The sequence below is a fragment of the Lepisosteus platostomus genome, chromosome 5 (assembly GCF_059453375.1).
Source record: "Lepisosteus platostomus isolate fLepPlt1 chromosome 5, fLepPlt1.hap1, whole genome shotgun sequence".
NCBI lineage: Eukaryota > Metazoa > Chordata > Actinopteri > Semionotiformes > Lepisosteidae > Lepisosteus > Lepisosteus platostomus.
In genome coordinates, this window is record NC_142615.1 from 58,822,532 (window position 1) to 58,942,982 (window position 120,451).

The 120,451-nt window shown below is 41.3% G+C and overlaps 2 protein-coding genes, 3 long non-coding RNA genes, 1 other non-coding gene and 1 pseudogene across 6 annotated transcripts; 5 read left to right on the plus strand and 2 right to left on the minus strand.

Moving 5' to 3' along the window:
* Nucleotides 1–24,170: 24,170 nt before the first annotated feature.
* trnav-uac (transfer RNA valine (anticodon UAC)) lies at nucleotides 24,171–24,242 on the plus strand. Its single transcript has one exon. It is a non-coding gene; the product is annotated as a tRNA-Val (tRNA).
* Nucleotides 24,243–27,037: 2,795 nt separating this feature from the next.
* Nucleotides 27,038–37,659, minus strand: LOC148670325 (antigen WC1.1-like). The gene is made up of 12 exons (XM_088632963.1): nucleotides 37,632–37,659; nucleotides 37,464–37,502; nucleotides 36,645–36,959; nucleotides 35,654–35,956; nucleotides 35,451–35,519; nucleotides 34,939–35,250; nucleotides 34,083–34,226; nucleotides 32,446–32,544; nucleotides 31,978–32,049; nucleotides 30,076–30,162; nucleotides 29,113–29,199; nucleotides 27,038–27,213 (listed from the first exon to the last, which is right to left on the minus strand). Exons 1-12 carry the CDS (start codon nucleotides 37,654–37,656, stop codon nucleotides 27,038–27,040), a joined length of 1,728 nt encoding a protein of 575 aa, XP_088489089.1. The 5' UTR covers nucleotides 37,657–37,659.
* A 16,742-nt stretch (nucleotides 37,660–54,401) lies between these two features.
* Nucleotides 54,402–55,892, plus strand: LOC148670326 (uncharacterized). Its single transcript, XR_015937055.1, has 3 exons — nucleotides 54,402–54,695; nucleotides 55,449–55,529; nucleotides 55,695–55,892. It is a non-coding gene; the product is annotated as an uncharacterized LOC148670326 (long non-coding RNA).
* A 563-nt stretch (nucleotides 55,893–56,455) lies between these two features.
* LOC148670327 (uncharacterized) lies at nucleotides 56,456–58,050 on the plus strand. The gene is made up of 3 exons (XM_088632624.1): nucleotides 56,456–56,887; nucleotides 56,992–57,195; nucleotides 57,578–58,050. Exons 1-3 carry the CDS (start codon nucleotides 56,630–56,632, stop codon nucleotides 57,647–57,649), a joined length of 534 nt encoding a protein of 177 aa, XP_088488750.1. The 5' UTR covers nucleotides 56,456–56,629; the 3' UTR covers nucleotides 57,650–58,050.
* Nucleotides 58,051–65,227: 7,177 nt separating this feature from the next.
* LOC148670328 (uncharacterized) lies at nucleotides 65,228–74,092 on the plus strand. The gene is made up of 2 exons (XR_015937084.1): nucleotides 65,228–65,519; nucleotides 73,891–74,092. It is a non-coding gene; the product is annotated as an uncharacterized LOC148670328 (long non-coding RNA).
* A 2,291-nt stretch (nucleotides 74,093–76,383) lies between these two features.
* LOC148670329 (uncharacterized) lies at nucleotides 76,384–81,246 on the minus strand. The gene is made up of 4 exons (XR_015937009.1): nucleotides 80,726–81,246; nucleotides 80,275–80,339; nucleotides 79,919–80,028; nucleotides 76,384–76,501 (listed from the first exon to the last, which is right to left on the minus strand). It is a non-coding gene; the product is annotated as an uncharacterized LOC148670329 (long non-coding RNA).
* A 9,668-nt stretch (nucleotides 81,247–90,914) lies between these two features.
* LOC148670330 (5S ribosomal RNA) lies at nucleotides 90,915–91,033 on the plus strand (annotated as a pseudogene).
* Nucleotides 91,034–120,451: the final 29,418 nt, after the last annotated feature.

The window sequence follows — 120,451 nt, forward strand, 5'->3', positions numbered from 1 at the left end:
CTATTTCATATTTCACAAATTGTTTGAATTTGTCCATTGTCCCTAATTGTTGTTTATGTTTGATTAACAGACAAAATATGACAACCCCTCTACTGAGCATATACTTACTTTTCCTTATGTACTGTAGCAGCCCCGACACTGAGAAACGAAGTGAAAATGGCTTTTATCTAGCATTTTATATTGTAACGCAACGGGGGCTCAGGCGGGCGCCCTTGCCGCATCTGTTCGGCCCCATCCCGACTGGAGGCTCGAACCCGGGACTTCCGCGTCTCTCTACAGAGACCTAGCCCCGTGAGCTAAAGAGAGATCTCTCTACAGCCCAGTAGCTGTGGTCCTGCTATCACAGGGAAGGGCGGTGACGTCACCCGCTCTGGTACGCCGGCTCTTACACACAGTGCTTGTCGGCCGTAAGCGTTACACTCTCCCCCGCTTAAATCGCCGTCCCCGGCGAAGGGCTATCCCACCCCGCCGGAGCCCCCGTTGCGTTACGTTGGTGTCAGAAGCGGGGCGGGATAGCCCTTCGCCGGGGACGGCGATTTAAGCGGGGGAGAGTGTAACGCTTACGGCCGACAAGCACTGTGTGTAAGAGCCGGCGTACCAGAGCGGGTGACGTCACCGCCCTTCCCTGTGATAGCAGGACCACAGCTACTGGGCTGAATAGAGATCCCTCTTTAGCTCACGGGGCTAGGTCGCTGCAGAGAGACGCAGAAGTCCCGGGTTCGAGCCACCTATACTTTGGGCCGACCAGATGCGGCAAGGGCGCCCACCTGAGCCCCCGTTGCGTTACAATATGTTCAATGCGTCTGACATATCCCAACAGCGACAGAGTTCTTTTGTGACACTGTTTCTACTTTTATCTTCTTTCTGTACGCTTTGATAAAAAAAAAACGAGAAATCGTGCAAGGGGAAAAATGTATTTTTTCATAGAGAAAACGTGCACCAGGAACTGTTGTGTTGAGAAGAAATGATTTAACACGATAGGTGACCTTATTTACCGGAGCAAATGCTCACCCAGCAAGGTCTGGAGAACTTGGAGAGTCTGGTGGATGTGATAATTTCACGGTATTGTGGAAGAAAACAGAAAACACGTTTCTCACTTTGAAATTTTAGACGGAGCGGTGTATTACTAGTAGCGGCGCTGAGCACACTACGGGGGAATTCAGGTTATGTGATATACTAGAGTTTTAATAAATAACGCATCTGATTTCGAATCATAAGATTGTAGGTTCGACTTCTAGCTGGTTCGTGTAAATTTTAATCAGGCTCTTCAGTAATAGATTATTTAATGAACCGGACCTGAAAGCGAACGTTGGGTCTGTTTTCTTTGTTTTCCAGCATGAAATAGCAAATCGTTACAAAAAGCACCAGCTAATGTCCAATAGCTGTTTTTTTTTCAAATTACATTTTCAGGTTTAAGACACTTTTTAACAAAACACAAGTGTCCTTAAAATCTCCAACTTTCAGGTTTGTTTTACTCTGTAATAAAACAGTGGAGATCTGAAACCTCCAGGATTCCAATCTCTGATGTAGCTGTCCCTAAAGACGGAGGTGATGTTTAGCAGATGTGAGTTGTGTTCACATCTTGTATTCAAGGGTATTCGCTGCGTGAGCTCCTAAATGTGTGATCTTTATTACTCTATTTTGTGTAGATTATCTATGTGGTGTACAGATAGAACTCAACTACATGGTGTGAATTCTGTGTTCAGCACAAACAGAACCTGAAAAACCTCGATGTGATTTGAACACGCAGCCTTTTGATATGAAGTCAGACGCGCTTCCGTTGCGCCACGAGATCACGGGGGCTACTTTTAAGCCCCCATCAGCGTCGCGAATTTTTTTTTCCTCTTGTGAGGTGCGCCGCTCTTCCAAAATGACTTTCTTCTTCCCAGACCACATTTTATTCTTGCTGCGCAGCTCTTGAGCAGGTATTGTTTTCGACAACAGATCCAGGAACACTGATTGTTTTTTTTCATTAAGTACCCCATGGTGCAACGGTAGCACGTCTGAGTGTTTTAAGTAAATGGGAGTCAACTGATACTGAACAGGTTCTGCTGCTGAACCTGCAGCCTTCACCATAAGGTCCAATTCCCCAGCCTTCTGACCTTATATGTCCATCCCTTCTCGTCAAATTCGTATTTTCACAGGGTACCCTTCAGAAATCGCAGTATAGAATGAAAAAACTCCAATAAATTTCGGCCGCTGTTGGTGATTTTCCTTTAAAAACAAATGGATCTCCAAAACTTTTACGGAGTGTATCACTTGCACTGAGACCAAGACGTGTTAAGCTGTACATGAGTCTTTGTGGCTCGGGTGTTAACCAAAAAGGTGGTGTTTTGAGCCCTCCCAGGGACGCTGAGCCTTTTAATGAACACACCCTCCTCACTTCATTTCTCCACAGGCGGTCTTGTACCACAATCAAATACAGAGCCTGTAGGGGGCAGTAAGCTCGTAAATATAGCTCGCTGTGTATATAATGAAGAAGCAGAGGTTAGTTTCTCATCTGCATGTTGCAGAGCCTTACGAAACTCGTACCAACAGCTGGGGTTTGATCCCTGCACGGGCTATTAGTTGAAAGGCCATTGTAAATGACGTGTAACAGATTTTCCAGCTGGCTTTTATGTTTCACACTAAATTGCGATCTTGAAACCAAAATAATTAGAAATATGGAACACAACCGTTGTTCCCCAAGAAGGAATGCTGTTTTACACTGACATTACTCCTTTTAATATTATCCAGATTGTGAAGACAAAGGAAAATATTACACAAAAGTTGGAAAGCACACTCTCAATCCATCTGTATATTTGATTTCCGTCATCCATTCAAGGGTGCTTGGTGCTTCGCAAACAAATCATTTCAGGGAAGAAACTTAGTTTAGTGAACTACTGTTGTATTTTCACTGATTGAATTTGATCTTTGTACTCTCTTTGCATTCTCAGATATAATATTTCAGAATTACAGTTCAAATGTGTTGGAAAACTTCACAGGCATTATTAGGTTAGCACTGTACAATTGTATTTTAATATCTTGGTATATTTACCTTCATTTTAATATAGAAGTAACCATAAATGTTGTTATTTTGTACTTTTGTCACAAAGGATGCTGAGGATGCACGGCGACTATTATACCTTGTGATACATGCAAGACATCTGTAAATGAAGATGTAATTACAATAAAATTGGCAATTAACAGAAAACCACAATTTGTATGATATTATTCCTTGATATCGATTATCAGTTGAAGGATTTGATGAAACTATCAAAGAAACAGCAGCAATAGCAGATGATTTTGGTTTTTGAACCCATCTTTACACCTCAATAATCCATTTGTCCTTGAAAAAAAAGAAAAGACAGGCATGTTTTGAGTTTTGAGAGGAACAATCCTCTTCTGGATCGAAAAGAAACATATAAATTTGATTGCTTCAGTAGAATTTTGGATTTTCTTTTGAAGATCTCACAAAGTATTGCCAGGATCTATATTTAGCATTAGGTAGTGATAACACTGCTGATATTGATGGAGTAGAAATCTATGATGTATTGACAGCTTTATCTGAAGTTTTGGGATTCATACCAAGAAATACTCTTTGTTTTCCACCCAAATGCTACTATTACATTACACATTATGAAAACATTACCAGTTTTAGTAGCTTCTGGGCGCAATTTTCCAAAACTGAAAATTGTATTACAAATTATTTAAGATGAACCATGTCCAAAAATTGTAAATCAGGATTAATATAATATCAACTGAAATTACTACAGAAGAAAAGATTTAACTGAAATATCAATAAGACTATGCAAGCCTAAAAAGTAGAACAGTTCAATTCATATAACTTTTATTTGTTATTTTTTTACACATTTTTTGACTCTCACACTGGAAAACACTAACGTTTCTCTTTATTAGAGAATGTGAATAACAGTTTAACCCCAAATGTTTGTAATTGTGATTTTGTTAAAATTCAATAAATCATCTATCTATAGTAAGAAATTATTAAGAAAGTAAGAAATTGCTTTATTTGATAAACTATAAGACAATGAAGAGAGTTTACTTCGCTTTTGTTCTTTTAACTTAAGCGTTCAGGATCCAAATCCATCTGCGGACGGTTGTGTTTCTTGAATCTCTTGTAATCATCAAAAGTCATTGTTTTGGGCTTCAGTTTTTTCTTGAGTTGTACCATGGATATTTTATATGATCAATACTTTTCATGCTCTTTTGCATTTTCCTTCACATACAGAAAAAGTTCAAGGTGTTCATGTCACTGTGCTGCACATTTACGCTGGACCACCTGTAACAGTACAGGACACGCAGTGAGGAATTCGTGCAGCTTTCAGCTCAGTGCGGAGTCCAGAGGGAGGACTCGCTCGCTGAATGATCTCTCAGGAAATCCCGGGTGAGATTCAAAAGGTAAACCTGGCTCTCTATGAACACGAGCAAAGAGTTCTCACTCAACAGAAGATTGAGATGTGATTACAGTAATATAAAACACCTGAAGATGCCGGGGATTGAACCCCGGACTTGTGGAGCAGTAAGTGACTTGTAGCGCTGACATAAGAGATACTTACATAAAGTGCTTTTACTGACCATATTACAAATCACAGGAAGTAATAATAATAATAATAATTAATAATTGCTTACACTTATATAGCTCTTTTCTGGACACTCCACTCAAAGCGCTTTACCGGTAATGGGGACTCCCCTCCACCACCTGGATGATGCGACGGCAGCCATAGTGCGCCAGAACGCTCACCACACATCAGCTATCAGTGGGGAGGAGAGAATGTTATTCACATTCTCAGTAATGTAGCCAATTCATAGAGGGGGAGTATTAGGAGGCTATGATTGGTAAGGGCCAATTGGAAATTTGGCCAGGACACCAGGGTTACACCCCTACTCTTGACCACAGAGAGTCAGGACCTCGGTTTTACGTCTCATCCAAAGGACGGCGCCTGTTTACAGTATAGTGTCCCCATCACTATACTGGGGCATTAGGACCCACATGGACCACAGGGTGAGCGCCCCCTGCTGGCCCAACTAACACCTCTTCCAGCAGCAACCTTAGTTTTTCCCAGGAGGTCTCCCATCCAGGTACTGACCAGGCTCACACCTGCTTAGCTTAAGTGGGTTGCCAGTTGTGAGTTGCAGGGTGATATGGCTGCTGGCTTTGGTTTTAAGACCTAAGTAAGGTCTTAAAACATTGGGTAGTAGTGGAATTTAAACACACGCTCCTGAGAGAGTGGAGCCTAAAATCCAGCATATTAGACCATTCAGCCACGCTACCTCTGGTCTCCTCTCCTTTCCTCACATTGCTGAGTATAGGTGCTTTCATGCAATTGAGCCAGGTTTGAATCCCAGCCAATGCATCTCCAAATTTTTTCAAATTAATCTGTGATCTTGCAGCACATCCTCTGAAACCAGCAATCGAAATTAGAAACATCTTCTTCAACACTAAAAAGCTCAATTAGGACGAAGCAGTTGTACACAGGACAGCAGTACTGTATGTGTTCTTGATTGATTCAGACTCGTTCTCAGTGGTTCTTGCTCACCAAATAACTTAAAAGCTGAGGAAGAACGCTACGAAAAATACTAACCAAAATACAAAATAATAATCATTATTAATAATCATTAATAACCAGAAACAGCAAAAAAACTGGTCACATTTGTGATTATGTCGCTTCTCTGCTTCAGCAAGGTCAATAAAAGACTCCCTGAAAGTAGTAAAACACTAAAGAACTGCAAAACTGAATTCAAAATCATATTAGGAATTCTGAGTGATGCCTGCTGACATGCAATCTAATACGGATGTTGTCTTTAAATAAGAACTCTCTATGTTTCCCTGCCTTTTCCCTGGAGTGAAACTATTAGATTGAAGGAATTATTACCACAGGTTTACAAAGTGCCGTTGATATTTGGATAAATCTATGAACTCATGATTTTTATATACTTTAAATAACGGCCATACGCACAGAATAAAATGAAAGTACTGATGATTTTTCCTGAGACAAAGCACAGCTTATCTTTCCAAGACAGCTGATAAAGGCAAGCCAGTGGATACTCTAGCAGAACATGGAAAAACATTCAGCTTTGTAACCAACGCAACCACAGGAACAACATCAAGAAACAGATTCAATTCCCCATTTAGATCTTTTATCACAATCACAAATGCGACCAGTTGTGCTGCTGTTTCGGATTAATAATGATTATTGCGAGGAAAAAAAAAACAGCTCCTTGGATTAAGAGCTAGAGCAACCAACACGCTCACTGGTTGTGTTGGGTATTTTCCGTGGTGCTCTTCCTCAGCTGCAAAGTTATTTGGCGAGCAATGACCACTAAGAAAGAGTCTGAATCTGTCAAGAAGACAGGAATTCTAAGATCGCACTGCCGTTTTGTGTACAGAGATCTGCTTCTTCCTTATTGAGTGTTTTGGTGTTTAAGAACACGTATCCTACCTTGAATGCTAGTTTCAAAAGATGTTACCGGATCACAGATTTTCTTGAAAAGATTTGGGGATGCACTTACCGGGATTCAAACCCGGCTCAATTATTTAGAAGGCACCTATACCACCAACGCACTTCTGAGAAACACCTGCGAAATTCCACAATCCTCCCTCTCACCTACAAATTTATAAAGAGACAGACGTCCAATGCAAACTAATTTGATTCACTCAAGACTCCGCTCTTTTGTTGTGATGTCATTTTAAAGGTGTCTTTTCTGTCTCTTAAAGTTTAAGTCTGTTCCTTTCTTCCTGGTTTAGAAGTAACATGTTCCATGATTGTTTACAAACACCACTGTAAATTATTTGTCCAGCTCTAACGCCTGTGTGCGTTGACAAGGCATCTCCAAAGGACATATTAAATAACATGATCCTTCCTGTTACCATTCCTGTAGTTGGAGCATTGTTTCGCCCTTTTTCGTTCTTCTACAATATTTGCAGACAGGACTTTATCACTCGAGTTGTACAAAACAAGTCGGTCCATGAAAATCATCTGTACTGCTGTTGTTCTATGCGTAGTTTAATCAAGGTAGTCGAGTGAGGAGGCAAAAAAGCAATCCCTCATCGATAAATCAATCATCGTCGCCGGTGTGACTGGATATAAAAATAACAGATTCATTTTTACCCAGACTCTGGAAGTTTCGATGCGATTATTTTTCCTTCCTTATTTCTTCATTCCTATGAATTTACTCTGTAGTAAAGGAAACGCGGAAGCAGGAAACTGCAGGCATTCTTCGTGAGTGGTGGATTGTGATCAGAGAGCATCAGCACATCTCTAAGTCAGTTCCATTGATAGGTCTGTTGGGGATATAGCTCAGTGATAGAAGGCCTGCTTTGCATGTATACGATCCCGGCATCTCCAGGTGCTTTATATTACTGTGCTCACATCACAGTCTTCTGTTGAGTGAGAACTCTTTGCTCATGTTCATAGAGAGCCAGATTTACACAATTAAATTCAGGCACACTCGAAGTGCTATGGTGTTGCTCTGCTGTTTTAAATGTACCTCTAAAGCATTTAGCTCTGTTAACTACCAAATGATTTGAACTAATTTTATGTCATATTCAGGAAATCCAGAGGTCATCAGACTTTTAGTGGCTGTTGAAGAAAACACTTGTTGAATCTCGCTAGGGATTTCTTGAGAGATCATTCAGCGAGCGAGTCCTCCCTCTGGACTCCGCACTGAGCTGAAAGCTGAAAGCTTTGCGAATTCCTCACTGCGTGTCCTGTACTGTTACAGGTGCTCTCGTGTAGATGTGGAGCACAGCCATAAGGACACTTTGAACTTTTTCCGTATGTGAAGGAAAAGGCAAAAGAGCATGAAAAGTATTGAGTGTATAAAATATCCATGGCACGTAAGTGTTTTGCACACTTAGCAGGTCCTCTGACTTTTCCGAGCTTTGTTTTGGGTTGTGGAACCTTTCTTTATTTGTTTATGATCTTATTTGTTTAAGATACTACAGGTAATACACTGGGATAGGTGGGTCGTCTTCATGGCTCAATAGCATTTCAAATACAACAGCCACAGTCCTGCAACCAGGTGTTTTACACACCAGACAGCTCCCCTAACCTCATACAACCTTGCTTTGAGTTGTGGAACATTTCTTTATTTTTTAATGATTTTTTGACTGTAATCAAGTGTTGTGCTCACTAGGCAGGCCTCCTGACCTTTCACAGTCATGCTTTGTTGTGTGCAACTTTAATTATCTTTTTATTATTTTTTTAACATGGCAACTTCCAGCGAGATGGGTGGGGGGTGTGGGGGTGCTCTTTAATAGCTTTTTCATCTATACACACAAACGGATGTAACCAAGACACTCAGAACCTGTCACACAGAATCGACAGGCGAAGGCGTAGTCGAGGGACTGGCAGGGGTCGGAGTCCGGGAAGGCGTAGAAGTTGCGTCGGTGTGGATTCAGAAGGCAGAGGCGTAAACAAAGAGACAGGCTGGGGTCAGGATCCGAGAAAGCGTAAAACAGGCGAAGGTACAAAATCGAATGGCTAAAGCGGTAGTCGGAAAAGTGGGGTCGAGGTCCAGGGGAGAAGTCGTAGTAAGGCAAAGGTGTAGTTAGTAGGTAAGCTCCGGGAGAGAATCTCAATCGTGAGCAATGACCGGGGGACAGATGAGGGTTTAAGTAGAGGACTGATTGACGCGTGCACGTTTGGTATGGGGAGAGCTCGAGGGAATGGGGGAGCGCTTGCCTGCGTGAAGGAGATTCATGACAGAACCAACAGAATCAACCTGAACAACATTATTCATACTGGTATCGTGAAGCTCATTGTCCTTTAGCTTACCAAAACCAGAATCACTTGGGACTCCGGGGGGATCGGTGTATGCAAAATATGAATTCCTTTTGCAAGAAATTGTATATGGTCAATATAGTGATCATATCTTATCAGCAGATGGTAATCTCTAAGGAACAATCTCTGGCCATCACAGAGGACAGTCACCACACCGGGCATGAGCTCTTCACCCCACTGCCCTCAGGCAAGAGATATAAGAGCATACGGACACTTACCACTAGATTCTTCAATAGCTTCTATCCACAATCAGTGAGACTGGCGAACACATTTAGCCATCCCATTCGGACCACACCTACACCATCTACCTCTTTATGATTTCTTATCTATTGCACATCTCCAGTCATTGTTTACACGTCTGTATTGTTTACATTCAAACTGTCTACATGTTTACTTGCACATTGTCTATTGTTTGTTTGTACATTGTCTTGATGCACTGTTTGCACTTTGTTTTGTTTTTTACACTTGTTTTACAATCGAGAGACTTTCTGTAAGTAAGAATTCCATTGTACCAGTACCGGTTACATATGGCAATAAAGTTCAAGTTCAAGTTCAAGTTCATAAGTAATAGGTTTATTCCATGCTGAAAAATGATCAAATGATTGATGAACCCAAGTGATTTGAAAGAAATGTTCCACAACTCAAAGCGAGGTTGTATAAGGTTAGGGGAGCTGTCTGGTGTGTAAAACACCTGATTGCAGCACTGTGGCTGTTGTGCTTGAAGAGCTATTGACTCGTGAATAGCGCCCCCCTATCCCCATGTACTGCCTGTCTAATGGTGCCATATTGGTGCCAGGTTGTATAAGGTTAGGGGGCCTGTCTGGTGTGTAAAACACTTGATTTCAGCAGAGTGGCTGTTTTATTTGAAATGCTATTGAGCCATGAAGACGACCCACCTGTCCCAGTGTATTACCTGTAGTGTTATCTTCAAAAAATCATAAACAAATAAAGAAAGGTTCCACAACCCAAAACAAAGCTGGGAAAAGTCAGAGGACCTGCTTAGTGTGCAAAACACTTACGTGCAGCATTGTGGCTGCTGTGGTTTAAATGCTAATGGTTTCTGAACAGAATACCCCTAACCCCTGTTTTTAATAAGCTGCTGAGTAAAGAATATTTTCATCTTCCTGCTGTCAGTAGTATTGTCAATATAGTTGACCCTTACCTGAATGAAAACAGGGCGTAAAGGAAGGGTTTCAGAAATCAAACAAAGCTTTATTCCTGTGTTTACAGTCTGGGTAATTGGAGACAGGGCTGTTCTGCTTTCTAAGGTCATATACGGGTTTTTCGCACAAAGCTGTGTTGAACAGTATTTCTCGCGTTGTGAACGTCTGTACACAGTGGTCCCCCGGAGTTACAGTTAGTGCGTAATTAAGCATCAGTGAAAAACCAGAGGTTTTAAAAAAGATAATTAGCTCACTGATAGTTTGATGTAAAGGCTGTGAAAATATCCACAAGTCGTGGTCTTTAAAATGCATTTGGTTTGAAGGCGTTCTGTGCTTCCACTGCGAAGATATCGACAAAAGAATATTCGTGCTTGGTCAAAAAAATGTCATAAAAACTAAAAATAAATGCTGAGAAAGCATTCACAATATATTTTATACACAAAGGAAGTATTCTCGCAACTCTAAGAGGTTTTGTGTAAACGCTACAAGCGTTCCAAAATTGTTTTCGAACTTCAAGCTAACTTTACCCCGGTGTCCGGCTCTGGGCTGAATTTAAGATTTTTACCAAGTGTTAATGCGATTCCTTTCAAATAAATGTGCTTGTTTCACATATCTAAATGCAAAGAAAACAAGATTGCCGCATCTTAAAACTCTTAAAGAGCTGCACGGTTATTGTTTAAACTATAATCAAGATTGTCCTGTAAAGACTTTAAAAAGACAGGGTTTGGGCACAGCGACACCTAGTGGTCCAGGGCCGCAGCACCACAAGAGCCCAGTCTCACGTTCCATGTGATGCTTTTACTGCAATAAAAACTATGAATCACAAATTAAAAATATACAAGCAACTTTAATTTCAATATTTTTTTTCCTACAGTACAATATTAAACTACATTAAAAAAGAAAAAAAAAACATGTTACTTGTTTCATCCATCCATTTGCAGTCTGCTTTATCCAGTCCAGGGCTGTGGGTGCAGCCAAGCCTGTTTCAGCAAGAAAGGGCCCCAGGCAGGGCACCCCATGGCAGGATGCCAGTCCAGCTCAAGACAGATGGACACACAGGCCCAGCAACAGCTCTGGCAGCAGCAACACTGAACACTGCGCCACTGCGCTCCCCTGAACTTGGTTTAATAGTATGGAAATTAAGATAAAGCTCAATCATTTTACAGATTTTGTTTGACTCCCTAAAAAACTGTAGCTTCTTACTACACTTTAACAAAAAGCCCCCAGCACTGATCAGCGCATCAATACTGTACATGGCCACAATATTTGACGTGATCGGTCAGGGACAAATTTAATCTCTAATTCTGCATTTTGAAGAGTTTAAGTCGTGTCCACATCATATTCTCCAGTGACTCACAAAACAGATGTAGAGTCGTGGGCCAAATCTGTATTATAATCTAAAATTCAGTATAATCTTGATGATATAAAAGTTTATTTACAAAAGTCATTAAAAAACTTCTTCAGAGTCTCTTCTGCAATTCTGAACCTCATGATAGCCAGTTAAAAGACTGAAATAAACTACAGATCAGTAATTACTGCAGACCAGGAGTTTGAATGCTTGGAGCTTTATTGAGTTTTTAAGGAGTGATCCGTCACAGCAGGCAGAACAGAGCCAAGAGTCTCACCAGGGAGAGAGGTCAGAAGATACACTGAAAGAAGAAAACACAGAATCTCCATGTAATAAACACCAACAACAGGACAGGAGATACAGTGAGAGGGAGAGAGGAGATAAAGATAGATAGAGAGATAAATAGATAAAGACTTTATTGATCCCAAAGGGAAACTGATGTTACAGCAGTCCAGCCCAAGAAAACAGAAACAAGCAAAAACAGACATCAGAATAGACAAAAAATTAAAATACGTACAGTAATACAACATAAATATAAAAGAAATATATAGGTGTATGCAAAATATGCATAGGTATATACAGATTGAGTGTCCAAAAAGTACAATGGAGCAACATGCTATCCATAGACGAGCAGATGAAGGGCTAATAGTCTTAGCCTAGGACAGTGTTATACATCCTGACAGCCACCGGGAGGAAAGACCTGCGGAAATGTTCCCTAGAACACTGTAGCTGGAGCAGTCTGGTGCTAAAGGTGATCCACTCCCCAATAACAGTCCCATGAAGCGGATGAGAGGTGCTGTTCATGATGGCTGTGAGCTTGGTCAGCATTCTCCTCTCAGCCACCATCTCCAGGGGGTCAAGACTCAGCCCCAACACAGAGCCAGCCTTCTTGGTGAGTTTATTGAGCCTATTTGCATCTCTAGTCATGATGCTGCAGCCCCAGCACACAACAGCGTAGAAGATGGCCGCTGCCACCTCTGATTCATAAAAAATGTGTAGCAGTGTTCCACACACACCAAAGGACCTGAGCCTCCTAAGAAAATAGAGTCGGCTCTGACCTTTCTTGTACAGGGCGTCAGTGTTACCACACCACTCCAGCTGATCATCCAGGTGTTCCCCTAAGTACTTGTAGGACTGCACCCCCTCTATGTCCTCACCCTGGATGGAAAGAGGATTCAGCGGAGACTTATTCCTTCGAAAGTCCATGACCATTTCTTTTGTCTTGCTGGTGTTTAGCTGGAGATGGTTAAGATGACACCACTCCACAGAGTTGGTAATCAAGCTCCTATATTCCTCCTCCCTCCCCTCTCTAATATACCCCAAAATTGCAGAGTCATCTGAAACTTCTGCAGATGACATGCCTCAGAGTTGTACCTGAAGTCAGAGGTGTAAAAGGTGAACAGGAATGAAGCAAGGACAGTCCCCTGTGGAGCTCCAGTACTGCTAACAACCTGTTCAGACACACAGCTCTGTAGCCTTACATACTGTGGCCTGCAGGTCAGATAGTCTATAATCCAGGACACCAGGGGAGTATCCACCTGCACCGCCCTTAGCTTATCTCTCAGTAATGGTGGATGGATGGTGTTAAAGGCACTGGAAAAGTCAAAGAACAATGCTCCCTGTCTTCTCCAGGTGAGAGTTAGCTCTGTGTAGCAGATAGATGACTGCATCCTCCACTCCAAAGTGTGACCAGTAAGCGAACTGCAGGGGGTCCAGGTCTGTACTCACCAGGGTTCTGAGGTGGTCCAGTACAAGCCTTTCCAGAGTTTTCATTAGGTGTGATGTCAGTGCCACTGGTCTGTAGTCATTCAAGACTTTAGGGTGCCGCTTTTTGGGCACTGGCACCAGGCAAGATGTCTTCCAGAGGACCGGATCCCTTTCTAATCTCAAGCTCAGGTTGAAGATGTACTGCAGCACTGAACCCAGTTGGTCTGTGCAGATCTTTAGCACCCTGGAGCTGACACCATCAGGACCCGCTGCCTTCCCTGCATGGAGTCTCCTCAGCTCCCTCCTGACCTGGTCAGCTGTGATGGAAAGGCCGAGGAGGGCAGGGGAAGATGGAGTAGGAGTAGGAGGGATCTCATGATGGGGTGGCTGAGGACATGAAGAGGGTGTCTGGGGTGAATGGACAGTGGACCCTGTATTGAATCTGTTAAAGAAAAGCCCTCTCCAGGCCTCCCTCACTCTGTTGGCTGCCAGACAGCTTGTATCCAGAGATCTTCCTCATGCCATTCCACACTTCTCTCACATTGCTTGTTTTGGATTTCTCTCGTTACCGGACCCTCTGCCTCCCTTATCGACCCAGCCTTTGGATTTTGTCTTTTGGTTTGTCCCTTTGCTACTCTGTGTCCTGTGGGATTCCGGTCATGCATAAGGATCCTTCTATTCCACGTATAGGTTCTGTGACACATACAACAAGCCCAAAGTCTTATTATGTCTAGTAGGGCATTTAACAAACTGACTAAAAGTAGGCAGAATAGAGGAGAGCGAAGCATGATTAAAATCACCAGTTATCAGGACCAGGGCTTGTGGGTGACGAGTGTGTAGTCCAGCTGTAACAGTGTGTATGATGTGTCACACGCTGAGGCTGCGTCGGCAGAGGGCGAGACATACACCAACACAACAGTAACACGCTAGAATACCCTAGGTAGGTAAAATGGCAGCAGGCTAACTGCTAGTAGCTCAATGTCCGGGGTGCAAAGCTGTTCTTTTACAGTAATGTGACCAGAATTACACCATCTGTTATTCACAAACACTGCCAGCCCTCCTCCTCTCTTTCTATCGGATTTTCCGATCCGCGCACCTGTGCAGTAAATACAGTTGTCAGCTGATTGCTAACTACAGAAATGCCATTGCCAGCCACAGAAAACCATTATAAATTTAGCAAAAACATTGTGCTTTAAAAATGAAATGTTAGGGACATTGTAAAAGTGATTCACTGGTGGCTAAGGGGAACGCCCTAGCCGAAGACAGGCGGTCTTAAGGTCTGGAGAACAGGACAGAGAAGGTGAGGCCTACGTCAGGATGGTGCAAGCTGGCAAACGGCTGCAGAAATTACAGGAGGCTCCCCGGGCCTGTGAGACGATGGTCTCTAGTGCTGTCAGGACACAGGGCAGCCCATGAGGCTGCTGGGCAGCCCAGACTTAACCAAAGGAAATTTGAGTTTAATTACTGATTGTCTGTTGCAGTACGTACAGCTCTTGACAGAGACCAGGTGCTGGAGGCCTGGGGACACAACCAGAAGGAGGACATGATCTGCTCCCTGGCGAGTGGGTTTGGGTCAAGAGGTTTCCTTCAAGCACCTTGCAGCCCCGTTGGGAAGGACTGTTCCAGGTGCTGCTGACCACTGGATCGGCCGTTAGGCTGGAGGGGAAAGACCGCTGGACCACGTCACTCTCTGTCGGCGAGCTTCTCCAAGAGAAGCAGATTTAACCAGCTAAAAATGTTGTATTTTGCCATTTTGCTGTTTGATGTAAGAGAAGCGGGTCCAACGGGGGACCAGGAACAACATTGGGATCAGGGAGAAAAGTTGTTTCTGTCAGTAAGGAATAATCAGAGCTCGTGCTGGGTATGTATTGCCAAACCACGTCACACGTTACAAGGAGGGCTGCCCTTGGGGGTCATTCCTTTTAATATGAACCACTATGTAGGTAGACTAGATTGGACACATACTGTAGAACTACTCTGAACATATCTGCCAATGTAAAGGGAGGTAACTTAAAGCAACCGTATAGAGAAATAGCTAAAGGGCAGAGATGGTATCCCACAGATTTCGAGGGCTGGTACGCACCTCGTTATAATCACAGTAAACGTCCACCTGCCTTGCGCCTTGCCAGGCCATACAGGGGCTGGTTATGTTTTAACAGGACACATAATCAGAATACACAGTTCATGGGAAGAAAATTGTAATCAAACAGAAAACAGCTGAGCTCCGTTCTTTATGATGAAAGGAGACAATAATACTTGGGGAGTGGGGAAGTACCCGTTAGAATGCCCACCCCTGGCTTCCTGCAGAGTGGTCAGGAACACGCTATCTAGGCTGCGTGGTGCCACGCGCCTGGATATTGGCACATAGTCCATTCTACCCAGATCGCTCCAAAATGCACCCCGAGCAATTACTGAAGTAGAGCGATTCTTTGCTATAGCTTTCCCTTGGTTTGGAACAGGGAAACTTGCTAGAGAATCTATTCACATGTCTGTGTCCTTAGAAAAACTCGCTAACGAAACGTCCGAAGGGTTAAGAACCAACAATGACGAGATGGTGGCCATGAGGACTGTCGCAATGCAAATTCGATTGGCTTTACATGACTTGTTAGCTGCTCAAGAGGGGACGTGTGCAGTAATTGGAGCTGAGTGTTGTACTGACACCCCTGACAATTCGGAACACATCCCGGATTTAGCACAGCGCATCTATGATGAAGGACAGAAGTATCACACTTATAATCTTGATGATTGGGGCATCGGCTCATGGTTGATGTCAGTGTTTGGCTCGTGGGATACTCTTGCTCAATATGTATTGATGGGATTGGTAATGTTTGTTATTTTTGTCCTAGTCATATCATTTAGCATGGAACTGTACTGGAACTGTTCTGGGTGGGTTTTTTGTTTGTGATTTATAGAAAAAGCCTCCTTTTGTATCAGTGAGTTGAGTCAGTGCTTCATCAGCTGTGGCTCCCGTGTGCACATGTAATAAAGGTGATTCCTGCTTCAGACACACACAGATCGTGTGTCCTGTGTTGGACACAACAAATGCTCTGTTCAGTTGCAAGAAAGAAGCTCCCACAGTAAAGCTTAGTTCTGTTGGCTATAAACCTGGGTCGACATTTCTTCATACTTCTTCGTCGCTTTTTACAAGCCCACGTTTCTGTCCTTGAAGAAAAACACCCCCCACTGCCACCAAAACCCTGGGCTCGGTTTAGGGTTTTGGTCTTTCATATGAAGGAAAACGGAGCTTTCACTGGCCGATTATCACACTTTAATGGGAACCAAACTACAGAAAAGACCAGAAAAAAAGAGTAATGGACACAGCGTGTCCACACAGCACTCCCCCCTGGGTCAGAGATCAAATAGAACTGCTCTCACACTAAACAAACCACCACAGGAAAAATGAACCCAATAAGAGCATAAAACACCAATACTGAATATGATGATGTGACCCTGTCTAAGAGGAGCCAGGTATTAGACTGGCTGTAGCTGCTCACAGATGTAGCACTGGATACAAACTACAACTCCCATAAACACCCTGAGCCACTTCCTGACAGCGTCACAGTCCCTATTCCTCCTGGCTGTAGTGACGTCAGCGGGTCCCTCCCCGTTCTGGCAGCTTCACAGTCACCGGCGCTTGCAGGAGAGACTCACACGGGATTTCTTTTTTAAAAGTTTATTTTCTCAAAAATTAGAAAAACACACCGGAGGGTTTCCAGAGATATTTACAAGTCAGGAGTACAGCAGGCTGGTAGCGAGGTATATCTCCCTCTCTCCTACATGTTACTTTAAAACTCTTACTGTAATTTAACACGTTTGAACACGAAACAACATCGTAATTTCTAAAATTATTTTTATATTTATGTCATCATCTCACTACCCATCAGTAAACCCGTCTCCCAGTATAAGAAGTAAGACAGAGAGCTGGGAGAGAGTCAGCCTGTGCTCATGAGTCAGTGACGGTTTAATCTCCACACTGTCAGCAGGCAGCAACTCAAGGTCTTTAAAACTATCCCCAGTCCAGAAGACAGGATAGATCTTCTCTCCCTGAGTGAAGACCATGTCAGTGAAAGTGTAGAGATGAGCACTGGACTCCACTGTGTAAAAGGAGACCTTCCTCTTCTCAATATCCACACACCCCCAGCTTCCTGGGCTTCAGACTGAGGGGGAGAGAGGTCACAGGGTCAGTTAGAGCAGAGAAAGGGTGAGAGCCCAGACACCAGTAACCCTGCTGGGGAGAGAAGCTGAACTTTCCTCTCATCTCTGCAGATTCTCTGGTCACTCCTATTGTCCACCAGTTATTCACCTCCACCTCCCAGTAGTGTCTCCCTGAGGTGAAGGCCTCCCTGCTCATGACACAGGACCAGTAATACTCTTCCTCTATCCCAGTCTCACTCTCTTCCCATCCTCAGACAGGCTGAGCTCACAGTGAGCTGTATCAGGGTCCAGAGTCACAGCAGCTGGGGAATAAAACAGCAAACATCACAACAGGCTCCTGCCGATTACATTCCAACTTAACTCCATTAGACTGTGAAATGTCTTTGTCCCCCAAACACACCGAGAGAGAAAAACAAGTCAATTACTAATTACTTCTCTTCCCTTCCAGAGAAACAACATATTCTGTCATTGTTTCACTAAGTATTACACACGCAAGTGATCCCCATTATCCTCTAAATACAAACATTAAACATTTGTTTTCACAGCGATTAAACTTTGTTTTTTAAACAACATTATTAATAAACACAGGACCGACCGGACTGCAAGAGAAACTACAGCCCGACCACTCGCTTTCAAAAACTTCAAAACCCACCACAACGACCTGTATACTGTAAGAAACTGGACAACCTGTCTGTTAAAATGGTTTATTTCAAATCCCAGTTTAGCAGCTTGTTCATCTTCTCTAAGACCATTTTCCTGATGACTTAATAAATAAAACAGTGCTGAATTCAAAGACTGTATAATGCCCATTTTTACACAAAAACAATATAATTACAAAAGCAAAATCTTGCTAAAATATAAGAAAACCTTCACACTTTGAAAATGTGAAGAAATATCCAAAGTATTAAATTTAAACCAGAAATAACACATCCAGAAACCCAGAGAGAAACAGAGGCGCAGCATTCAAGATGGCATTCAGGTGGGAGGTAAAGTTTAGAGGCTGAGGAGTTGCTTTGAATTTGTCATGACCTGAATGTTATTTTTTTGCTTTTTTGACTGCAGAAAAATTAGGACTTAACACTAGTTGTTTAAACTTTGGTTATAATTGAAAAAAATATATTTTTTGAGGTTTAAGAATTTCTATATGAGTAGCACTGAGAACAGAAAAGAGAGTGCTGGGTCTTTGAAGGAGAAATCTAAGATACCTCAATTGTATATATATGGTACTACAAAAAATCGATAGCAACTAAAGAGAAAAGTGAAGCAGCTGGAGGGGATGTGGAACGAGTACTGGAGATGCGCTCGTACGCGAGTGAGACTCAGCTGCCGGAGGAAGAGCTGGAGTCCCTGCCCGGTGACCAAGAGAGGAAGGAGCGAGCTGACGCTGGAGGAGCTCCAGACCAACATGTTCAACATGATGGCACAGGGCCTGGCTGAGCTGAAGGAAATGATTAGATTTAATACAGTCAGTATTGAAGGTCTTAAAAAGTCCATGGGCTTTGTATTCAAAGAGGTTGAAGACTTAAAGAGTGAAGTGAAAGCTCTTAAACGAGTGAATATCGTGCAAGAAAAACATATTAAAGAACTTGAATTGAAAGCGAACGATGCAGAAAGATACCGTCGACGATGGAATTTAAAATTACTTGGAGTTAAGGAGGAACGCGATGAGGACATTGTTGCAACAGTGAAGGGTATCTGTAAAAGGACCCTGCCGGACCAGGAGGACGTGATATTGGCCATTGACATAGTTCACAGGCTTGGGAGAGCAAACATGTCTGGGCAAGTGCGCCCCAGATCGATTAAAATACAGTTCACCAAGAGGACGGCGAGGGACATGCTGTGGCGAGGGGCGAGAGGGAATGAGTATTTGAATGAGAACAAACTGAGATTTGCATAGGACCTGTCCGCCGCAGACAGGAGCACCAGGAGCCAGCTGTGGCCCCAGGTTGAAGCTGCAGTGAGAGGGGAGGAGAGCCTGCTTTGTGGGAGCGAGGGCCTCTGTTGACGGGAAGGAGATCCGCTCCCAGTGACTGCTCAGTTAATGATTGTGTTTGGTTTTATTTGTTATAGCAGTATATACTAATGGCTGCATCTGTAGCTATTAAAGGGAGCAAAATCCTAGTTATGTCGAAAAGAAATAAAGAAGATACTCTTATTAAAGATATAATTGAATTAACTCAGATTACTGATTACAGTCAGTAAGAAAAAGAAAAATTGAATCTTTTCCAATTGCAATTACAGTAGATCAGATTTATGAAGAAAAAGCTAAAGGTGCATTTATTCGATCAAGAAGAAAGTGGATGGAAGAAGGGGAAAAAATACTAAATATTTTTATAGTTTAGAAAAAAGAAGTTTAGAATATAAATTGATTGACAAGTTAAAAATGAATGGATATAGCTTTATATGTTACTGATTTTTACAAAACATTATATTTAGCAAGACAGAACAAGTCGGATATAGATGTATTCCTGCATTCCATAAGGAGAGACGCTAGATTTTTAGATAAGGAATTCCGTATACAGTGTGATCAACAAATTACTAAGAACAAAATAAAGGTAAATATTAAAAAAAATATAAAAAATATTATAAAAAAAGACAATAAATCCCCTGGGAATTATGGTTTATGTAGTGAATTTTATAATATTTTTCAAGATTTGTTAATTGATTTTTTATTTTGTGTTTTTGAAGAAGCTATACAAAAAAAAAGAAATGCCACCTTCTCTGAAACAGGGATTGATCTCTCTTATTCCCAAACCTGACAAGGATAAATTAATATTAGAAAATTGGAGGCTTATAACTTTGTTGAATAATGATGCAAAATTATTAGCTTTGATATTTGCAAATAGATTAAAGAAAGGTTTGGATCAGATTATTGATGAGACACTATCTGGTTTTATGTAAGGCAGACATATTTGTAATAATATCCGTTTAATTCTGGATCTGATAGATTATAGTGATCTTTTAGAAGATGATAGTTATATTTTATTTATTTATAACTTTTATACAGCTTTTGATACAGTAGAACATACATTTATGTTTAAGTGTTTAGAATTTTATGGTTTTCGTGAAACTACTATTTTTCTTAAGAATAGTAAAGAGGTCTCTAAAGCAATTGACGTTTTAAATGTGTTTTCAGCAGTCTCGGGATTGTCTTTGAATATTGACAAGTGTGAACTGTTTTCTCTTAAGGATTCTAATTTAGATGCAATAGTGAATATACCTGTGAAGAAAGTGGTTCGTTATTTGGGTATTATAGTCAGTAAAGTCCAAGATGAAAGATGTAAATTGAACTTTACACCTATTTTAGATAAAACTACAAAAAGATTTCAGTCTTGGTTAATGAGGGACCTATCGTAGGCAGGTCGGGTTCTACTGTCGAAAGCAAGGAAAACATATGATATATATACAAAATACAATTTGATCACATAATTTGCTTCATTACCTCTGGCGGTTAAATGTTTTTTTCTGTTTGTGTTTGTTCTCTTGTACCTGTTTTGATCCTCTGGTTGTATTTGTATTTGTAAATTCTTCATACATTTAATAAAAAATTCTAAAAAGAAAGCATAAGAAATGGCTTTTATCTGGTACTTTGCATGTGCCAGATAAAAGTTCAATGTGAAGCACAGTACAGGCTCGATGGCTTCACATCTTCCATCGATCACATAAAAGTGCAGTAAAGCGATCTAAATATGACTCTGAAGTACTGGGAAAGATGATTATTTTGAGCGTGCCTCCCAGGGTCTGCTACGAGGCTGAAGTTGGCTTCTTATTCGCCTTATTCGGCGCTCACCCTGCGGCTCATGTGGGTCCTAATGCCCCAGTATAGTGACGGGGACACTATACTGTAAACAGGCGCTGTCCTTTCGGATGAGACGTAAAACCGAGGTCCTGACTCTCTGTGGTCATTAAAAATCCCAGGGTGTTTCTCGAAAAGAGTAGGGGTGTAACCCCGGCATCCTGACCAAATTTCCCCATCAGCCGTTATCAATCATGGCCTCCTAACAATCCCCCTCTGTGAATTGGCTTCATTACTCTGCTCTCCTCCCCACTGATAGCTGATGTATGGTGAGTGTTCTGGCGCACAATGGCTGCCGTCGCATCATCCAGGTGGGGCTGCACACTGGTGGTGATGGAGGGGAGTCCCCATTACCTGTAAAGCGCTTTGAGTGGAGTGTCCAGAAAAAGCGCTATATAAGTGTAAGCAATTATTATTATTAATAATAATAATAATTATTATTATTATTATTATTATTATTATTATTATTATTATTTGTTCCACCTTAAATGCTGCTGCTGTGATGTTATGTCGCCTTTCGCCTGTAGATGGCTCTCTTCGATCAGTACTAATCCGGCTGGAATACTGTGGACATCCTCAGTGAGGGAGTATCCAAATAAATAGCAACTGTCCAAATTATATTTTTGTATGGAATGTATTTCAGAAAATCGAAAGCCAATTTTAAAAACTCACCATAACATGGACTTACCCTGGAAAAAGGGGATTGCACTTTCTGCCTATTGCTACGCCACCCCCCCCCCGATTATAAGAACGTCTCACAATTCTGACACCAAGGTGTGAAAGACAATGTAACACACTATCGAAATCCTGAAGTATAAGAAATTTTAATGTACCGTTTTTTAAATATGACCCTCTGAACATGGCAGGTAGGCATACATTAGGAAAAAAGTACGGTTCAAATTGCAATGACACAAACTGTTTAGAAAATCATGACCTTGCCGATATTTGTAGGGAATATGTGTGTTTTGCACATGTCGAACTATACACATAAACATTGAGCTCCTGAGTCAATATCACCGGGGATGTCCAATAAAGACGAACATCAGTAGCTTCAAGGAAACTTAGACTCGCACATGGAGTTTTATCTTCGAATAGAGGGTGGGGGAATTCATTTATACTCCCGTTGCTCTTTAGCTAAACTATTTTAAAACTATGACGCAGAAACTTGTAATCACCTTAAAGAGTCTTCTTGAAGACGTGCACTATCTACCTCTCAACTGTCAATTGATAGGACTTTAGAAGAAACTGTTCTCATAAAACCAACATACAGATTACACATCTTAAGGAACATGAACAGAAATCCGTGTTCTAAATAACATAAAACTGTCCCTGCAAATTATCACCAAGCTGTTTTACATGTCTGATCATCTTTCTTTCCTACTTTGCAGTGAGCACAAATTTTTTCGGTATCTTCTCGTGTATTTTCCATGCTATTTTACTGTCTCTTTCTCACATGAGACAGATCCACAGCCGAAACTTTAGGTCGGTTCCTGTTACTCTGTCTACAGCCAAATGTAAATCTGTCACTGCTTTTGGGCCACGTGTTCCTGCTGTTATATTATGCCATGTTCACCAACAGCCCGAAACGTTACTGCTGTAGCACAGGAGTTAAATAGGCGCAGTCGATAGAGTTTGAATCTCTTAATCTCAGAACTGTGGGTTCAGCGCCCATGTTGGGTCCCTCTGTGTCAATTTGATCCTCCCAATCCTCCTAGCATGACCTGATGGCTTACAGTGATCCCCAGTGCCTTACAGATGCAGCCATTCAAAATGTGCGGGCGATACCGCATTATTTTCGGGTGCGCTGTACGCAGTCTACATCGAGTTACCGGTAAATACCGCTAGTTACCGTAAATTCTCCTATAATACGGCAATAAAAATAATAGTATCCAGAATTTCCGCAAGGTGGAGCTAATAAAGCTCAACCTCTCATGTTTGAGCTGTCGCCATCAAAGTCTTTAACGAAGATATTACTAATAGTATTAATAATGAATGACCTTGGACAAGCTGTAAGTGTAAACTCAAAGTATTGCCCTGGTCCACATTCTTTTTTTCATTGACCGTCTTTGTAAAAGTAACACCACAGCATTTCGCAATCATGCATTTGTTTCCAATCATGCAAAGTACAGTAATTTTTGAGAATCGATTCACCATGCCTTTCACATGCTCATAAAAGAGATTGACTTAGGAACATAAATATATTACCGTATGCAAACTGCACTGTATACAGTATGTATATGTATATTTAATGTCTTAACTGTGCCCGTTTAAGTATTGAATATTTATATGGAATTTTACCACTGAAGGGAAATCTTAGTGCCTGAGCTTAAAAAGAATGGGAGCATACTGCAACGCATGTGAAGGCCATAAACGATATTAATTTTGGAACTTAAACATACAGTATATGGCTGGTCTCGGTACTTTAAAGAAAACATACACACCAGTATTCCATCTTCTTTAACCAAGTCTTTAACTAACGTGATACCGGAGTCAACAAGCATACTTTTAGAATTTGATTAAAAGGGAATTTTAAAACGAATTTGATTCACTCAAGGCTCCGCTGTTTTGTTGTGATGTCATTTTAATTAATGTTAGCTGTGATTAGGTGTCGTTTTTGTCTCTTTTAACTTAAGAGTTAAAGAGTTTAAGAGTCTGCTCCTTTCTTCCTGGTATAGAAATAACATGTTCCATGTTTACAACCACCACTATAAATTATTTGTTCAGCTCTAACGCCTGTCTGCGTTGACAAGGCATCTCAAAATGACATATTAATTAAGAACACGATCCTTCCGGTTACCATTCCTGTGGTTGGAGCGTTGTTTCACCCTTTTTCGTTCTTCTACAATACTTACAGACAGGGCTTTATCACTGGAGTTGTACAGAAGAAGTGTGCATCGGTCCATGAAAATCATCAGTACTGCTGTTGTTCTATGCGTAGTTTAACCGAGAGCACTTAAAAGATGCAAAAAGCTTTCAAAGAAAACAGAATTGAAAGACAGTAGAGTAAGGAGGTAAAAAAGCACTCCCCCGTCGAGGAATTAACCACTGTCGCCCGTGTGACTGGATATAAAAATAACTGATTCGTTTTTGCCCAGTCTCTGGAAGCTTTAATGCGATTATTTTTCCTTCCTTATTTCTTCATTCCCATGAATTTACTCTGTAGTAGAGGAAACACGAAAGTGGGAAATTGCAGGCATTCTCCCTGAGCATACACCAGTGGGGATGTAGCTCAGTGGTAGAGTGCATGCTTTACATGTATGAGGTCCCTGGTTCAATCCCTGGCATCTCCATGTGCTTTATATTATTGTGCTCACATCGCAATCTTCTGTTGAGTGAGAACTCTTTGTCGGTGTTCATAGAGAGCCAGGTTTACACAATGAAGTTCAGTCACACACAAAGTGCTACAGTGTTGCTCTGCTGTTTTAAATGTACCTCCAAAGCATTTAGTTCTGTTAACTACCAAATGATTTGAACTAATTTAACGTCATATTCAGGAAATCCAGAGAACGTCTCCACACTTGTCGTGGCTGTTGAAGAAATCACCTGTTAAATCTCACCCGGGATTTCTTGAGAGATCAATCAGCGAGCGAGTCCTCCCTCTGGACTCCGCACTAAACTGAAAGCTGCGCGAATTCCTCACTGCGTGTCCTGTACTGTTACAGGTGCTGTCGTGTAGATGTGGAGCACAGCCATAAGGACACTTTGAACTTTTTCCATATGTGAAGGAAAAGGCAAAAGAGCATGAATAGTATTAATCGTATAAAATATCCATGGTACAACTCGAGAAAGTACTGAAGGACTAAACAACGACTTTTGATGATTACAAGAGATTCAAGAAACACAACCATCCACACACGGGCTTGGATCCTGAACGCTTAAATTAAGACAAAGCGAAGGATACGAACTGTAAACTCTCTTCACGTCTTACAGTTTGTGAAATAAAAAAAATTCTTACTTTCTTAATAATTTCTTACTGCTGATAGGCGATTTATTGCATTTCAACAAAATCACAATTACAAACATTTTGGGTTAAACTGTTATTCACACACTCTAACGAAGATAAACGTTAGTGTCTTCCGGTGTGTGAGCCCATTTCAAAAAGAATAAAAAATAAGTTATATAAATTGAATTGTTCTACTTTTTATACTAACATAGTCTTATTTATATTTCAGTTAAATATTTTCTTCTGTAGTAATACTAGTCTCGATTTACAATTTTTTGACATGGTGCATCTTAAATAATTTTGTTATTAGTTTCGGTTTTGGAAAATCGAGCCCAGAAGCTACCAAAACTGGTAATGTTCACAAGATGTGTAATGTAATAGCAGCCTTCTGGGTGGAAAACAAAAAGTATTTCTTGGTATGAATCCTAGCTCTTTTATAGGCGGCATTCTAGGACTTCTTGCTTCAGAAATCCTGTCAACGCATCGTACGTTTCTACTCCATCAATATCAGCAGTGTTATCACTACCAAACGCTAAGAATAGATCCTGGCAATACTTCATGAGATCGTCTTTGGAAAATTGTTTATTTTATTTTTAAAAAATATTTTCAATACCTTCCAAAAAGTCGAAAGTTTCAATTGCATGCAACTGATGAGATCTCTCTTCGATGGAAGTTATAAGTACATCCAAAACACGTTTCTTGTGGATCCAGAAGAGGATCATTATGAGGCTCAAAACATGCCTGTCTCTTCTTTTTTTGAGGACGAATTGATTATTGAGGTGTAATCATTGGTTCAAAACCCAAATCATCTGGTATCGCTGTTGTTTTTTTGTTAGTTTCTTCAAATCCTTCAATTGATCTTCGATATCGAGGGATAATATCATACAAGTTGTGGTTTTCTTTTAATCACCAATTTTATTAAAATGTCACCTTCTTTTACAGATGTCTTGCATGTATCACAAGATATAACAGTCCTTGCATCTTCAGGTAAAATGTTTTAAAAAGTACAACAAAAGTACAATATACTGAACAGCATTTATGCTTACATGTATATTAAAATGAAGGTACATATACCAAGATATTAAAATACAATTGTACAGATTTGTGAAGTTTTCCACCAAATCTGCACTGTAATTTTGAAGTATTATAGCTGAGAATGCAAGGTGAGTATGAAGATCAAATTCAATGAGTGAAAATGATTTTCTTGGAAGTTGCCGATGTTGGTCATTATTGATCATTCCAGGTATATTGACTTAGGTACTCAAATGTTTACTTGTTGTAGCTTGAAATGTGCAAAACACTCACATTTCTTTCAAATATGAATATGTTTTACTGAATCTAGTGCTCTGTACTCGTCAATCTGGGTGCTATAAAATACCTATGGTTTGAGGTGCAGTATAAAGTGAATATTGGGGTGTCTCTAGTGCTGTGGGATGCTGCGTTTTAAATTGAGCAGCTCCTGAAGGCAGGACAAGGAGTCTTAGATAGATAGATGCAATTTCTTCTCATGGGATCAATAAAGTATCTATCTATCTTAACCTTTTGATTTGAAGGGAATGTAAATAACAGCCAGGTTGTCTCTTTGGTTGTGTTGTATCTGGCTCTGTCGACAGTGCCTTTTGTTCCTTGTGTGGATTAAATCATACTTATGAATTGATCACAAACATTTAGGCATTCTCTCCTTCTGGGGTTGATTTTATCATTGTGAGTGGCCAAAGGTTCCTTATATATTTAATTAAAAGTCTTTAATTGTACAAAATTAAGAAATTACAAATGAATGACAAAATGGTTTTAAAAAGTTTATTTTTAAAAAGGAAACGTTAAGAAAATGTCTATACATTTCTGCACATCAGAAATCTTCAGAATTCTATATCAATTAATAGTTTTATTTCAGAAACATATCATATTGTACAAGAAAAAAAGACTGGAATAGGGAACTTTAAGGTCTCCCTGTTTTAAAACACAAACTGCAGGTCCTGTAGACAAAGTCAATGAGGACAGTGACTCACTGGTCAGAGCTCTCAGGTGACAGACAGTGTCAGTGTGGAAGCAGTGGAGTGAAGTGGACTCAGGTCACAGACAGTCTCAGTGCTCAGAACTGTTGTAAGACTGTGTGACTCTGTTGGTGAAGCTCTTCTGTGTCTAGACCTGCTGGAGGAGGTTCTCCCAGAAAGCTCTGTCAGTCTCACAGTGCCCATCCTCTCCCTGAGAGTCATCCCCAACATCATCGTAGTCAGTCCTATCAGGGGCAGGGGCTCCTTCTTCAGAGGGCAGTGTGGGCAGGACCCTGTCCACTCCAGGGCCAGGCTGGAGGACACCTGACAAAGAGACAGACTCATGATTTGTCAAATGAGCCAGTTATTGAAATAATATTGTTACATATTAGGATTATGAAAATTGTGAATATCAAAAATGACTGAGTAGATAAATTAAAAAATAAATTAATCATAACCCCCTACTTTTAAAGATTTTGCCAAGAATATACCCAAGCATTTGGTATAGTTAAAGGCACATAAGAGATTTGTTCTTTGGAACAGCTTTATTGAAAAAAGTAATAGTTCAGACAATTAGTTAAATATTTGTTAACAACACTACACACAACATAAACATACAACACACAATTACAAATTTGCTAACAAGGTGTTTTAGACACCTACATCCTAAACACCGAGAAAATCCTCAAACTGCTACCAAGTATTCAGCTTTTACAGAACACCTACATAAAAGAAAGAGATAAACCAAACCTTCTAAACCAAAGACATTACAACCTACAGTTAAATCTCTTTCTTTGTGAACCCAATTGCTACGAAATGAATGGGAACCTATCTCCCTGTTCTAAAGATGCTCCCACTAGCCAGGAGAGGCACTTTTTAACTAAGGGATTATATAAAAAAGAAATAAAAGTTTCTAAAAACAACAGAAAGGCAAGGTTCAAAGACTAAACTCCAGTCCGGTCTTTCCAGTTGATCTGGACAAGTAGTAGAAGCAAGAAGTAGCTCTCGCCTTCTATCATTGACAGTTGATTGACAATCATTTAACCAGAACTTTATGGTTGCTTTGATCTCTGAATCTCACACCTCAGCATCTCAGCAAACATCTCCTTGCTTTGCAGCCCCTAGCCATGTACTGGAATTGGAATTGGAATTGATGACATTACCCAGGTGTACCTAGATTTTGTAAAACACTTACATAGTCACAATAGTGTAGTGAATGGGGATTTTAATTTTCTGTAACAATAAGAAATTATAGCAGTATATTTTGAGAGTACTTGTAGACTTTTAGGAACTAATCAAACATAATAATCTATAGTCTCACACATGTATTCTAACCAGACAATATACAATTTATTGATATAATCATAATTTGCATAACAAACAATAAGCATAATAGAACATACTGTATCTGAGAAGTACTCTGCTTTGATATCAATGGCTATTAGTGGGCTAACAGTTATAGTATACAGAATAGATGTTACAATATTGTACTCAAAAGCGTTTAATAGGTTTTTTTAATTAAATTGTATCTTTTTGGAAGAATTGATGATTCAGTGTAGAATTAACTTATACTTATGAAGTATCAATGCTCTAAAACCACAGTGAGGAAGACCTAATAATTTCTGAGCCTAGTAATTCTCTCTGCAGTCAGAGAACAGAATTCCTGGTCTTGGGGAATCTAAAGCTGCTGATCAATTTAAATTAATTTAAATCTGATTGGCTAGGTGTGTCAGTAGGTGGGTTTCAGTGACACTGTGATCTTTGTGATCTAACTTTGTACAATTCAGGTCACTCAGTCTTTATTGGCTGTTATTGATCCTTGTAGGACATGATAGAGTGAAGCTACTGCTACTGCAAAATGCCTGATTCCCCCCTGTCTTGGATGACAGTGCAACAGAGATGGATTATCTTTCCCATCCCTGAAATACCTAACCCACACTGAGCCCCCTGGCTGTACTTTTACCTGAAGTGGGGTCTTCCTCATTGCTGAACACATCACTGTACCCAGAGGGTGTCTCATCAGAGAGGAGTCTCCCTGTGAACAGAAGAGCAGGTCAGTAATGGCTCTGTCATTCTGACACAGACTGGCCTGTCAGAGACCTCTTCTCTTCTAGGTAGTGTTTATTTGAAGATATGAAATTAGGTTGAGACTAATTTCTAATGACAAAGGCTACTGTGGGCTGGTACAGGGGGTACTCCTGAGTCTTATTTATAATAACTCACCTGACACAGTGTCTGGACTCTGGGGCACAGTGATGGCATCATCATAGTACTCAGGGGCCTCTTCTTTCACAGAGGACATCAGCTTTCCTAAAGCACACAGAGCACAGCTTCACTGTCACACATCAGCACACTGAGTTATCTAGAGCACAGGACTGCTGGAGCTCATCAGAACACACTGATTAACTGAACATCACACAGGATCTAAAACTCCAGGCTCTAAGCACAGGAGATCAGGGGGAACCTGATTTCCAGTCCTATTCACAACTGTAATAAATGTAAAACAATTCCTAGATTTTCAAATAAGATGTTGAAGGAAAACAGGGCAGAGAAAGTTTGGCTGTATTTGGACAGAGAGGGTGGTGATGTGAACCCTATGAGATACTGAAGAGGAGCCGGACACTGTCAGCAGTGACCCAGATTGAGTGTGCAGGGCTGAGATCACAGAGAGAGAGTCAGATTCATGTAACTGGTACAGAATAGTACAGACTCCGTATTCAGAGGCTGAGATCCAAGAAAGAGTAGAGAGATTCAGACTCTGTGGGAGTCCAGACTGGAGTTTAGTCTTTGAACCTCATAAAGAGAGCTTGCCTTTCTGTTGTTTTTAGAAACTTTTATTTCTTTTTTATATAATCCCTTAGTTAAAAAGTGCCTCTCCTGGCTAGTGGGAGCATCTTTAGAACAGGGAGATAGGTTCCCATTTATTTTGTAGCAATTGGGTTCACAAAGAGAGAGATTTAACTGTAGGTTGTAATGTCTTTGGTTTAGAAGGTTTGGTTTATCTCTTTCTTTTATGTAGGTGTTCTGTAAAAGCTGAATACTTGGTAGCAGTTTGAGGATTTTCTGGGTGTTTAGGATGTAGGTGTCTAAAACACCTTGTTAGCAAATTTGTAATTGCGTGCTGTATGTTTATGTTGTGTGTATTGGTGCAGAGTTTCCCCATGTGATTGGACTGAAATAACCCACCTGACAAGGCATCTGGACTCTGAGGTACAGTTACAGCATCATCATAGTACTCTGGGATCTCTTCTTTCAGAGAGGTTATCGAGTCTCCTGAACCACACAGAGAGACAGAGAATTTACACTTCAGGACTCAGACTTACTTTGACCATAGAGCTGCAAAGTAATTGGAAAGTGTGATTTTAAATGTTTTGTGGTGTATAGTTAAGCCAAAACTCTAGGGTCGCTGATTAATCTGATCTGAAAGGCCGTTTTTACAGCATGCTGTTCCGCAGTCTCCTTTTCTATCAAAACCAATGAGAGCACCCCAGTATTGACCAGGTCTAGTTTTGCTCGGCATCTATGATTTGCTGATGTAGCGGCAATGCTTGTTAATAAGACAGAATTAAGCGTTGGTATGCTCCTAAAGTAGGCCCCATCTCACCCTCCATCTCTGTGGTGCAGCCACAGAGAAAGAATTCATGCAGGCTGATTTAAGATGTTTTCTTTTGATAAGAAACAAGCTCCCAGACGGGGATGCAATTAGCTAAGCCTGGCTATCATGATCAATGGTCAACCATTGGCGCCTATCAGTCTAGGGAGTGCCGAATGGACATCTGGACTGCATTCCTAAGTGTCAAGAGTAAGTGACTCATATCTCACCTTGACCAACCAATCAGGGACTGGCAGGGTGTGGTAATACCACGTGGGTCTCCAATGCCCGCCAAACTCTCAACCAATCAGCACACATCTGGGTCTTGATCAAAAAGGGAGCGCAAGCTCAGATCGGAGCTCTCCTTGGCCATTTGCGCGCATCCTCAGAGACAATCACGTGACAACTGCTGTTGTCTGCAAAAGGACTTGGACTTTGTTCTAAGCGCGAGGCCGAGGATCCCGTACGTACTCAGAATTCTACCAACGTGAATGCTGCGCTTGATCAACGGCAGCCTACAGTTGGACCCTCGTCGACAACCTGAATAGCTTATTCAGAAGCAGCGCTGGACCGGGAACGAACCAGCTTCTTCCCAGGCAAAAGAGTGACTTGTGAGGACTCGCAGTCACACTCTGTGCATAGAGACTTTCTACTAGCCAGCCGGACTGCTGGTAGATCCCCTCGGAGCAACGACTGCCCTGCGCACCGCAGTCAGATTCCTCCGCCCGTCCTACTCCGAGCTGCACCTTGACTGGTTGGCCGGTAGCCAGAGGACGCCGACACAACGCCCATTGGACAACCGCTGGAACCGAGGCTGCAACAGAGCCTGTCAGCTGGTTTGGTGTTCATGCCGGGAAATTCCAAATCCATACACAGTGGATAAGTAAACCCCATGTTCTACATTGTGTCTCGAGAATTCAATTGTACCTCAACACAAGTTGTTATCAATTTAATTCATGCGTAATGTATTTACTTCCGAGTTTAAAGTAACAGTGGTTAATAACACTGATTAGCGATTTGGTAACCGAACGATATATATTGACATATATTCTCTATTGTGTATCTCTTTGTGTTTGCATCTCTTCGAGATTATATACCTTGTATATTGATAACCCTCACAGTAAGGTCTGCCGCTCGTATCCAGGCAGACTAGTATATGTTTGGTGCACAGTTTATATTAAGAAATGTATCCCGTGTATTGAACCCGTGTGTGTGCGTTGTTAGTTGTTCTGACGATTGATTTTCTAAAAGCCCCAACGAACAACCTCGTGATTACTGCTACAATTAATAATTGTCTCAGTAAACCCATCAAACCACTACACTGAGATAAGGCTAGTGTGAGGCAACACTGAAGAAACACGTGGGGTTATATTTATATAATTCAGGATTTTCTACATAAGTTCTCTAAACGTCAGCCTGGTTTGAGGTGAGAGTGAGTACTGGACTGAAGACCTCCTCACTCCCACACTGAGCCCCTTGACTCCATCTCCCCTCACCTGGTACTGGGTCTCCCTCACTGTCCTCCACATCATCGTATCCAGAGGGCAGCTCGTCAGAGAGGAATCTCCCTGTGAACAGGAGGACAGATCAATATTACCTGCAGTCAGACAGCAGACTCATTGTCTTCCACTGGCTGTGGAAGAAGGCAGGGTGTGAACAGTATCTCAGAGTTTGTGTGTATAAGGCAGATCAGGAACTGTGAACTGTGGTGTCAGTTACTTTGACACCAGTTGAGAAAAAACAATCCTACAGTCAGTCAGCACTGTCTCTTACTGGGAGAGAAGCCAGGTTGTCAACAGAAACACAGAGTTTATGATGCTTTTCTTCACTTACTTTGACAGCAGTTGAGAAAGAAAACTCTACACATTTAAAACCAGTATGGTGAGATTTTCTACAAGTGTTAAGTCCTCAGATCTTCCTCAGAAGATGGAGACTAATCACTCCTGAAGACTCTCTCCACTCACCTCTCCTGGGGGCGCTGTAGGTTCCCTCTCTGGCCAGTTTGTACTCTATTTCCTCGTAAACGGCATCATGATAGGGGGCGAGTGCTCCCTTAGATAGGGCTGTGTGAGAAAATAGACACTCAGGGTTAACATGCAGGGAGAGGAGTACAAGATCAAACATTGACTACTAAACCTTCTTTGGACATTACAGCACATAAATGTTATGCTTCTGGATTTGCAAATTTCCTGATATCTCCATCTGTAATTGTTGATAATCTTTTTTAAACTTTAAATGGTTTTCTCTACCAGGTCTCTACCAGGGCACAGCCGGTGCCCCTCAAGGCTGTGTGCTCAGCCCACTGCTCTACTCCCTGTTCACCCACGACTGTACTGCTAAGTTCAGCACAAACACCATCACCAAGTATGCTGACAATACCACAGTCGTGGGCCTGATCACTGACAACGATGAGGCTGCCTACAGAGAGGAGATAAAACAACTCGCAGACTGGTGCCGAACCAACAACCTATGTCTCAACATCAGCAAAACCAAAGAGCTGATTGTTGACTTCAGAAGACAAGGAAAAGTTCACTCCCCCATCTACATAGAAGGGTCTGCGGTGGAGATGGTGAATAACTTCAAATTCCTAGGCGTTCACATCTCTAAGGACCTTACATGGACACTGAACACCTCCAGTCTCATCAAGAAGGCACAACAGCGGCTGTACTTCCTGAGAAGGCTGAAGAAAATACACCTACATCCACAGATCCTCACCAACTTCTACAGATGTACGGTGGAGAGCATACTGACCAGCTGCATCACAGTCTGGTACGGCAACTGCACCGCATCCGACCGTAAGGCACTACAGCGGGTGGTCAAAACTGCCCAACACATCGTCGGCAATGCCTTACCATCCATCCAGGAAATATACAACACCAGGAGTCTGAAAAAAGCCACCAAAATTATGTCTGACCCCACTCACCCCGGTCATAACTTGTTTGTTCCCCTACCATCTGGCAGAAGGTTCCGGTCACTCCAGTCGCACACAACTAGACTCCAAAATAGCTTCTTCCCCAGAGCTGTCAAGTTGGTGACGCCCCCACTCCCTTCCACCTTATTATGATCTCTCCTAACATCCTCCTGTACCCACAACCACTGTACTCCTACACCACCACACACACGTAAGCCAAAATTGTACTGTCCCCTCGATAGCCCAGTAAAATTGTAACAGGCATAATAATATTCAATATTAATTAACCACACTACTTTTAACCACTGTTTTTTTGCACTGTTCCAAGAATTACCTTGCACTGTTTTTGTCCTGTTAAATTTTCTCTGCGGAATTTTGCACAGTTTTCGATTACTTGATTACATGTTATTTATGTTATGTTATTACATGTTACTATTATTGCTATTGTGTAACTGTCTTATTGTGTAACTGTCTATTGTCTCATCTTCTGTCCTATTTATATACTGCACCTGAGTGACTAATGAGAAACACTTTTCATTATACTATGCACCTGTGTAAGTTTAATGACAATAAAGTTGAATTGAATTGAATTGAATTCTTCCTCAAGGTAATTATGTAAATATAAGTTCCATGTGAGTGACAGAACTGACCACTAGAGGTCACTATGTGGATGGAGAGTTCCCTCCCTACCTTTCCTCAGATTCCTGTTCTGGATCAGCTGCCCCACTAACAGGGCCAGCACCACGAAGAGCAGAGCCCCCAGCAGCAGGAGGACCAGGGGCGAGGCAGACAGGCCTCCCAGCGGCTGTGTCTGGGGTGTTGTCCTGGTTCTGCCTGAGAGAGGGGGAGACAATGGATGAACAGGGATCAGGAGAGGTGCTCTTGGGCTCATATACACTTCGACACATGTCCTGTTCTCCTCCTGTTCCGATATGTGGCTCTCATGGCTTCAGGGTGAACCCAAGATCAATGAAGAACAGTTAAGGATTCCCAATCTAACCCATCAGGACTGTCACTAAATCAGTGTGGAAAGAGAGGACACTAGCACAAGATCTACACTGGAAATCTGAAAACACTGATCTTCACTCTGAGAGAGGAGAGGAGACACTACAGCTACACTGGGAATCTGAAGAGACAGAAAGACAGGAGTTATCAATGACAAGGAAGATTTCTGTTCACCTGTAGCTGTTGCTGGACTGGCTGTTGTCTCTGACAAACCTGTAAAAGAGATAGGAGAACTGTCATTGTTTTGTCTTTGGTTTTAAAGCAAGTTGAATCCAGAGTGGTCTTAATAAAAAAAAATCTTTACATTTGTTCCTTGAGGTCAAATCTAGGATTGCTGGATGAATGGTGTCTTGTTCAGAATTAAAGCCTAGTGCTGTTCACACACACATGGCTTTAAAACATCCAAATCTTGTGACTGATGATCTTTGTTGGATTAGTTAGATAGATATTAAGCAGTGATAGGGTATGGGTGACATCAGTCTAACTTCTCCATTGATCTGCTACCTTGTTCGTTCATCTACAGTGCTAAGACTCTCCTCACCTGTACAGGTAACCCCTGCATCCTCCTTGTGTCGACAGTCGCTCTGATTCAGTCCAGAGTGACAGCAGTCCCACAGGTGAAGTTCACTGCCTGTGCAGTTCACCTCGTCCAGCCAGATGGCGCCGTTTCCTGGTCCGAATGAGGCCTCTATTGCTGCACTCACTGCGTCCCCACAGCCCAGCTGTCTGCAGACCACCTGGGCATCCTGCAGGTCCCAGGAGTCGTCACAGACTGTCCCCCAGGAGCCCTCGTACCGCAGCTCCACCCGGCCAGAGCAGTTAGTGCCTCCAACCAGGCGCAGAGCCAGTGGGACTGAAAGACAACAGAAAGGTTACCGAGTGTCATTAGATCTGTGACTGTAGACGAGAGCAGAGAGCTTACTGAGTGTCTTCAGCTCAGTGACTGTGGTAGAGGTTAGTGAGGTATTGAGTGGCTCTAGAAGAGAGCTGTATGGTTACTGTTCCTCAGCTCAGGGCTGCAGTGTCTCTGACTGTTTTACACACTGAACTCACCTGGGCAGTGCTGCTGTGGCTGCTCTTCCTGAGGGGCTGGAGTGCTTCTGTCAGCTTCTTTTCTAGGACCTTCAAAGATTAATAATAATTATTTCATTTTATACATGTTTGGAGATAAATTAATAAGAATTCAGTTTAAAGCTTTTGTCTGTTCTAAAAATGGCAAAACACTAATTCACAGAGCATTACTCTTCCCTCTGTACCTGAGCAGGTGATCTCAGCCACTTCCCGATCTGTGCAGTCATTCTGACCCCAGGGGGAGGAGGGACACTGCCACAGGGTGGAGTCGTGTTTGCGACAGGAGACAAAGTCCAGCCATTTGGGATCAGGGCTCAGCTTGGAGTTTGTCTCTCTGACGGTGCCCTTGTCTCCACAGCCAAGCTGTTTACAGATCACTGCAACTGTGATGTCTGTCATGCTGTTGGCACAGATGCTGCCCCAGGTGCCATTGTAGTAAACCTCTGCCTGTCCTGAACAGCCTGCAGATAGCCTCAGGAGAGTGTGATCTGCCAAGACAGCAGGGAAAGTCAAAGGAAACAAACCCTGACAAGACAGCCCAACGTTTCAATCTGAACTGGTAAGAAACAACCAGCAAACAATGTGAACAGCAACCAGTCTCATTTCCTGTAATAATCTAGTTATAACTGACTCACGTAATGAAACAAGGACAGCTGTACAATAACATAGTTGACATGAAGGTGACAGGACTGTGTGGTTCTGTTCATTCAGAACCTGGACAGTGCATCACACAGAGCTTTAAAATCCCATTACATGAGCAGGTTCTGACCCAAAATGTAATTCTGATCAGCTTGGCTTTTCAGCAGCAGCACAACTAAGAGACTGAGGCATGAAAGTAGAATTTATCTTGAGTTTCTTTCTCTCTTTATTTATTTTGGCTGGGATGTGAATATGTGCATTCACAACTGTATCATAAATATAAATATTTATTTTAAAATTAATTCTGCATCCAGCTCAGTCTTTTCCTCAACAAGATGTATTTAAGCACTCCAGATGCAAACCATATCCACAACGTGGAATTTAAGAATATGGATTATTTTACTTAACTAACTTACTGAACACAAGATTCTCACATCCTCACAAGTCAAACATATCTAGGCACTCTAGATGCAAGCCATATCCACAATGTGGGATTAAATTATCTGAATCATTGTAATTTTAATTATCTCCCCTTACCTGAACACAGGATTCTCACATCCTCCTTGTGTCCACAGTCGTGCTGTCCCCACCATGCTGAGGGACACTCCCCCAGGGACGACTCATTCCCCAGACAGCCCACCTCGTCCAGCCAGATGGGTCCAGTTCCCTGGCTGAAGGAGGCTGGCACTGGGGCACTGAGGGCCGTCCCACACTGGAGCTGCCTGCACACCACCTGAGAGTCTGCCAGGTCCCAGGAGTCATCGCAGACTGTCCCCCAGGAACCATTGTGATAAACCTCCAGCCTCCCAGCACAATCATCTCCTCTCCCAACCAGCCTAAGGGATAGCTGATCTAGGACCAGAAAATTAGAGGTCAGGGGTCAGAGATCAGGAGTTCTAAGAGATCACCATGACCTCCTGTTACAAGTTGGCCCACTAGGCACAGCAGATACAGTTCAAGTACAGTGTTTCTTGACTTTTGATTAATTTAATATATACACTTACTGTAACAAATTGTTCATAAGCAGTATATATATATATAATATTATATATATATATTTAATATATACAGTAAGTTTAACATATTCCACATTGTTCATAAACAGTATACCAGATAAGTTATTTTTTCTGACCCACTGTTGGGCATAGAGACAATAGCTCCACCAGTATCAAATTGCATTATTCAGATAGATGTGTTTCCTGTAGATCCCAAAGACCCGAGTGTGTTTGTGACACACAGAAAAAACTGCACACACACATCTGTTGCCTCACTGACTGATCTGGGATTCCACTGAGCAACAGAGACATCAGCACACACTGAGAGCCCTGGAGATACAGAACAGGGGCTTATTCATACCTGGTGTTTTGGAAGAGGGAAGAGCTGAAGAAAGGAAGTCTGTGAAACAAACAGAGAGAGAGAAATCAGACTGTTAACCTTGTGTGAGAGGAGCAATTTAACACCAGAAATGAAACTACAAATAAAACAGCACTGATGTGATTAAGACAGTCCTCATTCTCTCTTTACCTGCTCCAGGTGAATCTCTGGTCATATTTGAGTCTGTAAAAGAGAAGAAAGGAGCTCATTTCTGTCCACAGGAGTGATGTTTCACCAGTGGAATGTCAGCTGTGTGTGGGGCTCAACTGCACATAACATCTGTAAACTTTGACTTTCTGAGACTCACTTTCTTTTCAGGCTCCTGTTTAATTGGGCTCTATTAATTAAACTTATTAAGCAGGTCAGATGTTAATTACAGGATACTGAGGTACAGAACTTTCTTTAATCTTTTAGAGCATTGATATCAACATAAATATAAAACTGAGCTTTAGTCCTCAGTGTATTTGTGCATCTATCCATCAGAAAGAAAATAACAACCTAATAACACCTTAGGGAATATTTGAGATAGATATGACATGTTTAAAACACACTCACATTTTAAGGAATATGTGTTTTCATCTTTGCATCTCTTACATAACTGGGAGTGTGTAACAGAGCAGATATTCAATAATGAAAACAGTGTGCTTCTGTGTGTAAGCAGAGGGAGTGTCACTGTGTTTTAAATACACGATTCTCACCAGAGCAGATGACTCCTGCGTCCTGTCCATGAGAGCACCCTGCTCTCCCCCATGTAGAGACAGCGCAGTGTGAGAGACGGCTCTCATTGCCCTTGCACTCAAACACATCAGCCCTTACTGGTCCACTGCCCTGTCCAAACCAGGCCTGTCCTGGTGCTGCTACAGCCTCTCCACAGCCCAGCTGCTGGCAGAGAGCCCTGGCATCTCTCAGATCCCAGTACAGGTCACACACTGTCCCCCAGTCCCTGAAGAGCCACTGTAACTCCACTCGGCCAGAGCAGGAGTCAGAGCCGTTCGCCAGCCTGAACCCTGTGTATCCTGCAGATAGGAGAGAACTTCACCAGCATGACACCACAGCAGGCCACAAGAAATACAACAAATTAAAGTACCAATACAGTGAAAAAAACTATAAGATCCAGCACATAGTGAGTGAGAAACCAATAGCAGGCATAGAATAAGGACAGATATTGTGATGCCATAAGGGATTGTTTCCTCAAAGGGTGCTACTTTCCCTGGGGACTCATTTTTCCAAGTTTTCCCCATACGTAAGATAACGATGTGCAGCTCATAGGAGACAATTAGCACCCTGCTCTAGGCCACATAAAACCAGGATGGACTTGGAGAAGACAGAAAAATTCCCCAATAATTGCCTCAGCCTGGCACATATTGAAATAAAGTATTAATAAACCGTCCCCAAGATGAAGGTTTTCACTTATATTTTTATCTCTACAATTCCAGTCTTAGGCCTGAAGAATAGCGTTGATATTTCTGTAACAGTCCTTGCCATCACACTGGCTGTTTACCTTACTTTTCCTAGCTTCATTGGTGAGGAGCTTTGTTACAATTGAAAAATCTACCTACTACCTGGTAACTGTACTTTTTTCCCACACAGTCTGAGTGGGCTGAAGGGTAGGCTGCTGCTATTAAAACAGGCTTTGGCACAGCCTAGGCTGATTCGTTTTCCCAGCCTCAAGGCTGAAGGGCAGTTTTCGCCATTGCACAGGCTGTAGATACACGTTTCACAAGACAGCCCCGGCAGAAAGCACCATCCCCTCAGTTCTTACACTGAACCACCTGTGTTATTTTCTTCCCCTAGCAGTCCCACACCGGGTGCCGATCGGAACACCAACACAGCCAACCGACATCCTCAAAAACAACAAGCTCCTATGTCTACTGTGCCAGGTCCAGGTCATATACTGTAAGTTCCAGCTAACAAATCATGTTTTAAATTAAGTCTGGTGTGTGGGGTGTGTTCTTGGGACCCTGCCTAGAACCTGCCGATTGCATGCTGCCCCACTCGACACTCCTCAGGAGATCACTCAGTCTATAACAGAGATCACCCAATCACAATATGTATAATTTACGACTCTATAACGATTGTTTCCATGAGTGAAAACAGTGTGACAATCTTACCTGTACAAGTCAGACCCACAGCTCTGCTCTGGGAGCAGCTCTGCTCTGGCCTGGCTGCAGTGGGGCAGTGCTGTAGCTTGGACTCTTGTCCTCTACACTGGAACTGCTCTGACCCGATTGGACCCTGGCCCTGTCCGAAATGAGCACCTCTGTGTATCACTGAAGGAGCCCCACAGTCCAGCTCCCGACAGACAACCTCTGCATCCTGCCAGTCAAAGTCAGAGTCGCACACTGAGGTCCAGGTGTTCTTGAGATTCACCTCCACTCTCCCGGAGCAAAGACTGTGTCCATTCACCAGCCTCACAAAACCTGCAATAGAGAACTACAGGCTGTCAGTCTGAGCAGGTAATCTCTCATAGTGCAGCTCATTGCTCACTGTCATTGAACCTGGCTGTCACGAACACGGACTGAAATCCGTGTCAGATCTTGTAGAAGACCCTATGTGATGCGGTAGGAGCTGGAGAATACAGGAGGCGTGGTAAAAGGGAACACACAGGGGTTTAATAGTGCACAAAATAATAGTGACAATCTGTGAGACAGTGTACGGGGAAGACAAAACGGCATCCAAATCGAAACGGCTCCAAGGGCAGGTCAAATGCACAGTCCGAGAGTCCATCAACAAGGAATCCATCCTGGGACGAGACAAAGTTAAAACCCTCGAGAGGGGGGAGCACACGGACAAACGAAACATGGAGGTCCAAGGGTAACGGGGCGAGATCCTCCAGACCCCGGGCTCAGGAAGCGGGAGGTGTCGGGGATGAGGCCTATGCCCTCAGGAGACGGATGTAGGGTTTCCTGGTGCTAGGCGGACCTCGCGACATCTTACCCTAATGATGAGCCCCAAGGACTGGAGGAGCTGGTCTTTAAATAATAACACTAAAAGGGCACACCTGGAGAGCTTAATCACACGAACAATAATGGGAGCAGTGGAGCGCCCTCTAGGGAGGGATGTCGGGCGTGACACTGGCGTCTGTGAAAATTAAACTTATTACCCTATGAAAATAAATTACCTTCATGTGAAAAATAGATATCATAGATTCTCAATTTAAATCTTGACTTCTTATTGTTCCATTCATAAACAGATTTACACCTATGATTAGGCGTAGAAAATTACATTTTATAAAAGCATATACTATTACAATCAATTGTACAATAATGCAAAGTGCTTTCAATAAGAATATAGATAATAGGATAGATATAGATAAGAAAGTAGATAATAGGATATAAAAATTAAATGAAAGAGAGGAGTGTTGGAAGAAAATCTGAAAGGTCAACGTCAAATAGTTAAACCAAAAAATATTTTGTGGCTGAATGTTTTAACTGAATGTAAAATTGATTAATTTCTTCCAGAAATAATGTAGATATATGTTAATCAAATAATTTTAGATGTATATTAAGATCAAAGAGGCTAAATCACCTATCTCCACCTCCACCTCCACCTGTTCTCTAAAATGTGTCTCTGAAGAAACTCAGTGCATTATTAGCCGTACACTGGGGCAAATAAAACTCACAGACACCAAACTGATCAGTTTGTGGAACATTACAAAGTACCCAAATTATCACTATCATTCCAGCTGCTCAACATGCCCATAACTATTACTACAGCGCTGACAGTAGTGCTACATGTTGCACACAGACTGCTGTGAAATCAATCAAAACAGAAAGTGATAACAAATCCATCCATGAATTCTGCTTCTTCCAGTTCAGTGGAGCCAGAGGTATGAAATTAATAGCTACAGAAGAAATGGCTGATCATTATCATCTAATTCACAAAAGAAGAGCAGCGTGTCACTCCAGGCGTTATAAACCCAAGGAACAGAGATCTCACATCCTGGCACTGCTGGAGCAGGACAGTCTGACCTGGGTACTGACAGATACTCTGGAGATGACCAGGACTGTCACAGCCTGGCACTGCTGGAGCAGGACTGTCTGACCTGGGCACTGACAGACACTCTGGACAATATGACAACACACACTAGCTGAGGGTAAGACACAGTAAAGAGAAACAGACCCTGAGGAAGTAAAGGCTCAATTACCGAAGCTCACTTCTATTAAGATTAATAGAAACAGTATTATTCTTCATGTATTTACAGTATATATTGGCTACAGATGTGTGCATATGTGAACTTATTTCAGGTACAGTGCCTACATATTATTTTCTAATTTGTAAAGGGATGAGCATGTGGAGACAAGACAAGATTGTGATTTCTGTCAAACCCATGAAGATTGATCTGCCATCCTCAGTCACCTGTAAGGTGACATTTAAAAGCAGGAAGCAGTTCACCCTGATGAGATGGGAGCAGAAGGAAGGGACTGATCACTTTTGAAAAAGATATTAAAGAGCTGGTAAGCAGCTTAACTGCCTGTTGTATTCCTTCATGTGAAGATGCTCATTCAAATGTTTAGCTTTAGTTTTTTGTTTTCTGGTTGTTTTTTATTGTTCTGTAAATAATTAAGCACTATTTTGGAAATGAAGGCTGTATTTGTGTTCATCCAAAGAGCTGCCTGTTTATAGCAGCTGGCTTCTGGGTTTGACACTAACTTACAAAGCGTTTTTGTTTTCTGAAACCTGAACCCTGGAAGAAATGGAACAGAGGGAGAAGGACATTTTCCCCTAGAAAAACTGAGATGTTACATCAGATTTTTTAGTTATTTTCTAAGAATGTGATTGTATTCATTATCTATTTAAAAAAGGTTACATATGTACACTGAGAACTGAGGGCACCTTTGCTAAAGGATTGTAGGAATATAGAACAGGTTACCCAGATATCCCAGCTTTCTTGAAGAAACAGTGGATGAGTTCCTTGGATCAATACTGACTACCAAATGGACCAGGAAGCTGAGAGATCTCCTCTACTTTGTAATAGATTAAATTTTGAGAGTACATATCAGTCATATTGTTTTTATTCTATAGTTTTTATTTCTATAGTTTTTAGATATTGTTGTAACTAATTTGTTTCACTCAATCTCACAGAATGTGGTCATTGTTGTTATGTTTGTAAATATATCAGAGAAAAGCAACTGATGTTCAATGTCAATGCTGTCATTCTTTGATCAATACAGCTCTTTGAATCTGAATTAAATAGAGAAAAGGGAGACTTAAGAGAGACACAGCAGAACTGTAAGTGAAAATGATGCTGGTGATTTACATGGAGGACAAACAGTAGTTTTCAAATCAAGACCAAGAATAAATTTGTTTATACGGATCTATCGGTCACATACTGTAAATTTATTTGTAGATTTACAGCCTTATGATCAAACACTGTCCTTTGGCCTCTTTATTGGTCAATTGTAAAACCTAACAGGAATCATACAGGTGGGGTTGGGGGTTTCAGACAGTTTTCAATATCTGTTCTACACACTGCAGAAAATACAATCCAGAAGGAGAAAAGACACAGTGACTGTGAGGGGTGCTGTCACAGCTCTCAGCAGGACAGGAGCAGTAAGAATGGGAGGATGGACAGATGGATTGTGATGATGGACTCTAGATAAATAGATGAGTTTTAATTCTCCTCAGTGCTGGAGACTGGAGAGAGTCTGTGTCTCCTACCTGAACACCTCACCCCAGCGTCCTGGATGTGAGAATAGCCGTACTGTTTCACTTCATCTTTTTCACAGTCCCTCAGCGCAGACTCTGAGCCGCTGCAGGAAACTTCAACTAGCAGGACTGATCCAGACCCTGGTCCGAAGTGAGCTCTTCCTGGTGCTGAAACAGCAGATCCACAGCCCAGCTGTCTGCACACCACCATAGCGTCATTCAGATCCCATTCATAACTGTTCACTGTCCCCCACTCTCCACCATGATACACCTCCACTGTGCCCTCACAGGGACTGGCACCATTCACCAGCCTCACATCAGCACTGCCTGCAGAGAGAGAGAAACAATCCCTATCACCATGTCTACAGGATATTTTTATATTAATACATTTTAGAAATACACCTGGTATTTTTATTTTGTTTTACCTGTTTGATTGGATTGCTAGTCTCTCCCATGGGGAACAAGAGACAGTGGAGTGACAGGAAGTCCACCAGCAGCCATCTTACCTCTCCCTCCACACACCTGTGTCCAGATCTTGTTATATATCTCTCTGTCCATATCAATGTGTGACTGCAGAGGGCTGTTCTGCTATGGTTACTACAGTGGACAGTAGCTGTAAAGACTGTGCTCATGTGTTTCTAAAAGCTGTGGTCAGTATAGTGGTCAGTGGCTGTAATGATCATGTTCCTGTGTTTCTGGAAGCTGTGGTCAGTATAGTGGTCAGTGGCTGTAATGATCATGTTCCTGTGTTTCTGGAAGCTGTGGTCAGTATAGTGGTCAGTGGCTGTAATGATCATGTTCCTGTGTTTCTAAAAGCTGTGGTCAGTACAGTGGTCAGTGGCTGTAATGATCATGTTCCTGTGTTTCTGGAAGCTGTGGTCAGTATAGTGGTCAGTGGCTGTAATGATCATGTTCCTGTGTTTCTGGAAGCTGTGGTCAGTATAGTGGTCAGTGGCTGTAATGATCATGTTCCTGTGTTTCTGGAAGCTGTGGTCAGTACAATGGACAGTGGCTGTGGTGTCAGAAGGCTGAATCACTGAAACCAGGTTTGGTGTATCTGGTGTATCTGGGTCTCAGGCCCCACATGTACTTAAAAGTGGACACTGACCACATGTCTGTATCAGGTAAGAGATTTAAACACTGATGAGTCTCTTCAACATTCTACTTTGAAAATAAGTTATAAAATCCAAAACAGAATCAATAAAAATATTTTTAATAGATGGGTGCTTCACAAGTTGTGCTGAAATATGTGAAGTGTAATGCTGCAGAAAGATGGAAAAGCAGTTCTGCAGCAGGAGATATAATTGAAACCCAGGTGCAGGACTTTCAGAGATTTATTGATCAGGGAGTAACAGATCAAATGCAGGCTGCTGATAATAGGTTGGGCTGAATTAAAAAGGCGAGCAGAAAGAAAACATAAAGAGGGACGCCCATCTCCCAGCTGAAATAAAGAAAAGAGAGGCTGGAGAGTTGGCGCAGAAAAGGGAAAAAATTAAAACAGAGAAAATATTTCAAGATCGAAGAGCAGGAGTAGTGAGAAATTAAAATAACCGAGTGATAAACTTGACTATGAGAGGAATGTGATCGCTAGGTTCACAAGGTTTGGCTCTAATGATGGAGATTCGGTGTTCTGAACAGTTTCAAATAAAGAGGTGATTAGTGTGACTGGGAGCCTGAATGAAAGACTGAAGGTTTAACTGAAAGACGTCCTGACCCAGTCTGAATGACAGGGTGAATGTCTGAATGAATGTCCAGTCTGAATGACAGGGTGAGCGCTCGAGGGAATATTGCTGCTGACGCAAGTCAGTCCCAGCCCAGACTGTACGTGAAGTGTGTATACTTATTGTCCAGGGCACATTTACAGTAACTAGATTTGTTCTTTTTGATTAAATTTTCAATCACCTTCAGTTTGGAGTGTGAAATATTTTTTTCCATTACATACTAAATGCTACAATTCATTTAAATACTACTTTTTATTCATATATTTTTTTGCTATGCTTACATGATAAATATGTGAACAATGTGTTTTAGCTTTTACCTCTCAAGATCTTAGTACATAATTCACAGATTGAATTATAGTTGCACTTAATAATGTAATCTAGAATCACAGTGCACAGGTTGTTGTTATTAATCTTTTTTTTAATTCCATAATGTAAGAAAAATTATCCCTATCATTAGTTATCTAAGACTTACAAACAACAATTCATTTAGCTGTGAAGTATCAGTCAAATGCAGAATAAACATGGAACAAGAATTAAACCTTTATCTCTTCAAAATGAAGGACTTCCAGGTCAAATACATGTTTCTTCCAACATAATAGATCCATTTCTCAAATAAAACTCCAGTCTGAACAGATCCCAAACTTTTGTTTAAAGTTGAAAAAACTACAAGATTTGCCTCAGGACTCCTGTGTTGTTACTGAAACTGGACATTGTTGTCTAAAAGCACCCAGTATGGATTCAGGTCAGAAAACTACAACACACTGCAATACAAATACCTACCACCTGAATGTGACTGTTATAACAAATAAACACAACTATATGTCTTGTCCTCAATCGTGTTACAATGTTAGATCCTTCTGTAATATAATTACCATAGTATCTAAAACTACTGTAATCATTCTCAAAAATAACCATGGATCAAAAATATTTTAATACATTTACCTTCAGTACTCCTATTTGTATTAGCACATTCACCTGCAATAATTACTAATATTATTTGTTAATCGGAAACGGGCCTTAAATATACTTTTATCTCTGATCACCTGTCTGTAATAGTTCTTTGCACTAAAATTGTCACCTTCTCTCAAAATACTCTATTTTTTAATAACATTTCCATAATGTCATAATGTTATTATTATTAATGTTACTTTAATAATACAGTAAATACAAAATGTGTCAATGGTAATAATACTGGAGTCTCAATAATACTCTAGTATTAAATAACACACTTATCTCATTTAAAATATTAGTCTAAAAATACTCCAGTGTTTAATAACACATATTAATTCATCAGTGTGTAAAATTAAATATCAGTCCGATCAATACAACAGTGTTTAAAAACACACTGATCTCTGTTAATACACTAGTCTGTTATTATACCTGTTAGAGAGGGCAGAATTGAGCACAATGAAATAAACAACCCCTGGTAAATATTTTGAAGACGTTGTATTATTGTTAAAACATTTGTATTCCTTTTTGTTTGCAAATGGGAAAATTTCCACAAGTCCTAGCACATGACCCAAATTACAGCCAAAATTTTGTATTTTATTATTATGGTAATAGATAAGGGATTGTCAAGTTGTACATCATTTTTGATAAGGTTGCTAAATATCTACAATATTAATAGTTATAATAATTATATGTTAGTACTTAAAAAACACTATCCTTAGTCTGTGTTGTGTGTAATAGTGTATAACTGCATATAAAACTATTAATACAGCATTAATAGAAAATAGTTTAAAAATTCATATAAGCTGAATTAATATTATGATTAATTGTAGAGGTGAAATTCTTGTTATTATTTATAATTATTTTTAATTATATAAGCTCCCTTATTTATAGCATCAATTATAATTTTAAGGGATATCCATAAAGCTGAGTTTTAAATTAAACAGAAAAGCACTTCTGCATACTGTGGTCACTACGGTGGGCAGTGGCTGTAATGACTGGAGAACTTCAGATGGCTGGTCCTGGGTTCCAGGAGACTGTGGTCACTATACTGGACATTGGCTGTACTAACTCTGTGGCTTCCAAGTCCTGGGACCAGTGTTTCTGTGTTAGTGGGACCTGTGGTCACAACAGTGGTCAGAGGCTGACAGGTACTTCACATGTTGTGCTGAAATGTGTGTGAGGTGTATATTCCCATTGTCTGTATGTGAATTGTTGACAATGATTTTCTAGCCCTTACCTGCCAACATCTAAACTTAACACATGATCATCAGATTAAATTATATTAAAGAACAACATTTTTCAAAAATACCAGACAGCCCAGTAAAACTGTACCGGTCGTAATAATATTTAATATTTATTAATTAACCATACTATTTTTAACCATACTATTTTTGCACTTTTCCAAGAATTACCTTGCACTGTTTTTGTCCTGTAATATTTTCTCTGTTTGCGGAATTTTGCACAGTTTTGATTACTTGATTACATGTTATTTATGTTATGTTATTACATGTTACTGTTTTTGCTATTGTGTTACTGTCTATTGTCTTATCTTCTGTCCTATTTATATAATGCACCTGAGTGACTAATGAGAAACACTTTTCATTATACCTTGCACCTGTGTAAGTTTAATGACAATACAGTTGAATTTAATTGAATTCAACAGGTTTAACATATAGGCACAGATACATTTATTGTGATGTTGTCCTGAGCAACTGCTCAAAAATCTAAACTTGAGTCCTGTGATTACGAATTAATTTTTAAATATTTAATTTGTATGATAACATGTAATTAAATATTTAATTTGTATTACTTATACTTATATAATTGGATTTGATAATAATTTCAGATTCCGAATGTAGTCAAAAACAATAAAGCATTCTTATTAAAACTTCACAATTTACAAAAAAAACCTGTCATTAGATAACTAACCTAAAAACACAAATTAAATTATTTAGCTGTTAAATAATAGACAAATCCTGTATAAACACAAAACACAACTACCATTTTTTAATTCTTCCTGTAATGCCACAATGTCTTGTAGTTGTTAATGTTATTAATGTTACACCTCAGTTTCTGATGAGACCCCAGTTAATAATAATACACCTACAATACTAAGAATTTCCACAATTTTGTTAATATTTTTCATTTTATAGCTTATAAACCAATAATGAATGTAACTTTTATCAGCCTGTGCTTTTCAATGTGAAAACAAGCAAGCCTGGTCTTTATGAACAAGGTATACAAATACAGATACATACAGTTTTATTTTCACACTATAAAAATACAAGAGGTAATTGTCCTATGACTGAAAATACATTTTCAAAATGTAATTGTATGTCTTTAAAATGAAGAATTCACATTCATAACTTCCTATCATATTGGAACACATATTCTTAAAACACCTAGAGGAACTACTTGTTTTCACAGCAACTGAATATCACACAGCTTAACGATAGAAACCTGGACTGTCTGAAGACACCAAAGATGTAATGACAGCATTAAAACTCCAGTCTTAATTCTCTAGCATAAACACTTTAGGTGGTGACAACATATTAACTGTATATCTATTAATACATCAGTCTGTAATAATTTAATATCAGTCTCAATAATAATTCACTATTTAAAAACACGTGTATCTCTATCAATGCACCAGTCTGTAATAAGACAATACAGAGGAGTCAGAATTGAACACAATAAAACAATAAACAACCCAGGGTATTTCTGAATCATCCTGTATAATACGATATTATTCTAGAAACATTTTTTATTGCTCACACTTTTTTTGTTTTCGAGTAAATGAAGACTTTTTCACATGTCACAGCATATCACTCAAATTGTCACTTATATATAAAGTTTATTATTACAGTAACGAGTAAGTTAAATAACTTTTTAAAGATTTTATACACTCCATGTTTTCACAAATTATTAATAGAGGGTGATAATGGCCAGCTTCTGCTCTATCCATCTATAACATTATTATTATATAATGTTTAGAAATCTTAAGAATATTTTTTAAAAATCCAATAAAAATTAAAAGCAACTAATTATATTTAGACACAGCTAATTATATTTCCTTACTTACAGAACAAGATAAAATACAGTTATAATATTTTTGATGAATACCCACAAAGCTGAATGTTAAATAAAAATTCAAAAATTGTTCAACCCACTTATTGCTCTATTTACATAAAAAATCTAATTAATTTAATTCCAGTTGTTGTCTGTCTGTCTGTACAGGAGAAGACTGGTCACTTACTGGCTGAGCTGTGCAGCACCAGGACAGCGAGAGAGAAGATGGACAGGCAGCTCTCCATTGTCATCAGGACAGAGCGCAGCTGAGACCCCTGTCTTCACCCCTGAGCCCACAGGGCAACTGAGCTGCTGCTCCGCACCCTGGACCCCCAGTAACAACACAGCCCCCCGCCCCGCCAATCACACCCAGCACTGCCTTTTCAGACTGATAGCAGGAACCTCTCACACAGGCGGGACGGCCAATCACACAGGGCCCTTTCAGTCTTCTCCATATATATCAGAGACACATCACTATTTCCTCTCCCTGAAGACACTCCCAGCAGTGCGGAGGAGAGGGGAGACAGGAGCAGCTCTGTGTCTCATAGGAGGAAACACAGATACCGATACAAACAGCAGGGCTGCAGGTGCTGCAGGGACAGGAAAGGATCAGATAAAAATAATTTGCACTTTTCTCTGATTTAGACAAGTTACGCAACTTTAAATAATTATCAAGTTATTCAATTATGTTCAATACAAAAGCTAAATAAAATTTGCATGCGAGTGTCAGGCAGTGTCCAGTGACTGGTGTCCAGCTGTGAGTCACAAAGAGGTTGTTGTATCTCCAGACAGCAGTCCTCAAGGTGGTAAAAAGGTCACTCAGTTAGCACAGGAATACAGAGACAAGCTATACGAACTGCCTGTCCTGTGGCTGTGAGCAGAGATCTGAAAAGCCCAGCAGTGACTGTCCCCTCTGTACAGAGCCTTGGACAGCAGCTCTTCCAGTAGAGTCCCTCAGACCCTCAGTCTATCTCTGCGCAGCTCCAGTCCACACAGATGTTCCACCCCCTCCAGCTGTGGCCCCAATGTCTCTCTGTGTGGAGCTGACTGTGAGACTAAGACTATCTAAAAATACAGTGGAGCTGATACACCCCCAGGCTGAACAGAGTGAGGACACAGCTCACCTCCTCCTTCTTATTATTATTAAAGGTATTAGTAGTTATGCTGTATTTAAAAAATCTCCTGTTCAATATAGCAGAGCTCCTGTGTTACAGCTTCACCGTAATAACTGCAGCATTAGGAGCAGCAGAGCAGGAGTCAGTTTCAAATTTGAAAAAGCAACAATATGATGAATTAAAAATAAACAGTCCTTCTTAATACAGCCTAACAGCAGTGATATAAGGAAGAGCTTTACTGGAGCCTCAGGTCAGACTCTGCAGTGAGTCTGAACATTGCGCTCTTCCAGGACAAGAAGCCAGGCTGTACTGTGAGGCTGTAGGTGTGAGTGTGATGAGGCTGTACAGAGACAGGAGAGCCCACTGTTAAGAGATCTAGTGCTGTATAGGGAGACACAAAAGGAGTCATGTGTTCACAGCTCCAGTGCTGTACAGGGTGGCAGGTCCTCTCCCTACACAGCTCTCCCATAGTGTCTCTCAGGGCTGAACAGGAGGGGCTGTTCCTGTCAAAAAGGAAGCTGACTCTCAGAGCTCCAGTGTCAGTATGAGGAGAAGCTCTCAGACCTGACTGCTGCCAGATCCTCTGAGCCTGAGTGGCCATGAGCACTGAGCTCCTCAGCAGCTGAGGAAAGCCTCCTGTCTCCTGTGGTCACAGTGTGGTTGAACACCTGCACTGTCTTCCTGCTCCTTCTCTTCTCTCTCCACCTTCCTGTCTCTCTTGCTGTGTGTGCTCTTATCTGTCCATCTCTCTCTCCTCTTCTCTCACTCTGACAATCTGTGCAGAGTATCTGAAGGGGATGTAACATCACTTGGCAAAGGAAAAAAAATTATCAGAAGCAGAATAAAAAAAACTCTTCTCAGTCAGCTTCACAGCTCAGACTCACACAAAGAGCTCTGGGTCCCTCAGTACTTTATCCAAACTCCTCTTTCCAGAAGAAACAGAAGCTTATCTCCATCCTTCTCTTTATTCTGAACACACAGAACCAGAGGATATTCAGACAATCGGTGCTGCTACATGAATAATATCAGACAGAACAGCCTGGACTCAGGTCACATCTCCCCCTTTTCTCCTTCCTCACAGCCTCTTAGAGACAAAGAAGAGCTCCTGGTTCTCCTCTCTGTGAACTGGGCTCAGGGGTCACTGATCTGGCAGCTGTGGGCTCTGTTCCAGGTCAGAAGCAAGAAGCTTCTATTAACCCTTTCCAGGACCTCCAGCCCTTCAGTATTACTGCCCTGACTGATTGTCTTTACTGTAAGTCAGCCTCCAAACATATTTTAGAAACATTTTGACAAATAATTGAACAGCAGTCTGATTATGTAATTATTGTAAATATTTTGTACTTATTATTACTTACTTAATTCAACCTCCAAACATCTGTCAGAAATGTTCTGACTCACAATTGAGCAATATGCAATTATTATAACTTATGTAATGAACACCAGTATTGATACTCTGATCAGTGTATTATGATTCTCAGCAGCAGCAGACCAATGGTCGTGTCTACAATAGTGACCAGTTGACCAGACTGTAGCTCTGAGCAGCGGGACTCAGATCACACAGAAACCTGTCTGTGTGTGATTCCACACCAGCCCTGGGATTCAGCGTCTCCCACACGTCTTTCACGGAGAGTCTTATAAATATACAGTTAAACAGAATCTGATAACAGTTATATACATAATTAAATAATCAAATAGGTTGAGTAACTGAGTGCTTGAGTGGAAATAAAACCAGGAGATGCACTTCTATCTCCAGGATCAGGAGTCTAATCCTCCTGGCTTCTATTCTGTGGAGATTCGTGTAAAACGCTTAAAAGCGCTTATTACAGTGACTTGTGCTCTTTCTCTTCTGCTCTACGGGAGTACGCTATACAACGGATTAGTCTGTGAAGTAAAATATTTTTTTTTTGTTTAATTAATTTCATTCCTATCTGTCGCTGTCCTTCTCCAACTGTTCTGAATCGCTTCTCTTCACAGCCCCATGTGTTTTTTTTTGGAGATGTTATATCTGTAAGAAAAGCCCCCCGGGCACCGGACAGGAGTCTCCTCCAGCGGAGACGCGCTCTGCTCTGTCAGAAAGAGCGCTGTGACGTCACAGACACCAGCCAGAGCGCCGAAATCAGAGAGTGAGACCGCTGGAGGCGCGCAGAGCGCACGGAGAGTTATTGATCACTTATCTATCGACAATCAATTAATTCAACTGAATAATCGATTAACTTCACCGATTGGTGAGTACTGATTCTTTTCTTGACCCTGTTTTAAAAATCTAGAAAACAGTCAATACAGCCTGTATCGATCAATAACCATAGTGCGTTTAGAGTTAATAATGTTCAATCCGAAATTTAAGAATGATTATTCAACTTATTATTTAGGAATTGTATCCTAGAGCTAGAAAAGTATATTCCAAGTTGATAAATTTGTGTAGGCAACAGTTTAAATGTATTTTTCCACTGTTTACAAATCACAAGCATGGTAACCACGGCAACACGTGCCCCATCACTGTGCCCGGCTATGTCTCGACTTTGTCACAAAAAGTTGTGTGACGTCACGGACAGCCACTTGTACTAATGCTAGTGTATTCATGTTAATATTAGTGTGAGTACAACTTGTAGTTTTAATATTAATGCCAGTGTTCATGTGAGTATTAGTGATGATATCGCTACTGATTTTTTAATGCTAGTATTTATGTTAATATTAGTGATAATTATAGAGTTACTGTTAGAGTATTTACACTAGTCATCATGTTAGTTTTAGTGATAGCATTACTGTTATTAATAGTATTAGTTGTGTAGTAATAGTTTGTGTCAGTTCTAGTGGTGATGATGATAATGTAAGTCTTAGTGATAGTGTTACTGTCATAATGTTAGTGGCATTTGTGTTAGTGTTAGTTATAGTGTATTATTATTAGTGTATTAACAGTGTTAGTGTGGGTGTGTGTCTGTGAGTGTGTGGGTGTGTCTGTAAGTATTTGTAGTGTCTATGTATGTGTCTGTGAACGTGTGTATGTGCGTAGTGTCTGTGAGTGTGTGTTGTGTCTATGTGTGTGTGTGTGGTGCCAGTGAATGAGTATAGTGTCTCTGTGTTAATTTGTGTGGGTGTGTGTCTGTCAGTGTGTGATAATGTGTGTGAGTTTGTGGATGTAAAGTCCAGACCAATGTCCACAGAGCTGTGAGTGCTCTGTTTTTATCACTATTGCAAATAATGACAGCAGTAGTACTAGCAAGAGTATTAGTATCAGAATTAGTTTAAGAATTTGAAGTCATGGTCGAAGTAATAGCAGTAGCAGTAACAACAGTGGTAGTTGGATTATCCAAGCAGTTAATTCAGAAACTACAGTATTACACATTTATACCCTATTTTCTAGGCATGTTTTGTAAAGTGCTATGATGCTCTGGATTAAATGGCACATTATAAGAAAAAAATGATTGATTGATTGACTGTGAGAGTGAACTCTGGTCGAACTCGTTTGTCTAACAGAACTGTCCTGTCCACAGATAATAATAATAATAATAATAATAATAATAATAATAATAATAATAATAATAATAATAATAATAATAATAATTGGTTACCCTTATATAGCACTTTTCTGGACACTCCACTCAAAGCGCTTTACAGGTAATGGGGTCTCCCCTCCAACACCACCAATGTGCAGCATCCACCTGGATGATGGATGCTGAGATGTCAACAGAGGTGAACAGAGAAGATGTCCAGACCCACCAGAGACTGGAGACAGGTTCAAGAGTCAGGCCCCAGACCCAGAAAGCTGTGAGTCCACTGCTGTTCTAGTTCATATTGTGCTTCTTCCTCTTCCTCCTCCTCCTAAAATTAAAACCCATTGCAGTAGCAGGGCTCTGCCATCCTCTCTTGGGGAAGAGAAGACTCTACATGACAGTATGTGCGTCTGTGTGTGTGTTTGTGTGTGGGAGTGTGTGTCTGTGTGGTGTGTGTGCTTGTGAGTCTGGTCCAGCCATTGTCTGTAACAGAAGTGTGTCTGACAGATCAGGAAGGAGGTAACAGGAGACTCGACTGACACAGGATGTGGACCCCAAAAACAGTGAGTCTGCATTTTTATTATTATTATTATTATTATTATTATTATTATTATTGTTATTATTAGTATTGTTATTATTATTAGGATTGAGAGGGTGTGAGAGACAGGGGGTTTCAAACTCCATTCCTATAGGGTCCGTCTCCTAGTTTTCTGTCCAGATCTCGGTTACAAAGTTTATCCATTTTTTTAATTAAACGAAAAATTATTCTAATTCCATTTTACAGGCCTAAAATATTTAATTGTGCCTTGAACGTTTTGAGTCTTCAACAGTGAGAGACACTAAAATATATTATTGAACACATTATTTCCACATCTTACTAAGAAAATAATTAGCTTAATTGTTTAATTGGCGAGCCCCAGTTCGAAAGAAAACCTGGAGATGCACTTAGCTCTCCAGTGACTGGAATGGGGCTTGAGACTCCTGGTCTAGGAGAACTGGCCCATCAACAGGCCACAGCAGGGATGCTGGGGATCATTAAGCTGGATAGCTGAAGGCTGGACACTGCTTCTGGTTCGAGGACGACAGAACACTGTGATTTAGGGTCATCTTGGCCCATGATGATGATGATGAAGGTGTGTTTGTGTGCCTGGCTGGAGAGGAAAGGACAAGCAGGGAGAGGGGCTTCACACCGATGCCTGGGGCAGATCCCAAAGAAATGTGAGTATTGGCTTCAACGACATGGTTGGGTAGCTTGTTCCACTCCCCCACCACCCTCTGTGTACAGTAGTGCCTCCTGTCCTGACTATAGACTCTCATCCAGCTGTCTCTTGAGATAAACCAGGGAATCTGCTTCAACAACATGACTAGACTGCTTCTTCCACACCCCCACACCATTCTATGTAAAGAAGTGCCTCCTGCTGTCCTGCTCAGTTTTAAATGCTGTTTTACTACTGTGTTTAATACTGTTTGACTAAGAAAAAGCCTGTCCCAACACACATAAACTTGGTTGGCTTCTACTGGTGAGACTAAAGCAGTCAACTTGCTGACAGGTCTCAACAGAGACAGCCGTGACCCTGAAAGGTCAAAGAGGGGCCATCGATACGCTGAGGTTCTGAGCAAAGAATCTTCCAGAGTAAGACAACCAGTGTGTTCTGCTCAGGATGATGATAGTGATACAGATGATAGTGAAGATAATGAAGGTGGTCTAGATGATGATTGTCTTGATGAAAAAGCTTTTGATGATGATGGTGGACATGATGAAGAAGGATACGGTAATGAAGATGGTGAAGTTGATCAATTATTAGAATGGTGATGAAGATGATCTTGATGAAGATAGTAGAGATTGTGGTGGTGGAGGTGATGATGAAGGTGACACAGTCATGCCTGTGTGTGGGTGTGTGTGAAAGGGGAGGTGGGGTTGGGTCAGGTCTGCTGCTGTCATCTGATGGGACAGTATCTCTCCTCCTACAGATCATTAAGGAGACGATTGCAGACTGTCGGAGGAAGAGGGAGCAGACTCCCCCTGTGTCGCGCCTCAGGATGCTGAGAGCTGTAAGTCTGTGAGCCTGATGTGTCTGTGACATCTGTCAAAAGTTTGCTCACAGCAGGGGACTGTGATTGCTGGGAGACCAGAGGCAGGGCCTTGTCCTCCTAGAGAAGATCCTCTCAGTTTTCTGTCTGTGCATTCCTGCAGTCTCTGTGCCCCTGTCTCCTCAGGCCAGCCAACAAATCACCAGGCAGGAGACCAAGACCCAGCCATGGGACAGCTCAAGGGCATGGAGAGGGACAGAGGGACAGGCCATTGACCTCCTCCTTGGACATACCAATACTCCCTCATGTGCACCCTCTAGAGCACCCCCTCACCTACCTGCTGGCACGCCCACTCACCCCAGCCCGGCCCCGGCTGACCTGTGGCGGCTCAGGAAGGACCTGTGGGTTGAGCTGGAGGGTGGAGGAGAGCTGGGTGTGGACCTGGGCTCAGAACACAATGTCCTCCATCCAGCTTGACTACCTGGAGCTGTACGATCAGGTCCTGGCCGAGTTTGGATTGGAGGCTGCTTAGTGGGATTGGTGAGTCCCTGAAACCCCTCCCCCTTGTCCAGCTCGCACTGCAGTACGCAGGGGCTGGGACGACTCTCCTGTCCCCCTCAACCTTCCAAGATACCTGTGTCACCCCACTCAACCTGGTCCCCAGAAAATCTTCCAGATCCAAGGGGAGAGAGACAGGAGCTGGGCTGGGACTCCAGCTTGCTGTTATATCAAGTGGGTGGGTGAAAGACACTCTGCTTACAGATCAACACTAGGGGCCATCATAGAGTAGGTGGTGAGACTCTTGGTCATCGATGGCAACAGCGGGGCTCTATTAATAGTGGGGAGACTTCCCCATTCTCCATAGGCTCTATAAACAGTGGGGTGACCCACCTCCCCCCCTCTTTTGGCTTTAGAGACACCACAGTTCCACCCCTAGGTTACATCTCCTGTCTGGCGCTGTGGAGGTATGATGATGATGATTCACTGTCCTTGTTCTCCCTCTCTGGTACAGGAGTTGGTACTGAGTTAGTGGAGTTTCATGGAGGAGATGATAAGAAATTTGACCCAATCCCAAAATTAAAACAGTGAAGACAACAGGCAAAACGACGGGAGCTCTGATAATGGAGGTTTGGTTTGACAGCAGCAGACTTGGTCAGGACATCTTGCCTGTTTCTCCCTCCCCTTATTCCCAGGATTTTCCCTTCCAGAGCGCAGGAATCATGAAGCAGCATGACTACAAGGAGACACTGAAGTCCTACTTTGAAAACACAAAGGTCAGGTGTGACTTCTCCAAGGTGGACAAGTGCTTCCACCAGGTTGCAGCCAACATCGATGTCGACCTCATCCTGCAGAAGTACCTGGGAGACGCTGTGGCCGAGGTCTGTGAAAAGCAGGTTAATTTTTTTTCTTTGTAGTAGTCTTAGGACAGTCTGACCTGCTGTGGGACTCAGCAGGAACAGAAAGGTCTTCTGTGTGTCTTCAGTCTCCACAGCCCAAGAGACGCACGATCCAGGTGGGCAAGGCTGTCGAGCTATCGATCCCTCCCTCTCCTGGACCTTGGTGCCTCTGGGCCCTCCCTCTTCGATCACCTGTGACCCTGCTCAGCCCTGCTCCATGCCGCCCCCATCAACACCCAGAAGAGCCCTCTCCTTCGAGGAACGTCAGAGCTCCTGAGATTCAGAAACAAGTGAGAAGTGAACAGAACCTCTGTCCTTGTGTAGAGTCAACTGGACACAAAGTACAGACTCACCTGTACCTTATTACAGTCACAGTGCATATACTGAGGGTATATTAAGAATAAGAAGTCATCTTAGTGATAGTGTTACTGTTGCGATATAATTGGTATTTGTATTAGTGTTATTTATAGTGTATTTGTAGTTATGAGTGTATGTGTTTGTGAGTGTGTGGATGTGTGTCTATAAGTATTCGTAGTGTCTATGTGTGTGTCTGTGAGTCTGTGTAGTGTCTGTGTGTGAGTGTTTGGATGTGTGTCTGTCAGTGTGTGTGAGTGTGTGTGTAGGTGGACTTGTGCTCCACTGGTGTGTCTAACAGAAGTGATCCATCAACAGGTGTTGAGGTCCAGAGCTGTTTGCGAATGGAACCACTTTCTAGAGTCCAGACCCACATCCACAGATCTGTGAGTGCCCTGTTTTTATCACTATTACTAGTAATGACAGCAGTAGTAGTAGCAGGAGTATTAGTATCAGAATTAGTATTAGAATCTGAAGTCATGGTGGTAGTAGTAGTAACAGTAGTAGTATTAGCAGCAGAAGCAGTAACAACAGTGGCAGTTGGATTATCCAAGCAGTTACTTCAGAAACTAAGGTTTTACAAATTTATACTCTACTTTTCTATGCATGTTTTGTAAAGTGCCTTGATGCTCTGGATTAATTAAATTAAATTAAATTTATTTTTATATAGCGCCTTTCACAATAACTAGGTTGCCCCATGGCGCTTAACAAAGGAAGTGACTGTACAGTGGATATAAAAAGTCTACACACTCTTATTGAAATTGCAGGTTTTTGTGATGTTAACCCAGAAATCAAGATAAATCATGTCAGATGTCTTTCCATCCTTAATGTGACCTTGCCACCAACAAAATTCAAGAGAAACATTTTGGAAAAATTGAAACTAATAAACCTACAACACCCTGGTTGCATAAGTGTGAACTCCCCCAACTAATACTTTGTGGAAGATCCTTTTACATTTATTACAGCAGTAAGTGTTTGTGAATAAGTCTCCATGAGCTTTGCACACCTGGACTTTGCAATTTACTCTGTAGACAAGCAAATCTGTTCAAGGAAGAAACTCAGTTTAGTGAACTACTGGTGAATTCAGCACAAGTTTTGTCATCACTTGTTAGGATGGCTGAGTTGTCTAAGGTGTCAGACTTGAGAACTGATGTCTTTCATCTTGGTTAGGTGTTCTGGTCTCCAAATGGAAACATGGGATTAAATCCCACTTCTGACAGCTACTTTTCTATTTTTTGTGTATTGTTCCTGTCTTTTTGTGCTGACAATGACAATAGGAGGAAAACAGAGAAACCGCTTATCAAGAACATGATGGGCAGGAAAATGCTTCGTCAACACTTAAATGTGATTAGCAGAAAGGAACTTTTAGATGGGCTCCAATTTCTGCCTTAAGAACTTTTTGAGCTGTCTGTAAGTAAAGAAAGATTTCTGGTAAGGTGTGCATTCAAAAGTCAAAGACCGAAATATAAAAGCAGCAACACTGCGATTTGTGAGTGTTCTGTAGTGTTAAAATCCACAGGTTTCCATGCTTCTTGGATTTCTTAGCCCAAGAAGTGATTCCTGTTTCATTTTCTATTCACCAGTTCGATTTGCATTACGCTCCTCAAACCTCAAAACCGAATAACAAACGCTAATCAAAGTTGCACAAGGGCTACACTACTTTGCCCCGTCTAAATACCATTATGTGAAATTAAGAAACAGCAGTATTTTGACAAAGTGCGGTCTTCAAACAGTAAACGCTCAAGTGTTTCTATTTACTTGTGAGCAGACCAACCTTGATTTAGGAAAGCCTTTGCTCGCCCCTTGCTTTAACAACGATATCTGAATCGAGCCCCAAAGTGGTAAGAAAGCTGAATTACACAAAGCACATAAGGCATTGGGTTGTCACTGTACGCTATCACGTCTTGCTTGCACTGTCCTACTAAAAGATTAGAGGGATCAGAAAGGACACAAATGACCCTTGAATCCACAATTCTGAACTTAAGGGTCACCAGCTCTACCGACTGCACCTCTCTTGCTCCTCTACTACAACAGTATATTACTAGCGTTGGTTGAACATGGTATAGTAGGCTGACAGCTGAAACACATGGCTCACAAGCAGTGACAGTATCATCATCAGATATCGCTGCAGCATATTGGTTTGGAAGCAGGAGTAAATATCCCATGAAAACATGTACGCCTCCATTAACATCGTATAGTAGGTGGACATCTTAGCTATGAGGGTTCAAACCCTGTCTGTGCTTCTTCATTCTGCACCACGTTTCTTTATCTAGGTCTTCAAATTACTTGGCAAAACATTGGTTCTTGTTACTCTTTCTATTAAGCGGAAGATTGGTAGTTCAAGCCCACCTAGAGGAGCACGTCTTGTGATTCCCATGTAAGCATAATATCTGTTCAAACTCGATTATTATTCTCAGTGACACCTAAAACATCTTGATATTTGCAAGAAATGCAAATATTGTGCACGTTTAAAGCTACAAGAAGTAATCAATTTAGTACTTAAGTGAATATGATCTGGAATGCTCAATAACGACCAACATCAGCAGCTTCCAAGAAATTAATTTGAATTTCATACTCACCTTGCATTCTCAGCTATCATACTTCAAAATTACAGTGCAGATTTGGTGGAGAACTTCACAAGCATTATTAGGTTTGGACTGTACAATTGTATTTTAATATCTCGGTATATGTACCTTCATTTTAATATACATGTAACCATAAATGCTGTTTAGTATATTGTACTTTTTAAAACATTTTACCTGAGGACGCAAGGGGACTGTTATATCTTGTGATACATGCAAGACATCTGTAAAAGAAGGTGAAATTTTAATAAAATTGGTGATTAAAAGAAAACCACAACTTGTATGATATTATCCCTCGATATCGAAGATCAATTGAAGGATTTGAAGAAACTATCAAAGAAACAACAGCAATAGCAGATGTTTGGGTTTTGAACCAATGATTACACCTCTATAATCAATTCGTCCTCAAAAAAAGAAGAGACAGGCATGTTTTGAGCCTCATAATGATCCTCTTCTGGATCCACAAGAAACGTGTTTTGGATGTACTTATAACTTCCATCGAAGAGAGATCTCATCAGTTGCATGCAATTGAAACTTTCGACTTTTTGGAAGGTATTGAAAATATTTGTTTTAAATAAAATAAACAATTTTCCAAAGAAGATCTCATGTAGTATTGCCAGGATCTATTCTTAGCGTTTGGTAGTGATAACACTGCTGATATTGATGGAGTAGAAACGTACGATGCGTTGACAGGATTTCTGAAGCGAGAAGTCCTAGAATGCCACCTATAAATGAGCTACTGTAGGATTCATACCAAGAAATACTTTTTGTTTTTCACCCAGAAGGCTGCTATTCCATTACACATCTTGTGAACATTATCAGTTTTGGTAGCTTCTGGGCGTGATTTTCCAAAACCGAAACTAATAACAAAATTATTTAAGATGCACAATGTCCAAAAATTGTAAATCGAGACTAGTATTGCTACAGAAGAAAATATTTAACTGAAATATTAATAATAAAAAGTAGAACAATTCAATTTATATAACTTATTTTTTATTCTTATTAGAAATGGGCTCACACACCAGAAGACACTAACTTTTATCTTCGATAGAGTGTGTGAATAACAGTTTAACCCAAAATGTTTGTAATTGTGATTTTGTTAAAATGCAATAAATCGTCTATCAGCAGTAAGAAATTATTAAGAAAGTAAGACATTTTTTTTATTTCACAAACGGTAAGACGTGAAGAGAGTTTATAGTTCGTATCCTTCGCTTTGTCTTAACTTAAGCGTTCAGGATCCAACCCCGTGTGTGGATGGTTGTGTTTCTTGAATCTCTTGTAATCATCAAAAGTTGTTGTTTAGTCCTTCAGTTTTTTCTCGAGTTGTACCATGGATATTTTAAACGATTAATACTATTCATGCTTTTTTGCCTTTTCCTTCACATATGGAAAAAGTTCAAAGTGTCCTTATGGCTGTGCTCCACATCTACTCGAGAGCACCTGTAACAGTACAGGACACGCAGTGAGGAATTCGCGCAGCTTTCAGTTTAGTGCCGAGTCCAGAGGGAGGACTCGCTCGCTGAATGATTTCTCTAGAAATCCCGGGTGAGATTTAACAGGTGATTTCTTCAACAGCCACGACAAGTGTGGAGACGTTTTCTGGATTTCCTGAATATGACGTTAAATTTGTTCAAATCATTTGTTGTAGTTAACAGAACTAAATGCTTTGGAGGTACATCTAAAACAGCAGAGCAACACTGTAGAACTTCGTGTGTGACTGAACTTAATTGTGTAAACCTGGCTCTCTATGAACACCGACAAAGAGTTCTCACTCAACAGAAGATTGCGATGTGAGCACAATAATATAAAGCACGTGGAGATGCCAGGGATTGAACCCGGGACCTCATACATGCAGGCACGCACTCTACCACTGAGCTACATCCCCAGTGGTGTGTGCTCATGGAGAATGCCTGCAATTTCCCACATTCGCGTTTCCTATACTACAGAGTAAATTCATGGGAATGAAGAAATAAGGAAGGAAAAGTAATCGCATTGAAGCTTCCAGGGACCGGGCAAAAATTAATCAGTTTAATTTTTATATCCAGTCACACGGGCGACGGTGGTTAATTCCTCGACGGGGGAGTACTTTTTTACCTCCTTACTCTACTGTCTTTCAATTCTGTTTTCTTTGAAAGCTTTTTGCATCTTTTAAGTGCTCTCGGTTAAACTACGCATAGAACAACAGCAGTACTGATGATTTTCATGGAACATTTTCACCGATGCACACTTCTTCTGTACAACTCCTGTGATAAAGCCCTGTCTGTAAATATTGTAGAAGAACGAAAAAGGGTGAAACAACGCTCCAACCACAGGAATGGTAACCAGAAGGATCGTGTTCTTATTTAATATGTCATTTTGAGATGCCTTGTCAACGCAGACAGGTGTTAGAGCTGAACAAATAATTTATAGTGGTGGTTGTAAACATGGAACATGTTATTTCTATACCAGGAAGAAAGGAGCAGACTCTTAAACTCTTTAACTCTTAAGTTAAAAGAGACAAAAACGACACCTAATCACAGCTAACATTAATTAAAATGACATCACAACAAAAGAGCAGAGCCTTGAGTGAATCAAATTCGTTTTCATTAAATGTCTGTGTCTTCATCACTTTGACCGGGGTAAAGTTAGCTTGAAGTTCAAAAACGATTTTGGCATGCCTGTAGCGTTTTTATGAAACAATTGCTTTGTATATACAATTGCTCTGTGTATAAAGTACATTGTGAATATTCTCACAGCCTTCAGTTTGTCTTTTTATCCCACGCACAAATATTCTTGTGCCATATCACATATCATATAACACAGAATGCCTTCAAACCAAATGCATTTTAAAGACCACGACTTTGAAAATTTTCACAACCCCTCCATAAACATATCAGTGAGCTAATTATCCTTTTCTGGCACTCGGGGTTTTGATTGATGCGCAATTACGCACCATCTGGAACACTGGGGGACCGCTGTATACATACATACGTTCACAATGCAGAAATACTGCTCAATAGAGTTTCATTCGAAAAACCCATATATGACCATAGGAAGCAGAACAGCAGTTTCCAATTACCCAGACTGTCAACATGGGAATAAAGCTTTGTTTTATTTCTGAAACCCTTTCTTTATTTCCTGTTTTAATTCTGCAGGACAATTCCTATTCTTTACTCAACAGCTTTTTAAAAACAGCACCCATGATGTTCAAATCATGATGTCCATGATTGTTTACACAGAAGACTGGGAGAGCTTTGGGTTGTGAATCTCTTTTTCTCATGGTTTTATTGAATGTGGCACTGTGCACTAGGATAGGGGGATGCTGTTCACAAGCCAATAGCATTTAAACCACAGCACCCACAATGCTACAACCAAGTGTTTTACACACCAGACACCCCTCACCTTATACAACCTTGTGTTGGGTTGGTTGTGAAACTGTTCTTTCTTTTTTATGATTTTTTTAATATGGGGGTCTTCTTAATACATGGGGTACATGCGGATAGAGCCTTAAAAGGTGGCTTCTCAAAGCTCTTTACAGAATGACAACAACAATAAATAAAAATACACAAGATAAAACACAATTACAATATATAGAGGAGACCGTGGATGGTGGTACTAAGAAAAGCAGAGGGGTGAAGAATGGAACCAGTTCAGTAAAGGCTTTTCTAAAGAAGAGGGTTTTGAGTCTGGATTTGAAGGAGTTTAGAGAAGGTGACTCTGTGATATCCTTGGGGAGAGAGTTCCAGGGCTTGGGGGCAGAACAGGAGAAGGCCCTGTCACCCACAGAATGTAGATGGGCTTGGGGAACAGTTAGGAGAGCAGAATTAGAAGAGAGAAGGTTGCGAGGTGGGGAGTAGGGCGATAATAGTTCAGACAGGTACTGAGCCTAGCCATGCAGAGCCTTATAGGTGAGCATGAGAAATTTCATGTGCATTTGTTCCCCTCTGTAACAAGAAACATGTGCACTCTGAATTGAGTGGGTGTCAAATTTGTAAACCTGAAATTATTTTTTGTTCATATAGTCATTAAGATCCAAAAGACTTGGACAGAGATTCAACGATCCCAGGTATAGAGACTGAGTGTCGAGCGAGCAGGAGCGGTGAGGAAGGAGACTGCGAGAGCATATAGATACTTTACACAAAGTACAGACAGTGCATCAAGACAATATACTGTACAAACAGTAGACAACGTACAAGTAAACAATGCAGACATGTAAACAGTGACTGCAGACGTGTGGAATAAATAAGAAATTAAGGTAGATGTTTCTATTAAATTAACGGTATTCGAAATGTTGTAAAAAGAAAAGCGATTTGTTTTGTAAAAACATGAGAGATGATTTTTATTTTATACAGGAAAGGCGTGCGTGTTAAGTTGATCTTTTTGGAACGCGCCATTTGAAAATATAAATTGGAAGTTAGTTTGGATAACTCCTGATGGATATTGTATTACAAATAAAGCTAAAAAGAAATCATTTAAAATTGTTCATAGGTTTTATCCAGTTAAATAAGTACTGTCTAAATTTAAGCATGAGCAGGATGATTTGTGCGTTTTTTGTCGGGTTGAAAGGGAATCTTTGGTACATTTACTTGTATGGTGTGTGTTTGTGAAGTTGTTTTGGACGGACTTGCAGAGTTTTGTTTGTAGGCATTTAAAGGTGTTTTTTTTAGGTTTTTGGACTTTGATATTGTACTGTGTAAGATAACTTTTTTAAAAAAGCATTTATTTATAGCAAATTTATTAGTCATTCTTAGTAAATTTCACATTCATAAAATCAAAATGGTCCAATAATACTCCCCTTTTTAGTACTTTTCAGATGGAGTTGAAATATTATTTAAATTCTATAAAAATGAAAAAAAATGCTAAAGGAAGGAAAACATTTGATATATGTAAAAAATAGAATTTACTTCGTTACCTCTGCCATTAATATTTTTTTTCTGTTCGTGTTTTTTTTCTCTTGATTCTGTTTCTGCTCCTCTAGTTGTATGTGTAAATTATTTACACATTTAATAAAAATAAAAAAAAATGTCGGCCGTATACGTTACACTATAATATAACGCAAACATCTATTCTGGACTATTTTTTTCAGATTATTATTATTCGACTAATATTTTTGTGGTTCATGGCAACGGTCACTAAGGAAGTTCATCTGATAACCCGGAAGTCCTCTGACCACGTTTCGCTTTCTCTGTTCAAACCCACGTGTTTACAGCCACTGCAGCTGCAGGAATTGTTTGTGTTTTTCAGATCGACTCTGAAAAAAATGGAGAATCTGTTGCTTAATCTGGAAACTGAGGCGCACTCTTTCGTGGAGATTGTGCTTAAATCGATCGTGCACGAAGTTTCGGAAGTTTTCCGAAACCGGACAGATGATTCCGAAGTCGATTGAAGAAAAACTCCACCGGATCTCCCAGGTTCTAGCGAGACGGGTCTTGATTAAAATCATGTCTGTCGACAATGTTTTCGGGGCCGAAATCGCGCAAATGAAGCAGGAAAACGAGCTTCACTGTTTCATGGGGGTTTTGCTCAAATCGTTCGTCTATGAAGTTTCAGAAGTTTTCCGAAACACGATGTCTGACTCCCACGACTCGTTTCGAGACAAACTCCACAGCGTCTCCCAGATCAGGGAGGGACAGATCATGTTGGACTCATGCCTCCCTGTGAAGTCATTTCAGAAACAAATGAAGAAACGGAGCCGTCGGGTAAGTGCAGTGACTTTTAATTAGTAACGTTTGTGTTTAAAAACGGTGTTTTTAACTTCCTCACTGTTGGAGAGATGCAGAGCGAAGTAGGAAAGGTTTGTGATGTTGCCGAGGGATTCTTTTCTGCGAACTAAACTAGTTGTGGTCTGGTTATATTCTCTTTAATGTTATTGCTGTTCTTTAAATGTGGACAGAAATATGTCGTCAATTGATACACTTTCTCCATGTGAAAGCCAATTTAGTAGACTTTGGAGTCTTGGAAATATGTTTGTGGGCAGATTATTGATCGACGTGGCGGTAACTATATCTTCTGTGCCGTGTTAATGTACTGCATTGTACAGCAGTGTCCAGTCAGCCAGTGTGTCTGTATGAACCCCTCTGTCTCTCAGTGCAGTGTTATTGACTGGAGTGTCCAGTCAGTGTGTCTGTATTAACCCCCCTCCAGTGCAGTGTTAAATACTGGCAATTTAGACAGAACAAAAGTTTTCGCGAAATTACATCCCCGATTGTCCTCTGCTGCCATTTTCAATCTTCTGGAGAGCACAAAAGAGTCTTACGAAAATTATTACAACTTTGTTCGGTCAGCTTCTCCTCCTAGACCCTGTTAATTGCTACGATATGTACAGTGGTGTGAAAAAGTGATTTCTTATTTTTTTGCATGTTTGTCACACTGAAACGTTTCAGATCATCAAACAAATTGAAATATTAGACAAAGATAGCACAAGTAAACACAAAATGCAGTTTTTAAATGAAGGTTTTTATTATTAAGGGGAAAAAAATCCAAACCTACATGGCCCTGTGTGAAAAAGTGATTGCATTATACATTTATATAAATAATTTCAGATTAAAACAAAGATTTTGCATATTCTTTGTTGTATGTATATATATAGTTCAGCCACAGAACCAGGAGAATATGTCTCCTTCTTATAATAATTATTGTGGTTTTGTTTTTGTTACTGAGAGATCTTGCTACATGGTGTATATATATAAAACCATTTTCTGTTGCAATTCAAGGTTCTGGATCGTACAAAAAATACTTTTCCTTGCTGAAAGTCTAACACACAAGAGAGAATGGTGATATACATAGAAAAATAGGTACCAGATGATAATTTGTAGCGGCTTCTTGAATATTTATCTCGCAAGAGACACTTTTTTGTGGAAAATATCTGGTTTTGATTTACTATCATGTGAACTCTTGCTCTTAAGATGGTAAGAGATTGCATCTGGTACTGCATGTAATTAAATGGTAATTCTTTTATTTCCTCTGTTTCTTATATTGGGAAAATAAAGTATTTGCTCAGTAGAGGGGCAGAGTTTTGAGTAGTGTCGTGGGAATTTTCTCTAAACACTTAAACAAACAAGCAGATAGAAATTCTTCATTTGAATAGTAAGCTCTGTGAATTTGCCCCCCCTACAGACAGCACAATGAAACTCACCTCATTCGTTAGTACTGGGATTGTGAAATCCGCCATTGAAAATAGCGTTTTTGCTGCTTTCGTTCCCGAGATACAGCACCTTGTTTTTCCGGTGATCACGTGACCATGCACAGTGACTTTGATCTCCAGTAACCCTGTCTGCCAAGTTCAAGCGCTCTGTTACCGGCACGAGAGTAACAGTTCTGCAACTCTGTTCCTCTGTTTGCCCAGGTAGGGGGCGGCGGTGGATTTTGCATTTAATATCATTATCTTCTATGTGTTTGTGTGAATAGGAAAATTACATTCGTCTCCAATATCATACCCGTATCAGAAGAGTTTCAGGTGTAGCCTTAAAAAGCGACATTAGCAAACAATTGTATGTTCTTACAAAGAGGCTTTAACGAACAAGTCTTAATACCTCATAGCATTGTCCTTTTTTAAAAATCTGAAGAAGTATTCAGTTTTGTATTGTCTCCTTCTTAAATAAACATAGGCATCAAGGGATGTGTGAAGATTTTTTTCTGTGTTTCTGGTCAGACCTTGGTATAGAATACAGCGTGAGGGCACACCTTGACCACTGAAGACACAGATTTGATTGTCTTTGTTAGATCATCAAATTTATCCCAGATGAAGTCGTGTCTTTTGCAGTATGCAATGTAATGACCTAGGACATGTTTGCTGGCAGGTGGGCAGACCGCAGTGACACCTCTTAATTTGAAGGTCTTAATTCCAGGTTATGTGGAAAATCTGAAAGTTGACTCTCAAAGATATTTTGAGACTGCACAGTGTTTTCTTCATGACTCAGCCAATCTCCCATGTCACCAATTTGAGAGAGACATTTGGATTGGCTTAATTTAATTTGTTTCTGTACAGCCTCCTATAGCCCTGTTACTCCTCTTGCTCTCAGCGTATTCAAATCTACAGAAACAAATGGGATATTGCGTGACTCCACAATGGAGGGGGCAACTTGGCGATGAGCGCCGACTCAGTGCTACCACACTAGGCACTGTTAAGAACACTTTTGCTATGATTTCTGGAATGTTACATTCAGCCCTCACTTGTTGTAGCCCTGACTATTTTCGTTGCACCAAAAATGTCCTTCAAAATTTTAGCTCTTAGAACATAAACATCATTGTGCACACCTTTCTGTGCCAAATGTTTCACCAGTTGTAGATGCTATCTACAGCCTGATTAACATAGCTGCTATAAGACCTCCTATCGCAATAGGCACTGCATAGGCACTGACATCAAAGGCACTAGTGTTCAGTACACTCACAGTGTCTCCACTCACCTTTACTGGGGGCAGGTCTCTGCTGCTTCAGTTCCTCATCAGAGCCACTACATCTTTTTTCACAGGAACAGAATAATCTATGTGTAACCACTCAGAATGAGGCACAAGATAAAAAGATGGTTTCTGTTTTTTAGGTGGTGCAGCAAGCCCTCTCCAATTTTCCAAACAACTCAGATTTTATGGATGCACCAGTTCTTTGTCCTTTTTGAGCTCTGTTTGTTTTTCAGAACTCATAACAAGTGTTCCGCTCTGCTGTTCTAGAGAGCTGGATGTGGTAGCACTGATAATGGCCCTCTCACACTGCTGGGAAACACCATGAACACCCATTGATATTCTCATACCTTCTATGGGTGCTAGGTGCTTCATAAGGAACCTGTCAACTCATGCTTCAGCAGTGATCGTTTTAGGATTTTGAAATCCACCTCCACACTGGCTGAGCTTGCAGTGATGTTCACACTTTTGAAAAGTGGAACCATTAAGCCAGTCCAGAGTGGGAGATATCAAGCAAGCCTGGTGAGATGAGGAACAATCTCCGGTAGGAAATGCAGGTTATGTCTATCACCACTGTCCACAGCAAGCAACCTGCATTCTTCACAGATTTCTGTTACCCAGTCTTTCAATGCTGTCGGGCATGCATCAAGGGTACAGCTTGGCTCTTGGTTCCCTGCTTCACCTATTTCTTCTAGAACTTCTTCAGAAGAAAAAGCATTGTATCCTTCTTTTTTTTTTTGGTCTAAGTGTGATGTTTTATGTGTGATTTTATAGTTTGCAGTTACTCTGTTATGCATGTATACATTGATTCTTTGTTACCTTTGCAGCCCTGCAGCACTTGGGTATATTCTTTTGTCAGGTTATGTCTGGCAGCACAGCCTGAATGTTAGTACTGTTAAGTTCCTACCCTCCTAACAGTGCCTATAGGTGATAAATCCTGGTATGAAGGGCAAATATGTAGAAAATACTATGGTGCAACAACATACATTGTTTAAAATACAAAAAAACAAATCCTGTCCTCACAGCGACTTTCTTAACCAAACAATGTGTAAAATGTTTAACAATGTCAGAATAACAATGAACAATACAGAGCTTTAATCCAGTACATTTCCTTGGTCTCTTAAGTGTGGTAACAGTGTAACACACCAGATGATGTTATTTTATACCAACTCTGTACTTCCTTAATATACTTTGTTGTGTGAGGGTATAACTTAATAAAGCTCACACAAAACTCATTTTATCCTGTTCTATGCTCTGTGAAGGCAGACCTTAATCTATTGTCAAATGGTTAACTCTACTACATTTACTACAATAGTGGAATCACCAGTTTCGTGCCTGCTTCTTCTGGGACATGATACAATCAATGTAAACCATGCAAAAATTCCCAAAGATGCTCAGAACTTCAAAGAGGCAGGTACTTCAACGTACATTATAAACCCCTCTCCCTCTCTACAGGTAATGGAACAATAGAAAGGCAACAGCTCCTTAATAAGCTATTGCATGCAGTAGCTCTGATATCTACTTTCATACACAATCACAAATCACAAATATTTAGTGCAGTACGTGGAATAGGACCGCTCAAGGTTTAAAAAAAATCAAGCAATTGATGAGTAGTTTAAATCCCCAGAAAGAGATAAGGATGAATGCAAAACACTGTATATTGCTTAGAACTGAAGTCTCAAACAACAAATCGTGGCGAGCTTTACACTTCTCTTTTGTTAGCTCCGTGATGTCACCCTTTAATCTTAGTGTTCATTTGATGGCCGAATCCCCAGCGAGACCCATGGCCCGGGTTTTATGGGAAATGTTTAATGCAAAGTATAGAGAAGTCTGATTAACACTCAAAAATGTAACAAAAAATGAATTTCACCAAACCTGGCTTCAACTGTTCTTCTTCCAAATTTTCATGTGATTAATAATATCCTTTCAGTTATATAGTGCTTCTCTGGAAACCCCAGTGAAAGTGCCCTACAGGTAATGGGGACTTCCCTCCGCTGTGTAAATGAAAATATAACTAAGTTTTTTACATTGTTATGGATTACAGTGCACATCAAAAAGTTTCTGTAAATGTAAATAGAAATTGATAAATTAATATTTTGTAGACCCACCTTCTCACTTTAACTGTAATACCAAGGCCCATCACCACTTCTTTTGTTTATAATATGTTTTTAAAGCATTACATTCACCACTTAATCATTTTAGCTTTCACATCTGCAATTTGTAACATGTCAGAGATTTTTTGGGGTTCAATTCTCCTTGTAACACGTACAGAAACAAAAGATTATAATTTAAATTCAGAAGTGTGACAAATCCTTTCAAGTTTCACTTGCATGTGTAGAAATATCATGATAACAACAAATAAAGCTTACTAATTTTTGTGGTATTCCCTGCAATATAAAACAAGTTTCTCAAATATCTTTACTTTAAAATAAATTCATGGGAACGTCAACATAGCATCATAATTACAGGATAGCATTTCTAGTTTGTAAAGTAACTTACGATTTGGAAGAAGAGGTCTTCACCAGAGATGCAGGTAATAAATCAAACATCAACTGCAAAGGCTGGGGTCAACTTATCAAGAGATCACAATTGAAAGATCTGGTGGTCTTGAACTTGCAGTTTTTGTATGGTGCCAACGGCACAGAGTGACGTCAAGGCCAGAAAAAGAAGGCACTATATTAAAATGTAAAACATCCACCCCCACCCGACCAGACAGAGTTGGAAAACAAATTGCATTAATTGTTTTCATCACATCCAGTAATTTAAGTACTGAGTGTGTTGGTACCTGTAAACGTCCTTGTTGTCATATTTGTGTATTCAGAGGTCAAGGTGTGCCCTCATGCTGTATTCTACACCAAGGACTGACCAGAAACACAGATAAAAGAACTGTGAGCTAATCGTTTCATGTTTGCGCATAAGACCCCTGTAAATACAAACACGTGGATAATGCCAGTTTTTCAGAGATCCTAGATATATGTTCACTTCTGTTCTGTGAAAATAAAAATATTTTCCAATATTGCCGCGGTGTTCATGTATGAGATGGTAAGACTCTTGTTTCTCGGATGTGTTATGAACAGTGTAAACTTTGTACATAGTGCCCCTTTAAAAAAAAGTCCTGAAGTCCTGGTTCCTTTTCACTTTGGCTTTGCATAAAAAAGAGTAACAATGGTTCAGAAAGTTGCAAATTCAAGTCTTTTTAAATATGTGGCTCGACAGACAGGTTGAATCTTCACACGTCCTTTGATGCCTGTTTATTTAAGAAGGAGACAATGTGAAACCGATTACTTCTTCAGATTTTTAAAAAAGGACAATGCTTTGAGGTATTAAGACGTGTTCGTTAAAGCCTCTTTGTAAGAATATACAATTTTGCTAATGTTCGCTTTTTAAGGCTACACCCGCAACTGCTCTGAATCGGGTATGATATTGGAGACAAATTTAATTTTCCTAATCACATAAACGCATAGAAGATAATGATATTAAATGCAAAATCCACCGCCATACCCTCACCCGGACAAACAGAGGAACAAAGTTGCAGAATTGTTACTCTCGCGCTGGTAACAGAGCGCTTGAACTTGGCAGACGGGGTTACTGGAGGTCCAAGTCACCGTGCATGGTCACGTGATCACCGGAAAAACAAGGCGCTATATCTTGGGAATGAAAGCAGCACAAACACTACTTTCAACAAACCGACACAAACGCAGCACTAATGATTGAGACCGGTCAAGTTCCCCTACGACGTTGTAGGGGGGCTGAGTGACGTCACGAGCCCGAAAAAACAAGGCGCTATATCTCAGAAACGAAAGCAACACAAACGCTACTTTTAACGGCACATACCGACACAAACAGCACTAATGAATGAGGTTTCATCGTTTGTGCTGTTAGTAGGGGGGCAACTTTACGGAGCTTATTAACCCCCCTCTCAGTGCAGTGTTCATGTACTGTAGTGTCCAGTCAGTGTGTCTGTATGAACCCCCCTCTCTCTCACTGCAGTGTTCATGTACTGGAGTGTCCAGTCAGTGTGTCTGTATGAACCCCCCTCTCTCTCAGTGCAGTGTTAATGTACTGGAGTGTCCAGTCAGTGTGTCTGTATTATCCCCTCTTTCTCAGTGCAGTGTTCATGTACTGGAGTGTCCAGTCAGTGTGTCTGTATGAACCCCTCTCTCTCTCACTGCAGTGTTCATGTACTGGAGTGTCCTGTCAGTGTGTCTGTTTGAACCCCTCTCTCTCTCAGTGCAGTGTTAATGTACTGGAGTGTCCATTCAGTGTGTCTGTATGAACCCCTCTCTCTCAGTGCAGTGTTAATATGCTGTAATTTCCAGTTTGTCCTTGTCAGTATAAATCCCTTACTCTCAGTGTAGTGTAAATGTACTGTAGTGTGCAGTCAGTGTGTTTGCATGAACCCCTCTCTTTCTCAATGCAGTGTTAATGTAAATGTCATGTATCATTATTATTTCTGTAGTCTTACTTTTTACATGGTAATTAGGTTTCTGACAAAGCTTGTATATCTAAAATCACATATTATCAGAAACCCACTTAAACTCTATTATTCCTCTATGCTTAAACAACCCAAATTGATTGCGAGAATACTAGACGCGTGTTTGTGTAGCTTGAAGCTTACAGCTTTAGCTTGAAGCTTTTAAGATCACATGGCCTCAGCTATCATTACTATGCTAATATTGCTCATATATACATCCATACCAAACCTTATGCAGATGTGGCTGTCTCTATTCTAATTGCATCTCTGACATAAGAACTTGGATGACTCAAAATGTCCTTCATGTTAACTGTGACAAGACTGAAACCATGCTTATTGGCACCACCCATCAACTTTGTAAAATCAGTGTGAAACCCTATCTGTAGATGGTCTTGTACTTGAGCTTCACTCTAAATTGAAAAACGTGGGGATGATATTTGACGTTCGACCCACATGCATAGAATGTTCTCAAAACATCTTTCGTTCACTTCAGAAATATTCCTCGACTACGCCCTATGTTATCACTAACTGTGGCTGAAAAGTGTTGTCTAATCTTGAATCGACTACTGTAACATTCTACTCTCTGGGGATTCTAAATCCCCATTGAACAAACTCCAGTATGTCCACAATTCGGCAGCCAGAATCCTGACCAGGTCTAGTGCAAGTGTTCACATTACTCCTGTCCTGGAGTCCTTGCACTGGCTTCCTGTCAAGTTTCCTGTCGACTTAACAATCCTCCTGCTCACCTATAAGGCTCTCCATGGCTCGGTACCTGTCTGAGTTATCACCCTACTCCCCACCTCACAACCTTCGCTCTTCTAACTCTGCTCTCCTTACTGTCCCCCAAGCCCGTCTACATTGTATGGGTGACATGGCCTTCACCTGTTATCCCCCCAAGCTCTGGAACTCTCTCCCTAAGGATATCGGAGAGTCACCTTCTCTAAACTCCTTCAAATCCAGACTCATAACCTTCTTCAGAAGAGCCTTTATTTAACTGTTCTTTACCCCTCTGCTCCTACTGTACTTAGTACCACCATCTACTGTCTCCTCTAACTGTGAATTCTCATCGTGCTTATATTGTGTATTTTTTGTTGTTGTCATTCTATAAAACGCTTTGAGAAGCCTCCTTTAAAGGTGCTATATAAAATAGTTTTTTTATTATTATTATAGAGGTCTTGTTTTCTTGTCCTGTGTTTACAGGCTCAGAGGCCAGTGCTCTCTCCGATGCTGGGGAAAGGGCTCTTCTTGAACAGCAGCACAGTGAGGAGGAGTGGGGCTCCAGTCTGATGCAGGAGACAGAGCTCACTGCCGCAGAAGGGAAAGAGACACACAGAGAGCAGACAGAGTGTGGAGAATCTGAACCCTGTGGCCATGATAAAGACAGAACCTGAGAGTGTGACAACTGGGCTCTTAGTATGTGATGATTTTATAGAGAAGATTAATAATCTGGACACAAACAATATTACACAGGGTTTTAATGAACTGGGCTGTGTCTCTGTACAAGAGCACAGTGAAGAACTGGATATTTTAAATCTTACAGAGCAGGACATGGAGCCCAAGTTGATTGACCCTGCAGAACAGCAGGCTGATGTACTTGGTGAAGAGAACAGTATTGAGTCACAGCACACAGAGAAGAGTCAGGACAGGGAGGAGCAACAGCAGCTCCTACAGGGCTTGATAATAATTAGGCCTTGTTCTGTTCAAGTAGAGAGACTGTCACTGCAGAGTCTAAAACAATCATATGATCCCTTAGTATCTGATGACTTAACACACAGGTTTAATAATCTGGTTACTGAGAAAATCGTTGAAAGTTTTAATGAACTGGAGACTATGTCTGTTCTTGGGCAAAGAGAGGAACAACTGAATGAACTGGACGGTTTCAGTTTCAGAGAGCTCGAGAAGGAGCCCCAGATGATTCACACTGCTGAGCAGCACACTGAAGGTCTCGGTGGAGAAAACAAATCTCAGTTTCAGCACACAGAGCAAGACCATTCCATGGAGCATTTGCAGAATAAGAGACCCCAGCACGATCAGAGGATGAGGAAGAATCACTCAAGGCCTTGCTCAGATGGAGTGGACAAACTGCCATTATGGCACAGGGAGGAGCAGCGTTTCTGTCAGTCTAGCATTTCAAAACCCTACCAGCACCTTCACACAGGAGAGAGACCGTTCAGCTGCGGTCAGTGTGGGAAGAGTTTTAGTAAGTCAAGTCACTTAAAAACCCACCAGCGCATTCACATAGGAGAGAGACCTTTCAGCTGCAGTCAGTGTGGGAAGAGTTTTAGTCGGTCAAGTCACTTAATAACCCACCAGCGCATTCACACAGGAGAGAGACCTTTCAGCTGCAGTCAGTGTGGGAATAGTTTTAGTCAGTCAAGTTACTTAAAAACCCACCAGCGCATTCACACAGAAGAGAGACTGTTCAGCTGCAGTCAGTGTGGGAAGAGTTTTAGTCAGTCAAGTACCTTAATAGACCACCAGCGCATTCACACAGGAGAGAGACCATTCAGCTGCAGCCAGTGTGGGAAGAGTTTTAGCCGGTCAAGTCACTTAAAAACCCACCAGCGCATTCACACAGGAGAGAGACTGTTCAGCTGCAGTCAGTGTGGGAAGAGTTTTAGTGTGAAAAGCCACTTACAATCACACCAGCGCATTCACACAGGAGAGAGACCATTCAGCTGCAGTCAGTGTGGGAAGAGTTTTAGTCAGTCAAGTAACTTAAAAACCCACCAGCGCATTCACACAGGAGAGAGACTGTTCAGCTGCAGTCAGTGTGGGAAGAGTTTTAGTGTGAAAAGCCACTTACAATCACACCAGCACATTCACACAGGAGAGAGACCATTCTGTGTGAGGGAACCTATAGGTAGAATTGGAGGATCCATAAGTGTCACGACTTACCAGAGAAACGGGGGGATTTATTAAAATGAGACTGTATTAAATTCGAGTGACCCAGTGGGCAAAAGATGTATAATATACATCTATTAAACGCATACCTTAGACGTATAAATGTGGTCCGCATTTAGTCTAGAATTAAATATACATCTATCGTTATACGTCAATTATACATCTGATTAGATGTTCATTATACATAAATGGTTGGAGTTCTAGTATACGGATAAATTTAGAGGACTATTATACATATATGGTTGGAGTTCCGGATAACTTTAGAAGACTATTATACATATATGGTTAGAAGACTATTATACGTATATGGTTAGAGGTCTATTATACGGATAACTTTAGAGGACTATTATACGTATATGGTTAGAGGTTTATTATACATCAAAGATAGGTTTTATAGGTGTAGAAACTAGTAAACCAAGCCAATGATTTGGTTTAGAAATTTATTCTGAAAATACACATTCACATCTGAAAAATACGTATTTCAAATTATACATTGTATACAGTCAATCAACAATCAACATATAAGCAATAATCATAAAACAAACACAACTAGTCTTAAACTTCAGCTACAAATTCTGGCAACATCAATATACAGTATAGGAATGACAAACACAAACTAATTACATTAACACACTATCTAACTCAAAACCACATTTTGATTCAAATATAAATTTTAAAATGTACAACTTCTATATTTCCAAGAAAAAAAAATTACAATGGAAGTTACGACAATTTTTGTCCACCATTTGCAAACCCTGTCTAATTGTCCTAACAGGACCAGAAACCTATTATTTTCAGTGTCCAGATCTCCTGGCCACCTGCCTTGCATATGCATTCTTCAAGTAACGCATTGCGTGCTCCTTTATTTATTTTTCTGTTGATGTAGGGTGGGACTTCAGCACCGCAGCTAGGAGAAAATTATATAATAATACTACTCAAATAAATGATGATTAATATCTTCTTGAGTATAATCTCAAAACGGTTTCCAGCGACGGTTTACAGAAAGCTCTCTCGTTGTGTGTCTGTTTTAATGTTTATTTATACGTTAATACTCTTGTTTTGTGTTGGACGCTCAATGTCTGTCATTACTTATGATAGACAAACGCTTTTAAACCTAAGGACAGAGTCCTTAATGTCATCAAACAACTTTTTTCACGTACCGGACCCCACCTGCTGAATCGGACAAAGATGCGGCGAACAACAACAACAGGTGGGCAGCAGACGCCGGGGAAGACGAGGCGGCGTACTAGCGCGACTACGAAGGCGTCCGCACAGACCACCGCTGCCGTCTATTTTGTTAGCTAATGTTCAGTCACTGGACAATAAGATAGATGAGCTACATTGTCGGATCAACGCGGAAAGGGACCTGAGGGATTGCTGTGTTTATGCCTTCACTGAAACCTGGCTGAATGCATGCGTCCCGGACACCGCCATCCAGCCAAAGGGGTTCACCGTTTACCGCATGGACAGAAACCACCAAGCAACCGGCAAACACAAAGGCGGAGGCGTTTGCTTCCTGGTCAACAGCAAGTGGTGCACCGACGTGAAGGTAATCTCTAAATCCTGCTCGCCGAATCTAGAACACCTGACCATAAAATGTCGACCCTTTTATTTGCCGAGGGAGTTTTCCGCCACTATTATCACAACCGTTTACATTCAACCTCAAGCCTGCGTGGAAGCAGCACATAGCGAACTCCACGACATTATCAACAAGCACGAAAACTCCCACCCAGAAGCCGTCTCAATTGTAGTAGGGGACTTCAACCACTGCAATCTGAGGAAAGTTCTGCAAAAATACATTCAGCATGTCACTGTACCGACAAGAGGAGGCAATAGTTTAGACCACTGCTACACAACAATAAAAGGAGGATACAAAGCGCTTCCCAAACCGAGTTTCGGTAAGTCGGACCACATCGCTCTCCTGTTGCTTCCCGAGTACAAACAGAAGCTGAAGACCTCCCCTATTGCGAACAGGTCAGTGCGTTGTTGGTCTGAGGAGGCGGAAAGCAGGTTAATAGACTGCTTTGATAGTACAGACTGGGACACATTCAGAGCTCCCGACACAGATTTAAATGAGTATACCGACGCGGTCACCAGCTATATTAAATACTGCACCGACGTTTGTGTACCAGAAATGAAAATTAGGTCATTTCCCAATCAGAAACCGTGGTTCAACCACGACATACGCAATAAAATAAAAGTTAGATCCACCGCGTTCAAATCGGGGGACGAAGAGCTGTACAAGAAATCACGGTATGCATTAGAAGAAGCCATAAAACGCGCCAAACGGAGCTACAGAGTGCGGCTTGAAATGCAGTGCGCTGACACCCGGAGGCTGTGGCAGGGATTACAGTCAATCACAGGCTACAAGGGCTGCAGGCAGGAGATTGACACGAACAACGCATCCCTGCCTGACGAGCTGAACCACTTCTATGCCCGCTTTGATGCTCTGAACACGGGCACTGCTGAGAAGACCCCAAGTGTGCAGGGCGAGTTTGTTCTGAAACTCTCAGAGCAGGACGTGCAGAAGACTCTGAGCAGGGTGAAAATCCGTAAGGCTACAGGGCCTGATGGGATACCACCTCGCGTCCTGAGGACATGTGCAGCCCAGCTGACCACAGTGTTTACAGACATCTTTAACTCCTCCCTGTCACAGTCCATGGTCCCCACCTGCTTTAAAAAAACCACTATTGTTCCAACCCCCAAAAAGACAAAAGTGACATGCCTGAATGATTACCGCCCAGTAGCATTAACATCTGTGGTGATGAAATGCCTGGAGAAGCTGGTGTTGTCACATATCAACTCCTCAACATATCACATATGGACCCCCTGCAGTTCGTCTACCAGAGCAACAGATCAGTGGATGATGCTGTCTCCCTGGCTCTGCATACAGCCTTGTAACACCTGGACACTAAAAACTCGTATGTGAGAATGCTGTTTGTGGACTACAGTTCAGCATTCAATTCCATCATACCCAGTCAACTGGTGACAAAGCTCAGGGGATTAGGTCTGTGCAACTCTGTCTGCAACTGGCTGCTGGACTTTCTTATCGAGAGACCACCGGTGGTGCGGATAGGCAATAAAACATCAACACCACTCACCCTGAGCACTGGAACCCCACAAGGCTGCTGTCTGAGTCCAAGGTTGTACTCCCTATTTACTCACGACTGCACAGCAAGACACAGCAACAACCGCATCATTAAGTTTGCCGATGACACCACTATAATAGGACTGATCAGTGATGATGACGAGTCCACTTACAGGGATGAAGTTGTACAGCTGCTTAGGTGGTGTCATAGCAGTAACCTGGACTTGAACATAAAGAAAACGAAAGAGCTAATAGTGGACTTTCGGAGACACAGGCCACACACTCACAGCCCACTCAGTATTGATGGAACGGAAGTGGAAACAGTCACCAGCTTTAGGTTTTTGGGAATTCACATCTCTAAAGATCTAACCTGGACTGTGAACACTGACTCTATCATGAAGAAGGCTCAGCAGCGCCTTTATTTCTTGAGGTGCCTCAAGCGATGGGGGATGCCAATACATGTGTTGGTGAACTTCTACCGCTGCACTATCGAGAGCGTCCTCACCAACGGGATCACCGTGTGGTATGGCAACACCTCTTCGCGAGAAAGAAAGGCACTGCAGAGAATGGTCAATATGGCCCAGAAGATCATCGGCTGCGGTCTCACCGAGATTAAACAGCTCTATGAGGACCGCTGCCGTGGTAGAATTCTGGCCATCACAGAGGACAGTCACCACCCCGGGCATGAGCTCTTCACCCCACTGCCCTCAGGCAAGAGATATAAGAGCATACGGACACTTACCACTAGATTCTTCAATAGCTTCTATCCACAAGCAGTGAGACTGGCGAACACATTTAGCCATCCTCCTCGGACCACACCTACACCATCACCATCTACCTCATTGTAATTTATTTATTGTACGTCTCCAGTCATTGTTTACACGTCTGTATTGTTTACATTCAAACTGTCTGCATGTTTACTTGCACATTGTCTATTGTTTGTTTGTACATTGTCTTGATGCACTGTTTGCACTTTGTTTTGTTTTTTTTTTTTACACTTGTTTTACAATTGAGAGACTTTCTGTAAGTAAGAATTCCATTGTACCAGCACCGGTTACATATGGCAATAAAGTTCAAAGTTCAAGTTCAAGTTCAAAAATGAACCATTAAGGTTTACTAAGCTCAAAGCTGAAATAAACGGATACAATTTGGCTTGCATCATAGCAGTTGAGCAATAAAGTCTGTCCTAATTAAAGAGTACCCAAAGTTTGAAAGTACAACATAGAATAGGAGTACCTTTAATTACTGTATGAAGAGTTGTATCTCCCAGGCCCCTCTTTTGTTGTTTATCTTTTCGGCTTGTGCCAACGAAGTTCAATTCTGTCATCAGTTCATTTGTCATAAGTCTGAAAACCAAATTGGAGTTTAGACATTTTTTCAAGTAAGTTTCCACTCAGCATTTATTTACTCACATATTTAGGATCAAATTTAATACTGTAATCCTTATATTTTAAAAGACAATTTTGCAGTTTTACACCTTGCACATTCAGTGGTTAACACATAGGTATCTATAAGCTCAATTCTGTGGATATGTTAACTTGATCAAAGTAAAAATATAATGTAAAAACATGTTAAAAATCAACAAGCAATACCTTGACAAGACTGTGAACACACTTTCTCTGACATCACTGCCGCCTACTCTCCGAAGTTGGTTTATCTGGAAATAATATTTTATTAGAAATAATGTTAGAAGCTACTAGATCTTCATTAATTAACTAATGAGACATACCCATTTACACATTCAATGGAACAAACACATTTTCACATATTAACTGCACTTTTCTTTCAGTATTTTCTCAGTTTATAAATACAAAGTGACCATTTTTCAAAGTAAAAAAAAATGTAGTAACTTTTTAGAACATTAAAAACACTTTATTTTGCCATTAAAGGATAAGCAAGATTATACATTATAAACTAAAAATATGAACGTATGCCAGAGATGGATCATTAATCAGATGTAGGCTATAAAATTATGACCGATCTGAAACCTAGAACATTAGTAGTGAATATTTTCTACACCACAATGAGAATATAATATCATACCAGCAGGTTTTGATTGTCCATGCTGTCAAGTGCTTGCTCGTATACACAGAACTCTTCCATTGTGGTCAGCCTCCTGATGTGGAATTGGGAGTCTACCGGTTCTGTGGACCTACCCAAACGCCTCAATTCATCCCTCATCTCTATCAGGAGGCCCAATACCCACTTTTGAAACTCCTGAAATTATTAACAATTTATATCAGCATTTAAAAGGAATTAGGTTAGGATTTTCTTACACTATTGTCACATTACCATAACTGTAGTGTTGCTAATGTGCTACATGCAATTTATAATCTTAAAAAGTAAAAATTCCCACATCTGTAGTTCATTTTAACTGTACTTCCTTCTGAAGGAGGAAAATCTCTCTCTCTTCTCTTCTGGTCTGGATGTGGTCTTCTGCCTGGGAGACTCTGAAAAGAATTCAGTTATGGAAAACATTTACTTTATCACACAACTTAATATTTCAATTTAGTCATTTAGTCTGTCATTGAACTAGGATTCTATAAACAATGTCAATTAAACTCCATTGGTGTATTAAAAACATAGCTTCAATTTTGAATATGTTTGTGTCGTTTGTAGCATTGTGGTAAAAGACAACTTATTTTTATATTGTATACGAGCCTACACATAATTAAAATACATTCTGTGTAAAACTATAATATGGGTAGTTTTATTTATTACTTTATACAATTAAAAAGACATACTTTTTGACAGTCTTCCAGGATCATTTCTGCCATCTGGCCAATCCTGGTTTGATACTAGAAATTTAAAAGTTAACAATAATCTCATACTTAACAAATCATTTGCAGAGGGATCATAAACTATTCTTAAATTTAATAATTTAATTAATATGATACAAGTAATGTACTAAGTACTTCGGTTGAAGACTTTGGTCTTATAACTTGCTTAGGGCTTCAAACTTTGCGTGGTGAGGTCCCAGTTTGGACTACCTGGGCTGTTAATATAATATTGCAGATTAATTTAATATTTAAGTATGGATGTAAAATGTTCACCAATCCAATAATCTTTGAATATAATTTGCTTATGGAAGACAGTTCTCCAGACTTTGGAAATTACAGTGACATAACCTCAGACGTAATAAAAAAAAAATGAACTTGTGAGTTTCATCTCAATTTCATAGAGTAATTAGATGTAGGCAAAAAACGTAGTAAAAACTTCAGGAATGTTGAAGCCAGAACTCGGCACCATTTTTTTCCTTGGTTCTCACCTTTGATGGTTGGGCTTCAATAACATAAAAAATGGTCTTAACTTGTCTTTAAATATGATTGATGATGGTTATCTTTAAGGACATCTTAGGACATTAAGAAAACATTTTAACTTTGATTGCAATAACCTACCTTTAAGCGTACTTGAACAGCTGAGTGAGCTCTGGGAGACACTCTTCCTAGGAGAGAACCTCAGTTTTGGGGGTGGAACTGGCAGCTTCGGTGGCTTCTTCTTTTCTAAACAGAAAAAATATGGCAGTAAAATATTTCATATCAAATTAAATTATTTAATCAACTTGATCTGTTACTTTTTACAATACATTTATTTTCTTTATTTTGGGAACTTTGAAGGCAGAGAAATGGACTTGGAGTAGCAGCATCAGAATCAAAGTCTGTAATATAATAGAAAATTATTATATTTCAATATAATACTGAAAATTAGTTTAAAATAGAATAAGCTAACCAAAATTCTTAACAATTTCCATGATCAACAAATCTGATAAGATTTTTAACATTTTCATACAGAACACCTTTCAAAATGACTTGAAAAGGGTTGTAAAAAAATCAATAACAAGGTACAAGCTAAATGTATCAGTTGATATTAATAACTGGTTAAAAATATAGCTATTGAGACTGTTACTTTTACATACTGTAGCGGCGAGGCTTATTAATAAGAAAGAATTAAGTGTTCTGAGCCTTCCCAAATGAGGCCCCATCTCTCTGTTCATCTCTGTGGTGCAGGCTGATTTAAGGCTTCCTTTAATAAGGTTTCCTAGGACAGCTCCCAAAGGGGGATGCACTTAGCTAAGCCTGGCTATCATGATCAATGGTCATCCATTGGCACCTATCTGTCTAGGGAGTGCCAGATGGACATCTGGACTGCATTCCTAAGTGTCAGGAGTAAGTGACTCATATCTCACCTTGATCAACCAATCAGGGACTGGTAGGGCCGAGTAACCCACGTGGGACTCTGATGCCCATGGAACTTTCAGCCAATCAACGAGCTGAAGTTCCTCCAGGTAAAAACAGGCAACACAGAGAGCCTGAGAGATTCAGTAAGATTCAGAGGGAATTCTGAGACTTTTCTAAAGGGAATTCAAAGGAGAATTCCAGGGCAGGACGGCCCAGGAGCAGAAGGCTCCCAAGGGCAGGACATTCTCGCAGCGCGCCTCCTGACCAACCTGAGACTCAGCCCGGACAACCACGGAACGGCCAGTGTGTCCGAGTGCCAGAACTTTCCTTTGTTCTAAGAGTCAAGAGCGGAGGTTGCCAGAGAGTAACCAGAGGATCCACCCGAGGTTAGCACCAGCAGCAGGCCTCGTGAACAGGTCAGAACTGTGGACAGCTGAATCACTATTCAGAACTAGCTCTTCATCAGGAATGAACCGGTCCTCTTCCTGACTTGCTGGGACCCACAGTCATCTTTTCTCCTGTGCACAAACTTTGCTAGTTAAAGCCAACACTAACTAGCCGGTCAGTGAACATCAGCAGCGCACCGTAGCAAGCCGCACAGCACCTAGCCAGAGAGTGCGGATTGGACAACAACAGCCTGCAACTGTTTCTTTGTGCCCGCAGGAGATCTGAATCCCCAGAGATTGGATGAGTATTTAACTTCAATGCATTACAGCTCGAGAATTCAATTGTTATCCCAACCAGTTGATATCAATTTAATTCCTAAGAGTTACGTACTTGTTTTGAGTATCTAATGTAGAAGTTGTAACCAAGTTCAATTACGAAACGGTCTTAATGAATGATATACTGAACGTATGTCCTCTTGATATATGTAACTCTTTGTAACTGACTGAATATATACCTTTTGTATTCTGATAACCCTCTCGATAAGATCTGTTAGGTTTACATGCATATTCTATGTATTAATAAATGTATCCTCGTGTATTAGTACCTGTGTGTGCGCGTTGTTTGAGTTATGTCGCATGGTTGGATTCTAAAGCCATCAAAAGAATCAATTTTGTGATTTACTGCTACAATTAATAATTGTCCCAGTAAATGCCCAAACCCTACATAACTGGTGCCTATAGCCACTACATTTATTTTGCCGTCCCTGGGCCGGCTATGGCAACGTTACAATACCATCAACATAATTGGAGAACACCCGCTTCTTTCTTTTGTGTTTTGGATTGGGTGTCTCATCCTCATCTTAGCATCCGTAACAGAGGTGGTTAAATCAAAGTGATCACACTCTGATTTCTTGTCTACAAATAATTAAATTTACATTACATATGATCAAATATGAAAAAGGTATTTTTGCACTAATACATGTACATAGACAGTTACTGTAAATATTCAATCGGAATTTATAATAACAGGAATTTGCTCTTATTTTCAAAGAAAGCTATACCTGATGTATGTTTAACTTTAATGAGCTTGAAGGTAACCCAAGTATCTTTATTAGGGTTGGCCTTCTCTTTGTATAGTTTTGTGGCCTGCTTTGGATCATTCGGTCACCACACAAACTCTCTTCGGGCATCCACCCAGTTTGAGGGCAGGACTCCCTCAATCTCCCCCTCTTGCTCTATCCAAACAGCGCATGTCCACATCGCCTGAAACAGACATGCACATTTTAATTTTGAGTCTTAATTCAGATTGTGGTGCTAATTACTACACTTGTGTTCGCTTATAAAGATTATACTCAATAAAAACACATAATTCAATAATAAACATTCTGCTTTATGTATACATTTGTAGTTAGATGGTATTCACTACATGCAATTCCTCACAAACTTTAAAATTTAAACTTAACCATGAGAAAAGAGCAGACAGCAGCATCCTGTGTGAATCAAAGTTGCAACTTCCTCATGGAACAGGATTATGTTCTATGCCATTATGAAGACGGAAAAGGACATACCCAGCACCATATGGGAGACACACTACTTTTCTGTGCAACTCTTTTACAGAGAGGAATTTCTCCCTTGCATGCATCTCCAGACTATTAACATATACAATATTATGCAGTTTTTACTCACATGGTTCAGTGAAGAAGTTACATGTCTGAGTCTGTCATACAACATCACATAGAAGACTTCTGTCTGCTCTTTTTTCCTTCACAAATGCAAAGTCCTCATTATCCAACAGGAAACAACAGTCTTTTTGTCTTGACGAAATATACATCTGTGAACCAGATGCTTCACAGTTGCTCTGAACTCTTTCCTTCTCCTTCATTCTCTTTACTACTTGAGCTATAGGGTTACTGTATGACTGTTCCGCACTAGTTTCTTCAAGGACTGTAAAACGTTTTCAAATGGGAATGCAGATACATCATTTAAGGAACAATTAAATTGTACCACATCCTGATGTAGATGTCTCAAACTGTGCACATTGTATACAACAAATGTTGGTCCATACAAATGCTGTGCATTGTCAACAAAGGTATCAAGCAGTTTCGGGGCATAGTTGAGATTGGCATTTCTCTTTCTTTCATCCGAGTCCAACATAATGGAAAGAGCAACTGTTAGCATCAGAAAATGGGTGTATAGTTCCTTTGATACAACATTACGAAGCACAATGGGGCCTGTATACAAAAGGAACTGGCGGAACTCTGTAGCCTTCCATCTGTCAAGCTCTGAGAGGGATCTTGGCTGCCTAGCAAATTCCCCAGGCATCTTTCCGCTAAGAATTTCCAAATTATCAGAAATTTCTTTCCACTGCCTGCCAGACAGTGGACATTTAGCTGGTCCTTGCTTTAAGAAAATAAGAATTATTTTGCCAACACCAACACAAGCTAGATGCATGTAGTCAAGGTTGAATTGGCTTATCCACCCAATTCCAGCAGCAGCTAAGGGAGAAAGTCTTTGTTGGTGAAAGCTGTCATCTTTATCATCACTGCTGGATTCTGCAAGAGCATTTAGCTCTGCACGTCGCTTCCTCCATTGGGATAAATAGTGCTTTGACATAAAGTCTGATTTGGTGTGCCCCCTGCGTGCTGATGTGCACCTACAGATAATTGTAACACATGCAAATAAACAGTAAATAAACAGTGACTGTTGTATGTAAGGTACTGTAAGGACGATGGAATATAAAAGGAAATGGTATCAACTTTTCTTAAGAAAATAAAAATAGAAATATTGTCATTCAGAGAAATCAACATATAATTACATTTTTTTCAGGCAGGTGGCAAGACCCCCTCGCGAAACCCCTGTATGCAAAGCTGTGTAAATAAATTACATACAGTACTGTTGCACGTTTTAGACCGTACCGTACGCTCGGTAATTTCCCGCAATTCCTGTCATCAGTTTTATTTTTGGGATTTTAACAGAGATTTTCTACCGTTTACATTTATATAATCTAATTTGATTAAAAGAACAAAATGACTGCGATAAAAACATATCGGGGGAAATACCTGCGTAGTGAGTAAGAAAGGTCACACTACGCAGGTATTTCCCGTATATCATTGCCTAGTTAAATTTAGAACAATAACTATTTCAGAAATCACACAGAAAGGAGTATAACACCGCGATTATTATTTTTTCCATAAAAAACATATCGTTATTCCTTAAAGTTGTCTTGCTGAGGCAATTCTAATTTCTAAGAATATCCATATATTTTTAGGAGAATCAGAGAAAATTATCATCACATACTTCATAAATCCATGGGGTACTATAACATTAAGGGTTGTTTAGCATTGACGTTGTTAATGGTACATGTTACATACTTATTTTCAATGACCTGTTGAACATGTGCTGTTTTTTCTGATTCTCAAATTAGAGAAACGGAAAAACGATTTTGTGTAATCTTCCCCTTCACACTATTTTTATGTGCCATTTTTTGCTTATTAACATACTATTTTAATCAAAATAATATTAAGTAAGATCTGTATGTATTCAGATAGTATTATTATTATTATTATTTATACTTACTCGTCAAAAGAGGATTGCTGAGATATTCGCAGACTTCTTCTACGATTGAAAAACGTGGCCAAAATGGCGACCAACGAATACTAGCAATGCATTGTGGTATATAACCGGAAAATATGCTGGGTTAGATATTTTCTCAACGTATGCGTTTATTAATGTTGTCGATATTATGGTTGAAATTTAACATTGATAATACATCGCGGCTATGTGCCCCCTGCTATGTGCTGATGTGCAATTTTAACTCATACAGTTAGTAAGGATCGGTCACTGTTATTATATACAGTATAATGACATTATAGAATAGGATGGGGACAGGCCTGGCGTCACGGGGGGAGGGAGGAGTGTCGCCCCTTCAGTTTTGGGCAAAAGGATTTACTTAATTTAACTTGTGCCCTAAAAAAATAGTTGTACTTTGTCAATGGTCAGACAACACTAAATGACACTAACAGTCACTCGGACTGTTTGATGTGCAGGAGGGCTCTCCGTCCAGGAACTGCACATATCAGTGTCGTTATTGAGTGTCAACATTACGATCCTGTTTGCTCAGTTGGACCGAGTAGTTTATCATTATACTTAAAATCGTTATATAACTAGGACTAGTTATAGCAGTCTGTGCTTTCTGTTGGTTTTACAGCATTTTTTTCTAAACGATTCAGAACGTCCATGTAGCTGCAAAAATGAACGCTTATGGTACTTTTCGCTCCAGGCAATACAAACCACGAGAGTGACAAAAAATGTGAAACTGAACTTCAACGCAAATACCAGATTGCTAGTCGTTATCTTCTATCATGAAGCACTAATCAATGGCATAGCTGCGAGATTTCATTTGGGTAGCCGCACCGTACAGCTCCGTTTCAACCGAAATATCACCCCCCCTCAGAATTTCAGACGCCCCCCTACAGATTTTTCCCCGGGCACCGCGCACTGATCGGGGGACGGGGTAATGGAAATGGTATCAACTTTTCTCAAGAAAATAAAAATAGAAACTCTATAGGCACTCAAACATTTTACTGTTTTTTTCAGGCAGGTGCACAGTGTACGAAGTAAATTCTTTTCGTAGTAATTAATTAATTTATTATATTTATTACCATATTTATTATACACGTGTAAATAAAATAATTACTGCGAAAAGAATTTACTTCGTACACTGTGCAGAGTGCCGTATACTCCGAGTTGCGGCACACACGATACATACAGTAAAAAACCTCAGGCACTGTGTTAGATGTATTTTCGACGTTATATATGCGTTTATTCATGTCGTCGCGGCGACATACATATATATATATAGCTGTATTTTCACCTTGAATATACGTATATGCGACGAATCACTGCCCACTGGGCAGTATCTGGCCGAGGGCGAGAAGAGCACGAGGTTCTTCTTTGGCCTGGAGCAGGAGAGGCAGCGCAGCTCTCTGCCCCTGAGGCTGTTAGGAATGAGGTGTTTTATTTTTATAGCGCCTTGTTCTGGTCCGAAGCGGTGGATGAGCAGCAGACCCGGGCTATGCTGGCCGGGGTGAGTACGCCCCTGTCACAGAGCGATCGTGAGCTCTGTGACAGTGCGCTGAGCTTGGAGGAAGTGCTTGAGGCACTTCGGGGCTCGTCTCCTAACAAGAGCCCAGGGTGGGACGGGCTCTCCTCCTAGCTCTACAGACACTTTCAGCAGTCCCAGGGGCCCCTCCTTCTGGAGGTGTTCCAGGAAATTGCCAGGACCGGCGCTCTGACCCCATCTATGAGAAGGGGGGTGATCTCTCGTCTACAAAAAGCAGGGGGATCACTCCCTTTTGAAAAACTTTCGCCCGATCAGCCTGTTGAACTCGGACTATAAGATCCTAACTCGTGTTCTCTCCCTCAGGCTCAGGAAGGTTCTGCCCAGGATCCTGTCGCCTTCGCAGACCTACTGTGTCAAGGGGAGAGACATCGCGGACACGGTGTGCTCCATCAGAGATGTCGTGGACCTTATGCGGGAGCAGCCGAGGGGCGGATACGTCCTGAAACTGGACCAGGAGAAGGCCTTCGACAGGGTGGAGCATTCCTTCCTGTTTGAGGTCTTGAAGAGCTTCGGCTTCAGCGAGGTCTTCATCTCCTGGGTGAGGCTCGTGTACAAGGGGATCGTGAGCTGTGTCAAGGTGAACGGTTCCCTCACGAGCTTCTTTCCAGTGACCAGGTCAGTGCGGCAGGGCTGCCCTCTGTCGGCTCTGCTCTACTCCTTAGTGGCTGAGCCCCTGGGTCTGGCGATCCGCAGTAAGGAGGGGGTGTGCGGCGTCACCTTGCCTGGGGGCACCGCCACCTCGTTAATCTACCAATATGCTGACGACACCACACTGACGTTGGCAGAGGTGGCGGAGATCTTGGCCATTTTGGAGGTGGTGCAGGCCTACTGCGCTGCCTCGGGCGCCAAGGTAAACTTGGAGAAGTCTGATGTCATGCCGGTTCGGAGGGCAGACCTGGTCACTGGTCACCTGGAGGTCCTTGGCGTCTACATTAACACTGATGAGCAGGCCCCTGGGCTTCTCCTGTGGAAGGAGAAGCTCATTAAGATGAGGGCCAGGCTAAATCGGTGGAGACACAGGTCCCTGACCCTAAAGGGAAGGGTCCTGCTCGTTAACACACTGTGCCTGTCCCTCTTGTGGTACCCACTGTCTGTGATGCCTCTTCCTGAATGGGTAGAGAACGAGATTAGGCAACTGGTGGTGGGATTTGTGTGGGAGGGGAAGCCTCCGCGGGTCGCTCATGACACCCTCATTGGGGAATTTTCAAGGGGTGCACCACCAGCATGTTCTACAGGCTGATGGTGGCGAAACGGTTCAGAGCACCGGTCTCAGAGGTGTTCTGGGGTAAGATCTTCCGCCACCTCGAGCCGGCATGGATCTGGGCATGTCTGAGGCTGCCTTTCCTGCCCCAGAGATGCGAGCAGCAGGACTTCTTCACCAAGATTGTGCTGCAGTGCTTCCATGCTGGGGAGGACTCCCTGTGCCCGGTGTGCGGGCAGTGGACGGAGGGGCTGCTGCACCTCTTTGTCAGTTGTGATGGATTGAAGGATTTGAGGGCGTACTTGACGGATCTGCTGGATGGCCTGTTTTGCTCTGTTCGAGGAACTGTTCTTGACGGGGTGTCCTGGAAAGAGCTGTTCCTTTTTGGATACCGCGGGTCTGAGGGGGGGTTAACGCCATTTTAGTGAACCTCCTCCTCAGCCTAGCAAGGGCAGCTGTCTGGGAGAGGAGGAACCTGGTGATGTACAATGGCTTGAAGCTAGATCTTGTCAGGCTGTACATTGCCAGGCTGAAGGACTGCTTCTCTCTCAGCCTGGCCTACTGCAGGGCTGTGAGGCAGATGGCCAAATTTCGCAGGATCTTTTTAAAAAATAACATCTTTGTGGACCTGCAGGAGGAAGGCCTGTATTTCCGGCTCTGAGGGTGGGGGTGCTTAATGTCTCTGGATAGATAGAGAAGTCTTGGAATTGGAAAATATTTTATCTTTGTGGTTCAGTGTTGTTATATGTATTTTGTTTAGTTGTTTTAGTGCCTTAATTTTCTTTTTTCTTCTTCAACCTTGTTTTGTATATAGATATGTTTGATTGTTGTTGTATTTGTCTTTTAATTATATTCTCTGTTTTTAAACCATGTAAATATTTCATTGCTTTTTTGATAAATAAAAAACACACAAAAAAAGAGTTTTTTTATTCTGATCATGAACCTTATATGTTGCCAGTTTTACAAGTCCGCGAAGGATCGAGGAAAGGTTTATCGCCAGCTGAAAAGAGACACAGCGCTTCGGCTATGGAGACTTGTTCGGCTGGCATTCTGGGAGTCGCGTTTTTCAGAATTGTATTGAGATTGTTTTTCACAGAGCTCAGATGTCAAAGCACAGCAGCAGCTCTCCACAGCGATCCTCTATAGCGCCCTTTCTCCCGCAGCTCCGTCCTTATTGGAAGGAAGCAAGAGTGAAAGGCTGAAGTGAAATAGAGCGGGGACGAAGGTAGTGAAGAGAGAGAGAACGTGGGAAGAAGAGAAAAATGCAAGGGAAAAAAAGCAGCATCGTAAAAGAGGTGACGGAGCTGTCCTCTCTATAAGAAGGGTGCCAGTGAGCCGTGCTCTTACCTATGGCCACACCCCCATGAGTACACCTGATCTTATCTGATCTCGGAAGCTAAGCAGGGGTGGGCCTGGTTAGTACTTGGATGGGAGACCGCCTGGGAATAACAGGTGCTGTAAGTCTTTAATTGAAGGAGGCACCCTATCTCCGCTCACTCGCTCATTCTCCTGTTCACACGTCCAGGGCAGCTTTTTGGCTTTTTATTTGTCAGCTTTGGTAAGACACAGGTGCTTGTGTATTAGCATGAGCGTTTTTTATTCTTATCATGAACCTTATATACTGTATCTCTACATCCCATAACCTTTAACGGCAGGTGCCTGGGTGTGGACATGTTGTGATGTAATATTTATTTTAAAAGTAAACATTTTAGTAAAGTTTGTTATATTGTTAAAATCTATAAGCATTATAAATATCAATTTTTGCTTGTGCTTATAAGTTATCGCTGCTAAATGTGTCTTATTCAATTATTTTAGCACTTTTATGACCTATCCACTAAAATATAAAGACCCGCCCTACAATGCTCTTCTCAAAAGATAAAATGAGTTTTACATTTTTTGATTCAATGTAATTTCTTTTCTAGAGAAACACACATCATTTGAGGCTTAGGTTGCATGTTAATATTTTTAAGGTTTAAAGACTTTACGTTCACGTTGTGGAAAATCATTTCAAACTTTTGAAGAGTTGTTGAGAATTTGTCATTGAAATAAGTTTACATATTTTAATTCAACGTTATTACTTTTCACTCTCGATAAAACACGTGTGATTTTGGGGCGGGGGGATATGGTGGGGCGTTCTAAAACATCACAACCATTTGAAAAATGTCTTGAGCTATGTAGGCATGGTTACAAATTTGGAGTTTATGCTTAAATTAGCCGAGTTGCCGGTTTTGAAGTGTGACACCTGAGCTGTCAGGCCCCGATATTGACTGCTGTGAAGATGGCTTCTTTGAGTATTGAATCATCGTATTCCTCTGCTATGCAAACTGAAGAAGTAGGTTGCTATAATATTTTTTCTGATAGTGGAATTGTTGTTTCAATCTGCGTTTAGTGTATTTCGTTTTCAACACTTTGTCTTCTTTTTAGCAAAAGCTGACCCAGCACTCAGTGGTGTGTGACAGTGGCTGTCATGTGAACTCTGACGGTGATTCAGGTGTTGGGGGTCCGTCAACGACTGATGAAGAGTTGCTACAAATGGTAAATGGTAAATATTAAACCACAGCAAGTTCGAAGCAAACGAAAAACTCTTAACACAAAAGAGGCATTACAATTGTAAATATTTTAGTTAAAAAGCATGCCTATTTATTTTGTTAAGCCTTCCTTTTCTTTTTTCCTTTAATAGAATAACGAAGAGGTCGACACATCCATCTTCAAACTACCATCAAGCTTGAATGTTTCTTGTCTGTTCATGTGTGCTCGCCAAAATGTGATTAATGATGATGTTCAACCTAGTTTAGCTAACGATGGCTCTAATGAGCCCGATGCTATGGATAAGATTGTAAAGTTGGTGGTATGTTGCACCTTCAACCATTGTTTAAAGGGGGTTGTGGTTGATGAATGCGCGGCCTGTTAATCATCCAGGTCAACGGGGTCACACATGCTTAGTTGTCGGGTGCGCGGATGGGTACTGTGGTGTCTCCGGGAGAAAGTTTATGTAAATGAAAGTAGTACTCACACCACACTTTTCTTTCCTGAGTTTCGTGGCGTTTCTTCCTCCAACTATCTTCCAAATACAGTCCGTAATCCGTTCCCTTAATCCTGATCCGATCCAAGTTCCAAAAGTCCGTAATAAAGCCAATCCGCGATGTATCCTTATCCAGTGTCCGTAATCCAAAAACCATAAACCTTTTCTCCTTTCAGTAGTCCGTTATTCTTTAGCTCGATCTTTAACATACACCGCTTTCCTTTCTTTTTCTCCAAACTGCATTCACCTTATCGGCTTCCGCCCTGTTCACTGCCTCCGGGGCACTTATATTTCAGTTCCTGATGCGGCTCAGCTGTGTCTCATTGTTTCTCAGGGTAGACCCTTTCCATTTACCAGTCAGCTGATTCTTTTTGGCAGCCATTTTGCTAAGCTCCATATCTAGTATTTTAAGTAGGTCATTCCGAAAATACCTGTTATGAATGACCCTTCCCCTGGTCATGTTACAGTACAAAGATGTGTTGTTTGCCGCATTAGAAATTTATAAGTGTCTCTTTATAAGTTTATAAGTTTGAAATTTATAAGTTTAGCCCAAATTTTATCGGCTGTTCTGTACATCGCCAGTTGCCTGGGTGCCTATACTTTTACAGATGAAAATAATTGACGACCGCTCGCTATATGAGTATGTACGCTCCTTACTTGTAAAGGTAGATGGAAAAATACTACTTTTTTTTACAGACACAGGTGTGCCATCGTGAGAAGAATGAAGAATTCCGAATGTATACGTAAGAATTCTTACAAAGAGTGCTTTACACCCTTCTTTCTGTAAAGCTTGAAATGAAAATCAATAAGCCGAATGCTAATGTCCTTGAATTTGTTAAAGAGATAGATGTGCATGTAAAGAACATGAGTGAAATTGCTGCGATTCTGCTGTTTTCAGATCAGAAACTGAAGCCTGGCGGTTTCAGCAGTGTGTATTCCAAAATACAACGTATTTTGCATAGAACCTGTGGTAACACCATCCCTCTGATCACTCAGGCTAATTTTTTTGCTCTGTTAGGGTCGCCCAGTTCGGTGTTCACGGCTATAGAAATGGCGAGAGAAAGGGCGTTATGAATGCTTTTTCAGATTCTGCTGAGTTTCTGAACAATGTTGGGGCGATAGCGACAACTAATTTTCTGCACCAACATTTAATTGGCGATTGCAAGCAGTAGTCTGTAATGTGTGTGAAAAGTTTAAAAGTGTATACTGGGATGTTTCTGTAATTTAAAACCTACTGATGAAATAAAGTGGTTCACATTTCACATGCTATTTGTCCTGCAAGTTCTTTCTGTGACACTTTACTCAGTCAGTCAGTCAGTCAGTCAGTCAGTGTGTGTGTGTGTGTGTGTGTGTGTGTGTGTGTGTGTGTGTGTGTGTGCGCGCTCACATCCCGGAAACTCGCAGCCCTCACCAGACTTCCCACACTGCCAATTCCCTAGGGTTATAATAGACTGCGCTCCAACCTGCAGCAGACATGATCACCATCCAACCCTCGTCGCTAATACGCGCTTTCACACACTTATTTATAAATCGAAGGGGATGCGGTGGTGGGCATTTGGACCCTGAGGCCCGGGGTGTAAGGCGGGACAACAACACTCATTATGACACACCATTGGCTCTGGAGGGGACGGGACATCCGCCCATTACATTGCACCATTGGCCAATAAGGGGGCAGGACATCTGCCCGTGGCGGCCTCCCATTGGCTGAAAAAGGGGGCGTGGTACCTGTCAAAAAGTTTGATGAAAGGTGTCGCTTTATTCTACTCCCGGGCCAAAAACAGCCCTCGGATCATCAACTCAATCAGGAACTCCCAGTCTCACAACTGCATTCCCTTGGTGCTTCCCTACCACCCTAACCCAATTTCTATCCCCAGGACCATCATTAACAATGACTACATTTTACAGGACGATCCCTCCATCGGTACTCTTTTTTTCTGACCGCCCAATCATCTCTTATCGCTGACCACCACATAAGCTCTTGTTCACAGCTCCCTCGCACTCAGCACCTTCCCCTGCAATAGCACTCGCTGCATCACTTGCAAATACATATCTAACGACATTCAGGGCATCACAGGACAATTCCGGATAATCCTGACAACATCCCGTATCTCACTTACCGTATCTCTTGCAAAAAATGCCCAGCTATCTACATTTGGGAAACCGAAAGTAGACTAGGAGAATGCTTCAGAGAACATATTAGGGCTGGGAAGTTTTTCTTTTCACCTCAAATAGCCAGGATCTCTCAATGACTGACTTATTTTAATGTAATCTTCTCAATTTTCTTGCAGGTTTTGACTTCACACCTTTCTTCACCTCTCTCCATTTTGCACTTCCTGAGTGGCCTCTCTGCTGCTCCTGCCTCCTCCCCTCTCCCAGCTTTTGTTCTTCTGTGCTATTTAATCTTTGTAATCTGCCCTGTCTTTCTCACACCTGAAGAAGGCTTCACAGCTGAAACATTGAGTTTTCTCTCTTCTCTTTTCAGTATGGAATAAACCTATTACTTGTTCCTTTGCAGACTACACATGCTGACATAGTTTAGTTCAGGTGGGTAGCTGCTTCAATATACATTTGTAAATGTCAATTTAAAACCGTAAAAATAGTAAGATTGTAACTCCACTTTAAAACGTGGCAAGAAATAGACACATGGCAGGCTACACCCTGGAAAGGACACCAGTCCATCCCAGGGAAAATATATAAAAAATAAACATATAGGCAGCACATATCAAGCCTTACAAGAAATCATTAACACCCTCAACACACACCACAGGTCCATTAAACTCAAATACACCAAGCATGGTAGCCTGATAGACTTCCTAGACACCACCACATACAAGGTTTCTTCTTCAACAACACCAAGGTGTTTTTCAAAGACACATTCACACGGCTTACTGCACAAGGATAGCTTCCACCCAAAACATACTTTAAAGGGACTGGTAAAATCACAACTCCTACACTTCCACAAAATCTGTACACAACAACAAGACTTTGAGGAAGCCAAATACACACTCTTCCAAGCTTTATGCCAGAGAAGATACACATGAAGTTTCCTCAAAAATGTGGCACAAACATTTCTAAATAGAAAAACTCCAGATGACAGAAAAATACCCCTCAACACATCATATTCTCAACTCAACATAAAAACCAACCAAAAACCATGATATTAGAAAACACAAACATACTGAGGGAGCACAAAAAAACAAAAACCTTCAGGATTAATTAGTCCAAAGCAAGCTAAAACCTGTACAAAACAGATCATATACACCAAGAGCCAAACATTTCATAACAGAAAACAATGATCCAAAACAACAAAACTAAAGAAATCTTCCAGGTGCAAAGGGCACTCTCAGAAAACATCAATAACGCCATCTACAGCATCCAGTGCAAAAAGTGCGGGGTGACCTATGTGGGTGAAATGGGTAACTCCATCCGAACCAAGCTGACACAACACAGGTACATCAGGAACCACGGGACTGGAAAGCAACCCCAACTGGACAGAGATAGAAAGAAAGAAAAAGGAAAGGGAGTGGATCAAAAGACTTAATACTATTTTTACACAAGACCTGAACATCAGAAAAACTGGGAGGGTTTTAGTCGTTGGAAGGAGAGTGCTCTCCTTGTCCCAGATGGTCCTCTCTCAGATAAAATCTGGGAGAAGGAGCTTTGTTCCCCTCTCCTAACTAGCCAGATCCTACAGGGACTGGAACTCTTCACCATACTAACACTTACGCAACAACCAGAAGAATAATTGAAACCAATCAGCTATGGAAACTCGCACAGCTTGCATAGTCCTACTAGGGAGGAAAACAAAAGACACTGATTGCTTATTGAGATGTTAATGGTCCATGCATAATCCCCACCAGGGAAAGCAGAAACACATTCAACTGAAACTGCTCCTACTCATACAGAAAGGAACAGAAGGAACATAGACCATAGGATACAAACTAGCCCCCTTACAAAACAGGATAAAAACAGGCCAGCATGGACACAGTGTTCCAGAACAATGCCTGAAGAAGACCCAGGCAGAAACATAGTGACACACAGAAAGGCAAGATTGTCTTCCTATGGAGCCACAGATTCTACAGAGGTAAAGCTGCCTAACAGTGGAAACCTAACGGTGTCAACGAAGCTTTAGGCATTTAAATGGTAAGTATGGATCAATCCAGAGTTGACAACGCACGCAACCGTACGGTCACCCTCCACACTGCCTACACACCAAGCATGTCAAACAGACAAGATACCTTCCAACAAGAAACCAGGATCATCTACAAAATGATCCAAACAGTCCACCATTAACAAATTGCTATTTATACAATCCAGACCTTTAATATTATTAGTTCTAAATGTCACGACCACTAACCGGCCCAGACCAGCTCCTAAGAGGTCTAATCAGTCCCAGCAGCAGGGTGATAATTACAAACGCCGCCGCACGTGTTAATTCTCATCAGACGCCTTACCGTGCGGCAGGCTGCATTATTTAAGCCTCCCTTACCCGCATATCACTGCTCGGTATTGAGTTCACTACGTGTTGCTCTACGTAGCGTTTCTTTCCCTTTTGCCTACTGGATTTTCTGACTTCGCCTTTTGCCTTTGGACTTTGTTTCTCATCTCGACCCTTGGATTGTTTGCTACCAGTGACTATTTTTCGGTATTGACCCTGCAGCTCTTGTTTCGACCACGTACCTGTCTCTCGTTCTGGATTGTTCGCCACCAGTGCCTTTACCGGATCTTGACCTACCTTATGCCTTCGGACTACGACTCAGCTCCTGGATTTGCTCTGTCCGCCTACTCACCGCCCAAGGTTTCCTGCATCTGCATCTGATCCTTTTCACCACAACCTAGCTTCGTTACAGAATACCGAGCCTTACAGTATGGATCCTGCGGATGCGCAAGCTCTTCGCTTCCTCCTCCACCAGCACTCCCAAGCTCTATCTCAGTTACAGCAGTCTGTTCAACTTCTTACCAATCACGTTGCCTGGATTTCGTCCCCCCGGGTGCCCCCAACACCTTCTACTGCTCCTCCTGCAGTTTCTTCCGCTCAAGCCGCCCCCCAACCTTACCATTTGTTCTTCCTGAAAAATATGCAGTAATCCTTCTGGTTGCAGAGGATTCATTACTCAATGCTACCTCTCTTTTCATCTGCATCCAGAGCATTTTCCTACGTCACAAGAACAGATTGGTTTTGCGATCTCCCTGTTGACAGGCAAGGCTTTGGATTGGGCTTCTGTTTTTTTGACCAGAGCAGATTCGCAACCCATGGATTTCAATAGCTTTGCGGATCGTCTTCAGGCACGTTTTTCGCAGAACAATCTGGACCTGGTTCACCTTCGGCTCTCGGCAATTTAACAGGGTGATAGACCTCTACAGGATTATGTGGAGGAATTTCAGTCTCTTGCCACAGAGTCCGCCTGGAACCCAGAGGCGCTTGTTTGCCTTTTCTGTAAGGGTTTGTCAGAGGAGTTGAAGGAACACTTGGTATTCATGCCAATCCACTCTCATTCCCTGGAAGCAGCGGTCTCCCAGGTCCTGGAATTGGACACCCGCATCAGAATCCAGAAAGCAGACAGACCCACTGGAAGCAGACATGGCCCTCCCGAGGCATCGCTTCCTGCTTTGCCAGCTCTGCCACATGCTCCTCTTTCCCTTCAAGAAAAGGAAAGGTGCGGCCGAGAGGGACGATGTATGTACTGTGCTTCTCATAACCATCTGCTCTCTACTTGTCCTTCAAGACCACCATCTGCACCTCGTGCTCTACCGCAGCCTTCAGCTAAGGTCAGCAGTGCTGTTTTTTCCCCAGCCTCTTCGGGCACTCTGTTTCCGGCGGAATTGTCGTGGTCTGATACTCATCTTCTGTTGTCGATTTTTGTTGATTCAGGTGCAGAAGGATCATTCATAGACGCTTCCTTCGTCCACCGATGGAATATCCCCGTGGTTTCTGTGTCACACCCCGTCAGCATTCTAGCCCTAGATGGTTCTCCACTCACCCCTGCTCAGGTTTCTCTGCAAACCATCCCGCTCTCTCTCAGGGTTGGGGCCACTCATATGGAAGATATTTCATTTCTTCTCCTGGACTCGCCTGCCTACCCGCTGATCCTGGGCCTTCCCTGGCTCAGGAAACACGACTCCCACATCTCCTGGGTCAAGAATGAGATCATTGCCTGGAGTCACATGTGCCATGCCAATTGTTGTCGCCTCCCTGTTAAGGTCTCCGCCGCTATCCTCCCTGTAGATGCTCCACCTTCTATTCCACCTCAATACGTTCACCTGAAACAGGCATTCGATAAACAACAGGCTCTCTTGCTTCCCCCTCACCGAACTTGCGACTGTGTCATTGATTTATTGCCAGGATCACTCCCCCCCAAGGGTCGCATTTACCATTTAACCCGAAAGGAGAATCAGGCCTTACAAGACTACATTAAGGAAGCCCTGGACTCAGGTTTTATTCGCCCCTCCTCTTCTCCTGCCTGTGCTGGTTTCTTTTTTATTGAAAAGAAGGATGGCTCATTGCGCCCATGCATCGACTACAGGGGGTTGAACTCCATCACAATTAAACATCGCTACCCCCTGCCTCTAATTCCAGCGGCTTTGGAGTCCTTACGTGGAGCCACCATCTTTTCAAAACTGGATTTACGTGGGGCTTATAACCTTATCAGGATACGGGAGGGGGACAAATGGAAGACGGCCTTTATGACTACGCATGGGCACTATGAATACCAGGTCATGCCCTTTGGCCTTGTCAATGCTCCGGCTGTCTTCCAGTCCTTTATGAATGATATTTTTAGGGACATTATTGGTAGCTTTGTTCTGGCATATCTCGATGACATTTTGATTTTTTCTACCAACCCTCAGGATCATGTCCGCCATGTACAGGAGGTCTTGTCAAGATTGATTGACAATAGGCTCTATGCTAAGCTGGAAAAATGTATGTTCCATGTCTCCAAGATCCATTTCCTCGGTTACAGTATCTCTCCTCTGGGTGTGGCCATGGACTCATCTAAGGTAGCAGCCATTAACGACTGGCCAGTTCCGCGCAATCTAAAACAGATCCAGCATTTTCTGGGTTTTGCTAATTTTTATAGGTGGTTCATTAGGAACTTTAGTTCAGTTGTGGTGCCCATCTCTGCTCTAACTCGCAACCGACGTGGCCGAGGTAAGTGGAACCCGGAGGCGGACAAGGCATTCCTACGCTTAAAGCACCTCTTCAGCACTGCTCCTCTTCTCCGTCACCTGGATCCCTCCCGGCCCTTTGTAGTGGAAGTGGACGCCTCTGCCTATGGGGTTGGGGCAGTCCTCTCCCAGCGTCAGGAAGAAGGACAGGTTCTACATCCATGTGCCTTCTTCTCCAAGAAGCTCTCTCCTGCCGAAGTGAATTATGACGTGGGTAATCGCGAGCTCCTTGCTATCAAGCTGGCCCTTGAGGAATGGAGGCACTGGCTGGAGGGGGCTCAGCATCCTTTTGTTATAATCACGGACCACAAGAACTTGGCCTACATCCAATCGGCTAAACGCCTCAATTCACGTCAAGCTCGTTGGTCTCTGTTCTTCTCGCGCTTCAACTTCGTGATCACCTATACCCCTGGATCTAAGAATGGTAGGGCGGATGCTCTTTCCCGACTTCACGACCCCCCGGATCTGGATTATGCACCCAAACCGATAATTTCAACTAACCGTGTCATGGCAGCAGTTCGGTGCTCGATTGAGGATCAAGTCAGGCGGGCCCTGGACAAGACCACCATCATGCTCCGTTGCCCCGTGGACAAATTGTTTGTGGTGGATAATTTACGTTCGGCGGTTTTACAGTGGAGTCATGACTCACAGTTCGCAGGCCACCCTGGGGTCAAACGTACTTTGGATCTCCTGAGTAGGGACTTCTGGTGGCCTACCATGAGAGCGGATGTAGTAGACTATATTCGAGCATGTCCTACCTGTGCCAGAACCAAGACCCCGTGTGCCAGGAAGATGGGTCTCTTGCACCCCCTCCCGGTACCCTACCGCCCTTGGTCTCACATAGCGGTGGATTTCACCTCCCCAGCAGTCAAGGTAATACGGTTATCATGGTGGTCTCCGATCGATTTTCCAAATCAGCCCACTTTGTTCCGCTCCCAGCCTTACCCACGGCCCAGGAGATGGCAATGCTGTTCGTCCAGCACGTATTTTCGCCTACATGGTTTGCCCAGGGATGTGGTCTCAGACAAAGGTCCCCAGTTTGTCTTGGCCTTTTGGAGAGCTTTTTGTCAGGCCCTGGGCACTCATGTGTCCTTAACATCGGGATATCACCCTGAAGCCAATGGGCAGGTGGAGAGAACTAATCAAACGCTCCTGGCTTTTCTTAGAGCCTTCACTTCATCTTCCCAAGATGACTGGTCATCTTTACTTCCCTGGGCAGAGTACGCTCATAACTCCCTTACATCCTCCTCCACAGGCCTCTCTCCCTTCCTTTGCTCCTTAGGTTACCAACCTTCCCTCATCTCTGACGCCCCTCTGGTTACGACAATTCCTTCTCTGAGACAATACATCTCGAAGTTAAGGAGGACCTGGAAGGTGGCTAGAACATCTCTTCTCAAGTCAACTCAGCGCCAGGCCGCTTTAGCCAACAGACGTCGTAGACCTGCCCCTCGGTTCAGGAAAGGTCAGTTCGTCTGGCTGGCCACCAAGAATTTACCCTTGCGCCTGTCCTCCAAGAAGCTAGGCCCCAAGTATATAGGTCCTTTCCGGATCCTCTCACGAATTACACCGGTCACCTACCGATTAGCGCTCCCCCCCACTTTCAGAATCCATTCCGCCTTCCAGGTCTCTCTTTTGAAACCATTTCACCGTTCTCCCCTGGTGGCCCCTCCTGCTCGTCCACCACCTCCTCGTACTATTCAGGGGTGTCCGGCGTATACAGTCCTGGATTCAAGATGGCACCATAATACCATTCAGTATCTTGTGGATTGGGAAGGGTATGGACCGGAAGACAGATCTTGGGTTCCGGAGGGAGATATTCTCGACCCAGCTCTCATCACCGATTTTCATCGTAATTTTCCCCAGCGACCGTCTTGGGCGTCGGGAGCCGCCCGTGAAGGGGGGGGGGGTTACTGTCACGACCACTAACCGGCCCAGACCAGCTCCTAAGAGGTCTTATCAGTCCCAGCAGCAGGGTGATAATTACAAACGCCGCCGCACGTGTTAATTCTCATCAGATGCCTTACCGTGCGGCAGGCTGCATTATTTAAGCCTCCCTTACCCGCATATCACTGCTCGGTATTGAGTTCACTACGTGTTGCTCTACGTAGCGTTGCTTTCCCTTTTGCCTACTGGATTTTCTGACTTCGCCTTTTGCCTTTGGACTTTGTTTCTCATCTCGACCCTCAGATTGTTTTGGTATACTATTTTTTGGTATTGACCCTGCAGCTCTTGTTTCGACCACGTACCTGTCTCTCGTTCTGGATTGTTCGCCACCAGTGCCTTTACCGGATGGTGACCTACCTTACGCCTTCGGACTACGACTCAGCTCCTGGATTTGCTCTGTCCGCCTACTCATCGCCCAAGGCTTCCTGCATTTGCATCAGATCCTTTTCACCACAACCTAGCTTCGTTACACTAAAGTTGTTTCTGATCTTTTAATCAAATGTTATCTGTATGTGACTGCGAATGAGAAAAATGGCCTTTTTGAGTCTCTTTGGCAACAAAGAAATATACGTTTTGCAAATGTCATTGTCTGCAAGGAAAAAAGTCTTTGCATGTTGTTTTTTTACTTGGACAAAAAGAGGGCGAATGATTCCCACCCCTCTTTCCAGAAGCACTCCACCCAGCCTAGAAGACTCCCCACCCCAGCTGAAGAGCCAGCGGACAGGTGGAAGATGGAAGCCGAAGAAGATGTGAAACCTGCACAGTCTCATTTCAGTCCAGCATGGACACTTCCCACAAATATTGCCCTCTCTGTAATCAGTCTTCAGCGATACCTCAAATTGAACCCAGGGCCCCAAAGCTAAAGCAGCAACACTGACCACTGCACCACTGTGCAACATGGCTGCCTATAAACACATGGGCAGCACATATCACACCTTTCAAGAAATCATTAACACCCTCAACACACAACACAGATCCATTAAACTCAAATACACCAAGCATGACAGCCAGATAGGCTTCCTAGACACCACCACATACAAGGGTTCCTCCTTCAACAACACAGACAAACTGGACAACAAAAGTATTTTTCAAAGATACAGACACATATGGTTTACTAAAGAAAGCTTTCACCCAAAACATACTTTCAAAGGACTGGTAAAATCACAACTCCTACACTTCCACAAAATGTGTACACAACAAGACTTTGAGGAAGCCAAAACATACACTCTTCCAAGCTCTACACCCGAGAGGATACACATGAAGTTTCCTAAAAAATGTGGAAAAAACATTTCTAAATAGAAATACTCCAGATGGCAGAAGAATACTCCTCATCACAACATAAAAGCATATGTTGCATAAAAAAAGCATAAAAACCAACCAAAAACTAAAGTTTACATTCACCATGATGTTAGAAAGCACAAACATACTGAGGGAGCACAAAATCACATCTGTATACAGAAAAAAAACGAAACCTTCAGGATTACTTAGTCCAAAGCAAGCTATAACCTGTACAAAACAGATCATTTGCACCAAGAGCTGAACATTTCATAACAGAAAACAATGATCCAAAACAACAGAATCAAAGAAATCTTCCAGTTGCAAAGGGCACTCAGAAAACACCAATAACGCCATCTACAGCATCCAGTGCAAAAACTGCGGGGTGACCTATGTGGGGAAACAGCTAACTCCATCCAAACCCAACCGGCACAATATCAGGAGTACTCATCTGGTGGCACACTTCCTACAGAATGGGCCGGAAGTGCTGGAAGCCACGGGACTGGAAAGCAACCCCAACTGGACAGAGACAGAAAGAAAGAAAAAGGAAAGGGGGTGGATCAAAAGACTTGATATTATCTTTCCACAAGGCCTGAAAATCGGAAAAACTGGGAGGGTTTCAGTCGTTGTAAGGAGAGTGCAGCCCTCCTTGTCCCAGGTGGTCTCCTCTGAGAAACTCTGGGAGAAAGAGTTTTGTTCTCCTCTCCTAACTAGCCAGATCCTACAGGGACTGGAACTCTTCACAGTCACCATACTAACACTTAGGCAACAAACAGAAGAATAACTGAAACCAATCAGCTATGGAAACTCTCACAGCTCACAGTCCTATTAGGGAGGAAAACAAAAGACCCTTATTGCCTATTGAGATGTTAACAGTCTATGCATAATCCCCAGCAGGGAAAGCAGAAACCCATTCACCAACTGAAACTGGACCTACTCACACAGAAACTTACAGAAAGAAACCAGCCACCTGGGAGGAACTACAACACACTGCCCCTTACAGATCCATCTTTATGGATCAATATGCATCTTCCTTACACTTTGTAAAGGACATAACAAAAACACAATTATTGTAACGAAATGAAGACCACTGGACTGTCTCACCAAACCATTGCTAATTATATCAAGAACATAAACCATTTTCCGCGCTACATCCTGAAGGCTATCAATGTGAAAGTAGATGATCCCAGCTTGGCTAACCTCATCAACTTCCATAGTATCCTAAAGGATATTCAGAAGAAAAACAGTAAGAATGTTGCCAAGAGATTACCAGAAAGAGGTACTTTTCATTTTTAACTTTATTCAACTGTATTTCTTTTAATTTGAATACAACAAAAAGATGTTGATAGCATTACTTTCTCCCACAGATATAGACAGATGCAGAGTCCATAACCAAGTACCAGAGATTGCTGGAAGGTGTTGAGGGTTGCAAAGAGATGTGTTGCACAGACTGGGCAAGACATACAGCTCTTAAGAGAACACCCTGCCTGACCATCATCTTGTGCTGTATTACCTGCAGACCTTTCTCCAGCTGAAGGACCTGCAGCACCCAGGGCTGGTAAAGAACATGACAGTAAGAATACTTTCATACAACAAATAAGTTACACACACACACACACACGTGGGATTTTTACAGTTTGGTGTATTAAGTTTTATTTTCTTGCTATTACAGGTCAAGGACTGGATGCAAAAAAAAAAAAAGTGTTGTTTCAACAAGTGGGCAAAAAGATGGTCTAGTTTGCTGTTAACCAGCACAAAATCTCATCACAGCAGCTGGCTTCCTTTGCATTGAGTGAAGAGGAACATGCAAGTGGATGGCTACATTGATAAACCCCTCCACTCGATTCAGGGTTGTGGTGGAACTGGAACCATCCTGGCAAGCAGTGCAAAGCACAGTATTGCCCATAATGTGACACCAGTTCATCACAGGACTCGCACACTCACACCACGGCCAATTTTCATAGAAGCCCATTAAAATCCATGTTAATACAGAACAAAAGACCTCCACTTGCATAGCTCCCATCATGTATAGTATTTAAGAAAATCTCCAATGTACCTTAATTGCATTTTATTTGTGTTTTATCAGCTGTTTCATCTTTACTTCACTAAACTAAGCTGTAATGCCCAGGTCAGCAGCTGTGAAGGGAGACAAAAAGTTTTTCAGTTCATCTGCGGGAGAGCCAAGTCACAGTCCTTCCAGCAACTTGAGAAGCCTGCATGAGAAGTAAGCAGAATAATATATAACTTTATATTTCTGTGGGTTGGAAACATTCACATATGCTTGCTTGTTTGTTTTGTAGATTCCTCCAGCCATTCATTACCAGCCAGGAGGGCAATTGAGATGACAGCAAAAAATGTAACCGATGCACAGAAGAGGATTATGGCGGATTACTTAGCCCATTCCAATGCGCCCGCAGAGAAACATTATACAATACTGACTCAGTCAGCATCTGCTCAGCAATCAAAATAATTGAAGGCTTTGCAGGACAAGGAGTTTAGTAAACATCATCACAATCTTAAAATAAGTCTCACAAAACAATCATTCTTTTCTTTTTTTTTAACTTCAGGTCAAGTAATCAATCATCAGACTCTGGACAAGAATGTACACCTGCTGTGGAGTAGGTTTGAATACAGTACACCTACTCAGTTATTTTTGACATTGTGTGTTACAGAGACCTGTGATATTTTATTTAAATTTTTTTACAACAGTGGATCAAGGCCAAGATCCACAACAGCAGCTGCAGGATTTACATGTCCAAAGATGGATGATGCTACGGCCTTTCAGCAGCTGATAAAGGTGTTTCCCGTGTTATTACAGTGCCTTGCGAAAGTATTCGGCCCCCTTGAACTTTTCAACCTTTTGCCACATTTCAGGCTTCAAACATAAAGATATAAATTTTTTATTTTATGTGAAGAATCACCAACAAGTGGGACACAATTGTGAAGTGGAACGAAATCTATTGGATTTTTGAAACTTTAACTAATAAAAAAATGAAAAGTGGGGCGTGCAAAATTATTCGGCCCCTTTACTTTCAGTGCAGCAAACTCACTCCAGAAGTTCAGCGAGGATCTCTGAATGATCCAATGTTGTCCTAAATGACTGATGGTGATAAATAGAATCCACCTGTGTGTAATCAAGTCTCTGTATAAATGCACCTGCTCTGTGATAGTCTCAAGGTTCTGTTGAAAGCGCAGAGAGCATCATGAAGACCAAGGAACACACCAGGCAGGTCCGTAATACTGTTGTGGAGAAGTTTAAAGCCGGATTTGGATACAAAAAGATTTCCCAAGCTTCAAACATCCCAAGGAGCACTGTGCAAGCGATCATCTTGAAATGGAAGGAGTATCAGACCACTGCAAATCTACCAAGACCTGGCCATCCCTCTAAACTTTCAGCTCAGACAAGGAGAAGACTGATCAGAGATGCAGCCAAGAGGCCCATGATCACTCTGGATGAACTGCAGAGAACTACAGCTGAGGTGGGAGAGTCTGTCCATAGGACAACAATCAGTCTTACACTGCACAAATCTGGCCTTTATGGAAGAGTGGCAAGAAGAAAGCCATTTCTCAAAGATATCCATAAAAAGTCTCGTCTAAAGTTTGCCACAAGCCACCTGGGAGACACCCCAAACCTGTGGAAGAAGGTGCTCTGGTCAGATGAAACCAAAATCGAACTTTTTGCCCACAATGCAAAACGATATGTTTGGCGTAAAAGCAACACAGCTCATCACCCTCAACATACCATCCCCACTGTCAAACATGGTGGTGGCAGCATCATGGTTTGGGCCTGCTTTTCTTCAGCAGGGACAGGGAAGATGGTTAAAATTGAGGGGAAGATGGATGCAGCCAAATACAGGACCATTCTGGATGAAAACCTGTTGGAGTCTGCAAAAGACCTGAAACTGGGACGGAGATTTATCTTCCAACAAGACAATGATCCCAAACATACAGCAAAATCTACAAAGGAATGGTTCACAAATAAACGTATCCAGGTGTTTGAATGGCCAAGTCAAAGTCCAGACCTGAATCCAATCGAGAATCTGTGGAAAGAGCTGAAAACTGCTGTTCACAAACTCTCTCCATCCAACCTCACTGAGCTCGAGCTGTTTTGCAAGGAAGAATGGGCAAGAATTTCAGTCTCTCGATGTGCAAAACTGATAGAGACATACCCCAAGCGACTTGCAGCTGTAATCGCAGCAAAAGGTGGCTCTACAAAGTATTAACGCAAGGGGGCCGAATAATTTTGCACGCCCCACTTTTCATTTTTTTATTAGTTAAAGTTTCAAAAATCCAATAGATTTCGTTCCACTTCACAATTGTGTCCCACTTGTTGGTGATTCTTCACATAAAATAAAAAATTTATATCTTTATGTTTGAAGCCTGAAATGTGGCAAAAGGTTGAAAAGTTCAAGGGGGCCGAATACTTTCGCAAGGCACTGTATATGGGCAGCTTACCAAAAAAAGGAACATCTGAAACTGATTGGAAGTCATGACAGGTGGAAATCAGAACAGAGGAAGTGAGACTGCAGACCATTAATGGCAAGTTTACAAATCAATTATCTTCACCGACAAACACTAAGTTTGGAATATATTCTGAGGATTTATATTGTTGTTATCCTTCTAGACCTTTACACTAGATGGCTGTCAGGTAACCTACTATATTCAAAAGATGGACTGCTCAGCCAATGCATCAACAGTATCTGAGGTGTTTGAGAAGTGGAAGCCCAAGACAGTACTACCACCAAATGACAAGCAAATTAAAAAGATAGAAAAGCATCAAATCTGGAAAGGCCTGAGCATTAGTGACAATCCTGTGAAGGGGAAGAAGGTTGTGACTTCCAGGTTTTCAGAAAGGAGAGGTGATGTGTGATTATCATGGCGAGATCATCAGAGAGACAGCCGCTGAAGCCCTAACGGCACAGATGGCAGAGGGAGAGAAGATACATCTTTTCTTTTTTTGATGGACCTGCACAAAAACTGTGCACTGATGCTCGTGAAGAACACTGTGCCTGCCTCACGGATATGGAGGCGATCAGAAGGTGGATAAATACATCAAGGCTGTAAGAGGGTCATTTATATAAACGAACAGCCTGTCATAATCCTCTCTGTGACAAAAAATGACATTGTTGAGGGAGAAGAGCTCCTCTTTGATTATAGCATTTCCAGAAAATCATTTCAAGGCAAAGGACAAGCTCTGGAGTGGTTGGATCACTGACAATTTCCAAAACAGAAACTCAGTAAGTGTACTAAAGTGCATATTTTGAAGATATTAATTTTAAGCTACAAGAAAATATATGTTAGAATTATGTTTGTGTTATTGTCTTAAAAATGGCATTTCTCATTCTCACCAGCAAGGATATAAGGAAGGGATACGAGACTGCCAAAAAGATACATAATTTTCAGAGGAGCATAGAAGGCAGATAACTACCCCACTCAATTGTTACTGCAAAGAAATGCCACATCGTGTAAACAAAAAAGGTTTTGAGAAGTGAACCATTCTTGAAATTTATTGACAGAGTCTGAATAGCACAGGATTCCCAGACCAGGCACTGGAGTTTCCTGCAGCGTAAGATTCATGAGTGACACCTTTCCAATTCATCGAGAACAGAGCCCACAAGATGTGTCTAGAGAACAATTTCTTAAAATTTAAGTGGTAGTTTCTGAATAGGTTAGAGACAACATGGCTCTACAGCTATCTTATAACTTTTAAGAAGTTGCAAAAGTGATTACCATATTGTCAGTGGTTTATATTTAAAATCTAAAGATCTGAAATTTAATCTGTTTCTTAAACAAACAACATTGTTCACGGGAACAGCATCCCAAATTGTTTGATGACTGTAAATATGACAAGCTTGTGATAGTGTAAATTGTACAGTGCAAAACAGTTGCATTGTTTTGGTTTTGTCTTCAACATAATCATATTGGTAGGCACGTTATTTTTATAGCAGCAACCTGCCATTCACCACCAGCCAAGATGCCACAAGGTACAAGAGATGACCCAGAAGTACTTAATGATGCAGAGAAGAGCATATGGGTGAATAAAAGAAGACAAGAAATATCCATTAACACATGCATCTACAAATCAGAAGATGGGTGATGGTCAGCATTTAGGAGTGACACTGGAGATTAAATTCAAGTTCTTACAGCGATTTTCTGTTTGGCTTCAACACAAATCATACTAATATGCTCACATTATTAATTTGCACAAAATGCCCGATATTCAATACAGGCCACGTTCAGAGGAGTACACACAACCCTGCCAGAACGTGGCTAGCTGAAGTGCGGCGGACCACAGGGAAAGAACTCTTGTCCACATGGATGTCTCTGCTCTGAAAACCAGTGGATAAAGGTATATGACAGTCTGTTCTCAGCTGTTGATGTTGTGCAAAACATTGAATATGAAAGATTGAAGTGTCACCATTCTATGAAGTTCAGACATAAGTCTTATATTAATAAGCTAGGTCTGTTCTACTAATACCTGAAGAACTTTTATATTGCACTGTTTGCTTTGGTTTCCTTCATGGGCTCTGGTTTTCAGACATCAGTCCAAGATCATTGGTGGGTTAATTGGTTTCTGGTAAAATTGGCCCTAAGTGTGAGTGTGTGTGTTTGTATTTCCATCTGGCATCCTCAGAAGATGTCTTTGTTTTCTTTTCTTAATTGCTGTTGATTACTAGAGTTTATTTGGCATAATACCTTTGTGATGAATACTTTCTTTTTTGTCAATAGTCTTATTTTAATCAACAATGTCAATGAGTTAGTATCTTAACCTTAAAGAACAAGCAGTAAAAAAAAAAACACTTCAGATGGGTTATAAGCTGAAGTTTTTGTAAGTGAACCGAGATTCCTGTGCAGTGCAGAGACCCGTCTTTAAAACATTGCATGTATATATGGTGGACTAAAAATTTGTCCAATTTTGTCACAATGTAAAAGTATATTAAACAGGTGACATACTCCATCTATAAAGATTTGACTAATTTTAATTCCATACTTCCATTGACTGTTTTGGAATATATTCCTTAAATTTCCCTGAATAATCATTGTCTCACAGAGAAGACCTGGGTGACACAACAGGGGTCAGGGCTGTGATGAATGATGAATGAGGTTTGTGTAGACTGGCCAGTGTCTATGGGGGACTGTGGGATCACCGAGGTTCCCCCAATGCCTGTAACATTGCCAGGGGGTGTAATCACCAACAAAGGCCAAGGTTTCCTTCATTGAGGGGTCATTATTTGTCACATCCCGGCTGGACAAGAGACAAAAGATAAGCCTTCCACTGTCACAGACAGAGCAGTCTGGGACACTCCAGGCTGGACTGGACCATTGTCTTTGGAAGATGGGGTAACAGGAGATGAAATAGATCACACAAGACTGTCAGTCCTGCCTCGCTGTAATGTGACTGACTGACTGACTGACTGACTGACTGACTCATCCCCACATTGAGAAGAGACAACTGGCTTCTGTGTAGAAAGCAGACCATTTCATTTTAACTGGTTAATCAGATCTAATGAGCTTTATTACCCTTGACAAGACTGGACACTTTACATCTAACTTCCTCCACCCCTCTACAAACAGCCCCACTTGTTCCCAGTGAAACCAGCCTGGAGCAGCAGAATAGAGGTTTTTGTTTCTTGATATTGTCTGCTGTTGTAAAACAAGTCATCCTTTGGGGATAAAAACTCTCCTTTGAGGCTGGTGGGTGTCTCCTGTGTTTGCCCTATATTTCCAGGGCTTCTCAGCTGAGCGATCAAAAGGTGAACTGCAATATGCTGAATTTCACACTGGGTTACAACAGACCCTAGTGGGAGAGTGGGCAGGGGAAGGGACTCCCCACAAAGGGACACTCTTATCTTTATCTCACATAGCCCCGCCTACATTAATGCGTACGGAGTTTGCGTGAGTGAGGTCAATAACGAGCAAAATCAGACCCAATCTACTGCTTTCACCAACAACAGCCCCTTATTTGGGGTTTTAACCTCCACCTATTACCCCTCAGACTCAATCTTTCTGAAACAGGGTTATAGTTTAAGTTTTGCCCAGCCCTGTTTGAGCAGAAGAAATAAATAATAGCGCTATTCCCGACGGTCTAGCACAGTAACCAACAACTCCAATAACTTTAGAGAAAGAACCCAGCATCAGCTCAAAAGGAAATTTAAATTTTAAAGTTTTTATTGATACACAAGCAATAACAACTTACACTATTAAGTTCTACATAAAATTAAATAAGATACAAAAGCGAAGAATAAAAACACTAGACAGTTTTTGTGCAAGGGAAGAGGTATCACAAAAAAAAGTTTCCAACATGACCTGCTGAAACATGACTTGTGATCCATGATTGCAACATGCTTGGGCCATAATGTCAACTCTCAGACCCTCTCAGTCTCTTTCTCCCCAAATCTTCTCCGGTGGATCAAAATGTAGTCTCTCAAATAAGACACAGTCTTCTGTATCACTGACAGAGGCTGAATTTTTTCCATTCTATATACCAATGTAGATCTAGTCTTCCATAAAGCTTCCCTTAGGCAACAGATGACCTGCCAGGCTTTGCTTTCTTCTGATTTCGATAGCTTCTCAAGTCCATATCCATAGAGCACTACCTGGGGGTCACTTATACCGCAAGCCAGAAAGCACCTTATCCAGCTGTTAGCCAATGTCCACACCTCTTTTGCGATGCCACAGTCCCACAGGACGTGCCGGAAGGATTCTTCTTGTCCGCATCCTTCCACTGGACACCTTGATGTCTTCCCCATGCCTCTCGAATGCATCACAGCCCTTGTTGGTAAAACTTCATGTGCAATCAACCAGCACATGTCTCTGTGTCTATTCAACAAAACCATGTGGCCAAACCTTTTCCAAACATGGCTGGGATCTCCAGCCACGAGGCCACGAATATGACATACTACATACTGCACCTCTACCCCACACAACAAGTTCCAACCTTCTTGCACTTGTCAACACATCCAGTGCCTCATTTTCCAAATTCCATTCCCTTAAAAATTTCTTTATGATAAAATATGAATATGGGAGGTTAAAAGCAACAGGTGCTGTTAAAGGGATCTCTAAAACTTTCAATGTCCTTAAATAAAAACCACACAAAAAGCGAGACATAAAGGATACTTTCCCCCTGTTCCCTACCGCTAAAGACAAATGTAATGATACATATTTGTATATTAGGAAAGTGAACAATTCAGGCATACCTTTTCCACCCATTTCCACCTTTTTTTCTACAACCACCCTCTTTACTCTCTCCCATTTCGACCTCCAGAAAAAAAAATAGCCCTCTTTAAAACCAATAAAACAGACCTTGATGGCATAAAAACAGCACTGACAAACAACAGTAATGGTAAAATTACAGTCTTGACAACTAAAACCTTGCCTACCATTGTCAATTCCCATAAACTCCACAGACCGATCTTGCTTTTGACTTTCCCTACCACCCTCTCCCAATTCCTACTCCCCATCCCATTTCTGTCAAAGTTTATTCCCAAGATCTTTATTTCATCTCTACGAATTGCGATTCCCACATTTTCCTCTTCACTCCAGTTTCCATATTGCATCAGCACACATTTGTTTTTATTCAGCTTGGCCCCTGATGCTCCGCAAAACTGGGTTGTCATCTCCAAGCTATTTCTGACTCCCTTATAATCTGTACAAAAAACATTTACATCGTCCATGTATAGTACAGTTCTCACCTCTTGGGCCCCACTCCCAGGGATTTTAATGCCTTCAATCCCATTCTCCATTCTTAAGGCTAGTGCCAGTGGTTATATGCAGCAAACAAAAAGGAGTGGGGATAACGGACAGCCTTGGCGAACACCGCAATTCACATTAACCACATTTGACATGCTTCCATTAATCATTATTCTACTTCCTATACCCTTATATAATAACCTTACCCAAGTGAGGAACCTGGTTGAAAGCCCCATCTGTTGTAGTACTCAAAACATATACTCATGAGAGATACGATCGTAAGCTTTCTCAAAATCCAAGTTTAAGACCGCTAATCCAATATTCCTCTCTCTCGCATAACCTATGGTATCTCTAATCAGTATCAGGCTGTCCGTGATCCTCCTCCCAGCCACACCACAAGCTTGATCTGGATGAATGACTCCACTCAGGACAGATTTTAATCGAAGCGTTAAACACTTGGAAAGCAGTTTAAGATCACAATTCAATAAAGTTATCGGTCGCCAATTTGTCAGGTCTGTGCGATCATTCTTTTTGAATAGTAAGATCACAACTCCCGTCTTAAAGCTGTCCGGCAGTTCTTCTAAAAACTCAAATTCTTTAAAAATGGTTAAAAGATCCAATGCTAAAATATCCCAAAAGGCCCTGTAAAACTCAATGGGTAGACCATCCAACCCTGGAGTTTTACCCGTTTTGAAGGTCTTCAAACTTTCCATTAACTCTTCTACAGAAAGGCCTTTTGATAAAACGGTATCATCTTTTACACTCTTTGGAACCACTTTCACAAATGTTTCTAACAAATCCTTAGACACTTGTTTCTTTCCAAACAACTCCCCATAGAAATCCTCAGCTACAGTCAACATGTCTTCCATACAAGTTTGCAAAACCCCCTCTCGTCCCTTCAATGCTGACATTAGTCCCCTCCCTGCAACCCTTTTCTTGAAAAAGAATCTTGTACATTTTTCATCTTCTTCAAGCTCTTTCACTTTGCTTTGAAACATGATTTTTTTTATCTTTTCTCTAGAGAGATTTAAAAGCTCATTCTTTAATTCTTTGATTTCCTCACTGAAGTCCCACCCCTCTTCTAATAACTTAACATACCTCTGCAATCTCTTTTGTAATCCGTTTTCAACCCTTCGTATCCTAGCCTGTTTTCTCCTCCCCATCTCTATGAAGAATGCTTTTGTTCGCTCCTTCACCTCCTCCCACCACTGTGCTCTTGTGCCAAACAGGTCATACAAAGACTGCCATTCCTTATCTTTCCCTGAACCTGCTCCTCACTTCCTCATCCTCCAGAAGTGAAATATTCAGCTTCCACACACCCTTCCCCACAGTAACAGCCTTTGGAATAGCAAGTGTACATGACAGTAAACAATGATCAGAAAAAAAAAACAGGGGTTAAGCCTGCAGTTGTGCAAGTAAAATCACGTATCAAAACAAAATCTATACGTGAGGCTTGGGTCCCATTAGACTTGTGCCATGTGAAGCCTGCCCTCCCCTGACTATGAAGTTTGAGGGCATCTTTCAGTTTAAAATCTTTACATACCGTTTGCAATAATATTGATCATTTATCAAATTGGACCTGTATCTCACCCCTCATTCTTCCTTCTCTTTCTAAAAGGCAATTAAAATCCCCAGCTAAAACCAGTGGTTCCCATCCCAATAAATATTCTCTCAATTCCTGAATTAGGACATATCGGTCATGTGGGCAACTCGGACAATACACATTTAAAAGTTTAAATTTGACATTAATGAAACCCAGATACAACACCAGTGCTCTCCCTGGTTTCACTACGAGGTACTGACGTACCTCTACCATCATATTTTTAATTAAAACAGCTATACCATCAGATTTATTCTCATTGGACCCACTCCAAATTGATGGGCCCAATGTCCACAGTTCTTCCATATCCTTATAGCTGTTTTTAAAAGGTAATCCACACTCCTGTAACAACATAATATCAGCATTTACCTTACTCACAAATGATAATATAGTCCTTGCCCTTAACTTGGATCGAATGCTTCTCACATTTATGGACACAATGTTCAGAGCCATACTTAAAGTTAGACCAGGGAAGACTAAAAGCTCTGGCTAGAATCATTCAGTCTGTGACACCTACTATACAGGCCTTTTTCTTTTTCCATTTGCTCTCCTTGCCTCCTCCGCCACCACTCCCACCATCAATAGGATGGTTCTCCACCTGCCCTCCTTGAGTCTCTAGTTCTAAAGCTGGATCAGTAGGATTGGAGAGAACTAATCCCATGGGAGAACCAGCCATCTGAGGACTCTGAAAATGATCTTCCCTCAGTTTTCCACTCAGAGTAAGATCACTTTCTAAATCAGATGTCTCAGCAGACCTTTTAGGTCTGCACCCTCTGTTCTGTACATTCCATTTGAACCGCCTTCATACTCTTCAGCTGGGGAAGAAAAAACAACAAACTCACCTTTACTGTCTTCATACATCCCTCTTAAATCCCAGAAACACAGAAACTCCGGGGCGTTTCTGTGAGTCAGTACTGGGTTTCTCTGTTCGAGGTTACAAGCAGAAACAATAAAAGCGCTGAAAGCAGGAGGTTATTTCTGCTCGTAGGCATAAACGTGTAAAAATACATTTTCTGATTCCTAAAACCTAATAAAATGCATGTACAGTAAGTCTCCCTTTTGTTCCCAACACACATAACTGAAAATAAACCAGTCAAGTTCAGGTACTTTTCTGCTGAATATGAATACACTAGTTCTGGTGCAGCTGTTACAACAAAGATACTTACGAACTATTTTTTTCATACGAGCTATTGCCGTTTTTAAATAGAATCTTTTTTCAATTCGCTAAATCACACGAAACACCAACAACACTCATCGTAAGCATCTGATCAAACACATTCCTGAATTTTAAAAGTATTTAGTATTTATTTTTAACTTGTTTTATTTTAAAAAAAATATACACCTGTTTTACATATTCTTGCCATTTTTGGCATATTGTAAGTGGATTGTAACTTCAAATTGATAATTCCTGACCTTTATAACTGTGTATCATTTCTTTTTACCTTGTTTTAAAATGTTTTAATGATTTTTGCATTTTATAGAACTTTTTTAATATATTGTGAGCATTTTAGCAAAATTTTTAAATAGGACTATCAATGCTCCTGACTTTTAAACCTGTATTTATCCTGGCATTATTCTCTCCAACTGCAGATGAGGAGGGATGCATTTGATTTTTAAATTGGTTAATTTGGGGGGAAAATGTACATTAATTTCTTTGTATGTATCAACAGTGGGAAATGGCATTTTGGGATGAATTGCAATCTTTACTGCAAGGCCTTCAGACTGATATAGAAATGACGGGAGATTTAAATGAGACGTTTGATAAATCAGACAGGCACAGTACAACATCTAAAATGGCAGAACCCTCTAAAGTACTGAAATATTTTAGGCACATTCATAATCTACAAGATGTTTGGTGGTTACTGTGTCCTGCTACCCTTTCGTATTTTTTAGTGTGCATGAATGTGTCCCACTTCTTTTACTAGTTTTTAAGGAAGATTCTGAAATATCTGATTACGAGATCATGCCAGAAAAAAAAATGATGACAATTAGTAGGAAGAAAGATACAATGTATTGACAATGTAATATGCTTTAAAGGATTAAAAGGAAAATAAATAATTTATCTATGCAAACTAATTCAACTGAACTCCTCTAAACACTATAGCCTGAAGAATTGCCGAAGCACAATGTATCACTTTGGGTGACACTAAGGGAAGAGGAACACAACACTCAAAACCACAAACCACTTATTTTCAACAGCAAAAATATGCTTGAAAATATTTGACAAAAAAAAGAAACCTTACACGCATGGAAACCAATATTTATCTGCTAGGGTAGAATGCAGCAGAGAACAGTAGGGCAGAAGGTTAGTGTAACTCTATAGTGCATCACAGAGGCCGGTCTCTTCCCCTCATTATGCAGGCTGACTTGTTCACAGTGAACTGTCCTCCAGCGATAGTCAGCTGCAATCACTGACATCAGACATGATGTTAATACTCTGATACCACTTTGGCTGATTTGGTTAATGCGTTTTCCTATTAAAACAGGAGATCTTGAGTTCAAATCCCAGTGGTGCCTCTCTTCCTGTCTTGTCTTATAGAATGTATCACTATGGATGATCACATGCGGCTTGATTTTGTTAAATGCAAGTTTTCATTTTCTTTGTAGAACAACTTGCTTTTCATGAAATTCATACAGCTTGCGAAAGATGAAACACAGATCTTGCTTATCAGTGCAAAACAAATATCACAGGCCGGCAAGAATAAAGTCTTTTTTTTTTACCAAAAGCTTGCAAATGGAGAAAAGGGATGCACGTGAGTCTCTGGGAGCTGTTAATTGAAAGGTTAGTGGTTCGAGCCCATTTCTCATTATTCTACTTAATTGGATTTCTTAGTAAAACCTTAACCCACTTGATATTTGCAGGAAATGCAGTTGTTTTGTGCGTCGAACTACAAGTAAACAATTGAGTACATTAGTCATTAACACTGGGAATGGCCAATAATGACCAACATTCAAGGAAATCATATTCAGCCATGGACTTTGACCTTCAAATGGCTGCCGGGAGAATTCATTTATACTCTCGTTGCACCCTTAGTTAAAATATTTAAAATTACAACACAGATTTGTTGGACAACTTGAAAAGCAAAAAAGACAGTTGGACAGCATGATTATGTTAGGACTGTACATTTCTATTTTAATATTTGTGTATATTTATCTTAATTTTAATATACATGTAACCATAAATGCTGTTCTATATATACTGTATATAAAGATTGTTGTATTTTATAATATTTTAGCAGAGGGCACAAGGGGGTCTATTATACCTTGCGAAACATCAAAGACAACTATAATAGAGGCTCATATTTTAATAAAATTTGCTTTAAAACAAAACCAAAATTTGTATGATATCATCCCTCAATATCGACGTTCAGTTGAAGGATTTGAAGAAGCAACAGCGATAGGTGAGTACATTGATTTTGGACCCATGCTTGCATCTGAATAATCTTTCCTCCTGGAAAGAATTAAAAACAGGTCTGTTTTGAGTCTCATTATGATTCTCTTCTGGATCTGAAAAAAACAGGCAAATTTGTTTCCGATGTATTTTTCAATTTTATCAGATTTTATCAGGTGAATGCAGTCGATACGTTCAAGTTTTTATATGATAACAGGACCTACACTTAGGGCTCAGTACTGATAACACTGCTGATATTGATGGAGTAGAAATAAGTGATGTATTGGCAGCTTTATCTGAGGCGAGAAGTCCTAGAACACCTACACAAATGTTAGGATTCAGAGGAAGAAATATTTTTCTACCTCACCCAATCCTATTGCATTAACGAGGCTGAAGTTGGCTGCTTATTCGCCAGCTTCGTTTCGCGTTTTTTGTTCCACCTTAAATGCTGCTGCTGTGATGTTATGCCGCCTTTCGCATGTAGATGGCTCTCTATAGTAATTTTTAAAAATACTAATCCGAGTGGATTACTGCACATATCCTCAGTAAAGGGTAATATGTAAGTAATGATTATCCAAATTGCATTTTTGTATGAAACACATTTCAGAAAATCGAAAACCAATTTTCAAAACTCACAATAACACAAACTGGCATGTCAGACAACAAGTAAATAAGACAAAGGCAAAACGTGAATTCTCAAAGTCTCAAAATCTTGCATTTTGCAAGAAATATTATTATAGCAGTTTACAATGGGACATTTAGAACATGGCATATGAGAATATATGGTTAACGGAGGATGAGCAAAGGGTGATGACACTTTCTGCTTATTGCTATGATCCTCCCTCCTGATTATAAAATCGTCTCACAATTCTGCCACTGAGGTGTGAGACACAATGTAACAGACTCTAAAAAATCCTGAACTTCAGGAAATGTTGCTGTACCATTTTTAAAATATGATCCTCTGAATATGGCATGAGAGAATTCATAGGGAAAAGCTAATTGCTCTTTCTGTTGTGTTGCGATGGCCCCTGTCTAGAAAACAAAAATCTCAGAATTGTGACACAAAGGTGTGAGACACAATGTAACAAATTATGAAAATCATGAAGTATAAGAAAATTTACTGTACCATTTTTTTAATATGACCCTCTAAACATGGCATGCGAGGATTTATAGTCAACAAAATAGCACCCCTTCTGCTGAATTACTTTTTCCCTCCTTCCTTGTTACCAAAACATCTTAGTATTCTGACACTAAGGTAAGAGAGACAAAATCACTCATCACGAACATTTGTAATTACAAAACTTCACTGTTGCATTTCTGCGTTGTGACATTCTGAACATGGCATATTAAAGTAAATAGAAAACCTAGATCAGAACAGGCTAAATGTAATTCATAGTGATTTATATTTTTTTAATTCTTTCTAAATGAAAAATATGTTTTTCAGTGATTATGACTTCACTTCCAATTTCTCACTTCAGAGAAGGATAAAAAACTCAGTCATCCTCTACAGAGAAAAACCATCAACACCCCTACCACCTCCACCAATCCTAACCTTGTTTTTACTATACCCTCTGACCTTTCCCTTTCACCCCTTTACATCCTCAGCTAACTTATTTTAAAATTACAATAGACTGTATAGTATTTATGTTTAAAATTAAGGTAAATATGTCAAAATATCAAAATCCAACTGCACAGTGCTATCGTAACAATGCTTGTCAAGTTCTCAAACAAACCTGCATTTTATTTTTAAAATATTTCAGCAGAGGATTCAACTGGAGTATAAATGAAGATTCGACGATACTTTTTCTTGGGTGAATATGGTTTTCTGGGGAGTTGCAATGTTGGGCATTATTGGACATTTCCCGGTGACCCTGACACGTGTTAAACATTCGCATTTCCTGCAAATATTAAAATGGTTATGGTTTCGCTGAGAAATCCAATCGACTGAAGACAACGTTTACATCGCAAAAGAACCCCGTCCCTGGGTGGACTTGAACTACAAACTCTTCAGTTAATAGCCGAACGCGCTAACCAATTGCACCACAGACACTGACTGGCAGGTCCTTCTCTCGAATCACAAGTTTTCGGTTAAAAAAAAAAATCTCTTACCGTTTATTTTGTCAGCCGGTAATATTTCTTCTGCACTGATAACCAAGAATTGAATTTCATTTTTCGCAATCTGTGTGAATTTAATCAAAAACAAGTTTTCCAGAAAGGAAATGAACACATGCATTTAACGAAATCAAGCCCTTTGTGGTTGCCCGAAATACGTTCTGTACTACAAGATAGGAAGAAAGACACGGCTGGGATTTGAATCTCCGTTCTTTTGTTTGATAGAGAAGCGTTTTAACCAACTAAGCTACGGTGACAGGACAACCATCACCTTTTACAGCTGCTTGGACACACCGCTCTGAGACATCTGAGTTCAGTAACCGCTGAACCTGCGCTCAGAGCAAATTGCCTCTTTTACATAGCAGCCCCGACACTGAGAAACGAAGAGAACTGGCTTTTATCTGGCATTTTCATGTCCAATGCGTTTGACATCTCCCAAGGGCGACAGAGTTCTTTTGCGACACTATTTCTTCTTCTTTTTTATTTCTGTACGCTTTGATAAAAAACGAGAAATCGTGCAAGGGAAAAATGTCTTTTTTTTCATAGAGAAAACGTGCACCAGGAAATGTTCTGTTGAGAAGAAATGATTTAACATGATACGTGACCTAATTTATCGGAGCAATTGCTCAACCAGCAAGGTCTGGAGAGGTTGGAGAGTCTGGTGGATGTGATAATTATACGGTG

What these genes read in the sequence shown, in the direction of transcription:
- LOC148670325 (XM_088632963.1), bottom strand. Translation starts at nt 37,656, where the DNA reads ATGACCAGAGATTCACCTGGAGCAG. An exon ending in GAACAGGAATCTGAGGAAAG is followed by an intron (nt 32,545 to 34,082) that starts GTAGGGAGGGAA and finishes TTTCTCACACAG; the next exon opens with CCCTATCTAAGGGAGCACTC. An exon ending in GAGTCCAGACACTGTGTCAG is followed by an intron (nt 27,214 to 29,112) that starts GTGAGTTATTAT and finishes TCTCTTTGTCAG; the next exon opens with GTGTCCTCCAGCCTGGCCCT.
- LOC148670327 (XM_088632624.1), top strand. Translation starts at nt 56,630, where the DNA reads ATGGAGGTTTGGTTTGACAGCAGCAGACTTGGTCAGGACATCTTGCCT. An exon ending in TGGGAGACGCTGTGGCCGAG is followed by an intron (nt 56,888 to 56,991) that starts GTCTGTGAAAAG and finishes GTGTGTCTTCAG; the next exon opens with TCTCCACAGCCCAAGAGACG. An exon ending in CTCCTGAGATTCAGAAACAA is followed by an intron (nt 57,196 to 57,577) that starts GTGAGAAGTGAA and finishes ATCCATCAACAG; the next exon opens with GTGTTGAGGTCCAGAGCTGT.